The sequence below is a fragment of the Eurosta solidaginis genome, chromosome 1, assembly GCF_040869045.1.
Source record: "Eurosta solidaginis isolate ZX-2024a chromosome 1, ASM4086904v1, whole genome shotgun sequence".
Lineage (NCBI taxonomy): Eukaryota > Metazoa > Arthropoda > Insecta > Diptera > Tephritidae > Eurosta > Eurosta solidaginis.
In genome coordinates, this window is record NC_090319.1 from 78,263,475 (window position 1) to 78,407,653 (window position 144,179).

The window sequence follows — 144,179 nt, forward strand, 5'->3', positions numbered from 1 at the left end:
AAACGATAAAGATCCGAATGATACCGATCTCAACTTTGGATAAATCCTCGGGAGATCCAAGTGAGTCGCGACCGAAGTACTTTCGTCTAGTTCTGGCAAAAGCTGGACAATCAAGCATAAGGTGATTTGGTGATTCCACCTCATCATCCTTCATACAACTGCAGCAGGTTGGAGTTTCCAGCATATTGAGACGTGCCGCATGGATACCCATGGGACAGTGTCCTGTCAAAACCCCAATGACCATTGATAGGTGAGCCTTTCTACTTTCGGCCAGAAAGATCTTGCTACTCTGCAAGACGTGGTGTCCGTCCAACGTTTGCTGAGCTGACTCGAGGCCCAGCTATGGAGGAGTAATCCACAGGTGGCCAGCGGAATCCCGAAATCCCTATAGCCATCTTCATTCGGTTACCCGGGATATCACTATGGCCCTTGACCCAGATAATCTTAATTGTAAAATAATTCGATGCAATCGCAAGCGATGCCAGGCGCTCCCAGACCACCCTCGAACGCATCGCACTGTAGTTAGCTCAAGGCCTTGATAGCCGCTTGGCTATTAGAGTAGATGTTAAATTCCCTAATTAGCTAACCTAACCTAACCTTGATACTGTAAAATATAACATTTTAGTAGTTGTAAACTCTTCTTTCTATGCGTCGCAATACAAAGTCATTTGAATATTTTATTTTACAGAGTACATTGTATGTTTACTTAAGTTTAGAAATTAAAAAAAAAAATACACATTACACTTAAATTAAGCGCATATCAATTTTTTAACAAATAAAATACATTTTCAATTAAGGCTCCTTTTCTTAATTTAGGCGGCCAATCACCTAAAAATTGCTATTTTCCACTTGATATAAAGATTAAAATTGTCATTACTAATTTTGAAAATGTCATCATATGTTGCGCATATAAAGGCATATTTTCATTGTTGGTGCGTTGGTTCCACATTACAATTATAGATAGTTGGTGTTATGTGGGGACAAATTGTAAGCGGGGCTACATTTTGTACGTCGGGGTTGATTCTGGATAGGTAAGGGTTTAGCCTGTTACAGTATACGGGCACGAAGTTGAGCTAAAGTGATTTGCGTTTCCCTGGGGAGTATGCGTTCCTCTGCCGCAAGTTTTGGGTGCTGTTCTTTGATTACTGGATTCACCGGGCAATTCCTGGCATAAAGGTCCGACGCCTGTTTGTGGAGTTCACTGATGACCTGCTCGTGTTTTTTTGCTTCAAACGGCTGAGTTCCCAGGTGCCGTATTTCCTCATAATGCTTACGGAGATGACTCCTTAAGCCCGTAGGCGGTGTTGGCTCATTAATCAGATGCCTGTTGGGATGCCCAGGTTTCTGAGTATTCAACAGGAACTGTTTGGTTAGCATCTCATTTCTCTCCCTGATGGGGAGTATTCTCGCCTCTTTATGTAGATGGTGTTCTAGGGACATAAGGAGACAGCCCGTGGCGGTTCTGAGAGCAGTATTTTGGCAGGCCTGTAGCTTCTTCCAGTGAGTAGTTTTTAGGCTAGGCCACCAAAAACTGACTCGTGCCAGTATTTTAAGGTGGTAATTAAACCTGCAGAAGACAGCCAAAGCTTCACGTTTCATGTGGGCAAATTAGAATCATCATCTCATTTAAAAGATATAGCAAAGTCATAAATTCTGCCTCAAAAAACTTGAAAAATATTTTTAAATCTTTAGAATTTGTCTTCCGATTGGAAATATTCAGGGCTGTCATGGAATCCAATTGTTGTCGGAATCGGACTTAAAAACGACAAAATAATTACTTTGGTGTCATGAAATCCAATGTTATCGGTTTAATATTCGAACTGGAATTAGTGTCGGTTTTAGGTGTCACAGAATCCGATAATATCGATTTTGCTATCGGAAACAATCCAATCAGTTAAATGCTGTTGGATTCCTGGTTGTATTCCTGGTTGTATTTCTCTTGCAGTTGAGTATTTTCTAAAAATGTAAGTAAATAAAAGTTTATTTTATAAAAATAAATGTAAATTTACATATATTTTCATTCTTAATAGGGGAAAGCATAAAAATTCAATGCAAAAGTGTATTTTGATTGAATTTATGGAGAAACATCCATATATTGCGGAGGGCTTCACGAAGCACATCATCTAAAATCGTTGACACCGTGCTTCTACCTACACTCATGCTAGAATCCTTGCTAACTGATCTGTGATAGGGTCCTTCAGCTGAAAATCGTAACGTAGCTGCTAGTTGCAGCACTGGCAGAACTTTCGAGCGAGTTCAGCGCCCTTCAATGGTGTCCAATACCAGTCGGAAAGCCTCTTTGTTTATGCGATAGTATGCAATGAAACTACAAATACACTATAAATATTTAGAAACCCACATTAAGAAATATTTTTAATAACGCTGTATCTGGCAACTCAAACGGATTGCTGCGATCTTCAAAATTTCCTTTTGACCTTCTCGCAACTTTCTTCTTCCAATAATATAAATGCTACCACTGCTGATGCCATTTTGATGTGAATAAATTTGTTTATTTATGTTTAAATGCACAAAACAACTATTATATAAAATTTTGCCAAAAAAATTAACATCAAAATTGCCGGTGCACCGCAAAACAGGTGATTCGAATATCGGTTTTACTACATTCGAAAAGAGCAAAACCAATACGGTTTTATGACACCGATTTAAATCAATATTGGTTGTTATTCCGACAAAACGCAAAACCGACTTGGATTCCATGACAGCCCTGATTTAGTGCACTGTAAAAAATAAGTATTGCTTTTTTTTTGTTTTCGGAAATCGAATTAAAATATGTATTCTAAAAATATTCGTATGTGTTATTACTAAGTACTTGTGACATACGTTAGTGCAGCGCATGGACACAATCATAAAAAAATGTATAGCGCCTACGTTGTGCTTGTTGCCATTTTTATATGTATGTTTGCTTATGTTTGTACATAGCTAAACAATAATATACATACTATTTCCATATACATACATATGTAATTAAAATCTGTTAATTTCTTCTTTATTTTCTTTTTGTAAACACTTAGTAATTATATGTATTTTTAATTAATTATGTTTCATCAAGTCCATATATGATATTTAAAAAAAATTCTTTGCGCTCTATCAATGTTTTTTTTTTTATATAATATATATATTAATACGTACATACATATGTATATTAAATAAGACATATTTTTTATTAACTATAGCAAAAAGCATTGTTCCAAATACACAGTTTGGTTTTACTTGATTGCCCGAAACTGACTAACTCAGTGGCTACATTTTCCAAAAAGCGACGATGGACTTCGATTTTGGTTTTTTTTTCTCCATCTTTCAGTTAAAAAAAGACTTTGTTATAATAAAAAGTATAACATGATAGTTATTAAAATTTTTTTCTTTAAGTTGGGCGACGCGGCGAATTGCACTTTGTCTCAACCTAATGGCGGAAATAAACAACGCAAAGCACTTATCGCTGTTTCTAACGCCGTATGCTGATGTTGATTTGTATAGCTGCGGCTATGACTATTTGTGCTGGTGCCGTCAGTGGTGGTTGTGGTTGAAATGATGGCATTGGTCGTACTTCTCGGTAAAACCACGTCATATTAACTTGTCAGCAGTGCAATGTTGATCTCCTTAACCATTTTGACACGATGCAGCATCTTTTGTAATGCCTCCTGACTAAGCGCTTGCGTTGAATACCATACAGGAGAATCGGGTACGCAAGAACGTTCAGGTTGTAAATAAAATACATCATTTCGAGTCTTTACACTTTCAGGACTAAAAAAAAAGCAATTAACATTAAAATTAAAATGGATTCCAGTTTTTTCGAATTCAGTTGTTTACGATTGCAACTTTTTATTTACCATTTAGAAAGATAAAATTCATAGAGACGCACGGGGCAACGTAAAGGATTTTCTTCATTCTCTTGCTGTTCGTAGACTTTCTTTTTGCGTGGATTAGCATCTGTAAATATTAAAATATATTAATTTTTAGTCATAATCAACAAAACAGTTCTATATCGTCCCTGACAAGGGTTCTAACAGGGCATTGTTAAATAGGCACGCATGGTGCTAGAATGCGGGTAACGACCGTCGACATCAAAACCAAGAAGAATTAAACAAGGGGTGCCACAGGGTGGTGTCCTATCCCCACTTTTGTTTAATTTCTACATATCTAAGCTACCTTCGCCACCAGAAGGAGTTACTATCGTTTCCTATGCCGATGACTGCACTATAATGGCCACAGGCCCGGGTCCACAGATAGATGAGCTTTACAACAGAATAACCGGTTACCTCCCCGATCTCTCCAGTTTTTTCGCCTCGCGAAACCTGGCATTATCACCGACTAAACCCCCAGCGGGTAAGGTGGTAAGAATATACCCGCGGTAGGTATGCCTGTCGTAAGAGGCGACTAAAATACCAGATTCAAGGGGTGTGTAGGCCTTCAGGTTGCCAGCGCAATATAGCTTCTCCAAACCTAATTGTCAACCTCACCTATCCGCGGCGAATCCTGTTTCACTAACAGATGAGGCTCTGGCGACCCCAAGCTCCTCATGGAACTTGGGGGTGGGCAGGGAGGGGATGGCCTGAAGGTTTAATGTGGCCACATAAATCGTTCCCGAGATGGTCGGGCTAGCACCTTAAAGGTGCTGTGGTACCGGAGCGTACCGGATCTGTATCCGGCAAAGGACCATCACATCGATAACACTCCCCAAAGCCTTCGGGGAGCAACCTTATCGCTACAACAACAACATCACTGACTAAATCCTCCGCGACCTTATTTACAACATGGACGTCCCAAGTGTCGACCATTTTGAACATCCACGTCGATGGCACGACGCTACCGACTGTCCTACAGCCCAAAATCTTGGGTGTGACGTTTGATCAGGATCTACATTTTGGTGAGCATGCAGCCGCAATTGTACCGAAAATCCAGAGCCGTAATAAAATCCTCAAATCCCTTGCTGGCAGTACTTGGGGAAAAGACAAAGAAACGCTCATTACCACATACAAAGCAATTGGCCAGCCGATTGTATGCTACGCGTCCCCTATATGGTCGCCAAGCCTAAAACCACCCACTGGAAGTAGATACAGGCCAAGGTGGTCCCGCTACTAAAGCCTGGGAAACCAGCTAACATAGGTGAGTCGTATCGTCCGATATCTCTCCTATCGCCAGTGGCAAAGACGCTTAAAGCCATTTTGCTCCCAATTTGCCAAGCAAATTTGCAGCTAGCCCCTCATCAGCATGGCTTCAGAAAACTCCATAGCACTACCACCGCGCTAAATGCCATTAGCACCCAGATAAATTGCGGTTTAAATCAATACCCCCACCATAGAACAGTACTCGTAGCGCTAGACCTGTCAAAAGCTTTCGATACGGTCAACCATGGCTCGTTACTGCAGGACCTGGAAGGGTCTACCCTTCCCCCATGCCTTAAAAGGTGGACCGCAAATTATCTGGGTGGTCGGCAGGCATCGGTGCAATTTAGAAACGAAACATCAAAACCAAGGAGAATTAAACAAGGGGTGCCACAGGGTGGTGTCCTATACCCACTTTTGTTTAATTTCTACATATCTAAGCTACCGTCACCACCGGAAGGAGTCACAATCGTTTCCTACGCCGATGACTGCACAATAATGGCCACAGGCCCAAGCCCAAAGATCGATGCGCTATGCAATAAAATAAACGGCTACCTCCCTGATCTCTCCAGTTTTTTCGCCTCGCGAAACCTGGCATTATTACCGACTAAATCTTCCGCGACCTTATTTACAACATGGACGCCCCAAATGTCGACCATTTTGAACATCCGCGTCGATGGCACTACGCTACCGACTGCCCTACACCCCAAAATCTTGGGTGTGACGTTTGATCAGGATCTACATTTTGGTGAGCACGCAGCCGCAATTGTTCCGATAATTCAGAGCCGTAACAAAATCCTCAAATCCCTCGCTGGCAGTACTTGGGGAAAAGATAAAGAAACGCTCATGACTACATACAAAGCAATTAGCCAGTCGATTACGTGCTACGTGTCACCCATATGGTCGCCAAGCCTAAAAATCACCCACTGGAAGAAACTACAGGCCTGCCAAAATACTGCTCTCAGAATCGCCACGGGCTGTCTTCTTATGTCCCCAGAACACCATCTGCATATTGAGGCGAGAATACTCCCCATCAAGGAGAGAAATGAGATGCTGACCAAACAGTTCCTGTTGAATACCCAGAAACCTGGGCATCCCAACAGACATCTGATTGATGAACCAGCACCGCCTAGGGGCTTAAGGAGTCATATCTGTAAGCATTTTGAGGAAATACGGCACCTGAGAACCCAGCCGTATGAAGTGAAAAAACACAAGCAGGTCCTTGGTGAACTCCATAAACAGGCGTCGGACCTTTATGCCGGGAATTGCCCGGTGAATCCACTGCTTAACGAAAATTATCCAAAACCTGCGGAAGAGGAACGCATACTCCCCAGGGAAACGCGTGTCACTCTTGATCAACTTCGTTCTGGATACTGTAACAGGTTAAACTCTTACCTATCCAGAATCAACCCCGACATACAAAATGTATGCCCCGCTTGCAACGTGTCCCCACATGACACCAACCATCTCTTCAATTGTAATGTGGAACCAACGCCTCTAACACCCCTTTCCTTATGGTCCACCCCTGTTGAAACGGCAAGTTTCCTTGGACTCCCGTTAGAGGATATTGATGACAATTTGTGATCGGTCGCGGCTATTAGGTGGGGCGAGCATTGCTACTACAACAGCAACAGTGTCCAGCACCTTCTCTGCCAGTTTCCAGCGCTTAGTATGCGTAGGTTGGCCATCCTTGGTAAACCTTTTCTACATGACCTTGCTGAGGTCTCTAGTTATGAAGTCAAGGCTCTAGCAAAATATATAAATTCCACGAAGTGGTTCGACCCGCTTTAGGCAGGGTAGGGGTCCTCTTTGAGACTGTATGCGGAGAGTGTCCAGCACCGCTTCCCAAGGCAGTCGGTTCTATGTACCGGAGCGACTCGGGATTTTTCCCGACCAAGGACTGTCATCTCAGTGTGACCCCATTTAATTTGTTTCGTCTCTCCCACAAATTGTCATCCTCCCAGCAGCTCCTTGCAGCAGGACTGCTACATATTCTCTTACTCCGGGAAGGTATCGAACCCAATCCGGGTCCGTCTCCTGACCCCGGTCCTGAGAAATGGTTTTGCTGCATTTGCCAGAAAAGAATCTTTTTAGGACGGTCATACTCTGTTCAGTGTGTCTCGTGCAAGGGATGGTTGCATCGGACAGGTTGTTCTGGGCTTGATCCCAAAACCCGACGTCCACGTAACTTTTATAAATCTTTTGTGGCTCCTTGCTGCTCACGCCCAAGGGCGTCTCGTAGTCTACGCCTAAGCGCCCTCCCACTACCTTCCAGCAGCCTCGCTGCTCAGCAAGCCACAACAAGTACCCGCTGCTGCTCGCGCCCCACGGCGCCAACAACTCAAACAGCTGATACCACTCATAACTACTACCTTCGTAGTAGAGCTGGTAGCAATGCTGAGCATCAGCCCCTGCCCCCGTCTTCTTCTCCCTCCCTCTTTTCTGGCAGCAATCGTGCAGGTCAGGGAAACAGACTCTTAGTCCCTACCTTCGTTTGCACCGTCTGCCACCACAGAATATATAGGTTTGCGACATCCGCTCAATGCAGTTCCTGCCTTGGGTGGTGCCACTTTCCTAGATGTTCTGGTCTCCGCGACGGCAACCCCTCGACGGGTTTCATCGCGCCATGTTGCCAGGTCGCAAACCCAAATCATCCGGGTACCCCAATGCTTGCCCAAGGGCGCCCAGTCCCAAGGCCACAACAGCAATTGCGTCCTGGCCTTCCACAACCTAGGCGTAGTCACCCGTCACTTACCCCTAGAGTGGCGGCGTCACCCCTCATGCACTTCAGAATTCTGCAGTTAAACTGTAATGGACTAACTGGGAAGATTACGGAGATAGTCGATTTCATGAAGCGGCACAACATCCGCATTGCTGCGATTCAAGAGACTAAACTCACAGCAAGATCTGCATTGCAGACCTGCTCTGGGTATAATGTCCACAGGAAAGACCGCGAGAACGGAAATGGAGGCGGCCTCGCGTTTATTGTACACCACTCTGTGCAATATTATATATTTGATCCTGGCATCGACCGCAGGGACAATGTCTTAGAACGTCAAGGCCTATATGTTCGGTCAGGCGATGCAAATCTAGAAATCATCAACATCTACATCCCTCCTGTCACCTGTTGCCCCAGTGGATACCACCCTAATATCGAGGCCTTACTCACTGGCAACAATCGCATTATCTTAGGCGATTTCAATGCCCATCACGACCTATGGCATTTAAACTTGCGGGCGGACAGTAGGGGTGAGGTGTTGGCGAATCAAATAGAAGAAACGACGTTCTGCACAATGAACGGAGACGCCCCCACACGTATGGTAGGAAGCTGTCATAGCTCGCCAGATATCTCAATCGTGAGCGCAGAACTCGTAAACTGCGTCAACTGGCAGCCGATGGTAACATTGGCATCCGACCACCTGCCCATACTTATTTCGTTCGAGCGTACCGCCGACTTCATCGTCACCGAAAAACGCACTTTCATAAACTTCAAAAAAGGAAAGTGGGAAGAATATAAATCTGCAACAGACAGCAGCTTTGCTGCCCTCCCTATCCCGACTGATGCCCGCCAAGGGGAGCGTGGCTTCAGTAAGGTCATTGAATCCGCCTCGGCCGCGAGCTTAGCGAGGGAACGCGACCTTATAAGACAGCTTGATCCAGGCGACCCCCAAATAAGGGATATAAACCAACGCATCAGATTGCTTGTGGACGAACACAAGCGGGCGAAATGGGAAGAGCACCTAAGAGGTTGTAACCTCTCTACCAGTGTAGGTAAACTTTGGTCCACCGTAAAGTCCCTATCGAATCCTACTAAGCACAAAGACAAAGTTTCCATCGCTTTGGCGATAAGGTGCTGTCGGATGCGCAAGCGCTTTCTGCCGACAATATATAATGCATCCTACGGTTGACAAAGATAGACGGAGAGCCAATAGACACGCACATAAACACAAATTCAGCGCGTCACCAATCACCATCACCGCTAGAGAGGTTGAGGACGCCATTGGTCGCGCTAAACCATCCAAAGCAGTGGGCCCAGACGGCATAGCCATGCCGATGCTTAAAAACATAGGGAAAGAGGGTTTCAAATATTTAGCGCATGTCTTCAACCTGTCTCTTTCCACCTTTGTCATACCCGAGAAATGGAAAATAGCCAAGGTGGTCCCGCTACTAAAGCCTGGGAAACCAGCTAACATAGGTGAGTCATATCGTCCGATATCTCTCCTATCGCCAGTGGCAAAGACGCTTGAAGCCATTTTGCTCCCTTATTTCCAAGCACATTTGCAGCTAGCCCCTCATCAGCATGGCTTCAGAAAACTCCATAGCACTACCTCCGCGCTAAATGTCATTGGCACCCAGATAAATTGCGGTTTGAATCAATACCCCCACCATAGAACAGTACTCGTAGCGCTAGACCTGTCAAAAGCTTTCGATACGGTCAATCATGGCTCGTTACTGCAGGACCTGGAAGTGTCTACCCTTCCCCCATGTCTTAAAAGGTGGACCGCAAATTATCTGGGTGGTCGGCAGGCATCGGTGCAATTTAGAAACGTAACATCAAAACCAAGGAGAATTAAACAAGGGGTGCCACAGGGTGGTGTCCTATCCCCACCTTTGTTTAATTTCTACATATCCAAGCTACCTTCACCACCGGAAGGAGTCACAATCGTTTCCTACGCTGATGACTGCACAATAATGGCCACATGCCCAGGCCCAGAGATCGATGAGCTATGCAATAAAATAAACGGCTATCTCCCTGATCTCTCCAGTTTTTTCGCCTCGCGAAACCTGGCATTGTCACCGACTAAATCTTCCGCGACCTTATTTACAACATGGACGCCCCAAATGTCGATCATATTGAACATCCACGTCGATGGCACTACGCTACCGACTGTCCTACACCCCAAAATCTTGGGTGTGACGTTTGATCAGGATCTACATTTTGGTGCGCACGCAACCGCAATTGTTCCGAGAATTCAGAGCCGTAATAAAATCCTCAAATCCCTTGCTGGCAGTACCTGGGGAAAAGATAAAGAAACGATCATGACCACATACAAAGCAATTAGCCAGCCGATTACGTGCTACGCGTGCTACCCAGAAACCTGGGCATCCCAACAGACATCTGATTGACGAACCAGCACCGCCTAGGGGCCTAAGGAGTAATCTCCGTGAGCATTTTGAGGAAATACGGCACCTGAGAACCCAGCCGTATGAAGCGAAAAAACACAAGCAGGTCCTTGGTGAACTCCATAGACAGGCGTCGGACCTTTATGTCGGGAATTGCCCGGTGAATCCAGTACTTGAAGAAAAATATGCAGAACTCGCGGAAGAGGAACGCATACTCCCCAGGGAAACGCATGTCACTCTTGCTCAACTTCGTTCAGGTTAAACTCTTACCTATCCAGAATCAACCCCGACATACAAAATGTATGCCCCGCTTGCAATGTGTCCCCACATGACACCAACCATCTCTTTAATTGTAATGTGGAACCAACGCCTCTAACACCCCTTTGAAACCCACCCCTGTTGAAACGGCAAGTTTCCTTGGACTCCCGTTAGAGGATATTGATGACAATTTGTGATCGGTCGCGGCTATTAGGTGCGGCGAGCATTGCTACAACAACAGCAACAGTGTCCAGCACCTTCTCTGCCAGTTTCCAGCGCTTAGTAGGCGTAGGTTGGCCATCCTTGGTAAACCTTTTCTACATGACCTTGCTGAGGTCTCTAGTTATGAAGTCAAGGCTCTAGCAAAATATATAAATTCCACGAAGTGGTTCGACCCGCATTAGGCAGGGTAGGGGTCCTCTTTGAGACTGTATGCGGTATTACAATGGGCCCATTGGTGGCCTAAGTAGTAAGCTGTTACCATAGTGTTCAGCTCAGCCCTCGCAACCTAACCTAACCTAGTCAACATTATTTGTATACAATTGTTTTTGTTTTTATCGGCCTATTGATGATTCAGGGTTCGATTCGAGCCCAAGCCCAGAACAATAATTCTTTTCTAATGATAATTATTGTTATTTTTTAATTTTTCTAAATTTGAAAAATTGTTTTTTTTTGTTTTTGGAATAGTAAGTAGACAACCTGGCATAGCTGCGCAGATAGATCCTTTTCGAAGGATGCTAAGCCTTCATCATCAGTACGCTTTAGGCACGCTGCGCTAACCATTTAGCTATACAGCGGTGGTTTTGTTTGACAGGCAAATTGCTACTTCTATTCTTTTTACCAACTATATTTATTCAGTGTTGCGCCACCTGTTGCAAATCACTGATAATGCTGGATGTCAAACAAAGAACTGACAATAAACAAAGCCAAACTAGATTTTGTGCAACCTATGATGCTTGATCTATAAAAGCGAAATCTCGACCCCCTTTGAGATATCTTTATAAGGCAAATGGGGTGTTAGTCGTTGTATGCTTAAGTACTGTGCTTTTAATCTATCGGAGCCTATTCTTAAATTATTTTAAGTGTCTCTGGAAGCAGGGTAGTAGGTATAACGTTAAGAACTATAGGAGCATAGTCAAACTCTCCGCTATTCCTAAAACTTTTGAACAGATAATTACATGCCAACACCAATATTTATGTAGCTCTTTACTATTACCATTTCGCAACATGTGCCCTTATTACCATACTGGAAAAATCTAGGGCGCCCTAAAATTTCCCAACAAAGTGCAATGCTAATAAAACTGTAATGCACTCAAAATTTAGAGCCCTACCAAAATTTTTCCCCAGCAGTTATTTGCAATGTGTTATTAAAAATTTCCCAAATCATGAGCGCACGATTCTAAAATGTTTCATACATTAAACTTACCAAGACCAGCTTGTGGAGGATAGAAACGCAATAACACATTTCTACTGCCGGGCATTTTGGCATTTTGAGCAGAACGTTTCCAGTGCTTCATAATATGTGAAAATGATAGCTGCATATGCTCTTCAACAGTCTGTTATAAAAGTTGTAAGATTACATAAAATATTTTATTGACTGGTTTTATATTTCCTATGTATGTATGTATGTATGCAACTCACCGTCAAGTTGAAATGTTTTGTATTGAAGAACATTAATGTACTCAATAGAACATGTGGTGAATGAGCGCCAAGCTGTTTACACTCCCATAAGTGTTCCTCTTCGACACGTGTAACAATGTATTCTATAATAAATTCAGTAACGTTATTTTAACAAATGTGAAATAATACAGTTCCTTAAATTTTGCTTTATTTACGTGAATCGTTATAGAGTACAGAAAATTTGCGAGCCACTTCATCTAGACAATCGGTGAAACGTTCATAATATGGGTCTGTAAATATGTTATCTATACGGCCGTTTTCATAAAGATATTGTTGAATGCCTGCAGAAATGTGCAATACAAATTAGTTTAATAAATAGTTATGTATATATTATAAGCTATATATATAAATAGTTAATACTCATAAACTATATGTGACCCGGTCTATGAAAATGTGGCTTATGACTCAAAAAAAAATTTTCCACTTTTTTTCTGGTTTCGATAGTTTTTGAGACGCTCTTTCACGTGGTGAAAACTAGAAAGTCATAACTTGCTTAGAAGTGTACTAAAAATGTAGAGAAAGAAGAGCACAAATGAAAGACGATGAAGCCTTTGGTTCCTTCGATGCCACTTTGGTGGCTGGTGAAGCATCCTCAGATTTTTTTTGATAGCATTTTTTTCCATGGCAATGGAGCTAAAATATCGGTCAGAAACTGGTTTGTGCTTTGCCCTTGGGCATGACTGTTCATAATGCAAAAGAAAAACTACTAAGAAACTGAAGAAATGCATTGTTTATCTTTAACAGCTGTTTCTCGAAATTTCTTTTTTGAGTCATAAGCCACCTTTTCATAGACCGGGTCACATATATATTTATTATTCACTAATTCTAGTAACTCAAATAATGTCCTCCTTAGGTATAGGCACGACAGAAGCATTTTATACTAACAAACAAGCACTACCATCTCTTTGCGTTCCCGAGATGGTCGGGCTAGCACCTTAATGGTGCTGTGGTACCGGAGCGTACCGGATCTGTATCCGGCAAAGGACCATCACATCGATAACACCCCCCAAAGCCTTCGGGGAGCAACCTTATCGCTACAACAAACCATCTCTTTAAGAACGTATATAAGATATGTTTACACATTCGCGAATACAATTTTGACGTTGAAAATACGAATGTAGAAAAGAGTATCTTGGCTCGGCATTGCAGGGGTTTAAAAGCGCAATACAAAGCTTCCGCAACCCAATTGTCAACCTCACCTACGCGAGGGGAATCCTGTTACAAATATCAATGTATCATCCACATATTAAGCAGGCGAGGCTCTGTCTAACTCAAGTTCCTCATGGAACTAGGGGATGGGGGCGAGATGGCCTAGAAGGTTTAATGTGGTCATACAAATCGTTCCCGCGATGGTCGGGCTAGTACCGGATCTATATCCGGCAAAGGACCATCAACATCGATAACACTGTCCAAAACCTTCGGGGAAGTATCTTTGTCGTTAATACAAAAACATCTTGGCTCAGTTTTGCTAGAGCATAACCACATATGTACCTTGCGATACTGATATCCTACTACGACTCCTGCTGGGTCTTAACTGCAGTTTTACCTATTTTGTCTAAATAAATGGGAAACCCGTTATGTTGTTGTTGTTGATGTAGCAATGCTCGCCCCACCTAATAGCAGCGACCGATCCAAAATTGTCATCAATATTCTCTAACGGGAGTTCAAGGAAACTTGCCGTTTCAACAGGGGTGGACCATAAGGAAAGGGGTGTTAGAGGCGTTGGTTCCACATTACAATTAAAGAGATGGTTGGTGTCATGTGGGGACACATTGCACGCGGGGCATACATTTTGTATGTCGGAGTTGATTCTGGATAGGTAAGAGTTTAACCTGTTACAGTATCCAGAACGAAGTTGAGCTAGAGTGACACGCGTTTCCCTGGGGAGTATGCGTTCCTCTTCCGCGAGTTTTGGATACCTTTCTTTAAGTACTGGATTCACCGGACAATTCCCGACATAAAGGTCCGACGCCTGTTTATGGAGTTCACCAAGGACCTGCTTGTGTTTTTTCACTTCATACGGCTGGGTTCTCAGGTGCCGTATTTCCTCAAAATGCTTACGGAGATTACTCCTTAAGCCCCTAGGCGGTGCTGGTTCATCAATCAGATGTCTGTTGGGATGCCCAGGTTTCTGGGTATTCAACAGGAACTGTTTGGTCAGCATCTCATTTCTCTCCCTGATGGGGAGTATTCTCGCCTCATTATGCAGATGGTGTTCTGGGGACATAAGAAGACAGCCCGTGGCGATTCTGAGAGCAGTATTTTGGCAGGCCTGTAGTTTCTTCCAGTGGGTAATTTTTAGGCTTGGCGACCATATGGGTGACGCGTAGCACGTAATCGGCTGGCTAATTGCTTTGTATGTAGTCATGAGTGTTTCTTTATCTTTTCCCCAGGTACTGCCAGCGAGGGATTTGAGGATTTTGTTACGGCTCTGAATTCTCGGAACAATTGCGGCTGCGTGCTCACCAAAATGTAGATCCTGATCAAACGTCACACCCAAGATTTTGGGGTGTAGGACAGTCGGTAGCGTAGTGCCATTGACGTGGATGTTCAAAATGGTCGACATTTGGGACGTCCATGTTGTAAATAAGGTCGCGGAAAATTTAGTCGGTGATAATGCCAGATTTCGCGAGGCGAAAAAACTGGAGAGATCAGGGAGGTAGCCGTTTATTTTATTGCATAGCGCATCGATCTTTGGGCCTGGGCCTGTGGCCATTATTGTGCAGTCATCGGCGTAGGAAACGATTGTGACTCCTTCCGGTGGTGAAGGTAGCTTAGATATGTAGAAATTAAACAAAAGTGGGAATAGGACACCACCCTGTGGCACCCCTTGTTTAATTCTCCTTGGTTTTGATGTTTCGTTTCTAAATTGCACCGATGCCTGCCGACCATCCAGATAATTTGCGGGTCACCTTTTAAGACATAGGGGAAGGGTAGACCCTTCCAGGTCTTGCAGTAACGAGCCATGGTTGACCGTATCAAAAGCTTTTGATAGGTCCAGCGCTACAAGTACTGTTCTATGGTGTGGGTATTGATTTAAACCGCAATTTATCTGGGTGCTAATGGCATTTAGCGCGGTGGTAGTGCTATGGAGTTTTCTGAAGCCATGTTGAGGAGGGGCTAGCTGCAAATTTGCTTGGAAATAAGGGAGCAAAATGGCTTCAAGCGTCTTTGCCACTGGCGATAGGAGAGATATCGGACGATAGGACTCACCTATGTTACCTGGTTTCCCAGGCTTTAGTAGCGGGACCACCTTGGCCATTTTCCATTTCTCGGGTATGACAAAGGTGGAAAGAGACAGGTTGAAGACATGCGCTACATATTTGACACCCTCTTTCCCTAGGCTTCTAAGCATCGGCATGGCTATGCCGTCTGGGCCCCCTGCTTTGGATGGTTTAGCACGACTAATGGCGCCCTCAACCTCTTTAGCGGTGATGATGATTGGTGACGCGCTGAATTTGTGTTTATGTGCGTGTCTATTGGCTCTCCGTCTATCTTTGCCGACCGTAGGATGCATTATATATTGTCGGCAGAAAGCGCTCGCGCATTTTTTCGCATCCGACAGCACTTTGTCGCCAAAGGCGATGGAAACTTTGTCTTTGTGCTTAGTCGGATTCGATAGGGACTTTACGGTGGACCAAAGTTTACCCACACCGGTAGAGAGGTTACAACCTCTTAGGTGCTCCTCCCATTTCGGCCGCTTGTGTTTATCCACAAGCAATCTGACGCGTTAGTTTATATCCCTAATTTGGGGGTCGCCTGGATCAAGCTGTCTTATAAGGTCACGTTCTCTCGCTAAGTTTGCGGCCTCCGCCGGGAAGTGGGCCGGATTCCGGGAATTCTCCCGGCGGGAATGAAACGTGCCGAGGCGGATTCAATGATCTTACGGAAGGCACGCTCCCCTTGGCGGGCATCAGTTGGGATAGGGAGGGCAGCAAAGCGGTTGTCTGTAAAGGATTTATATTCTTCCCACTTTCCTTTTTTGAAGTTTATGAAAGTGCGTTTTTCAGTGACGATGAAGTCGGCGGTACGCTCGAGCGAAATAAGTATGGGCAGGTGGTCGGATGCCAATGTTACCATCGGCTGCCAGTTGATGCAGTTTACGAGTTCTGCGCTCACGATTGAGATATCTGGCGAGCTGTGACAGCTTCCTACCATACGTGTGGGGACGTCTCCGTTTATTGTGGAGAACGTTGTTTCTTCTATTTGATCCGCCAACATCTCACCCCTACTGTCCGCCCGCAAGTTTGAATGCCATAGATCGTGATGGGCATTGAAATCGCCTAAGATAATACGATTGTTGCCAGTAAGTAAGGCCCTGATATTAGGGCGGTATCCACTGGGGCAACAGGTGACAGGAGGGATGTAGATGATTTCTAGGTTTGCATCGCCTGACCGGACAGATAGGCCTTGACGTTCTAAGACATTGTCCCTGCGGTCGATGCCAGGATCAAATATATAATATTGCACAGAGTGGTGTATGATAAACGCGAGACCGCCTCCGTTTCCGCTCTCGCGGTCTTTCCTGTGGACATTATACCCAGAGCAGGTCTGCAATGCAGATCTTGCTGTGAGTTTAGTCTCTTGAATCGCAGCAATGTGGATGTTGTGCCGCTTCATGAAATCGACTATCTCCGTAATCTTCCCAGTTAGTCCATTACAGTTTAACTGCAGAATTCTGAAGTGCATAAAGGGAGACGCCGCCACTCTGGGGGTAAGTGACGGGTGACTACGCCTGGGTTGTGGGAGGCCAGGACGCAATTACTGTTGTGGCCCTGGGACTGGGCGTCCTTGGGCAAGCATTGGGGTACCCGGAGGATTTGGGTTTGCGACCTGGCAACATGGCGCGATGAAACCCGTCGGGGGGTTGCCGTCGCGGAGACCAGAACATCTAGGAAAGTGGCACCACCCAAGGCAGGAGCTGCATTGGGCGGATGTCGCAAACCTATATATTCTGTGCTGGCAGACGTTGCAAACGGAGGTAGGGACTAAGAGTCTGTTTCCCTGACCTGCACTATTGCTGCCGGAAAAGAGAGGGGGGGGGGGGGAAGACGGGGCAGGGGGGGTGGGGGTGGGGGGAGAAGACGGGGGCAGGGGCTGATGCTCAGCATTGCTACCAACTCTACTACGAAGGTAGTAGTTATGAGTGGTATCAGCTGTTTGAGTTGTTGGCGCCGTGGGGCCGTCCTAAAAAGATTCTTTTCCGGCAGATGCAGCAAAACCATTTCTCAGGGCCGGGGTTAGGAGACGGACCCGGATTGGATTCGATGCCTTCCTGGAGTAAGAGAGTATGGAGCAGTCCTGCTAAAAGGAGCTGCTGGGAGGATGACAATTTGTGGGAGGGACGAAACAAATTAAATGGGGTCACACTGAAATGACAGTCCTTGGTCGGGAAAAATCCCGAGTCGCTCCGGTACATAGAACCGACTGCCTTGGGAAGCGAAATCCGTTATGACAAACACTCTTGTGAAACAGCTCTTACATGGGTTATTTCTCAGTGGAAAGAAGATATGCGAAGAAAAAAGACTATATTAGTGGTATTCATTGACTTAAAAAGAGCGTTTGAAACTATTGATCGGAAACTGATGGTAAATAAATTGAAACGAAACGGAATTGAAGGTATTGAGCTGAAGTGGTTCGAAAGCTTCATAACTAATAGAAAGCAATATACAGTGATTGATGAAGCAATTTCAGATAGCGTGCCGATTACCATAGGACTTCCACAGGGCTCAGTCTTAGCGCAAATCCTGTTCAACGTATATGATATTACCTCGTCAATAAAGAACTGTTAAATAAAACTGTTTGCAGATGATGCTCTGTTGACAATAAGTGAAGAAAATATAGGTATGGCCTTTGAAAAAATGCAGGAAGACTTGAATTCTCTCTAAATTTGGTTGTGTAAAAACAAGTTAATGGTAAATGTGGAAAAAACTAATTAAATGGTTATATCCACATCAAATAAACTTAATTTAGAACCACATACTTTAAATATAAAAAACGAAACCATTAAGGAGGTAAACAAAAGCAAATATCTCGGCGTCATAATTTACAATAAATTCTGTGATAATGTTGACTACGTAGTGAGTAAAATCTCAAAGAAAACTGGATTTAAGAAAAGAACATGCAAATACTTAAAAAGGAAATATAAAATATTAGTATATAAATCCATCATTGAACCCCATTTTATATATTGTGCCAGTGTTTTGTTTATCACATCGGACTCACAAATAAACAAGTTGCAAAAAATGCAAAATAGAGCAATGAGACATATACTCAACCCGCGGTACGACACACGTATTTCATCAATGCTGAACACTCTTAAATGGCTGAACGTAAAGCCTCGGGGGAGCCTGAAATCCCTAGAGGGCGCGTCCCCAGGTGGCGGATAGGGGAATGCCTCCCAGTTATGGGTGGTAGGAGAGAAATGAAATATCTCCCGCGGACCACACAGGTCGAAGGACAACTTCGTTAATAAACCACCAAATCCTGGCGCCTATTTGGGAGCCAAGCAGCCGGCAGGTGGGCGCCTGTTCCCCATGTAAGGGGCGGCCCTAATTCGAGCAATCCGTGAGCTCATCACTCGCTGATTAAGAGTTAAATAATATTTTGGCATGAATCAAAACGATAGCGGAAACAACTGTCCACGGGGTAACCAGCATTTGCTGCACAATCCCTCTGCTCCGGCAGCTGGCACATCGGATGTGGAGGTGCCATATTCAAGCTTAAATATTACGATGAATGAAACCGAGACGACCGAGCAGAATCGTATTCGAAACCGTGGCAATATAAAAATGAAGCAGAAAACGATAATATGTACGTGGAATGTGCGTACACTCCATGAGAGCGGAAAACTGGAACAACTGAGAAGGGAAATGCAGCGCTATAAACTAGACATAGTAGCCATACAGGAGTGCAGATGGACAGGACATGGCCGCATAAACGACCAGAGACAACTTTTCTGTACTCAGGCCGAAAAGAGGGAGAGAGTCACACCAGTGGCGTGGGTATCCTAATGACAAGGAAAATAGCAGACAGCATCATTGAATGGGTGCCAATAAGCCCTAGAATTCTGATCCTGATGCTACGTACAAGGGCAAGGAAGTTGATCATAATGAATGTGTATGGGCCTACCGAGAACCAAAGTGTGGAAACAAAAAATGAGTTTTTTGATACGCTAAGCAGCTGCGTAAACAGATATGTACGGCAAGGTGACATATTTATGATGGTGGGCGATCTTAACGCCAAAGTCGGATCCGAAAATGACGGGCTGGAAATATACTTGGGTAAACACAGCCCTGGTATCCGGAATGACAACGGAAGCAGGCTCATCGACTTCTGCTGCGAATATGATTTGGTAGTCGGCGGAAGCTTATTCCCACATAAACCAGCCCACAAAACGACATGGACGTGTCCCGACCAACGTACCAAGAATCAAATTGATCACATAGTGATAAACAAGAGATGGAGAACATCGTTGCTAGATGTGCGCGTTAAAAGAGGCGCGGAAATTGTTAGTGATCATCAATTGGTAGTTGGTAGTTTTAGAATCAAAGTAAATGCAGTAAAGAAAAGTCTACAGAAAATGAATAAGAAAATCGATATAGGGAAATTAGAGCACCAGGAGTTCCGCAGTAACTTCAATGCGGCAGTGCGAGAACGTTTCGAGCACGAGTGTACAAATGATGGTACAACTGAAGCGCTGAACATGGTTAGCAATATATATCAAGAAGTTGGTAGCAGCATCCTTGGATACAAGAATAGAACAATGAAAGTATGGCTAAGTAACGCCACGTAGACTCTAGTTGAACAGCGACGACAAATCAAAGAATCCCTTCTCAGATGGGAAAATAATACAGATTCAGTTGAAGCAAGAGAGTTATCAGCAAACTATAAAGAAAAATGCGGACAAATAAGAAGTCAGCTAGAAAAGATAAGAGAAAATGGGTTGACGCATTATCAAGTCGAGCCGAGACGGCAGCTAGACTAAATAACATGAAGGAACTATATGGTATAAGCAGAGAACTCACTGGGAAGCATTATAAGGGGCCAAAACCAATTAAAGATACAAATGGAAACATTATCACTAACAGTGAACAACAAATGAAGGTATGGGTGGAGCACTTTAAGAATGTTTTGAATAATCCTGTAGGTGCTTATAGCGAGGACGCGGGCAACAGTGATATTATCTTAAACTCCAGCAACCAACCCCACTTTAGTGAAGTGAACAGTTCGCCACCCACCAAAAAAGAAATTATAACTGCGATCAAGTCTCTAAAGAAAGGTAAAGCACCAGGAATTGATAACATATTTGCTGAATACCTCAAAGCAGATCCAGATACTGCAGCCGAAGCTCTGCTTCAAATTTTTCGTCAGATATGGGAAGAAGAATCCTACCCCCATCAATGGAACGAAGGCATTCTTGTGAAAGTGCCAAAAAAAAGGAGGTGATTCAGATTGTAACAATTACAGATGTGTCACTTTACTCCCTATTCCCAGCAAAGTATTCTCAACGATTTTACTAACGAGAATTCAAGAGGCCGTGGAAACAGCGTTACGGGAAAACCAGTTTGGCTTTAGACAAAACAGATCCTGCGTTAACCTAATAAATACTGTTCGAATTATTGTTGAACAATGCTGCGAATATAGAACATCCGCCTATTTACTACTAATTGACTTCAAAAAAGCCTTTGACAGCCTTGGCAATCAATTCATATGGGATGTATTACGAAGCCGAGGTATGCCCACTAAAATAATCAACATTATAAAGGCCATGTATGACGAGTTTAAAAGCCGTGTGAGTCACGACGGATGTCTTTCGGAACCCTTCGATGTCAAAAGCGGTGTACGGCAGGGTTGTGTACTCTCTCCGCTTTTGTTCATCGTGGCATTGGATGAAATTATGAGGCGTGCGACAACCGGAAGGCATGGAATACAGTGGACACCTTTCGGTCAGTTAGAAGACTTAGAGTATGCAGACGATGTCTGTATGCTAAGTCACAGAGGCACAGACCTACAATATAATTTAGAAGCCGTGGACAGATACGCCAAAAGGGCCGGGCTAAGTATCAATACCGACAAAACAAAAATCATAAAATGCGGTTATAATGTTTCAGCAAGACCAACAATGTTCACTGTCGATGGAAACGAAATTGAATGTGTAGAATCCGCAGTTTACCTCGGCAGTATTATCTCCAACAGAAGCGGTGCGGACGAGGACGTTACATCCCGCATAAATAAAGCAAGAGCGGCTTTCGGCCAACTGACAGAAGTATGGAGGTCCAGTCATATATCACTGAGAAATAAGCTGCGATTATTTAATTCAAATGTTAAATCAGTGCTCTTTTATGCTTGTGAGACGTGGAAAAGTTCAAGCTTAATCGAGAAGCGCCTGCAAGTTTTTATTAATAAATGCCTACGCCGAATCTTGAAAATTCGATGGCCCGAAACAATAACAAACGACGAATTGTGGCGAAGGACAAGCCAAACAAAGGCAGCCACAGAAATTGCAAAACGCAAGTGGTCGTGGATTGGACACTCGATTAGGAGGCCTACAGACAATATAGCAAGGCAAGCACTGCGGTGGAACCCGCAGGGAAGTAGAAGACCCGGGGGCGCCAGCGAAAACCTGGCGTAGAACTGTCGATAAGGAATTGGAAGATGCAGGTTACACGTGGAGTGATGTCACGAGGATAGCACCAAATAGAATAAGATTCAAATCGGTTGTCGAGGCCCTATGCTCCATTAGGAGTTAAGGAACGAAAGAAGAAGAAGAAGTAAAGCCACTAATCTTTCACACAATGAAATATATATACAACATTAAGACAGGAGTACTTCCGGACTACCTGAGAGCGAACTTAAGCTACAGCAGTGATACACACACCTATCCTACTAGAGATAGACACAATTTCGCATTACCACATTGCCAGACAGAAAATGCAAAGCTAGATCTGTATTATAAAGGCTTGAAAATGTTTAATGAGCTACCTGCAGATATTAAAACGTGCAATAATTTGAAGAAATTTAAAAACCTTATAATTATTGCAAAACATATATTTAATACGAATTATATAAAATGAAAAGGATTATAGGCCATATGGCTGCGAATAAATAAATAAAAAAATAAAACCATTGAGATAGAGAAACCCTAGTGTGTGAAAGCTAAAGTAATTTGTGCTCCTCTTTAAATTTCCAAATTCATTGTTTATTGTGAGTCTTAATTCTTACAACCTGTGTCTAAACATTAATAAACGTGACATTTGTCTGTGGAAAGTAAGATCCTCTGTCCAGGTGATCTCCAATTCAACTTTACTAACTTGGCAGTATATTGCGATTGGTGCTCCTGCTTTGTTGTTGTCAGTCAACTTGTTTTCTTTGACACCTTCATCAACTGTGTATCTTCCCGCCAAAAGTTTTATAGTCACTGAAGTTTGTTTGTGCTTCAAGCTTTATTTTGTGGTTTGCGTCTATGCTAAACTTGAAGCCTGCGTCATAATAATCTAAGCTGCGTTAGAGCTGCCACCCAGTTTCTTGGAGCAATATTTTTTTGGCCCGTTTTTTTTTCGAACACCATGGATCAAGTCAATGGTAAACGTCGTGGTGACGACCTTAATAACGAGATTGATAGCGCCAAAAAGGTGCAACGGATCAGCGGCTTCTCTCCTAGTTTAATGCAAAGCATGGATCAGCGATTTGCCAAGTTCAACGATCTGATTGCTAAGCAAATTTTGGACTCGGAAAAAAGGCTCATCGAATTCGTATGCAAAAAACTAGAAGACAAATTTGTGGTGCTGAAGAAAGAGGTCAGTGAGCTTAATGCAAGAGTTACTCAGCTGGAGAGTGTGTTCGAGCGCGTTGGTTATCTCGAAGAGGAAGTAAAAAAACTCAAAAACAATGCGTCAAAGCAAGAGAGCCATATTGCCGCAAGTGAAGTCCGTGTACACGGAATTCCCTTTAAGGAAGGAGAAAACTTAGCAAGTGTCTTTCATCACCTCTGTTCCACTCTTAGATTGCAACCAATACCTATAATGAGCATTTTTCGGCTACGGAAAATAGACAACAGCGTGACAGATCCGGCCGTAATAATCAAATTTCAGTCGCCGACAGACAGAAACAAATTGCTAAAAAGTATAGGCACCTTTAGGCGCCAAAACAATCCAAACATCAAGGGTCTGCAATTAGTTCATGTGGGCATAAATTCAAATGCTCCGATTTATGTAAATGCTTCGCTGTCTAGGCAAAACTATGCGATCTTCAAGGCAGCGATCCGTCTAAAGAAGAAAAGGAAGGTAGTGGCGGTTTTTTCTAAGAAGGGTCTGGTACATATCAGACGAACAGCCAACGCCAGCCCTGAAGCAATACATAGCTTGGATTTTCTAGAGCGTCTTGAGAATACCGGCGAATAAAGCGCGAGTTCCTTTCGAGTTGATGATGCGCCAACGAATAATGATCAATAAATTAATTTCTATGTATGGTATATTACTTAAGTTCTTGAGTCTCTTCGTTTCTGTCTTTATCTCTCCCTATCATACTTGTAAACAATCACTTATGTTGTCTTTATTGTTACGCATCGCAGAGCATTCTTTATATCCCATATATAGTGATGGTCCTAGACTATAGGTTGTCTAGTTCCAAAGACTGCTTACATACACTGTTGCGCGTATTCAACAAACGTACTAAAGGGCTCAAAGTCATCCATCTTAATGCGCAAAGCCTATATAAAAAGCTGGATGAATTGAGATTCATATCTGAGGGTTCTGATATAGATGTTATATGTATTTCCGAAACCTGGTTTTCTTCATGTCACAAAAATGATTTGGTGCAACTAAATGGATATCAACTTTTCAGGGCTGATAGACGTGGTCATGGTGGTGGTGTTGCTATATATGTTAAAAGTAGTTTATCCTGTAAACTTTGCTGCAGTGCTAGTCCAAGTGATTTTGGCGAATATGTGTTCGTAGACGTGTTCTCTGTAAATAATGAAAGGCTTCTTATCGGCTGTGCATACAGACCTAATCGTGGAGTTGACTTCTCTGGCGTTATTGAATTTTTCGAGCCTCTACTTATAAGCTATGATAATATAATCATCGCTGGGGATTTCAATTCCAACCTTCTCGTCGACTCAACTCTAAAGCTAAGTATGGAGTCTCTTGGACTTTTTCCCACCAATTTAACTTCACCTACACACTTTACTGACTCAAATTCTTCTTTGCTGGATTTATTTTTTGTGAATGATCCCGTGAAATTGCTCCACTACGATCAATTGTCGGCATCTTGCTTTTCAAAACACGATCTGATATTTCTTAGTTACAACTTTCAAACGTCACACATACAATGTTCCTTTACATATCGTGATTTTAGAAGCATAGATTACAGTTCCCTTAATGCAGCGGTGGAGTCGGTTAAGTGGAGCTTGATTCGTACACTGACATCGGTCGATGATCAGGCATCATTCCTACAGAACCATATTATTAGGCTTTTCGACAACTATGTGCCAGTGAAACTCAAAGCTGTTACACACAATAATACCCCTTGGTTTAGTGCCAATCTAAAACACTTAATTCACCAGCGTAACCTTGCTTACTCACGATGGAAAAGATACAAAACCCTGGAGGCTCACAACTGCTTCAAAACAGCTAGGATCGCTGCAAACAAAGCCATTAGGTCAGCTAAGCATAAATTTTATAATAACAAGTTTAGTGCTGCTTTGAGTTCGAAGGAAACCTGGAAGTCGATTAAACATATTGGTATCGGAAAATCCAAATGTGATATTTCTGTCCTCCCTGATGTAGACATTAATGAGATAAATATAAATTTTGTAAATCTGCCAATCTCAACTGACAATATATGTGCTGATAATTATTGTATTCGCGCTAATGTTGATTTTGGTCCTCTTGAGTTTGCTAGTGTCGATGATTGTGATGTTGTTCAAGCCATTCTTTCAGTAAAGTCTAATGCTATGGGGTTCGATGGTATATGTCCGAAATTTTTAAAAATAATTCTTCCTAAAATCCTTCCTCACTTAACCTACTTGGTTAACTCTGTGCTGACGTCCTGTGTATTTCCCAAATGTTGGAAAGTTGCTAAGGTAATCCCAATCCCCAAGCAAAACAAGGAGTATAGGCCTATAGCTATTCTGCCTTTCCTTTCCAAGGTCGTCGAACGAATTTTGCACTGCCAGATAAATACTTATGTGCAGAATAATAACCTTCTCACAGATTCCCAGTCTGGATTCAGGTCGAATCGTAGCTGTAAAACGGCGCTCCTATCGGTGATAGAGGATATTCGAGAACAAGTTGACAAAAATTTTACTGCTTTCCTGACTCTTCTCGACCATTCAAAAGCGTTTGACTCGGTCGACCACACCGTTCTCTGCAAGAAGCTGGACAACCTATTTAATTTCTCCAACTGTGCAACAGCCCTAATCAGATCGTATTTGGCCGACCGAACTCAGGCAGTAAGTGTTGGTAGCAGAAAGTCTGACTTCGTCAGTGTTTTAAGAGGAGTCCCACAAGGCTCAATCCTTGGTCCCCTGTTATTTGTTTTGTATATAAACGATTTGCCTGGTGTTCTCAAGTATTGTAATATTCACATTTATGCTGACGACGTACAATTGTATATGTGCTGTCCTAGTGATCGTACCAGTTCATGTATTAATAACTTAAATTACGATTTGTGTCAAATTGTTACGTGGGCTTCTATGAACGGCTTATGTCTTAACCCTAAGAAGTCGAAATGTATAGTCATTCATAGAAGGTCACTAGATAAAAGTGGAATGGAAAATTTAATTTTAGACAACACTATTATAGAATACGTTGACACGGCAAAAAATCTAGGTATAGTTTTTAACAAAACCCTGACATGGAAAGATCACATCTTCCGCACAGTGGGAAAAGTGTATGGGATGCTTCGTACACTCTGGCTTACACAATATTTTACTCCGTTACATATTCGTCTACTAATAGCAAAAGCGTACTTAATACCTACGCTCCTTTATGGATGTGAGGTTTACTCCAATTGTGACTATGTATGTAATAGGAAACTTAATGTTGTGTATAACAACATTGCTAGATACGTCTATGGGTTGAAAAGACTTGACCACGTCTCTCAACATGCTTACAGGTTGCTAAACATTTCTTTCGATAACCTTATTAAACTTAAAACGCTCACCACGCTACATAAATTAATATATATGAAGGAACCTGACTATCTGTATCGGAGGCTAAATTTTCTCCAGTCGTCTAGATCTGTTCTCCTTACCCACTTCAGACATCGTATGCTAATATCTGATCGCCAGTTCTTCATTAATTCCATACGTCTTTGGAACTCGCTCCCTTCTAGACTTAGGCTTATAAGCAATGCTCTGCTCTTCAATAAAGAATTAACAAGTTTCTATAATAACCTAGACAATTAAAATACTGATTCCTTCAAAGCATTCCTTTATTTATCTATTTACTATTTATTAAATATATTATTTGTTGTAACCTTTTCTTAGCCATAGTCATTAGCTTTAAGTTTCAAGATTAGATTGTTCCTATTTTATGCCTTTTACCGACTAGCACTGTAAAATAATTTTTGTCAAATTGTTGTGCTGGGATGAATTGCCTAATAAATACAAATACAAATACAAATATATCAAATACATTGCCACATCAAAGTTTATTTTGCCATCGTTCCAATACCATTCTTGGCCTGAGGGATTATGTGGGTTTAAGAGCTCTATGTTGTTGTTGTAGCGATAAGGTTGCTCCCCGAAGGCTTTGGGGAGTGTTATCGATGTGATGGTCCTTTGCCGGATACAGATCCGGTACGCTCCGGTACCACAGCACCATTAAAGTGCTAGCCCGACCATCTCGGGAACGATTTTTGTGGCCACATTAAACCTTCAGGCCATTCCCTCCCTGCCCACCACCAAGTTCCATGAGGAGCTTGGGGTTGCCAGAGCCTCGTCTGTTAGTGAAACAGGATTCGCCGCGGATAGGTGAGGTTGACAATTGGGTTTGGAGAAGCAATATATTGCCCTGGCAACCTGAAGGGTTGCGCTACACAGCCCCTTGAATCCGGTATTTTAGTCGCCTCTTACGACAGGCATACCTACCGCAGGTATATTCTGATCCCCTAACCCGCTAGGGGTAAGCTCTACTTAATTAGCGGCATGGCAATTAGGATTGACGTAGTCGGTCGCCAAGGACAAGTCGATGGCCTATATTTAAAATAGAGTGAAGAATTTTGGAGGTTTTTTACAAAGGCCCTAACCAAAAAAAAAAATTCGAAAACTTTAAATAGCCATATCTGCATATCGACTGCATAGTGGAATATCACTCTAGGTTAGGTTAGGTTAGGTGGTAGCTGCCCTGATAAGGATAGCTTACTTGGACAACACGAAAGTCCGTTGAGATACTACATACACCAAATATAACGGTGACTTAGATCTATCTACTTAGACAATCGTTGGGTGCAAAGATAAAGCTCCGAATGATACCGATCTCAACTTTGGATAAAACCTCGGGAGATCCAAGTGAGTCGCGACCGAAGTACTTTCGCGTAGTTCTGGCAAAAGCTGGGCAATCAAGCATAAAGTGATTTGATGATTCCACCTGTTGTGGTTGTTGTTGTTGTTGTAGCGATAAGGTTGCTCCCCGAAGGCTTTGGGGAGTGTTATCGATGTGATGGTCCTTTGCCGGATACAGATCCGGTACGCTCCGGTACCACAGCACCATTAAGGTGCTAGCCCGACCATCTCGGGAACGATTTATGTGGCCACATTAAACCTTCAGGCCATCCCCTCCCTCCCCAACCCCAAGTTCTATGAGGAGCTTAGGGTCGCCAGAGCCTCGTCTGTTAGTGAAACAGGATTCGCCGCGGATAGGTGAGGTTGGCAGTTTGGTTTGGAGAAGCTATATATTGCGCTGGCAACCTGAAGGGCTGCGCTACACAGCCCCTTGACCATTGATAGGTGAGCCTTAGTGAACCCAATTATTTCAGCAGACATCCTGCCATCCACTTTCGGCCAGAAAGATCTTGCTACCCTGCAAGACGTGGTGTTCGCCCTACGTTTGCTGATCTGACTCTAGGCCCAGCTATGGAGGAGCAATCCACAGGTGGCCAGCGGAATTCCGAAATCCTTCATTCTTCATCCGGTTCAGTTGTACGGATGCGGGCTAAGAGATCCGCTTGACAGGGATATAACTATGGCCCGGGACCCAGATAATCTTAATTGTAAAATAATTCGTGCAATTGCAAGCGAGGTCAGGCACTCCCAGACCACCCTCGATCACACTGTACTTGAGCTCAAGGCCTTGATAGTCGCTTGGCTATCAGAGTAGAAGTTAAATTCCCCAACCGTAGTAGCCAAGGCCAATTCAGTACCAGGTATTGTTATCCCATCAACTGGTACCACAGCACCATTAAGGTGCTAGCCCGACCATCTCGCGAACGATTTATGTGGCCACATTAAACCTTCAGGCCATCCCCTCCCTCCCCAACCCCAAGTTCTATGAGGAACTTAGGGTCGCCAGAGCCTCGTCTGTTAGTGAAACAGGATTCGCCGCGGATAGGTGAGGTTGGCAATTTGGTTTGGAGAAGCTATATATTGCGCTGGCAACCTGAAGGGTTGCGCTACACAGCCCCTTGACCATTGATAGGTGAGCCTTAGTGAACCCAATTATTTCAGCAGACATCCTGCCATCCACTTTCGGCCAGAAAGATCTTGCTACCCTGCAAGACGTGGTGTTCGCCCTACGTTTGCTGATCTGACTCTAGGCCCAGCTATGGAGGAGCAATCACCAGGTGGCCAGCGGAATTCCGAAATCCGTACAGCCATCTTCATCCGGTTCAGTTGTACGGATGCGGGCTAAGAGATCCGCTTGACAGGGATATAACTATAGCCCGGGACCCAGATAATCTTAATTGTAAAATAATTCGTGCAATTGCAAGCGAGGTCAGGCACTCCCAGACCACCCTCGATCACACTGTACTTGAGCTCAAGGCCTTGATAGTCGCTTGGCTATCAGAGTAGAAGTTAAATTCCCCAACCGTAGTAGCCAAGGCCAATTCAGTACCAGGTATTGTTATCCCATCAACTGATTGCTTCTTCTTGATAATTCCATACAAAGCCTTGTACAACAAATGCCTGTTAATAGAAATCTATGAAAATTTTCTTTTAACTTGATATTCTTCTGCACGGTGAATGTTGTTGTTGTTGTTGTTGTTGTAGCAATGCTCGCCCCATCTAATAGCCGCGACCGATCACAAATTGTCATCAATATCCTCTAACGGGAGTCCAAAGAAACTTGCCGTTTCAACAGGGGTGGACCATAAGGAAAGGGGTGTTAGAGGCGTTGGTTCCACATTACAATTGAAGAGATGGTTGTTGTCATGTGGGGACACATTGCAAGCGGGGCATACATTTTGTATGTCGGGGTTGATTCTGGATAGGTAAGAGTTTAACCTGTTACAGTATCCAACGAAGTTGAGCTAGAGTGACACGCGTTTCCCTGGGGAGTATGCGTTCCTCTTCCGCAAGTTTTGGATAATTTTCGTTAAGTACTGGATTCACCGGGCAATTCCCGGTATAAAGGTCCGACGCCTGTTTATGGAGTTCACCAAGGACCTGCTTGTGTTTTTCACTTCATACGGTTGGGTTCTCAGGTGCCGTATTTCCTCAAAATGCTTACGGAGATGACTCCTTAAGCCCCTAGGCGGTGCTGGTTCATCAATCAGATGTCTGTTGGGATGCCCAGGTTTCTGGGTATTCAACAGGAACTATTTGGTCAGCATCTCATTTCTCTCCCTGATGGGGAGTATTCTCGCCTCATTATGCAGATGGTGTTCTGGGGACATAAGAAGACAGCCCGTGGCGATTCTGAGAGCAGTATTTTGGCAGGCCTGTAGTTTCTTCCAGTGGGTGATTTTTAGGCTTGGCGACCATATGGGTGACGCGTAGCCTGTAATCGGCTGGCTAATTGCTTTGTATGTAGTCATGAGCGTTTCTTTATCTTTTCCCCAAGTACTGCCAGCGAGGGATTTGAGGATTTTGTTACGGCTCTGAATTCTCGGAACAATTGCGGCTGCGTGCTCACCAAAATGTAGATCCTGACCAAACGTCACACCCAAGATTTTGGGGTGTAGGACAGTCGGTAGCGTAGTGCCATCGACGTGGATGTCGACATTTGGGGCGTCCATGTTGTAAATAAGGTCGCGGAAGATTTAGTCGGTGATAATGCCAGGTTTCGCGAGGCGAAAAAACTGGAGAGATCAGGGAGGTAGCCGTTTATTTTATTGCATAGCGCATCGATCTTTGGGCTTGGGCCTGTGGCCATTATTGTGCAGTCATCGACGTAGGAAACGATTGTGACTCCTTCCGGTGGTGAAGGTAGCTTAGATATGTAGAAATTAAACAAAAGTGGGGATAGGACAGCACCCTGTGGCACCCCTTGTTTAATTCTCCTTGGTTTTGATGTTTCGTTTCTAAATTGCACCGATGCCTGCCGACCACCCAGATAATTTGCGGTCCACCTTTTAAGACATGGGGGAAGGGTAGACCCTTCCAGGTCCTGCAGTAACGAGCCATGGTTGACCGTATCAAAAGCTTTTGATAGGTCTAGCGCTACCAGTACTGTTCTATGGTGGGGGTATTGATTTAAACCGCAATTTATCTGGGTGCTAATCGGATATCGGACGATACGACTCACCTATGTTAGCTGGTTTCCCAGGCTTTAGTAGCGGGACCACCTTGGCCATTTTCCATTTCTCAGGTATGACAAAGGTGGAAAGAGACAGATTGAAGACATGCGCTAAATATTTGAAACCCTCTTTCCCTAGGCTTTTAAGCATCGGCATGGCTATGCCGTCTGGGCCCACTGCTTTGGATGGTTTAGCACGACCAATGGCGTCCTCAACCTCTTTAGCGGTGATGGTGATTGGTGACGCGCTGAATTTGTGTTTATGTGCGTGTCTATTGGCTCTCCGTCTATCTTTGTCGACCGTAGGATGCATTATATATTGTCGGCAGAAAGCGCTCGCGCATTTTTTCGCGTCCGACAGCACTTTGTAGCCAAAGGCGATGGAAACTTTGTCTTTGTGCTTAGTCGGATTCGATAGGGACTTTACGGTGGACCAAAGTTTACCCACACCGGTAGAGGTTACAGCCTCTTAGGTGCTCCTCCCATTTCGCCCGCTTGTGTTCATCCACAAGCAATCTGATGCGTTGGTTTATATCCCTTATTTGGGGGTCGCCTGGATCAAGTTGTCTTATAAGGTCACGTTCTCTCGCTAAGTTTGCGGCCTCCGCCGGGAAGTGCGGCCGGATTTCGGGAATTCTCCCGGCGGGAATGAAATGTGCCGAGGCGGATTTAATGACCTTACGGAAGGCACGCTCCCCTTGGCGGGCATCAGTCGGGATTGGGAGGGCAGCTAGGCCGCTGTCTGTAAAGGGTTTATATTCTTCCCACTTTCCTTTTTTGAAGTTCATGAAAGTGCGTTTTTCAGTGACGATGAAGTCGGCGGTACGCTCAAGCGAAATAAGTATGGGCAGGTGGTCGGATGCCAATGTTACCATCGGCTGCCAGTTGACGCAGTTTACGAGTTCTGCGCTCACGATTGAGATATCTGGCGAGCTGTGACAGCTTCCTACCATACGTGTGGGGGCGTCTCCGTTTATTGTGCAGAACGTCGTTTCTTCTATTTGATCCGCCAACATCTCACCCCTACTGTCCGCCCGCAAGTTTGAATGCCATAGATCATGATGGGCATTGAAATCGCCTAAGATAATGCGATTGTTGCCAGTGAGTAAGGCCCTGATATTAGGGCGGTATCCACTGGGGCAACAGGTGGCAGGAGGGATGTAGATGTTGATGATTTCTAGGTTTGCATCGCCTGACCGGATAGATAGGCCTTGACGTTCTAAGATATTGTCCCTGCGGTCGATGCCAGGATCAAATATATAATATTGCACAGAGTGGTGTATGATAAACGCGAGACCGCCTCCATTTCCGCTCTCGCGGTCTTTTCTGTGGACGTTATACCCAGAGCAGGTCTGCGATGCAGATCTTGCTGTGAGTTTAGTCTCTTGAATCGCAGCAATGCGGATGTTGTGCCGCTTCATGAAATCGACCATCTCCGTAATCTTCCCAGTTAGTCCATTACAGTTTAACTGCAGAATTCTGAAGTGCATAAGGGGAGACGTCGCCACTCTGGGGGTAAGTGACGGGTTGTGGAAGGCCAGGACACAATTGCTGTTGTGGCCCTGGGACTGGGCGTGCTTGGGCAAGCATTTGGGTACCCGGATGATTTGAGTTTGCGACCTGACAACATGGCGCGATGAAACCCGTCGGGGGGTTGCCGTCGCGGAGACCATAACATCTAGGAAAGTGGCACCACCCAAGGCAGGAGCTGCATTGGGCGGATGTCGCAAACCTATATATTCTGTGCTGGCAGACGGTGCAAACTGAGGTAGGGACTAAGAGTCTGTTTCCCTTACCTGCACGATTGCTGCCGGAAAAGAGGGGGGAGAAGACCGGGGCAGGGGCTGATGCTCAGCAGTTATGAGTGGTATCAGCTGTTTGAGTTGTTGGCGCCGTGGGGCGCGAGCAGCAGCGGGTACTTGTTGTGGCTTGCTGAGCAGCGGGGCTGCTGGAAGGTAGTGGGGGCGCTTAGGCGTAGACTACGGGACGCCCTTGGGCGTGAGCAAGGAGCCACAAAAGATTTATAAAAGTTACGTGGACGTCGGGTTTTGGGATCAAGCCCAGAACAACCTGTCCGATGCAACCATCCCTTGCACGAGACGCACTGAACAGAGTATGACCGTCCTAAAAAGATTCTTTTCCGGCAGATGCAGCAAAACCATTTCTCAGGACCAGGGTCAGGAGACGGACCCGGATTGGATTCGATGCCTTCCCGGAGTAAGAGAATATGGAGCAGTCCTGCTGCAAGGAGCTGCTGGGAGGATGACAATTTGTGGGAGGGGCGAAACAAATTAGATGGGGTCACACTGAAATGACAGTCCTTGGTCGGGAAAAATCCCGAGTCGCTCCGGTACATAGAACCAATTGCCTTGGGAAGCGTGCACGGTGAATTGAGTGAATTCGTTTTGCCACCACCTGGTATAGATTCGTCTTGGTAGTAGCACTGGATAGCATCTCATCCACCGAATCCTTAATCGCAGCAACTTCCGCTTGGAATACACTACAGTGATCAGCCAAATATTACCCTAATTCTACTGCAGTTTCGAAAACGCCCTATTTCAGAATCTGTTTCGAAAACCCCTTATCTCACAATTAAGGTTGAATAACACTCAGAAATTTTTCATGATCACCACAGCTAATGTCAGAATGTATTAAATTTGAGCTCAGATAGAGCGCTTTTGAAACAATGTCGGATTTGGGGCGTTACTGAACTGAATTCTAAGATATGCCGTTTTTGAGACACATTCTTCAATAGGGAAAAAAGAATTGCGAGTTGGAGATGGTAGAAATTTGTTTTTAAATTTTCTTGAAAGTTGAACTTATGACGAATGACTGAAATTTCCAAGGCGTTTATTATTATATATATTTATTATTATTATTATGAGCTCAGATAGAGCGCTTTTGAAACAATTTCGGATTTGGGGCGTTACTGAACTGAATTCTAAGATATGCCGTTTTTGAGACATATTCTTCAATAGGGAAAAATGAATTGCGAGTTGGAGATGGTAGAAATTTGTTTTTAAATTTTCTTGAAAGTTGAACTTATGATGAATGACTGAAATTTCCAAGGCGTTTATTACTTACCCAACACTAAATAGTAAATGGTATCGGGAGCATATTCGGTACCATTGGGTTTACGCACTTCTTTTACGAACAAGCATAACGAATAATTCAATTCATCAGCGGTCATTTGCAATAATTCGGTTTTGAAGGGTCGTCGCCTTGTTGTACTCTTTTCGATATCGGCATTCTTTGTCATAACCCATTGTTTCCACGCATTCACACCAAAAGTATATTTCAAACACATATTTGCATCAGGTTTCTCTACCGGCTGTGTGGGTTGTGCTGGTGTTTGAACTTGTTCCATATCCATTCTGGAACGTTTCACTGGCGAACGATTATTAGTACGCGGTGAGACTGGGGAAGTCATGCCTCCACGCTTGCGGCCACGTCCACTGTTATGAGTGGAATAAGAAAATAAAACCTTTCAAAATTTTTCAAAGCAATATTTATATATTTTATACAAACCGTTGCGTTTCCAATAAATGGTGCGTTTGTTGCATATGGTGTCCACTCATCATAGAATCATCATGCCCCATTGCAGGATCACTTGTATTCATTGATTCTAAATCAACTGCAGGTTGATCATATTCACCAGTTGCCATTTTCAATGCCATCTGTAATACTTCTTCACCATACGAATTATTTGTCACCTCCACTGGTTGCACATCATTATTGTATTGTATAGGTAAGATATTGGGTTCCGTTTTTACTTCGTCTTCAGAATCTGAATCTGATTCATGCTTTTCTTCAGCTACCATTTCTGCCATCATAAGCAATTCAGCTTCAAATGGATCAGCTGGCATTTTATCTTGAATTTTCTTGATTTCTTTCAAGATACCCTGTGCTGAATTTCTCGTAGTCGGTATGAAAATTGGTACTGGTATAGGTAATGGAACTGGTATTGGTATAGGAAACGGAGCCGAGTACATGTACATTGGTTGTGGTACATAAATAGGCACTGGTACTGGAATAAGCACCTTATTAGAGTAATCTTTTCCCGTTTGTGATGCCGCATTTATTGTATTTGGTGTAGTTTGGAAACCAACTGTAACAGTTTGTGGTTTGCAACTAGTCTGCACATTACGCACTGCGGGTGGATATGGCGGTACTGCAATAATTCTTGTTTCGGGTACAACCTTTTCAACAATTTTAGGGGGAGGTGCAACTGGTGCAGCTTGGCCGCGTTTACCAACTGATTTTGATGTTGATGCTGGTGGTGGCGGTGGGGGTAGTATGTCCAATGGTGGAGGAGATGGCGAAGCGGAATAGTCAATTTGTTTCCTCGGACGGCCCCTATTGGGAGCATTGTTTGTTGTTGTCGAAGGCGGTGGAGGCAATTGAGGAGCCGGTGGAGGTGAATCCATCTTTCGACCCCGTATTCTTCCACGGCGTACGGTTACGCTCCCAATCATTGTTTCCGTTTCACCACTTGCCAAGGACGATACAGTTGATATAACTGGCATAGCTGGCAGCTTCTTACTAGCTGATGGCGGTTTAGGCGGCAGCTTAATCTATAATTAAGTTCATTTATTGGAATAATATTTTAAATATTAATTTATAAAGTTATTCAGTAGAGGTGAGTTTTTTTTTTCAAACCAGGAAAATTAACGAAGAAAATTAAATTTGCATTTAGTGCAAAAGAGATAGTCGTATACTCGTTGCAGCCACAAAAGATAAACAGCTGTTAAAATCAGAGCTGCCACGTTAGTGCTTTTATCTCTAAAGCTGCAGTCACATATATTAAAAGCTTTAACACATTCGCCTTTATAGTCGTCTTGGTGTTCATGTTGCGATCATCATTTTTAGAAATTCATTTTTTGAAAAATTGTGGGCGTGGCAAGATGTCAAAGTTGTGAAAAATGTGTGAAAAATTACGGTAATACGTACTTTTGAACTGTGATAACTACGGAATGGCTCAACTGATTTCAAAGATCTTGGTACCATTGGAAAGGTATTCGGGATCGGCTTTTGAAAATACACACACTAAAAATTTTTTATTACACTGAAAAGAATTTTTTTTTTTAATTAAATTTTAAACTTGGAAAAAACTATAAAATATTAAAAAAAAAAACAAAAAAAACGCCATCTTAGTTTTTGGATATGTTATATATATTAAATAGACCTTTCTAAAAAAAATTTTATTTTTTTTTAAAACGCTTGGCTTTTGAAGTTTTTTCCAAGTTTAAAAATTTTCGAAAGCCGATCCGACTACTTTTCCAATGGTACCAAGATTTTTGAAATCAGTTGAGCCGCTCTGTAGTTATCACAGCTCAAAAGTACATATTACCGTAATTTTTTACGTATTTTTCACAACTTTGACGCCTTGCCACGCCCACAATTTTTCAAAAAAGGAATTTCTAAAAATGAAGTTCTGCTTGTATAGGTAAAGTGAACCTCTATGCAAAATTTCATCAAAATCTGAGGGGGTCGGGTTCAAAATGTGCCTTTTTTATAGGTTTTTATATGAAATTCATCCTATATGGCACTACTTTATTTTCTCGTATTTTCTCTTACATTTTTTGTCGCCCTCCCTCCTGATACGGTTTCAGTACTGGTGTAAGTGTGCAAAGAATATATTTAAAAAAACTAACGAAATACAATCTAGTTCATTAAAAACTGTTCCGATAAAGTTTCGTCAGTTTTTCTAGCTTGGAATCCAAGACAAAATGGAGTAATATCATATAGGCATTAAGGGCCAATTATCCAAACTTATCCATAACCAGATAACACAGCTGATCGAACCAACCTTATGGAAATCAATGTAATCGATTAAAGGTGCCATACCATAACGCTAAGGCCATAACCATATCATAGCCAACCAATTGGTTTTTGGTTTTTCGCCATATCCACAACCTAAAAATATTTGAGTTGGAGAATTTATTAACTTTTTGTAGATTTTATTTATTGTTTTGGATACGTTTTGACTAAGAGATTTATTTTTTGTGGTATATGTTTGTAACTTTTTGCGTTTTCTTCATTTTTATGAAATTTTTACGATTTTTAGGTTAAGGCACAAATAACTGATGCCAATTTGATATGGATAAGTAAAAATATGGTTATGACTATGGTGTTAACGTTAAGGAAGTTTAATGGGCCCTTTAGGAAATGCAATTCGATAACTAATTACGCATCGAACAGTTTTAATCGAACGTTGGGCACGTCGCGAGGGCATTTTGTGTTGTGGAGAACGATCATTCCATACTCGTTCTTGTTCGATATCGAATAACGGAAAGCCACCCCTGACTTTGAACACATACGTCTTTATTGCTATGTTCCCAATCTTCAGGCATCGAAACCTGGACGCCAAAGCAACAAAATAGTTACAAAACTTAGGTTTTTCCATGCGCTATCAATTTCGATCTCTTAATGGTATGCGGAATACATCGATTTATATTTTAATTTTGAAAAATATTTGCAAATTCAAGCTAAACAATGTTATTTTTAAAATTTGATCAATGAAAACAAATACAAATTTGAGTTTCTTGCGTTTATTGTGGCAGGCAAACTTCCATCGCGAGTTATTTCATAGACACCAGCGCCAAAACGACGCAAAAACTTATGACGAAGCGAAAACGATCATTTCATACTCGTTCTTGTTCGATATCGAATAACGGAAAGCCACCCCTGACTTTGTCTTTATACCTATATGACACTACTTTATTTTTGTGTAAAGGAAAATACAATCTAGTTCATTAAAAACAAACGAGTCAGTTTGTATTTCGATAGGTTTTTTTGACATTCGGCCGTTTTTTTCTTTATTTTTTTCTTACACATGAAATTTTTGTTTTTTGTTTGAAAATTTGGTGCATAAAAACACAATTAAAATCAACTTTCTTGTGAAAAAAGTGAACCATTAGAGACCGATATAATTTTCGCGTGTTATTTGTATTGTGTTTATTGTTAAAAGTGTTAGTGTAAAAAAAAAAGTAAAACATAAACAAAAACATGTCAACTTCACTAATTTTAGTGGTCTCGCTTTTTTATGATAGAAATTGTTTTTGTGTTTTGAAGTTCCGATAAACTTTTCGTCAGTTTTTCTAGCTTGGAATCCAAGACAAAATGGAGTAATGTCATATAGGCATTAGGAAATGCAATTCGATAAGTAATTACGTATCGAACAGTTTTAATCGAACGTTGGGTACGTCGCGACGGCATTTTGCGAAAACGATCATTTCATACTCGTTCTTGTTCGATATCGAATAACGGAAAGCCACCCCTGACTTTGAACACATACGTCTTTATTGCTATGTTCCCAATCCTCAGGCAACGTAACCTGAACACCAAAGCAACAAACTTAGATTTTTCCATGCGCTATCAATTCCAATCTCCTAAATGGTGTACGAAATACATCGATTTATATTTTAATTTTGAAAAATATTTCCAAATTCAAACTAAATGTTATTTTTAAAATTTGATCAACGAAAACAAATACAAATTTGAGTTTCTTGCGTTCATTGTGGCAGGCAAACTTCCATCGCGAGTTATTTCAGAGACACCAGCGCCAAAACGGCGCAAAAATCGACCATGTTCAGGCTTTAACGTATGTGCTAAGTGCTTCAAAACATAAAACAATTTCTATCATGAAAAAGCGAGACCACCATTCCCCCCAAAATTAGTGAGTTTGACATGTTTTTGTTTATGTTTTACATTTTATTTTTACATTAACATTTTTAACAATAAAAACAATGCAAATAACACGCGAAAATTATTTCGGTCTCTAATGGTTCACTTTTTTCACAAGAAAGTTGATTTTAATTGTGTTTTTATGCACACAATTTTCAAACTAAAACAAAATTTTCATTTGTCAGAAAAAATAAAGAAAAAACGGCAAAATGTCAAAAAACCTATCGAAATACAAACTGGCTCGTTTGTTTTTAATGAACTAGATTGTATTTTTCTTGTATTTCGTTAGTATTTTGAAATATAGTTTACACATTTACACCAGTACTGAAGCCGTATTAGGAGGAATTATTTTTCCCATTCCGTTTTCATGCTCGCCGGTTAACGCCAACTGACCCTTATCTGACAGACCATTGATAGATTTCCGTCAAATATGGTGTCCGTTAGCGTAGGCCAAAGTAGTAGTTTACATATAACGAGATTGTCTTCAATTTCGTACCGAACTCCTGACCGTTAATTAAAGAACTAGATTTCCCATGTAAACTTTTCTCTCTATAGTCGGTAATTATGAACAATAGAAAAATACCATCTCTAGAGTGTAGTCTCTAATTGGAAGCACAAAATACAATAGAAAAATTCACAAATCACCTAACCAGATTGCGCATTCATGAGTTCAAAATTGCTTCGATCTACGCATCTACGTCTCAGTTGACTGCTTGAGCGAATGAAAGAAAGAGAGAAAAAAAACAAGAGCTAAAGGAAAATGACGTAAAAGTTGCCCATAAAAAACACCCTGGGGGCCTACTCTGTATTGCGATGCGAAAGGCAGTGCGATGCGAAAATAAATTGCGATGCGAAAGGTAATTGGAACTCTGTAGCGTTATCGCATCGCTAACAATGTCGCTTTTTTATTTTTCGCTAATTTTTTGCTTGAGTATGCATCACTGACCAAACTCAAAGAAAGAGAACAAAAGAAACAAGGCGATTACAATTTCGGCAAACGATTAATTTTTGTTGAACAAATTAAAAAAAGGATTCTGTAGCATTATCGAACGATTTAAATGAAGAAAGGATTGATTTAAATGAAGAAATCCTCCCAGTTCAGAAATTGAACTGGAAGAAGTGAACGTGATAAATACAGAAAACGTGGAAAATCATAGAATGGGAAATATTGCTAGTTGTATCAGAGAACAAATAAAAAATGACATGATTTCAAATAGAAATGCTTTATAAAAAAGTGGTTTCGATTTAATTGTTATTTATTTATGTATTTTAAGTCCACTAGGATTACAAATTGTTGCTTTTGTGTTTGTTTTGTTTTTTGAGTTGTCCTATATATTTTTAAATGAATATAAAGATATCAATTTATAAAATCATCAATTAATACTTACATATTTGAACAATGCGAATGCCTATTACTTGTAGCAAGAAAAATGCGAAAATGAATGCTGTTTGACATTCGCTTTCGCTTTACAGAGTGCCGGCAATGCGAAAAGGGAGAAAAATTGCGAATGGGCAAAATGTGAATGCGAAAGTCAAAATATACATGCGAATGTCAAGATACAGAGTACCGATTTTGCGATTTCGCGTATTTTTTCTTTCGCATCGCAATACAGAGTAATGTTTACATGCGCAATGCGCAATCTTGTGTGTGCGATTTGTGAGAAAAATTTTAGATCCCAGGATGTAGAGTTGGGTCGTTTCGTTCTGAACTTGTTCAATTGACCGGGTCTCTCAACTGAACAAGTGAACTAGATCTTCGATTTCGGTTCTATTTGTTCCTTTAGTTCCTTTTATCTAATGTTATTCTTTCTCACTTCTCGTTCGCGAACATTGTAAATTCATACATACATACGCAGAAATTCTGAGCACGAATGTCGATGATGCCACTTACACTAAAGATATGTGTGGTCATTTTGTGTGTGGCACTGCTACAACAATATATGTATGGACTAATTATGAAAAACATCTTTTGTAAGAAACTAATTACATTTATTAAACTTAAAAAGACCATATTTACAATTTGTGTCTGTACTCTTTCAATTTCCTGGATCTTCCGAAATTTGTAACTTTTTTTGAAGTTAATTAAACATTACTTATTTATTCATAACATATTTAAATATACCTACACAAAGCATTGCTGCATACACACCCTCATCTATACTTGTTGGCTTTTTTCGCGGGTGCAAGCAGCAGTGAAAACAAATTTGCTTGAAAACAAAAAAGAACAGATGAACAAAAAGAACAACTTGTTCGTTCATCAGAAAAAGAACTAAAGAATCGAATCTCTGAAATGAACGAAAAAGCACAACTCTACCAGAATGGAACTAGAGCTGGATTTCGATTCGATTTTTAATCGATTCAATCCATCTTTTATTAAGAAATGAAGAATCGATTTTCTTTTTAGAATCGTTAGATTTTTTTAGCCTTCGGAGTTTTGATCATCTTTCAGCAACTGTACCTATTTCATATCGTTAGCTTAATGTGAAAATGTGCGAAGTCACTTTTTTTGAAAAATTTTATTTTAATGCAGTTTTAAAACTGAATGTGGGCAACGATGTGTAAATGTGCTAAGTCGTCAGCTGTTAAAAAGAATGTGCTAAGTCAACCTCTCAATAATATCAATCTGAATTAATAGTTATTTCTTTGTGCGCGCATTTTATTTATTTATTTATAATTCATTCAGTCTAAAAGTACATGCTTTGTTGTTGTTGTTGTATTAACGATAAAGACACTCCCGAAGGCTTTGGGGAGTGTTACCGATGTTGATGGTCCCTTGCCGGATATAGATCCGGTACGTTCCGGCCACAAAGCACTATAAAGGTTTTTTTTTCTAGACCATCCCGCCCTCCCCACCCCCTAGTTGCATGAGGAACTTGGGGTCGCCAGAGCCTCCGCTGTCAATGAAACAGGATTCACCACGGGTAGGCGAGGTTGACAATTGGGTTGGAGAAGCTATATATTGCGCTGGCAACCCCTTGAGATGGTTGCGCAACACAACCCCTTGAAATTGGATTCACCCAATTGAGACATGCCTTTGGTGTTTGATACATGCTTTGCGCTGACCATAATCTACTTCAATTCTTACATGTCGATAACTACATGCTTTCTTACAGACTATTTAGAAATAGAAAACAATTCAAGCTTAAACTTATATAAGCTGTTATTAAAATTAAGAACACTACTGAATCGATATGCTAGATGTATAGTCCTAGTTATAGGTTTATTCATAGCATTATTCGTTTTATGAGTTATTTCGATAAATAATCTATTTATAATCTATTATGCCGAATATCACGCAGTGGAATATATGGAATGAACAAATTAGATAAATCAGAGCAATTCGTACCAAAGTTTATTACATTATAGGCAAGCATGAGCGAGATAAAAGTTGTTCTGTCATGCAAAGCCTGAAGACCTAGCAATTTGTGCCTGCTGGTATATGATGGGAGGCCGTCTGGCCAGTGAAGCATACGTAAAGCAGTTTTTGTAAAAATTTTTTGAACTTTCTCAATTTTGTAAGAGTTAGATTCATAGAAAGGATTCCATATTATTGAGCAATATTCAAGTCCACTTCTGACGAAGGATATATAAAGTGCCTTCAACGTCATAGGGTCCTTAAAGTCCCTGGTATTACGTCTACTGAATCCAACCATTACAACAAATTTTGAAACAATGAAGTCAATGTGACTAGAAAAAAGAGAGTTTGGAGTCAAAAATTACACCACCCAAGTCTTTACTATCTTGACAACTATTAATAGATTTAGCATTTAGTTTGTAGATAAAGTATGTGGCAGTTGTCTTTATGGAATAAGACACAACACAGCATTTGTTTGAATTTAAAAATAAATTATTGTCTGCGCACCATCCGGCAAGAGTCCAGATCAGAACCGTTAGAAATAGTTTGACAAATAAATATTATTTTTTGTGAAATATATAGTTATAACCAGAAGACCCGGCTGACTCTGCCCTCCCCCCTCTTCACTTTTTCCTAATCCTTTTATTCACTCCTCCCTCCGTCTTTTTCGCTTCATCTATCTCCATCTTCGTCTCATTCTATCTCTTTCTAAATCTCCTTCTCTCTTTTCTCTTCTCTCAATTTCTTCTCATTCTTCTGCATCCCTTATTGCCTGTCCCAGAAGGTGGTATGTATTTTATTCCAGTCCCAGTCCCAGTCCCACTCCGAGTCTCAGTCCCAGTCCTAGTCCTAATCCCAGTCCCAGTCCGTCTCTGGATAATATATTACTCTGTACTAAAGCACTCATCAACAGCTTTCATTTGATTTCCATATTGTATAAACACTGTCTAGGCATTCACTGGCCCACGTTTTGGCCTATATCTCGAGACCCTAGTCACCCAGGGGTATGAAAATAACCCTCTGCTAAAGCACTCATCCACAGCTTTCATTTGATATCCACATTCTATAAACACATTCTAGGGGTACCCGGGTCCACGTTTTGACCTATATCTCGAGACCCTAGTCACCCAGGGGTATGAAAATTACCCTCTACTAAAGAACTCATCAACAGCTTTCATTTAATATCCATATTCTATAAATACACTCTAGGGGTACCCGGATCCACGTTTTGGCCTATATCTCCAGACCCTAGTCACCCAGGGGTATGAAAATTACCCTCCACTAAAGCACTCATCAACAGCTTTCATTTGATATCCATATTCTATAAACACACTCTAGGGGTACCCGGGTCCACGTTTTGGCCTATATCTCGATACCCTAGTCACCCAGTCACCTATCCTATATTTCAAGTTAGATCAAACTACACATGGAGAGCAAAACTAATTCAAAATCGGTTCAGTCGTTTAGGAGTCCATTGGCCTCAATTGGGTGACACGTGTTTTTTTATATATTAAGATATTATATTTCAATCATTAAAGGGGAGGAGTGATGGGGAAACATATTGAGTAAAAATTGCTAAGTCAGGAGAAAATATTTGGTTTGAGTGCGGAAATTGTGCTAAGTCATAAAATAGCTGCTGGGTTAGCACACATGATTTTTATCTTTTTCAAAGCTTCTACACTCAAAAGTATTGCAACTAAGGTATCCTCATTCACAGTTTTGAAAGAAAAAGGTTATTTCAAAAATTATTCATTTTTTTCGTCTCCTGTAAAATTCGTAAAAAGTGACTTAGCACATTTTCACATTAAGCTAACTATATTTATTGATAAAAACGTGCAGAAAATATATTTGTTGTAATTTTTTTATAAATTTAGCTTTATTGGCGCGTATTCAAGGACCCAATAAAATAGTGTTTAAATTTTCAGAAAGCTCGACTTTTTAAAAACCATGAACTATGACTATACCAAAGAAGATAAATACAATAAGAGACGTCACTCGCTACTTTGCATGTTTTTGGTTAGGGTAATCGCAGGTTTTTTTTTGGGCGAGATGTGCATAAATATTTTTATACATTTTCGTGGGGTATTTGTGTTTATTTATTTATTTATTTATTTATTTATTTATTTATTCATATTATAGTCTAGGACAATCAGAACCTCCTTACAGACTATTTACTAATATATCTTAACTAATAAATATAAAATATTCAAATAATTTCATTCAATAGCAGTTTAAACCTAAATTTATTTAATGCAAAATCAATATCTATAGAATACAGCAAATTAAACTCCCTCATTGCCCTAGCAATTGGAGAGTTGGAAGTCGTTCTAAATCTATCTAACCAGAAAAAATCGTGACATCGAAGGGTTCGCGATGGTACATTTCCGACTGTATTTAATTAATTCTCTTTCGAAAAATCACATTTGCATAAGGTGCCTACACGACATGGATAAATGCGAGACAATTAAAAATGTCCCTCATAGAAAACATTAGGCATACATTTTTTTAATTTCCAGCGAGTTACTCGCCACTCGTAGCAGACTGGTGGCTCTTATTATATTTATCCTCTTTGACTATACTCCATTATGAGGATGGCTCTGAGTAAAAGGAGAAATATGAAGAAACTTATCATCACCAACAATTGGCGCTTTGCCGCCTTGGAGATTTGGGCATTGCAGTTGCGCAAGTCAGCCTAGCTATCCCTGCTTCAACATAACTGACACCAATTGCGAGCACCAAGGGAGATCAAGTCTTCTTGGCGGAGGTCTTCCACTTCGTCTGTTTCCAAATACGAATGCCGATAGGAACACTTTCTGTGCCGAAACTTTTCATGAATTCCCATAACAAAAGCTATCGGCTGGTTCGACGCCAAGGACTCTCGATACCGCAACTATGATGAGAGATTAATAGAAGGTTATAGCCAAAAGTTGTTTTCCTTGTGACTTCTAAGCTAACACTTCAGAGAAGGCAGAATTATCTGAAGAAATGTCTGCGCACAAAATTGGAATATCTGGAAAACATGATATTTAGGTATCGAATACACTATCAATCTCACTCCGATGGGAGGAACCAGTGAATAACCCTGTGGTACTCCTTGATGTTGCCAAAGAGCCTCAGTCAACGAAACGATAAAGAAACTGCCGAGCTTTTTCAGCGGTACAACCTTGGTAAACAATTGAGCAGCAATCAACTATTTTCAGCTCGTTTTAATCGATTTTTATTGAGAATTGAATCGAAAAAATCGATTCTCCAAAAAATCGACCCGAACCCAGCTCTAGATGGAACATATGTAAAGGAGTAAATTAGAGCTGTATTCGATTCTATTCTAGAAAAAAATCGATTTAATCAATTAAATCGAAACGAACAAAGTTTATTTAAATTTTGCTTATTCTTTGTAACAATGTACTTACTTACGTACTTAACCATTTACTCGATTTTTCCCGACAAATAAAGCAGGCAGGGCCGTACCGAGACTGGTGCAAGCGGTTCGGTGCCCCAGGGCCTCAGCTCCGAGGGGCCCCCAAACGAGTCAAAAAATTTTCACCGAAAAATGTATACACTAAATTATGGGAAAAATTTTATTTTTTATTTATTTTATTCAAATTCTAATCCAAAAGCAGATATTTATTTTTTATTTATTTTATTCAAATTCTAATCCAAAAGCAGATATCGCGATGGACGTCTCGGATAGAAATTGATTAGATGGAGTAAAATACCGCATTCTACACTTACCGTACACTTACCGTATTCTACACATCGATGTTTCGAATGTGCCGATTGAGCTACTATTAGTGTCTGAAAATTATCTTATTATTGAAACATTTTAAGCCCTTTAATATATAGTTGTGTAAATGAACACAATGAAATTCCACTTATATACGAACGACTCGAGACTCGAGAACCGTACGCGCAGATTATATTAAAACCTAGTAGGAAGTAGAGGGACCCACAGCTCGTAACACGCGTCGAAGTTATAATGTTTCTGAGATTTTACATTGAGTATTAGTCATTAATTTACTAGTCAAATGTAGTGATATAAGAATATTAATTTTTTTGTAACGCTGATCACTTGTGATTAGCGACACAAGTGGTACGACAATTTGGCTGTAAAAAAGTATGTAAAGATACTATGTATGCAACATAATATAAAAATATCCTACAAGCAAAACCTTTTGTGTCGTATAACCTTTTTTTTAGAAAAAGGGCCTCATGTGAATTTTGCACAAGTGTCCCACGACCTCCGGTACGGCCCTGAAAGCTGGACAGTTTCTCTCTCGTTTCGTTGGCTGCCGACAAAATTGGAAGCATCAGGGAAGTCCACATGGGTCTTCACTTGATCCTTTCATGGGAGTAAGATAATTAGTATAGTATATACCGTAATGTCATACTTTTTGCGTTGTTTTGAATCTTTTATTTCAAACCACATTCAAAAAAAAATCGATTCTACATTTATAAAAAAAGATCGATTAAATCGATTGAGAATCGAATCGAAATCCAGCTCTAGCGTAAATTATTGACGATTTTTGTAGATAAGTGCATGTAAGAGGTATTTCGTATATTATTTTTTATGCTACATGTACTGCGGTTTTCAACTTGGATCACTTTGGCAACATGTTTAGAACAAAGTCTTACATAATAACTCTTGAAAAGAAGTGGAACTACCTCGCTATACATATTTGTATCATGCTTATTGGGTTCAACTTTTTATGAAGCTTTAAGCTAATTTGGAAAAACTGTTAACACCAATATGTAATAAGTTGAAGTTTTTGTTAGACAATATCTGAAATTTGACGAATCTCTGTGAATTTTGAATAATAAGGTATTTACAAGGCGTGATATCCTCCGAAGAGATTTTAGGCCGGGCTTCACTTCTTATTTGCGCCGTGCTAATTTAATTTTTCCTACGAATTGGCTGGACGGGACCTACATACATACATGTTTTACGCCGACTCCGTATTTAAGGTTGGGTTTTTATGTCGACCAAAAACACAAAGTTTTGGTGCAAATTTTTACATTTGCAGTATATGATGCAAACATCTAATTTTAGTAACAGTAAATGTGAACTTACCTTTATTTTTAAATTTTTATTTTTCATTGCTTCTTTGCCATGCAAGTAATCGTCCTTCAGCTTCAATTGGAATAAAAAATAAAAATACGGATTCACATATTTATATCAGATTTATAAAAATTATTTATTATTTTACAACTATATAATCAATTTTAATAACAAAATCTAGCAATACCTGGTATTTCAAAAATAAGATAATTTTAGAACTAAGAAGTAATACTTAAAGGCCGTTTTCTCATGTGATTTATATGTATACTGTTCTGAGTTTTAAGACAACATTTATAAAAAAAGAAGGAAGGATTCTAAAAATTCTGGTTCTAGGAGAAGTTTATGATACCTGGCTACCCGCTAACGCCCAGGTATATGGGTAATAGCCGGGTACTCGGGTTATAGGGCACCCGAAAGCTTCTTGCAGTTATTCAAGTGCCGATTGAGCACAGTGCGGAAAAAAAATCGAGAACAAAAACTTAAAAAGCATTTTTCATCAAACCATCCGTCAGCCTATTCGTCTTAAGAGCCATCTTCACATCTATTTTTGCAATAACTTTAATTTTAGTAAAGGTATCGTAACGAAATTTGGCACAGTACTTCTTACCGCAAGTAATGTTCCCCCTTAAAAGGAATATAACTCTTTTCATGTGAAAAATATTTCCTATAAGTATTCGTTTTCGATATATACGCAAGTAGCAAAGAGGGAAGATGCATACTAAATTTCACCACTGTACTCTTTTAGCAGCTCTATTCGTGTATTACATTTCTAAAGTATAGTAAAATCTACTCAGATCGTAGTAGGGTTCAAAGGCATAATGTATGGCAGAAACCCTTTAAAACATAGATGGGCAAAGCTTACTCACATGAGTAGTGTGGTAGGAAGCTGTCATAGCTCGCCAGATATCTCAATCGTGAGCGCAGAACTCGTAAACTGCGTCAACTGGCAGCCGATGGTAACATTGGCATCCAACCACCTGCCCATACTTATTTCGTTCGAGCGTACCGCCGACTTCATCGTCACCGAAAAACGCACTTTCATAAACTTCAAAAAAGGAAAGTGGGAAGAATATAAATCTGCAACAGACAGCAGCTTTGCTGCCCTTCCTATCCCGACTGATGCCCGCCAAGGGGAGCGTGTCTTCCGTAAGGTCATTGAATCCGCCTCGGCACATTTCATTCCCGCCGGGAGAATCGCCGAAATCCGGCCCCACTTCCCGGCGGAGGCCGCGAGCTTAGCGAGGGAACGCGACCTTATAAGACAGCTTGATCCAGGCGACCCCCAAATAAGGGATATAAACCAACGCATCAGATTGCTTGTGGACGAACACAAGCGGGCGAAATGGGAAGAGCACCTAAGAGGTTGTAACCTCTCTACCGGTGTAGGTAAACTTTGGTCCACCGTAAAGTCTCTATCGAATCCGACTAAGCACAAAGACAAAGTTTCCATCGCCTTTGGCGATAAGGTGCTGTCGGATGCGGAAAAATGCGCGAGCGCTTTCTGCCGACAATATATAATGCATCCTACGGTCGGCAAAGATAGACGGAGAGCCAATAGACACGCACATAAACACAAATTCAGCGCGTCACCAATCACCGCTAGAGAGGTTGAGGACGCCATTGGTCGCGCTAAACCATCCAAAGCAGTGGGCCCAGACGGCATAGCCATGCCGATGCTTAAAAACCTAGGGAAAGAGGGTTTCAAATATTTAGCGCATGTCTTCAACCTGTCTCTCTCCACCTTTGCCATACCCGAGTAATGGAAAATGGCCAAGGTGGTCCCGCTACTAAAGCCTGGGAAACCAGCTAACGTAGGTGAGTCATATCGTCCGATATCTCTCCTATCGCCAGTGGCAAAGACGCTTGAAGCCATTCTGCTCCCTTAATTCCAAGCACATTTGCAGCTAGCCCTCATCAGCATGGCTTCAGAAAACTCTATAGCACTACCTCCGCGCTAAATGTCATTAGCACCCAGATAAATTGCGGTTTGAATCAATACCCCCACCATAGAACAGTACTCGTAGCGCTAGACCTATCAAAAGCCTTTGATACGGTCAACCATGGCTCATTACTGCAAGACCTGGAAGGGTCTACCCTTCCCCCATGTCTTAAAAGGTGGACCGCAAATTATCTGGGTGGTCGGCAGGCATCGGTGCAATTCAGAAACGAAACATCAAAACCAAGGAGAATTAAACAAGGGGTGCCACAGGGTGGTGTCCTATCCCCACTTTTGTTTAATTTCTACATATCTAAGCTACCTTCACCACCGGAAGGAGTCACAATCGTTTCCTACGCCGATGTCTGCACAATAATGGCCACAGGCCCAGGCCCAGAGATCGATGAGCTATGCAATAAAATAAACGGCTATCTCCCTGATCTCTCCAGTTTTTTCGCCTCGCGAAACCTGGCATTGTCACCGACTAAATCTTCCGCGACCTTATTTACAACATGGACGCTCCAAATGTCGACCATATTGAACATCCACGTCGATGGCACTACGCTACCGACTGTCCTACACCCCAAAATCTTGGGTGTGACGTTTGATCAGGATCTACATTTTGGTGCGCACGCAACCGCAATTGTTCCGAGAATTCAGAGCCGTAATAAAATCCTCAAATCCCTTGCTGGCAGTACCTGGGGAAAAGATAAAAAAACGCTCATGACCACATACAAATCAATTAGCCAGCCGATTACGTGCTACGCGTCACCCATATGGTCGCCAAGCCTAAAAACTACCCACTGGAAGAAACTACAGGCCTGCCAAAATACTGCTCTCAGAATCGCCACGGGCTGTCTTCTTATGTCCCCAGAACACCATCTGCATAATGAGGCGAGAATACTCCCCATCAGGGAGAGAAATGAGATGCTGACCAAACAGTTTCTGTTGAATACCCAGAAACCTGGGCATCCCAACAGACATCTGATTGGCGAACCAGCACCGCCTAGGGACCTAAGGAGTCATCTCCGTAAGCATTTTGAGGAAATACGGCACCTGATAACCCAGCCGTATGAAGCGAAAAAACACAAGCAGGTCCTTGGTGAACTTCATAGACAGGCGTCGGACCTTTATGCCGGGAATTGCCCGGTGAATCCAGTACTTGAAGAAAAATATCCAGAACTCGCAGAAGAGGAACGCATACTCCCCAGGGAAACGCGTGTCACTCTTGCTCAACTTCGTTCTGGATACTGTAACAGGTTAAACTCTTAAAAATAAAATAAATGTAAGGCGCGATAACCTCCGGAGAGATCTAAGGCCGAGCTTCTCTTCCAATTTGCGTCGTGCTCCTCTTGATTTTTCCCTACAAATTGGCCGGACGGGACCTACATGTTTTATGCCGACTCCGAACGGCATCTGCAAAGCAGATGAGTTTTCACTGAGAGCTTTTCATGGCAGAAATACACCCGGAGTGCTTGCCAAACACTGCCGAGGGGCGACCCCGCTTAGAAAAATTTTCTTCTAATTGAAAAATCTTATTTCTAAAATTTTGATGTTGCTTTGCCCGGGAGTTGAACCCAGGGCATACGGTGTGATAGGCGGAGCACGCTACCCATCACACCACGGTTAAACTCTTACCTATCCAGAATCAACCCCGACATACAAAATGTATGCCCCGCTTGCAATGTGTCCCCACATGACACCAACCATCTCTTTAATTGTAATGTGGAACCAACGCCTCTAACACCCCTTTCCTTATGGTCCACCCCTGTTGAAACGGCAAGTTTCCTTGGACTCCCGTTAGAGGATATTGATGACAATTTGTGATCGGTCGCGGCTATTAGGTGGGGCGAGCATTGCTACAACAACAACAACAGTAGTATTCTCATCACACGTATTCTTACGCTCTTAATTTCAGTCGTTGTTGAGAGCGAAAAAGCAATTGCTCCACAGTGGCGTAGAAACCACAGTTGCCACTTTGGTCCATTTGGACTAAAAAAGGTCCCTTCCAACCCCATTTGGTCCGCTAGTCCCTTTTTCTCAATTTTGGTCCTTTTTATGCAGTGGCCACGATTTTTCTACTTTTTTTCTTTTTTATCGAGATTAAAATTCACAACTCTACCCACAACATTTGGCACACTTTCATTAACCCACATACATATAATCTTCAATTTACTTTCATGGAGTTCTTACGACAAAAATTGCTCAGTCAATAAAATGTAGCCGAACAATGACATTTCATCTAGGACATATTTTAGACGAGGCATTAATACGAAAATGCTGGATCTAAGGGCAAACACATCACACGGACTTATCAGAAAAAATTCTTCCAGATATTTCGATCGGTTATCAAACACTTTTCGTGATAGATTTTTTTCACTAGTTGAGCTAAGCAAATTTTTTACAAATGCACGTGTGCCTCTAAGAAATTTAACAGGGTTTTTGCCACTGATGGAGCCATTACGATGACCGTCGAGTTAAAATTTAAATTGAAAACTAAGTAAATAATGAAACTAATTGGTTTTATGTTTGGTTTACTTGCCACTCACTTAATTTATGTTGAAGTGTGCCGAGAGATATTGAAATCCTATGTACAAATTGCAGGTCGATATTTAAAACTTTCTCACACAGTTCAAAGTAGCTCAATGGGTTCAAGGAATTCCAAGAGTATTGTGGTTGTTGTAATATAACTTTGTGAGTGAGAGATACAATTTACACACATGGCAACCCTTTTTCTTTTATGTACACTTTGTCTATTCTTCTTAAATAAATCTTTCTTCTTGGCAAATTATCCAACTTAGTAAGACGTGTTTTATTCCGTCTAGTCGTGCAAGGCTACTCGCAAGTTAAGGCATCGACTACGATGAGACGTACTCTCCAGTCGCGCGATATTCTTCGATCCGCTTTCTTTTGGCTACCGCCGTTAAATGTGACCTGATTATGCATCAGATGGATGCAGTATCAGCTTTCCTACAGGGCGAATTAGATGAGGAAATCTACATGCGCCAACCACAATGCTTTAAAGATCAAACTACTAGGGTATGTCGACTTCGCAAATCCCCATATGGACTAAAGCAGTCCAGTCGGATGTGGAACATGAAGCTGATATCAGTCTTGATAAGTAAATTTGGGTTTAAAAGGCCAAACTTTGATCAATGCATTTATTTCAAGAACTCATCGCAAAATATCCTAATACTGGCTGTATACGTTGATGATATTTTGATTTTTGGAAGCAATATTGTAATAATTAAGAAACTTAAAGCTGATTTATCTACCCAATTCAAAATGAAGGACTTGGGACCCGCGACATCTGTACTTGGCATGAATGTCACGCGCAAAAATGATGGATCGATCTCCATAGATCAGAAGCTGTATATACTGGATGTGTTACATCGATTTAACATGAGTAAATGTACTCCTGTGGACTCGCCGATGGACCCAAATCAGCATTTATCAAATGATATGAATCCAAAGTCAAATGAAGAGCGACAAGAAATGTCTTCGATTCCATATCAAGAAACCATAGGCTGCCTCATATATGCTGCACAAATTAGTCGCCCGGACATTAGTTACGCCGTGAGTACATTAAGTCGTTTTAATTCAAATTACGGCAAAGCTCATTGGACCGCCGTGAAGAGTTCTTCGCTATTTGAAAGGTACTTTAGATTTTAAATTAACATACGAGAAGATGTATAATGATCAAATTGTGGGATTTTGTGATGCGGATTGGGCTGGCGACCAAGATTAACGCCGTTCTACCACCGGTTACGTGTTTGTCTTGCAAAGTGGTGCAATTTCGTGGGCCACACGTAAGCAACCCACTGTGGCAGAGTTTATGTCAATGGTAGCTGCAATACAAGAAGCACTTTGGCTGAAACGCTTTGAAACCGAACTTTTTGAGACTGCTGCAACTTCAATGCAACTGATGGAATAATTAAACTAAGTTATATAAGTACAAATGAAATGATTGCTGACATAATGACTAAGCCAATAAACTCTTCAAAATTATCTAAATTTACTAAACAATATGGTTTAAGCAAAACTTAATTTATCATACATTACTATTTGAATCACTTACATACATATACTTAATGTAATATCGAATTGTTAACATTATTAATGAATTTTGAAATGGTTAAATGAAAAGAACAATTAATTGAATCTCTAGTGAGGGTGTTGTAATATAACTTTGTGAGTGAGAGATACAATTTACACAAATGGCACCCCTTTTTCTTTTATGTACACTTTGTCTATTCTTCTTCAAAAAATCTTTCTTCTTGGCAAATTATCCAACTTAGTAAGACGTGTTTTAATAGTTTCCACTAAAACTTCTACAGGGGTGTTAAGGCACGCAGAATACTTGAAAACTAAGTAGCTTGGCATAAGAAATATTTTAACCGTAAGTAAGGCAGGAATACTTCTCCAAAGCGGTAACTTTATAAATGAATAACGAATCGCGATTGAACAAATTTACTTTTATATTCAGCTTTTGAAGCAAATGTAAAAAAAAATTTGATTTCGGAAGAAGTATTTTGTGTTTTATTCCCGGAGGTACAGAACTCCATAAACTTCAATAACAACACTGTTAACTAATTTCTAGTACCCACTCAAATGTAATCAGGTTCCGTTATTGCACAGTTGAAATTTTTAAGATGTTCGATTTTTAATCTGAAGCATGGGGCTAAATCCGTTCAATACTTGGGTTTTCCCAAAGCTTCCAAATCTTAGCACTTTCGCGAATATTGGGACAATATGTTCCACCTTCGTTCAAATTATTTGTATTTATGAAAACTTCTATCTGAATTGCCCCCGTATAAGTTCTGGATTTCATTATTCACCAAACCATATTTGCCAGGGAATTGTTGTTTTTATTAAAGCAGACCTAAATTAGATATTTCAGAAAATTTTCTAGATATCTATCAACTACATCTTCATCTACTCATTATTATAAACTAGTTTTTTTTTTTATCTTTGGTTACATACCTGGACTGATTGTTTTTGTTGTTGTGGCATTTTTAGTTTTACTCGTTTTGGTAATCCTGTTGGAAATGGTACATTATTCTTATTAGATGACGATTGTTGTGCCGCTGTAGATGTTTGTTGCTGCTGCTGTTGCTGCGTTGCCGTTGTCTCATTTTCCAATGTAAGAGGTGCACGCGCGAATTGACTTTGGAATTGCATAACACATTGATATGTGCAAAAATTACGCATTGAAGCATCTGACATTGTTAAATGATATTGCGGTGTCGCTGAAGTATTACAATTGTCACAATTTGCAACAGTTCGTGAGAATGCATTTATGGATACGCCATATAATGTAAGACAATTAAGAGAACACATAAGAATTTCTTGTGCATCTTGTTGTTTATAAATCATATCGAAATTATATTTCTTAACTTTGCACCATTGACAAGAGACAATCTTTCGATTAACAATTATATAAACATTGAGACAAACGCGCGTACAAAACACTTTGGCACGCCTCTCTGTATAAATTGTGAAAGATTCAGCGCCTTTACGTTCAAAGTATTTCGAGCACATAGCGCATTGATCGGCAACAATATTACTAACAAATTTAAAAGCAGAAAAACATGGATTTGAACAAAAATTATGTTCCTTGCCATCAAGCATAATTTCTACGCGCACTGGTTTTTCATTATTACATACGGCACATGTATCGTTACGTAATTTCTTTTTGGGATTACACATGTTATCGTAACGCCGCATGCATGCTTGTGAACAGAAATCCTTAAATTGCTCCTTATCGCCAACGGGTGCAAGAAATCCTTCACTACCCGAAGAAATATCTTTTTGACAGCATGAGCATGTCTTCAAGCCTTTTTTAAACTCATTGAGACATGAAGCACAGCAAAATTGACGTATATCAAAACCGAAACGTACACAATATTTGCCAAGTGCTGCATGTGGTACATCACCATGGCATGTTTGACAACTAGCACCAATTGTACGTTGGTATTTGCCCAAACATATTTCATTGCAAAAATCCATTGTTTCCCATAGTAGATTTTTATCGCCCAAAGTGACTTCATTAAAACATTCTGCACAACGACGCATAAAACTAGCATTACGTTCGATACGTGCTGCTTCAGCTTCAGCAGCTGTACGCGCTATAACTCCAGTATCACGTGGTGCCTTTGGCTTTGCTGCTGTTGATGTTGTTGTTGCGGTTGGTACTGAAGCTGCGCTATTGCTAACAGCCGCAGGGATTGCTGTTAAATTAGATCCAATATTTCGTACTCTTATCGAGTGACGTTTCAATTTAAATTTATCTGGTTCCTCTAAATTCAAAAGATTATAGCAAATATCGCTGCAGATATAATGTTGCTCATCATCTTGACGAAAGAAATATTTGCACATTTTCGTTTCCTTACATTGTAAACATGTATGTGAATTTGTTACTTCGGTTGTTTTATCACCATGATCACCACCAGCTCCATCACTATCGGCTGTTGACTCATTGCTTACCTCCTCGATTAGGAACTTTTTGCGACGTATAAAATATTTGCCAGGACTCGTCGACATAAGAGCATCACAACAACTTTGCTCGCACAAATATTCGAAATTACCATTTTCAGTATTCTTGTAACGAAAACCGCATATTTTATCAATGTTACATTGTATACATTTTTGGGTTGATGATACTATCCAAGCAATAATGATTTTTGCTGCTATTCCCGTATCCCCACCTACACTGGTTTGCATTTCTTCAAGCAGTGGCTCGTCGGGATCGGGAGCTTCTACTGTTTCATCAGTTGGTTGTTGATTTTCTGCGCAAAAAAAAAGTTGGTTATTCGTAAATCCGGAGAAAAAAATCATACCAATGATTTATATTTTTATAAAGTAAATAACCTAATAATAGATGAATTTCATATCAAAACCGATATGCATTGAACCCGACCCTCTCAGATTTTGATGCAATTTTGCATACAGGTACACTTTACCTATACAAACACAACCTCATTTTTAGAAGTTGCATTTTTGAAAAATTGTGGGCGTGGCAAGGTGTCAAAGTTGTGAAAAATGTGTGAAAAATGACAGTAATAGGTACTTTTGAGCTGTGATAACTACGGAATGGCTCAACCGATTTCAAAGATCTTGGTACCATTAGAAAGGTATTAATATCGGCCTTGGAAAACATATACTGTAAAAAAATTTAATACACTGAAAAAATTTTTTTTCTAAAGTAAAATTTTAAACTTGAAACAAACTTCAAAGGCCAAGCGTTTTAAAATAAAATATATACATATTTTTTTGGAAAGGTCTATTTAATATATATAACATATCCAAAAACTAAAATGGCGTCTTTTTCTTTTCTTTTTTTTTAATTTTAAGTAAATGCATCTCTCTCTATTTCGATTTCATAGTACTTTTGAGCTGTGATAACTACGGAACGGCTCAACCGATTTCAAAAATATTGATACCATTGGAAAGGTATTCGAATCGGCTTATAATATACACTGTAAATTTTATGTTTCAAAAATAAAATTTTAAACTTGGAAAAAAATGCAAAGGCTAAGTGTTTTAAAATAAAATATATTTTTATTCGAAAGGTCTATTTAATATATATAACATATCCAAAAACTAAAATGGCATTTTTTTCTTTTTTTTTATAAACATTTTTTAAGTAAATTCATCTCTCTATATTTTGATATCATAGTACTTTTGAGCTGTGATAATTATGGAATGACTCAACCGATTTCCAAGATCTTGGTGCCAGGTATTTAAATATGCTTTCGAAAACGTATACTGTAAAAATTCTTGTTTCGCTGAAAAACCATTTTTTTTAAGTTTTTTAAAAACTAAACTTGGAAAAAATTACAAAGATCAAGCATTTAAAAACAAAAAAAATGCTTTTCACTGTAATAAAAATTTTCACAGTGTACGATTTCGATAGCCGATTAGAATACCTTTCCAATGGTACCAAGATCTTGGAAATCGGTTGAGCCATTCCGTAGTTATCACAGCTCAAAAGTACTATGATATCAAAATATAGAGAGATGAATTTACTTAAAAATTTTTATAAAAAAGACGCCATTTTAGTTTTTGGATATGTTATACATATTAAATAGACCTTTCTAAAAAATATATTTTATTTTAAAACGCTTGGCCTTCGAAGTTTTTTCAAGTTTAAAATTTTAATTAAAAAATTTTTCAGTGTATTAAAAATTGTTTACAGTGTGCGTTTTCGAAAACCGATCTGAATACCTTTCCAATGGTACCAAATCGGTTGAGCTATTCCGTAGTTATCACAGCTCAAAAGTACCTATTAGAGGTTTACGCCGATCACTTTATCGGCGGTGGCGGCGGTGGCGGCGTAGGCGGCGCGTCGGCGTACGCCGGTGTTCTTACTTTAAAAGCTTGATTTTTCTATTTAAAAAAATTATATTTAGGAAAGGTTTTGTTTATATGTATTTAAGGAAATCAACGTGTTGGCCATTTCGGAAAGATCCGGGGTTTTTGCATCAAAATCTCGCAGACCGTTCCAAAATTTTCAGGAGTAGCTCCTTGCGAAGGGATTGTCCCTCGTTCGCATGCTCCAGAGAGGCTTCGAACCTAACCCCGGTCTTTGGAATTGGTACTGCTGCGCCTGCTGAAAAGAAATAGATATACATAAAATAGTCACACTTTTGCCTGTATATCTCGTGCAAAGCGTAGTTTCACCTAGGGTTAACTCCTAATAATCGTCGCGAACACAATTTCTTTAAATCATTTGTCGCTCCTTGGCGGTCACGCATAAAGGCGACTTAGAGTTGCTATGAATGGTCTATTAATACTCATGACTATCGTGGCACAGGGCGCCTCTAGTTTTTTCGGCTGTTTTTAAGAGCTAAAATTTTCGATGTGCGAACAGTAGGAATCCCTACCACCAATCGCTACCACGCCTCCTGAGCCTCACACCATATGCCAGTACAGAAGCTATAGGACTGCGACTTCGAACTCATACCTTCGTCGACGTCACTTTCCTAGAAGCTCTAGGTGTAGCTCCAAAGACTTTCCAACGGATGCTTTTGTCGCGCTATGCTGCCGAGCTACACTTTGAAACGTTAGGGAGTGACTATTCGGCCAAAGATGCCGCCCTCGAAATCATAAGCAGTCTAAGTGGATGTCATTGCGTCATGGGTGAAAATCCGTATAATCCTCGGCGCATCTACATAATTAAAATTTTACAAGGACCCTGGGTAAAATTTTTAAAATGTAGACCAAAGATTGCAGTCGTTTGTGTTCACAACATTGATTTCAATAGTTTTCGTTAAATCAAATTTAGAATGAAAGTCGACGGATTTTAAGTTGAAAGTTGTTAACTACTGTTTTCCGGTCTTACGATATAGGAGCTCATTATGGATGACCGCGTAGCTTCAGTTTTCAGACAAGTTCGACTGTCCGCTACGTTAGGGTAATATCACACACGGTCATTAGTTCCACTGTCTTGGGATTTTGCTTCACCACTTTGAGTGTTCTTGCGAAGGACAAAGCTTCACCTGGTAAATATATGTGCCTACGTATTCACAATTGTAAAAGGAGCCGTAACGTGCAGGTGATATTTAAACTTGGTTGATAGGCTATAATCAATGTGATTCACTCCAAGGGACTAGTTTTGGATAGGGCCGCAACTTTAGGAAATGTCAAACCGGGAGACTTGGGTGTTGAAGGATAAAGTGTGAAAATCAAAATTAACATTTCAGACGCTATTGTATAGTTTCGCAAATAAACAACAGATGTTTGAATGTAAGCCCAAGTGATTTTTCAAACCCTTCTCATATGTACATATATCCTCAACTTAAGTATGAGCTAAAAATAATTTCAAAGTTTATGCCCCTAGAACCTACTAAAGGATTTTGCATCACTGATTTCGCTTATTCTTGAGGACAGTTTAAAAACATGTTCGCCTTGGGTCATTTTATTTGAATTAATTGTTCATTACTAATTTTTTCAAAAATGCAAAGTGAGCATATAAATTTATTATATAACTTTTCTTTTAGTATTTTGTTTTAATAACTTGGTGAATTGGGTGATGGAAAGTTCGTGTTAAGCTGACATTGAAAGCGCCTGTTATTTTAAATAACTTTTGAATAGTTATAAAGAGTTAAATTTCGCAATTAGTTTCTTATAACTGGCGGTGATGTGCATCCGTTGATACCACTTTCGACCATATCCGAACAATTTTCGACATGAACAATAAATGGCCTAAACAGTCTTAAACGAGTAGAAAATATAGTAACGCGCCGGACGCCGCGCCGCCACGCCGATATTTTTGACATTCAGCGGCGGCGTGCGAAAAACGACCAAAATCGGCGCGGCGGCGGCGTTTATCGGCGGCGTATATCTCTAGTACCTATTACCGTCATTTTTCACAACTTTGACACCTTGCCATGCCCACAATTTTTCAAAAATGCAATTTCTAAAAATGAGGTTGTGTTTCATCAAAATATGAGGGGGTCGGGTTCAAAATGTGCCTTTTTTATAGGTTTTGATATGAAATTCATCAATAGTAATTTCACACAGAAGTGAAATGAAATAATTAATTTTTTCTTTTCATAGAAGGCCACTTGATTAATTAACGAACATCTGATAGCAGCCCTAAAAATGTACAACAAAATCATGAACCAATAAACAGATCCCGCATTAAAAAATGAGAGAGCAAAAAAATCATAGTTGGCTGGGAAATAAATTTCTCCGCGTGACGTCACGCTTTTGACAACATGTTTTATTGCTGACGCAGTGTTCAGAGTTTATTCCTATCGCAGTATTTTGCTCCGCTCTTACCTCCTACTACATTTTTTATCTTAAAGGTTTATTTGGGTCGAGTTGAAAACTAAATAGGTAGTATTACTACCTAATATCTTTTGTTTTAAGTTTTCAATGCATATGTACGTATGAAAAGCTGATTGTTTACAGGTGACGATTGGACGAAATGATTGTTCGTGTCTTAAGACATGTTTGTTCACATTTTTCGTATGGAATCAGAAAAGAAGGAAAAAGCAAAAAATATGTCCGGACGCTATCTGTAAATCCTGCCTAAATTCAACATACTGCTCTTCTTGAAGTTTTATATAAAAATGAAGTACATTGAGTCAGTGAGGTCAGCTAACCCTGCAAACTGCCGGAGCGTATTCGTTCATCCGCACAACATGACCTAGCTAGCGAAGCTTTCTGTTTTTATTGGCTGCACTATCGTCATATCTGCGAAAAGCCCATATAGCTTATCATTATACCTCTTTCGATACTCGCCGTCGACATCACAGATAGGACTATAAATCCTCCGGAGAACTTTTCTCTCGAATACTCCAAGAGCCATCTCATCTTCTCTCGACACCTTCCATCATTCCGAGCCATACACCAGGAGAGTTATGATGAGTGACTTATAGAGCGAGAATTTTGTTCGTCGAGACAGGACTTTACTTTTCAATTGCTTAAAGAAGCGCTTGTTGGCAAGAGTTATTCTCCGTTTAATTTCTGGGCCGACATTGTTTTTGATTTTAATGCTGCCTCCCAAATAGACGAAATCCTTCACTGTCTCCAATTTTGAATCCGTCAACAGTGACGTGGATACAAAGGCCACGATGACAGCAAGTACTTCGTCTTGTGCACATTTACTGCAAGACCCACTTTTTTTGCTTCTTTATCTTATACCAGCTCTTCGCCTCCATGTTTGAACAGCCCGACGGGTATCCCGTCATTACTTGGGACCTTGTGATTTTTTAGCCGTAATATTGCCATTTTCTCTTCTCCAAAGTTGGATGTCGGAGCGTGTTTTTCATCATCGGCAATCGGGGTATCGGGTTCGTCTTCCCCCACACTCTGTACGTTACCAGGTCGCCATTATCATTCCTACAGAAATCTGCCCCGGTTTCGAAACCCTCTGTCATTAAAATAGTATGAAAAATGTATGGTAAACCAAAAATAATAATAATATTTTTCGCGATATATATCCGGGGAGATAGAGCCCACTTTTCTTCCAGAATTTTGTGTGATAATGGGAGCATTATTTGGTAATCCTACACGTTTTAGGCCCAATCCATGTGCTCTGATAAGGCAGATAACTTTTTTGCTGAGAAACTTTTCATGACGAAAACACAATCGAAGGGATTGCCAAGCCACCAAATCAATTTTGTTCGCCCGCTTTCAAAAAGGAAAAAAAATATACTCCGAATATTTTATTTTTACTCCGCCTTAGTCGTTTACTCAGGTAACAGTTTTAAATACTCCGAACACTGGTAGCGAAATATGAGAGAAATGTAATAAATCGATAAACTTCAAAAGCGCTACGTCATCAAACTTTTTTTTCAAATTCGATTACAAATACAACAATTCCGGAATGCGGGATCTTTGCTGATTTGTTTATGCAACAAAATGGTTAAAATGCAGATTGTTTCTCTTTATGATAATCAAAACAGGCCCCGTATCGTGTTATACGATCCGTAATCGAATTCAATTTTTTTAATCGCAATAGCATTAGAAGTGGTAATTGGGATTGAGGTAATAAGTCAAATAGTGCTGATTTTTACAAAAAGCCCGACAGATTCATATTTATCGTTTGAGTGAAATTGGTCTTCTATACTTGATCGTATAACACTATACGGGCCCAGGGTTCAGAAAACCCTCTAAATTCGCTCTAAATTCGCTCTTACTCCGATGAGTATTCAATTCAAAAAAACACCCAATCTATTTCTCACTTATACGCCGTGCTTCGCCTACCCAAACGAAGATCCTGGGTTCAAGCCCCGGGAAAAGCAACATCAACATCTCCTGTGGACCTTGGTTATAGATGACCTGTTAATGAAAAACAAGGGATTTGACTAGAGATGGGAAAGGAGTAAATACCCAAATGGTAAATACCCGGTAAATTGGTAACATATGGTAAAAAATTTTACCCAAAAGAAGGGTAAAACAAGTAAGGAAGACTAAGTTCGGGTGTAACCGAACATTACATACTCAGTTGAGAGCGGTGGAGACAAAATAAGGGAAAATCACCATGTAGTAAAAAGAACCTAGAGTAACCCTGGAATGTGTTTGTATGACATGTGTATCAAATGGAAGGTATTAAAGAGTATTTTAAGAGGGTGTGGGCCTAAGTTCTATAGGTGGACGCCTTTTCGAGATATCGCCATAAAGATGGACCAGGGGTGACTCTAGAATTTGTTTGTACGATATGGGTATAATATGAAAGGTGTGAATGAGTATTTTAAAAGGGAGTGGGCCTTAGTTCTATAGGTGGACGCCTTTTCGAGATATCGCCATAAAGGTGGACCAGGGTGACTCTAGAATTTGTTTGTACGATATAGGTATCAAATGAAAGGTGTTAATGGGTATTAAGGGCGTGGGCCTTAGTTCTATAGGTGGACGCCTTTTCGAGATATCGCCATAAAGGTGGACCAGGGGTAACTCTAGAATTTGTTTGTACGATATGGGTATTAAATGAAAGGTGGGAATGAGTATTTAAAAAGGGAGTGGGCCTTAGTTCTATAGGTGGACGCCTTTTCGAGATATCGCCATAAAGGTGGGCCAGGGGTGACTCTAGAATTTTTTTGTACGACATGGGTATCAAATTAAAGGTGTTAATAAGTATTTTAAAAAGGAGTGGGCCTTAGTCCTATAAGTGGACGCCTTTTCGAGATATCGCCATAAACGTGGACCAGGGGTGACTCTAGAATGTGTTTGTACGATATGGGTATCAAATTAAAAGTATTAATGAGGGTTTTAAAAGGGAGTGACCCTTAGTTGTATATGTGAAGGCGTTTCGAGATATCGACCAAAATGTGGACCAGGCTAATTTATTTATATATGTAATACCACGAATAGTATTCCTTCCAAGATTCCAAGGGCTTTTGATTTCGCCCTGCGAACCTTTTTCATTTTCTTCTACTTAATATGGTAGGTGTCACACCCATTTTACAAAGTTTTTTTCTAAAGTTATATTTTGCGTCAATAGACCAATCCAATTACCATGTTTCATCCCTTTTTTCATATTTGGTATATAATTATGGCATTTTTTTCATTTTTCGTAATTTTCGATATCGAAAAAGTGGGCGTGGTCATAGTCGGATTTCGGCACTATTTTACACCAATACAAAGTGAGTTCAGATAAGTACGTGAACTGAGTTTAGTAAAGATATATCGATTTTTGCTCAAGTTATCGTGTTAACGGCCGAGCGGAAGGACAGACGGTCGACTGTGTATAAAAACTGGGCGTGGCTTCAACCGATTTCGCTCTTTTTCACAGAAAACAGTTATCGTCCTAGAATCTAAGCCTCTACCAAATTTCACAAGGATTGGTAAATTTTTGTTCGACTTATGGCATTAAAAGTATCCTTGACAAATTAAATGAAAAAGGGCGGAGCCACGTTGGTCGTTCTCCGATTTTGCTAATTTTTATTAAGCATACATATAGTAATAGGGGTAACGTTCCTGCCAAATTTCATCATGATATCTTCAACGACTGCCAAATTACGGCTTGCAAAACTTCTAAATTACCTTCTTTTAAAAGTGGGCGGTGCCACGCCCATTGTCCAAAATTTTACTATTTTTCTATTCTCCGTCATAAGTTCAACTCACCTACCAAGTTTCATCGCTTAATACGTATTTGGTAATGAATTATCGCACTTTTTCGATTTTTCGAAATTTTCGATATCGAAAAAGTGGACGTGGTTATAGTCCGATATCGTTCATTTTAAATAGCGATCTGAGATGAATGCCCAGGAACCTACATACCAAATTTCATCAAGATACCTCAAAATTTACTCAAGTTATCGTGTTAACGGACAGACGGACGGACGGACGGACATGGCTCAATCGAATTTTTTTTTCGATACTGATGATTTTGATATATGGAAGTCTATATATTTAGCTGGGTTGATTTCCAGGGAGTGGGAGTCGAACCCGCTTTGAAGAGATTTACAAGGTATAATGGAAACAGCTGTCGCCTTGTCCGTCCTGATGTCACGTTGTTTAAATTTTTCCCAATTTATTAAATAAATTATAAAATTAAAAATTGCTTGAAATAAAAGTTTTCATACATTTAAAGCGATACGGGCAATCCCCGGTTAACTCATATAAGTAGACAACATTTGGTTAATTCGTTGTAGTTCTATAAATAGAACAAAAACAACAACAAATACCAAGTTTCTCTGAAAACCGCCTTACAAACATGCATAACTTCAACACATAACTACATACGAATTATGTGATGTGTAGATGTGTATAATATATGCGAAAGAAGGCAATTGGGAAAAACTTTACAACTAAGGCATGACGTAGCTGAATGCGTTTGTAACCATTTCAACTATCGTAGGAGTGCGGGTTCGACTCCCACTCACGGGAGAAAAGGCTTTGAAGGGATTTACAAGGTATAATCGAAACAGCTGTCGGCTTGTCCGTCCTGATGTCACGTTGTTTAAATTTTTCCCAAATTATTAAATAAATTATAAAATTAAAAATTGCTTGAAATAAATGTTTTCATATATTTAAAGCGATACGGGCAATCCCCGGTTAACTCATATAAAGAAACACCACTTTCTTTTATATACATATGAACAGGTGGCTTATGACTCAAAAAAGAAATTGCGAGAAAGAGCTGTTAAAGATAAACAATGAATTTCTTCAGTTTCTTAGTAGTTTTTTTTTTCATAGGCCGGGTCGCATATAATATAGATTTTTCACGGGCAAATTCAACGGTGAAAAAATACTCGTTAAATGAAAAAAATTTTACAGTAAATATCACTTTTTTTTTTAACTGAATCGCATATCAGCTGAAGTGCTGAAAAATGCTTTCACTTAACCACTTCATAGAACGTGAATTGACCCCCAGATGACCTAGTCATTTGCATCACAGGGATGCACGAGGAAACAATATCAGATCGCAAGCAACAAGCCCTTCGCATCATAGAGAGGTGGTGCGATACCAAATGACTGTGTATCAATCTTAACAAAACTGTCCTAGTGCCTTTCACCCGGAGAAGGAAAGCATACATCCCAGAACCATCCTTGCGTGGAACTAAAATACAATTCTCAATGGAGGAAAAATACCTAGAAGTCGTACTGGATAGAACCCTCACGTGGAATACTCATTTGGATGCTATCCTAAACAAAGCAACAAGAGCTTTCTTCGTATGTAGTCGACTCTACGGCAAAACACGGGGGATATGATATCCATTCCCTATTCTGATAGAGAAAGACACAACATTAGGCGCACCAATACTTCAAAATATTTCGGAGTTGAAGCCAGGAAACATGATAGGACATATGAAAGTAATAAGAAAATTCATAGGAAATCCCACATCACAACTGCGTGACGTAATGTCCCCTAAGCTCAGAATTTCACGGAAATTTGAAGTGTCTATTGTGAACACGACCCCCTGGGAAATAGGGAATCCTTATAACGACCCTGACCCAGAGGTCTGGTTCACGGATGGATCAAAATTCGATGACGGAAGAACGGGAGCTGGCATCTTCTGGCCGAACTTAAAGAAATCGATACCAATGAGATGCTACCCCACCATATTTCAGCCAGAAATCCATGCAATAGAAGTCTGTTGTAGAGAATGTCTTCGGAGAGGCTTATCCTCGAAGAGCATCTGCATTATATCGGACATAATGACCTGGGAGCCAAAAACAAGGTTTTGTTGTTTTTTGTGCGTAATATTAATGGTTAATAAATTCTAGATCATATTTGTTCAAACTATTAACAAATCAAAATGGCAAAGTAATGGATAATTTTGTAAAATGATATATGTAGCTACTTTAGACGTATCGATACTGTACAAAACATCAATCGAAAACTTTCCGGAATTGTTGTGTTTGTAATCGAATTTGAACAAGTTTGATGACGTAGCGCTTTTGAAATTTTTCGATTTATTACATTTCTCTTATAGTTCGCTACCAGTGTTCGGATTATTTAAACCTGTTACCTGAGTAAACGACTACGCCGGAGTAAAAATAAAATTTTCGGAGTACATTTTTTCTTCTTTATTGAAAGCGGGCGAACAACTAACATCAAATTGTTTTGGTGGCTTGCCAATCCCTTCGATTGTGTTTTTGCCATGAAATGTTTCTCAGAAAAAAAAGTTATCTGCCTTATCAGATGCACATGGAATCGGGCTAAAACGTGTTGGATGACTAATTAATGCTCCCATAAGCACACCACATTCTGGAAGAAAAGTGGGCTCTATTTCCCCGGATATTTATCGCGAAAAAATATTAATAAGTTTTCGGTTTACCATACATATTTCATGCTCTTTTAATGACAGAAGCTTTCAAGACCGGGGCAGATTCCTGTAGGAACGATAATGGCGACCTGGTAGCTGACGAACCCAATGATGAAAAACACGCTCCGGCATCCAACTATGGCGACCTGAGAATGGCAATATCACGGCTAAAAAATCACAAGGTACCAAGTAATGACAGGATACCCCCCGGGCTGTTCTAACATGGAGGCGAAGAGTTGGTATAAGATAAAAGAGCAAAAAAAGTGGGTCTTGCAGTAAATGTGGACAAGACGAAGTACTTGCTGTCATTATGGCCTTTGTCGACACTATGAATGATTTCGTCCCTTTGGGAAGCAGCATTAAGGCAAAAACAATGTCGGCCTAGAAATGAAACGGAGAATAACTCTTGCCAACACGTGCTTCTTTAAGCAATTGAGTAAAATTCTCTGTCGACGCATAAAATTCCCGCTCTACAAGTCACTTATCATACCTGTTCTCATGTATGGCTCGGAATCATGGAAGGTGTCGAGAGAAGATGAGATGGCTCTTGGAGTATTCGAGAGAAAAGTTCTCCGGAAGATTTATAGTCCTATTCGTAATGTCAACGGCGAGTATCGAAGGAGTTATAATGATGAGCTATATGAGCTTTTCGCAGATATGACAATAGTGCAGCGCATAAAAACAGAAAGCTTCGCTAGCTAGGTCATGTTATGCGGATGGACGAATACGCTCCGGCAGTTTGTAAACAGAAGAAAGATAAGCCCTTCGCTGGGTTGGGAGAGACAGTTGGAGGAAGCTTTGACCTCGCTTGGTGCTCCCAATTGGCGACTCTTATCGCAAACCAGGGAAAGCTGACCTCAATGACTCCACGTACTTCGTTTGTATATAAAACTTCAAGAAGTGATGTATGTTGAATTTTGGCAGGATTTACAGATCGCGGCCAACGTGGTGTGATGGTAGCGTGCTCCGCCTACCACACCGTATGCCCTGGGTTCGCACCCCGGACAAGCAACCTCAAAACCTTAGAAATAAGGTTTTTAAATTAGAAGAAAATTTTTCTAAGCGGGGTCGCCCCTCGGCAGTGTTTGGCAAGCGCTCCGGGTGTATTTCTGCCATGAAAAGCTCTCAGTGAAAACTCATCTGCCTTGCAGATGCCGTTCGGAGTCGGCATAAAACATGTAGGCCCCGTCCGGCCAATTTATAGAGAAAATCAAGAGGAGCACGACGCAAATTGGAAGAGAAGCTCGGCCTTAGATCTCTTCGGAGGTTATCGCGCCTTAAATTTATTTTTTTTTTATTTACAGATCGAGTCCGGACACATTTTTTGCTCACATTTTACTCCTTCTATTCTCATTCCGTACGAAAAAATACAAAGACTGTGAGTAAAATGTGAACAAACATGTCTTAAGAAACGAGCAATGAATTCGCGTCATTTCATCTAATGTCACTTGTAAACAATCAGCTTTTCATACGTACATATCTAATGCAAACTTCAACCAAAAGATATTGTTAGGTCACCCTGTGACATTTCATGATTTTTGTATTCTTTGTTTATATTGTATTCGTTCATTTACTTTACATTGTATTTGTCCATATAATTTATGCTGTATTTGACCATATACTTTACTGTATAACTTGATATATATTTAACTAACGGAATCTGAGCATAAGATTGGAAAATATAGAAGGCACAATATAGGGATAACGTGTCATTAGATTTGCAGACGTGCCAAGCAACACAATTATAAAACAAACATTCTAGAAGTTGTATTAAAGTTAATATCACCAAAAAGTCTCGTTTTCATTTTAAAATAATAGCCATAACAGTTTTTATAATTTTTTGGCACGTCTTGCTTGTTCGTATACGGTGATATAGGTATTGTTGAAATTTTGCGGGAATTTATTGCAAACACGATTGTCTGATCGTACGTACATGATTTAAAATTATTAAGCGCATGTCGCAGTCCGACAAATATTTTTTGAGAAGCCGTGCTCCTGAAATATTAAACAATAGTGAAAACGAATCATCTTTTGAAAGTACGGAAATGGAAGAGTCAAGTAAAGTGGATGCTGCCGGAGATGGTCAAATTCAATCTATAATCGCCACGTTAAACGCCTTGAGAGCATCAGTTGAGCAATTGAGGAACAGCACTGTCGAAAGTCAAAGGGACATTGTAAGATTGCGCGAGAATATTCGTACGCAGGATATGGGTGAGCAAAGCGTAGCAACACAGCCAGTACAACGTGAATCAAGCCTAGTCACAACGCCGTCGACCGATTCTACAATAAAACTCTACGACTTGCCAACCTTTTCCGGTAATGCGGAAGAATGACCGCTGTTTTTTGCCAATCTTAACGATACCACGGAGGCATTTGGATATAGCCATCGCCAAAACTTAATGCGGCTGCAAAAGTGTCTTGTAGGGCCCGCAAAGGAAGCAGTGGCTGCTATGCTGATATACCCAAACGACGTGCCCAATGTTCTAAGCGAGTTGGAGTTTAGATTTGGTCGGCCAGATATTCTGGTCAAACATCAGCTTCAAAAACTACAGCAGTTCCCGCCAATTCCAGATCAAAAACTTGAGCAGGTGGTGCCGTTTTCTTCCAGAGTGCGCAACGTAGTCGCATTTCCGAAATCTGCCAATTGTCACCAACAGCTAGCAAACGTGTCTTTGGTAGAACAAGCAGTAAGCAAACTACCACAAAACAAGCAGTTTGAGTGGGCAAAACATTCAGTAACCATTTCACCGTTCGCCACAATAGAAGATTTCAGTAAATGGCTGAGCGAGTTGGCCAGAATTGTGTGTTTGATGCCGACAAGTTCACACAGCATCAGAGGTAATGTTACATCTTCCAATCCCCGACGTATAATGCACATAGAAGAAGAAATATCATCAGAAACACCAACGTGCCTTCGTTGCAGCGGTGATCATATGGTCACTAAGTGCGATTCATTCCAATCCGATGATGTACAAACCAGGTGGGACTATGTAAAGAATAATAAGTTATGTTTTTCTTGCCTGAAAAAAGGTCACATTACAGGTAAATTCCGATCAAAGAAGATGTGTGGTATAGACGGGTGTCAGCGGTACCACAATTCGCTTTTACACAACAAGATCTTATCGAAGATGCCATACCAAACTGGTCAGCGGGATAGAAGTGTGCAACCGATGTTAAACTGCCGCCTCGCCAATGAACCGCGTAAGCAACTGTTTAAGATGCTACCTATCGACATTTACGGGCCAAATGGTAAATACGAAATCCTATCAATGTTCGATGAAGGCTCTGCAATTACTATTTTGGAGGAGGATATCGCTAGAAAGATTGGGGTTCGAGGTCAAAGTCACCCGCTGACTCTTCAGTGGTACAATGACCGGGTAGTCACGGAACAATCGTTTAAAGTTAACGTAGAAATTGGAAGCCGTTTTGACGACAAGAAGTTCACGCTTAAGGATGTGTACACCGTGAATCACCTGAATCTGACTGAACAGTCATTCACGAAAGAAAACTTCGAACACTTCGGGCATGTACCCTTACAAAATTATAGTAGCACGAAGCCTAGTCTATTAATTGGTTTAAATCAAGCGTATCTAGGTGTCACTACAACTTGGATACAAGGCGATAACGACAGCCCCATTGCCGCCAAAACATCACTGGGTTGGGTTGCCTATGGCCCAACTAAATCGTCAACAAGGTCAAGTCCTCGAGTTATGGTCATAAAAGAACAAAATTTACATAAAATGGTTTCAGATTATTTTGAAGCTGATAGCTTCGGCGTAAATCCAACGTCGGAACAATTGGAGTCGGACGAAGATAAACAAGCACGTCATATACTAGAAACAACAACAATACTCCGACCCAATAAACATTATGAAGTAGGACTGCTTTGGAAAAAGTTTCCGCCGCAATTTCCAAGCAGCAGAGAAATGGCAGAACGACGTTTGTTTTCGATTGAGAAGCGTATGCATAAAGACGAGAAGTTCGCCGAACGCTACAAAGAGGAAATGGCTAAGTACGTGGAAAAGGGGTATGCAAGAAAAGTAACGCAAGAAGAAGTCACCGAGTCGTATGCTCAAACTTGGTACTTGCCCCATTTTGCTGTCTGCAACCCACACAAGCCAAGCAAACTTCGTATCGTTTTCGACGCAGCAGCTACTGCAAATAGTACATCTCTAAACGCATCGTTACTGAAGGGTCCCGAACAGGCACAGCCATTAATGCGAATTTTGCTACAATTTCGACAAGGTCGTATTGGAGTTGCAGCAGATATTTAATTTAATTTAATTTATTTATTTATTTACGATCTTGAAGATCTATATAATTTAATAAGGTACAAAGTATTTTTAATGTTTACATATTTGTTTCAATTCATTGAATTTCTTTGACTTCAACTATATAATAAGCTATAAAATTATTTACTAAATAAATTTAACTACTTTACAGGTAGCGCTTTACAGTAGCTGTATAATAACTTTCTGAATTTTTTGGTATTATTACAGTTTTTAATATCAATTGGCAGATCATTATATTCTCTAATTCCTTCGTAGTATATACTTTTTTTATCGAATTCGGATCTCAATACCGGCAAGTAAAAGTTGTTATTGTGTCTTTTTTGATAGCTATGGACCTCTCTGTTTAGTCTGACACGTTCACTTAGGTAATTCGGCAAGTTTCCCAACTTTATGTTGTGTATAAACTTCAATGTGTAGTAAGTGATGTTCTGTTTTACACTAAGCCAGTTTAAGCTGTCTAGTAAATCCTTAATTGGGGTATCATACCGTTTTCTTAATATGAAACGCATAACTTTGTTTTGTTTAATTTGTAGCCTGGATTTTTGCGAATCAGCTAATGCGAATAGGATTGTAGGACAGTAAATAAAATGCGGCTCGATAATGGATCTATAGACCATTATTTTGTATTGCATACTAATATGCCTGCATGATCGAAACATGAACCCTATTTTTTTGGAAATTTTCCCTTCGATGTATTTAAGATGTTCATCAAATTTTAATTTGTCATCTATAATTATTCCCAGGTATTTTATTCGGGTTACTCTTTCTATAGGGGTATTTGCTATTTTTAGCGATACATCATCTTGAGTCACTCTAGACCCCATTATCATCCATTTTGTCTTTTCTATGTTTATTTTAAGCATATTTTGGCACAACCACTTATATATTGCCTGTAGGTCCGATTGTATTTTTGAGGCTGCCTCATCAATTGTGTTACCGCTTATAGTCAAAAGTGCATCATCAGCGAATAATCTTATTTTGCAGTATTTGATACAGTTTTTAATATCATTTATGTAAATTATAAAAAGAATTGCTGCAAGCACCGATCCCTGTGGCAATCCTATTTCAATGTCCACTTCGGGGGAAATCTTATTTCTTATTACAGTTTTCTGCTTTCTTCCACTAAGGAAACTTTTGAACCAGTTAAGCGCTATGTTTCTTATGCCAATTTTATACAGTTTTCTTATAAGAATATCTCTGTCTACTGTTTGGAAAGCTCTTTTTAGGTCGAGGAAAACTGAAATTGTAAATTGTTTCTTCGTTCTACTTTCTTTCCATTGTGCAATTACCAGGTTAAGTGCAGTTTCACACGAGTGTTTTGATCTAAACCCCGACTGCTCCTTTATAATAATTTCGTATTTATTTAAGTAATCCAGCAATTGGTTCTTAACTACAGTTTCTATTATTTTCTCATCGCTAGGTAAGGTATTTATGGGTCGTATCTCCTCTGGTTTAATTGTTCCCTTTACTTTTTCCACAGGTACAATTACTGAGGTCTTCCAGCAGTCTGGAAATACACCAAATTGGAAACTTTCATTAATTACACATGTGTAGGTATATCCTAAGTACTCCATGCTGTCTTTTAATACACCTTCCGTTACTAATTTTTTTCCTCCGTACTTGTTTTTTAATTTCGTTGTAACTCTCATAATTTCTTCAACATCTATTTCCTTCAATTTAAACACGCTTCTGCTTATCTCCATTTGATTTCCACCTGCTTCGAAGATTTCAATGCTATCTCTGATTCCGATTATGCTCTCATTAAAGTAACGGTTTAATTCAGTTGCTATTTCATAATCATCTTCAATAAGAGCACAATTTATAGAAATTTTTTGAATTTGTGCTACCTCACTACTCAAATTTATGGCGTCTTTTAGACATTTCCACATTAATTTTTGGTTATTAGTATTTCTTGAGATTTTGTTTTCCATAAATGTTTTCTTTTTTATTTTAACTGCTTTTTTGTAATATCGTTTTATTGTAATATAGTTATCCCAAATATTGGTTCTCTCTGCTATTTTAAATTGTTCATACTTCAGCTTATTCAACTCTGTTAGTTCATGGTCGTACCATTTATTAATCAATTTAACTTGAACTCGCTTTTTATATGTTAAAGTGGCCATTACGTCATTAAGGATGTTGTTTATTCTTTAGACCTTTAGGCTAACTTCGCAGTTGTTTAGTTCAGCTAAGTTGTAAGTTCTAAGGAGATTTACTAAGTGGTCTTTTGCATAGTTATTCCAACACACGCGGTTTTCAAAGATTCTCATTTGGTACTTCTTTTGAATTGGTAGTTTGAATGAAATAGTTTCATGATCCGATATTTTATGCGAATCCAAATTCGATACTTCAACTTCAGTTTTGTTACTAAAGAGTAGATCGATTCTCGTTTGCGTTGTTTCTGTTATTCTTGTATTAAAATTAATTAATTGATACATTGCTAGTGATTCGAATGTCCTAATTAGCTGTCTCGAGTATGTTGTGTGTGTATTGACATTTATATTAAAGTCGCCAATAACGATATTGTTGCCGCTTTCAGAAAAGCAATCTTCCATCACCTCATTAATATGTCTTATGAATTCGGCATCACTGGTGTTTGGTGAGTGATATAACGCACAAACCCTCCACTTAGTTATACATCGTATTGTTTCAAACACAATACACCATATATTATTACCTATGCTCCTATTGAATATAACTTTGAAATCAATTTTCTTATGAATATAGGTTAAGACACCACCGGTGTGACGACTATGCGAGTCGCATCGAATATGATTGAACCCAGCAATCTCCAGTTCCGAGTCACATACATCCTCCGTAGTATGTGTTTCTGCACAAAGTACAATATCTGGATTTTCTTCCTCGATCCTTATTTCAACTTCATTTTTGTTAGCTGTGATACTATTTGTGTTAAGATATATACATTTTAGTTTATTTTTGGGTTTCTTGAATATGTCATTATATATTTTTTGTGAGCTTTCTGCATCTTCATTTAGTTGCTAATATCCTAATTTTTGTTTTTTTTATCTCTAGTTTATTATTGTAGCAGTAACAGTTCCTGTCAAATGTATCATGATTTATGTCTAAAGCTAGGTTTAAGTTTGTGTTCGCTTTTATGCAATTTAGACACTTGTTAATTGGATTTTCTTCACATGTTTTATCGTTGTGTTTTCCGTGGCATTTGTGGCAAGCTTCTTCGTTTTTACAGTCGGCTGATTTATGATTAAATCCTTTGCATTTGTAGCACATTAGTACATTAATAGCATCGAAGACTTTACATCTATCCCACCCGATATTTATTCGCTCTGCGGCAAGAACCTTTGTAAAATCCTCTTTATCTATTTTGATGATTGCATTATACACCTTTATGTTGCCTCGATTTCTTTCAAACTGCTTCAATACTTTTAATGAGCCTTGGATCAGGTTAATATTTTGCTTCTTTATTGATTCTATTAAAATTCATTCCTGTAATTAAAAAGCTTGGGCGAATTGAATTTGGCACTTTTATTTTATATTCCTTGCCAATGGCATCTTTGATTTTTTTGCGTTCATCATTATTTTGACTATGAATCACCATTACACCATTATTTTTTGATACAATTTTCGAAATATTCAAATCTTTGGGATCAACTTTGCTGTTCAGGTCTATTTTCGTTTTTTCAACCGCTTGCTTCACTTTGGGTTTCACAATTATTGCAACATCGTTTTTTAACTCTGGCAATGCCTTTTTCTTTATATTGTTTTTAATAGTTTCTGCATATGACATTTGTATTTCATTAGTGTTGTTGTTCAGCTTTTTAATTTCACTATGCACCTTTTCGTTGTCTTTGCCGATTGTTTCAGTTTTGTTTTTTACTTCTTCAACCATTTCATATAAGTTTTTTACTTCTCCAATTTTTTTTTTCAAATAATTTCTGAGATTTTTCCATCATTGCAACACGCTGTGTATACCGCGTTTCAACTGCTTCCAATAATGACTTTATCTCATTTTGACTTTTTTTCATAGTTTCTTCGAATTCGCTCTTGTATTCATTTAATATAGAGTTATTTTTTTTTACACTCATCTGCATATCTTGTAGCACCAGGTCGACGTTTTGTATGTATGTTATACATTCGTCACACATAAATCGTATCATGTTGTTTTTTTTCACCAATAATTTTTGCGCTATATTTATCTACTCCTGAGCATTGTAGGCTCTCATGGTACACTTTCCCACACACTCCTTCACATGCTATTCCACTTTCCCCTCTTATTGTGGAATTGCATTTTGCACACACACCCATTATTGCCGTTTATTTATCCGTGTATATGATCTATGTTTATAGTTTGTATAAATGTAAAAAAAATAATTTTCAATATAAAATAGTTAATTTTGGAGTTTTGTTCACTTTATTTGTGATTACTAGAACACAAATTCGCTTATTGAGTCTCTACCTCGCATTTTTAACGATTTTTAACACTTACAAGAGGAAAATACCAAAATATAACACAGCACTTCACATTCGCCTTGCTCTGTATATACGGGAAATGTTTTCGCAAATTAAAGTACGTCCAATCGATCAACATGCCCAGCGTTATCTTTGGAGAAATGGTGACATCAACCAACCCATTCAATAGTATATGATGACCTCGATGATCTTCGGCGCCGTTTGTTCGCCAGCTATTGCTGAGTACGTGAAAAACAAAAATGCAGATTTCTTTAAGTTGGAGTATCCTGAAGCGTCATCAATTATAATAAATAAACACTACGTCGATGATATGGTTGCTAGTTTTAATTCGCCAGAGCAAGCCAAAGATGTCAGCCGACAAATTTTGAAAATTCATAAGGAAGCAGGGTTCCAACTTAGGAATTTCGTGTCCAACTGCCCTGAAGTACAGATTGAGCTAAATAAATCGTTATCAGTAGAACAAGAAACGATCAATATGGAGCGTAGAGGAACGACATATAAAGTTCTAGGCCTATACTGGAATACCTGCGACGACACATTTGAGCTCCACACTAAGTTCCATGGAGTTCCCAAGGATGTATTGGAGGGAACACGGGCACCTACAAAGCGGGAGTTGTTACAAATAGTGATGGCGGTGTTCGACCCGTTCGGTATGTTGCTTGATTTTTTGATATTTTCTAAACTTCTCATTCAAGATATGTGGAGATTTGATATCGGGTGGGATGAAGCGATGCCAGCGGAACTGAACAGAAAGTGGTTACATTGGTGGAAAGAATTCAGTCAAGTAAGCCTGTTCAAGATGCCACGATGCTACTCTACACATATCTCGAACAACAGTAAAATTGAACTTCACATATTTGTCGATGCGAGTCAGGTTGCGTTTGCCGCAGTTGGGTACATAAGAGTGGCTCACAAAGATGTAGTTGATATCAGCTTTGTCATGAGAAAAACGCGTACGGCGCCTATTAAACTCGTGTCCATCCCGAGACTAGAGTTACAAGCGGCAGTATTAGGTACTAGGTTGTGTAAATTGGTGGTAAACGCCAATGAGTTCACAGCTCAACGGGTAGTTTTTTGGAGCGATTCACAGACAGTGTTGAGTTGGTTGAATTCGGCCGAACGAAGGTACAAGCCATTTGTAGGTCATCGAATTGCTGAAATACTCGACTCAACTTAGCAAAATCAGTGGCGATGGGTGCCAACATGCCAAAACCCCGCAGACGCTGCGACACGGCCGTCTAGTCCACCGAAATTTAATTTTGATAGTAGATGGGCTAAGGGCCCTGATTTTTTAAAGCTGGACGAACAATACTGGCCTGTCATGACAATTAAGCCGTCACCGTCACTACTTGAGGAAGAGGTATGTATGTATGTATTTATTTGAAAATTTGTTCCTAGCACAACAATTTTGACAAATTATTTAACAGTGCTAGTCATGAATAGCATGAGCTATAAAAATTGAACATTTATAATAATAAATTAGATTAATCAAATTAAATTAAATATAGCGGACAATAGTGAAATATTTATGTATGTAAATGTAAATCTTAAAACTAAAGAAAAGTAGTTAATAAATATTAAAAGACAGCAGTAGTGATGATAACCTTTGGCTGGTTATAGATTGAATAGTATTTAACAAACAAAGAAAGAAGACACAGAGAAAGGAAAAGGACTTAGAAATGAACATTTTAACAACAACAATTTGAGATCCAGTTTAAGAGTCGTTAAAAAATGATGTTAGCTCTTTTCTGAAGTGCAGAGCATTACTTAAGAGTCGAAGACTAGTAGGTAGCGAGTTCCAAAGACGTATTGCAGTAACAAAGAATTGGCGCTCAGAGGTTAGCGAGCGGTATCTGATGTGCTTAAGAAGAAGCACCGATCTTGATGATTGCAGAAAAATAAGCTTACGATATAGATAGTCAGGTTCCTTCGTGTGTATCAGTTTATGGAGGAAGGACAGTGTTTTGACTTTTAAAAGATTTTCGAAAGAAATGTTTAGCAACCTTTCAGCATGTTGAGATACGTGGTCAAATCTTTTCAACCCATAAACATATCTAGCAATGTTGTTGTAAACAACATTTAGTTTGTTCTTGCACAGATAGTCACAGTTTGAGTAAATCACACAACCATGGAGTAGCGTAGGTATTAAGTACGCTTTAGCCAGAAGTAGTCGTATGTGCAAAGGCGTGAAATACTGTGTTAACCATAGTGTACGAAGCATTCCATACACTTTCCCAACCGTTCTAAAAATATGGTCTTTCCATGTCAATGTTTTGTTAAAAATTACACCTAAGTTTTTCGCCGTATCTACGTATTCTATAACGGAATTGTCGAACACTACATTCTCTAAATCATTAGTGGGAAAAGACCTTCTATGAATAACAATACATTTTGACTTATTCGGGTTTATACATAAGCCATTCATAGCAGCCCATGAAAATATTTGATTCAAATCGTGGTTTAAGTTACTTATGCACAAGCTAGTTTGATCACGAGGACAACACGTAAATAACTGCACATCATCAGCGTAGATATGAACATTACAATACTTAAGGACATCGGGTAAGTCATTGATGTACAGAACAAATAACAGAGGACCCAGGATAGAGCCTTGAGGGACGCCTCTTAAGACATGAAGGAAGTCAGACTTTTCACCATCTATACATACTGCTTGAGTCCTATCGCCAAGATATGATCTTATAAGGGCAACTGCATGACCAGAGAAGTTAAATAGGTTTTCCAGCTTCCTACAGAGCAGAGTGTGGTCTACAGAATCGAAAGCTTTGGAGTGGTCAAGAAGTGTTAAGAAGGCAATGTAACTTTCATCCACTCGCTCACGAATTTCTTCTGTCACAGATAATAGTGCCGTTGTACAGCTCCGCTTTGACCTGAAACCGGACTGACTATCTGACAGGAGCTTGTATTCATGTACATATGATACGATTTGCCCATGTAGAATACGTTCAACGACCTTAGAGAGGAAAGGGAGTATGGCTATTGGTCGATACTCATTATTTTGTTTACGGATTGGAATAACTTTTGCAGCTTTCCAGTATATTGGGAAGACACCGGTCGTCAAAATTGAGTTGACCAAGTAAGTAATGTGGGGAAGGATTTTGGGAAGAATGACTTTTAAAAACTTTGAACATATACCATCAAGCCCCATTGCGTTAGACTTCACAGAAAGTATGGCTTGGATAACATCACAATTATCGACACAAACAAACTCGAAAGGGCTAGTGTCAACATTAACACGCACGGAGTAGTTATCAATACACACATTGTCGGCTGAGTTTGGTAGTCTTACAAAAGTATTATTTATTTCGTTGATGTCGACATCAGGGGGATGAGACAGGTCACTTTTGGGCTTACCAATTCCTATTTGTTTGATTTTGTTCCACTTTTCCTTTGTATTCAAAGCAGAACTAAACTTATACTTAAAATAATTTGCCTTGGCCAGCCTTATGGCTTTGTTTGCAATAAGCCGAGCTGTTTTAAAGCAGCTATGCGCTTCGACTGTTTTGTACCTTTTCCACCGTGAATAGGCTTGGTTACGAAGGTGGATAAGGTGTTTTAATGCAGCATTGAACCAAGGGCTATTCTTGTATTTAAGTGTTTTTATTTTTAGTGGAACGTGATCATCGAATAACTTATTTATATTATCCTGCAGAAACTTTGTCTGGTCATCAACCGATGTTAACGTACGAATCAAGCTCCATTCAACCGACTCAACGGACTCAGCAAGGGAATAATAATCTATACTTCTGTAATCGCGATACGCGAACGAACTTGGCCTACATGATGTTTGGAAGTTGTAGTTTAGGAATATCAGGTCGTGTTTTGAGAAGCAGGAGGCGGATAGTTGCGTGTAGTGAATCATTTTATGAAGATCATTGACAAAAAATAAATCTAATAGAGAAGAGTTAGTATTTGTGAAATGCGTTGGTATAGCACAGTTTGTGGGAAAAAGTCCCAGAGATTCCATGTTTTGTTTTAAAGTGGCATCCACCAGTAGGTTACTATTAAAATCTCCAGCGATGATAATATTGTCATAGTCTAATAGTAACGATTGAAGAAATTCAATAAACGCGGAAAAATCTATTAGTCGATTCGGTCTATATGCACAGCCGATAAGAAGCCTACTATTATTATCAGAAAACATATGAACAAACACATATTCCACAGGATCACCTGGACTAGAACAACAACACAATTTACAGGACACACTACTTTTTACATATATCGCAACACCACCACCATGACCACTTCTATCAACTCTGAAAAGTTGGTAGCCATTTATCTTCACCATATCATTTCTATGAAACGAAGAAAACCATGTTTCTGAAACACATATGACATCAATATCGGAGCCTTCTGACAGAAACCTCAACTCGTCAAGCTTTTTATAAAGGCTTTGCGCATTGATATGAATAACTTTCAGCCCGTTGGCTTTTTTACTGACTATGCGCAACAAAGTAGATAGACAGTCTTTGGAACTCGGGGACTCATTATCGAAGACCAACATTATAAAAATAATTAAGTGAATGATTTACACTGAATTTGGCTAACAACATAATTAATGATTTTGTGATGTTGTAGGTGGAGAAAAAGACAGAGAAGGAATAGATTAGAAGAGAGCAAAGAGAAATATTTATTAGCAGGGGGCTGTTAGTTAAGCCTTTGGTGGCCCTCCAGGGCGTTGTTCGCAACCGGCGTGACGTCTTCACGAAAGGAAGTATTGTTTTCCAGGTCGAGACTCTCGAGAAAACTCAGGCTGGGGACTGCTTCGGGTCGGTCGCCGAATTTTCGCTTTATATGCACCACACCCCGCATTGTGAACACCGATGAAACCTTTTTCCTCTTCTTTAGATGGATCGCAGCCTTGAAGATCTCATAGTTGTTTTTGGTCAGCGATGCATTAACAAAGATAGGCTCATTGGAATTTATTCCCACATGCACGAGTCGCAGCCCTTTGGTGTTGTTGTGGCGCCTGAAGCTCGCAATCGTTTTCAACAGCGTATTTCGGTCCGCAGGTGTGTAAAATTTAATGATAACGGCGGGATCAACCGTACCGTGGGGTAGTTTGCGTTTCGGCCGAAAAACACTTTTTAGGGGGGGTGGCTGTAAGTTTAGCGTGAAGCAGAGGTGGTGGAAAATCTTTTGTAAGTTTTCCCCTTCCTCGAAGGGAATCCCATGAACTCGGACGTCGCATGCAGCAATTTGGAGTTCTTGCTTGGATATAAAGTTTTCCTGCTTACATACTCTCTGTTTTAGTGTGGCTATTTCATTTTCGAGGTGCCCAATCCTCTCAAACATACCCTCCATGCGATTTATTCTACCACTTAACTCGTTTAACTCCTTCTTCAGGCCTTCAAATTTATCTTCCAGTTTTCTGCATGTAAACTCCATCATACGCTTTTCAGCTTCCATTATTTTATTGGACAACGAGTCATTGTACTTTATGAGTCGTTGGTCGATTGTACGGATGAGGTTAGGAGATGTATCGCTTAGACGAGGAGCCTTTTTAATTGTTTCAGCTTCATTGCCCAAGGTCTCGCCACGACGCTTTCCAGAATTTTGTGACATAGTGTTCCAAAAAAATACTCCAAAAAATAGATGAGTTGGAACCAGGTGGCAGCACAGGCGTAGATGGTATAATTTATTTTAGGCTATCAACCGATAGATGGCGCGAATGCGATTGTTGAATTACTGAAAGCTTTCTGCACAGGAATTGGCGGGAGATTTTCAGTTGTTGGTAGCTATGTATATTATCAAACTTTCTTTGTTGTACCACTGTTGTTATTGTATTATGACAATTGTGATTCTCATTAAATTCACTACAAATTATGAGTTTCAGCTGCACTCCGTGCTCCACACTTTGGGAGTTGCTAGAGATTTTGATACTTTTGAAAGTTTATCTTAAATTCCCGACAGAAATGATTAAATTTTTGAATTATTTACGCGCTCACTTTTAAACAATACTTCACACGAACAGAGTTGCCAGACTTTTCTCAATCCGAATCGCATATTACAAATACAGCCGGCCAGCAAAATCATACAGTTTGAAAGATTTAGCTCTTATTGGAAGTTACAACGCACTGTAGCCTGGGTTATTAGAGCAATGAAGCTGTTCCGGGCAAGTATGGAAAGAGTGCGTTTACCAACACAGCTTACAGCTTATTGCCACACCAACATATTGTTTCAAAGCTTATCGTCCAACATTATCATGAGAAGAATCATCATCAAAATGTGGCAGTAACTATCAATGCTATTAGACAAAAATTTTGGATACCAAAACTGAAGTCGCTTCACAAGAAAATTCAAAGTAGCTGTCTTGTATGCTATATCGATAAAGCGAAACCAAAAGCTCCCCTAATGGGTCAGCTGCCTCCCGACCGGGTAACGCCGTTTGTACGTCCGTTTACTTACTCTGGCGTTGATTTGTTTGGGCCGTTTGATGTCTCAATCGGTAGACGCAGAGAAAAGAGATGGGGCGTCATATTTACATGCCTAACAATACGAGCCGTCCACATCGAGTTGGCGGAAAATCTATCCACCGACGCTTTCATTTTGTGCCTACGTAATTTTGTGAATCGACGTGGTACCCCGGTAAGGCTGAGAAGCGACAACGGCACCAATTTCATAGGGGCACAACGAGAGCTGGCATCCGCTGAACTGCTGTTAGACACAGACCGCATCCGAGACGAAGACACTAAGCACCAAATCGAGTGGATATTTAACTGCCCTGCAAATCCTAGTTCTGGTGGCTGTTGGGAACGCTTAATACGAGTTGTTAAATCGCTGCTTAATAAAACCTTTCGGCAAGTAGCCCCAAAGGAACATACGTTGCAAAGTGTTTTAATTGAAGCAGAAAATATTGTTAATTCACGCCCGCTGACAGACCTCCCTATATCACACGAAGAGGATGAACCACTTACCCCGAATCACTTTATGATAGGTTGTGTCAATTGAACTCAAACGCCTCATCCCGTTGATGAGAAGATATGCCTTAAGAAACAATGGAGAATTGCGCAGAGCTTAAAAGATCGCCATTGGTTGGACCAGAGAGTATTTACCTCAGTTGATTTGCCGAACAAAGTGGCAGGAAGCAGTGCCTCCTCTTCAAGTCGGAGACTTGGTTATTTTGATCGACTCGGCATTACCTCGCAGATTGTGTCAACGAGGCCGCATTACTCAAGTTTTCCCAGCTAAAGATCGCCAGGTACGAGTGGTGGGAGTGAATACAATTAACGGAAGTCTACGCAGACCAGCCTCTCGCCTTGTCAGGCTTATGGTTGATGGTGAATCTTCGAGCGGGGGGTGGGGTGTTAGGTCACCCTGTGACATTTCATGATTTTTGTATTCTTTGTTTATATTGTATTCGTTCATTTACTTTACATTGTATTTGTCCATATAATTTACGCTGTATTTGACCATATACTTTACTGTATAACTTGATATATATTTAACTAACGGAATCTGAGCATAAGATTGGAAAATATAAAAGGCACAATATAGGGATAACGTGTCATTAGATTTGCAGACGTGCCAAGCAACACAATTATAAAACAAACATTCTAGAAGTTGTATTAAAGTTAATAGCACCAAAAAGTCTCGTTTTCATTTTAATATAATAGCCATAACAGATATTACGTAGTAGTACTATTTAGTTTTCAACTCGACCCAAATAAAGCTTTGAGATAAAAAATGTAGTAGGAGGGATGAGCGGAGCAAAAAAAATCCGATTGGAATAAAGTCTGAACACTGCGTCAGCAATGAAACATGTTGTCAAAAGCGTGACGTCACACCGAGAAAATTTATTTCCCAGTCAACTATGATTTTTTTGCTCTCTCATTTTTCAATGCGTGATCTGTTTATTGGTTCATGCATAAAACCCCCACGCATGGTGGAATCACCAGGTGAATTAAATAAAAAAGACAGAAGATGTACGTTCTCTGAAACGGTAGGGATGTATTTTCAAAGGTCATATGAGGGTAAAATTTTTACCCGCTATGAAAGTCATTACAGAAACTGTTATTTTCAGCATATCAGTACCACCTACCGCCAATGCAAAACTGGATACACAGGATCAGTGCGAGTTAACATTACTTTAAGCATCGATAAAAATAAAAAATTGAATTTGGCCAATTAAACTGTGATCAGCATTCAAACTCAATACATGCGTCCAAAGTAAACTGACCTCAACTCCAACTTCAGTTGATACTCTCATTGAAACACTGAACATATAAATATAGTTAAAAAAAAGTAAGGAAGGCTAAGTTCGGGTGTAACCGAACATTATATACTCAGCATGAACTTCAATTGTACATTTTCATTACATGTTAATTTTTCTTCGAGTTATGGCTCCCGAAATATAGAATATTGCTTAGTCATAAAAGGGGCGGTGCCACACCCATTTTCAAAAATTTTAGTGTTTTTCAATTTAATTTTATAATTCAATTTAGAAAGTAAAACTCTATTGATATAAAGCTCTTTTTCGCTAAGATATAGCTTATTGTTTTCGTCTACGACCCTTTTAAAAATCGTTTATATAAAAGTGGGCGTGGTCTTTAACCGATTTCTGAGGGGGCCCGCGATTTAGAGGTACTATGACATTTTTTTTAGTTCAGGAGAGTCTAGTTGTTCCATGTGCAATTTTTAAGCCGAATTTCAAAAGCAACGAAAATCTGCATTTCATTTTAATATTACATTAAAGTGTGAAAAATAAAAATCTATATATATAGAAAGAAATGCTAAAATGTATGTTAGTTGGTCGCCGGTGTTTGAAGAGATGTGTCGGTCGATTTTGTTCAAACTTTCACACAAGTTGCGTAAACCTCACGCGGTGGTTACTACACAGGTTTGGTTGCGATCGACGTACAGGGTCTCGAGATATAGGCCGAAACATGGACCCGAGTACCCCTAGAATGTGTTTATAGAATATGGATAACAAATCAAAGCTGTTGAGTGCTTTAGTATAGGGTAATTTTCATACCCCTGGGTGACTAGGGTCTCGAGATATAAGCCAAAACGTGGGCCAGTGAATGCCTAGACAGTGTTTATACAATATGGATATCAAATGAAAGCTGTTGATTAGTGCTTTAGTACAGAGTAATATATTATCCAGAGACGGACTGGGACTGGGATTAGGACTGGGACTGAGACTCGGAGTGGGACTGGAACTGAGACTCGGAGTGGGACTGGGACTGGGGCTGGAATAAAATACATCCCACCCTCTGGGACAGGCAATAAGGGATGCAGAAGAATGAGAAGGAATTGAGAGAAGAGAAAGGAGAGGAGATTGAGAAAGAGATGGAATGAGACGAAGATGGAGATAGCGAAGCGAAAAAGACGGAGGGAGGAGTGAATAAAAGGATTAGGAAAAAGTGAAGAGGGGGGAGAGCAGAGTCAGACGGAAAAAGCTTATTAAAATGTATGCAGATATGCCAAGGCAGGACAACGTCTGCCGGGTCTTCTAGTAATATTTGTAAAATTGATTTTATCACAAGTGGACGGTGCCACGCCCATTTAAAAAAATTTTCAAATTTTTATCAAAAGTCTCAATATCAGTCCACATGTCAAATTTCAACAGTCTAGGTGTATTATTTACTAAATAATCAGGTTTTTTGTGTTTTCCAAAATGTTATATATATAAAAAACTGGGCGTGGTTATCATCCGATTTCGCTCATTTTCAATACCAATCAATTCTGTGTCCAGACAAGCTCGTGTACCAAATTTGGTGAAGATATCTCAATATTTACTCAAGTTATCGTGTTAACGTACAGACGGACGGACATGGCACAATCAAATTTTTTTTCGACACTGATGATTTTGATATATGGAAGTCTATATATTTAGCTGGGTTGATTTGCATGGACGAAAGTTAACCCATATCGCGCCATCGATTTTTCGATAGGTTTTGGGATCAGAAAAAAAAAGTCCCACTAAGCATACCCAAAAAAATAATTTTCGAGCCTGCAAAATTTCAGTTTTTTTACTTTTTTTCTTCGATTTTTAAGGTTTTTTTCCTGACCTACTTAAAAAATTTTCATTTGATATTAAAGTTTTCATGTATACCCTGTCCGACTTAAAATTGTCCGCTAAAAACATAACATAACAGTTTTATGAAAAAAAGAAAATATTTTTTGAAGAGTGTTTTGGTGAAAAAATTAATTTTTTCGCCATTTTTTTTAAGGGTTTCTTCAGAAACGTGCAAAAGTGTTGCCGATGAAAACGAATTTGTCTCATAGTTCCTCTCCCATTAAAATTAAGCAATAAAAACGTTGGCATTAACAGTTAAAAAAAAAAAAGATTTTTCGTCATTTCTGCCCCATTTTGCCTCATTTTTACAGCTAGCAACATCAAATTTTACCACAAGCTTACGTATTGGGCATAGATGGTTGTCTGAAAAAATCGTCAAGATCGACTCGAACAAGTTACGTATTGGGCATAGTGGTTGTCTGAAAAAATCGTCAAGATCGGACATATTTTTGTCGAAATCGATTTTTAGTCCCAAGTGAAGTCATGCGTTGCTAGCTGTTAAAATGAGGCAGAAATGGGGCAGAAATGGCGAAAACCCTCTTATTGAACAATCGGTTGTATGGGAGGTATATGCTATAGTGGTCCGATCCGGTCGATTCCGACAAACGTCAAATCCCCCATCAAAATATGGCTGCTTACCAAATTTCATAAAGATATCTCAAAAATTGAGGGACTAGTTTGCGTTCAAACAAAAGGACAGACGGACAGACGAACGGACGGACGGACAGACGGACATGGCTAAATCAACTCAGCTCGTCCCCTGATCACTTTAGTATACTTATTGGTGGGTCTAACGGAAACATATACATAAAAAATGATTTGGAGCCTTGAAAATGAAAAAAATCGATTTCGACCAAAACAAATCCCAAAAACAAAATAAAATTTTTTTTTAAACTGTTAATGCCAACGCTTTTATCGCATAATTTTAAGTGGGATAGGAACTATGAGACAAATTCGTTTTCATCGGCAACACTTTTGCACGTTTCTGAAGAAACCCTTAAAAAAAATGGCAAACAAATAAATTTTTTCACCAAAACACTCCTCAAAACCCAAAAAATATTTTTTTTTTCAAAAAACTGTTATCGCCAAAGTTTTTAGGGGAATTTTTGAGACGGACAGGGTATACATGAAAATTTTTAAATCAAATGAAAATTTTTTAAGTAGGTCATGAAAAAAACCTTAAAAGTCAAAGAAAACAAGTCAAAAAAGGACGTGTGGCACTCATGGACTGCCGCGGTAAAGCTATTGCATATTATCAACTTATGACATTATAATATTTATGCAACATTTTGTTTTCTTTGATATTAATTCAAGTTTTGTCTTTGATATTAATTCAAGTTAAGCTTTTTAAGCGTGGTGACCGATAAGAAAACAAATTTTTTACTTTTATTGAATAAATGAGAAGTTAATATTTAACTTTAACTTTAACTTTAATTTTATTTTTAACTTTACCTTTAACTTTCACTTTAACTTTAACATTAACTTTAACTTTAACTTTAAATTTAACTTTAACTTTAACTTTAAATTTAACTTTAACTTTAACTTTAACTTTAAGTTTAACTTTAACATTAACTTTAAATTTAACTATAACTTTAACTTTAAATTTAACTTTAACTTTAAATTTAAATTTAACTTTAACTTTAACTTTAACTTTAAATTTAACTATAACTTTAACTTTAACTTTATCTTTAACTTTAACTTTAACCCTAACGTTAACTTTAAATTTAAATTTAAATTTAACTTTAAATTTAACTTTAACCTTAACCTTAACTTTAACTTTAACTTTAACATTGACTTTGACTTTAACTTTAACTTTCATTTCAACTTTAACTTTATTTTAAACTTAAACTTTCGCTTTATCTTTAATATTCACTTTAACTTTAACTTTAACCTTAACTTTAACTTTAGCTTTAACTTTAAATTTAACTTTAACTTTAACTTTAACTTTAAATTTAACTTCAACTTTAACTTTAACCTTAACTTTAACTTGACCTTTAACTTTGACTATAACTTTAACATTTACTTTAACTTTAACTTTATCTTTAACTTTAACTTTAACTTTAACTTTAACTTTAACCTTAACTTTAACTTTAATTTTAACTTTAACTTTACCTTTAACTTTAACATTAACTTTAACTTTCACTTCATTTTTAACTTTAACTTTCGCTTTAACTTTAAAATTCGCTTTAACTTTGACTTTAACTTTAACTTTAACCTTAACTTTAACTTTGACTTTAAATTTAACTTTAACTTTAACCTTAACCTTAACTTTAACTTTAAATTTAACTTTAAATTTAACTTTAACTTTAACCTTAACTTTAACTTTAACTTTAAATTTAACTTTAACTTTAACTTTAACCATAACTTTAACTTTAACTTTAACTTTCACTTTTACTTTAACTTTAACTTTATTTTTAACTCTAACTTTCGCTTTAACTTTAACATTCATTTTAACTTTGACTTTAACTTTAACTTTAACCTTAACTTTAACTTTAACTTTGACTTTAACTTTAACTTTAACTTTAACTTTCGATCCCCGATGTAACACTAGTGTCAGAAAGCCTGCTGCTGACCGCTGCTGGATGGAGAGTCATAGAGGATCTGACTGGCAGCGATCACAACTACATCACTTTCCACCTAAACGATCCCGGTCAGAGGCAGATTCCGAACGGGCCACGTAGAACAAAAGCATGGGACGCATCCAAGGTCGACTCTGCCACGTTCTCCGCATCAGTACTGGGGGATGCCCGACGGATAATCAACAACTCCAGTCCGACGGAAGAGACGGTTGAAAAGACAATGAGCTGTCTTCGCCACGCTTGCAACCTCTCTATGCCACGGAGGGGAGTGTGGAGGGGTAAAAAGCAGGTATACTGGTGGAATAGCGAAATCGCGGAGCTGCGGAAAATATGCCACAGGATGCGAAGGCTAGCAACTCGCGCGCGCGGCAGGACTGAGGCTCTAGAAAAGTCGGAAGCGTACAAAGGAGCGAAGAAAGCTCTTAGTGCTGCCATTAAGCAAAGCAAGATTTAGTGCTGGAAAGCGCTTTGCGAGGAAGTGGATCGAGACCCCTGGGGGCAGGGATATAAGATAGTAATGAAGAAGTTCCGTCCGCAAAACCAGCTGATGGACGAGAACCAAATAAGGAACATTGTGGATGGCCTATTTCCCACCCAACTGCCTAGGGAGGGCGGGTGCGTTACCCATGAAGATCGCAACGTGGAACCATTCCAAGAAGAAGAGCTTAAAACTGCCGTGCGAACTATGAAACCTAGGAAAGCATCTGGGCCCGACGGAATACCCGCGGAGGCAATTAGACTAGCTGCAAATAACTGCCCAGAACTTATGTTGCACATGTACGACAAATGTCTCGAAGAAAGAACTTTCCCCACCATATGGAAGACAGCACGACTGGTTCTCATTCCAAAAGGGAAAGGAAATCCCAACTCTCCTTCATCCTACCGTCCCCTATGTATGTTGGACACAGCAGGGAAATTGATGGAGTCTCCTGAAGCAACGCCTCACCAGAGCGTTACAGGACGCCGGAGGACTGTCGCCCAGACAGCATGGTTTTCGGAGGGGGCACTCCACAATCGATGCCATAGCAGAAGTTATAGACGCAGTCAAAAAAGCCGAGACAGCGTGCCACAGAGCAAGACCTATAGTGTTGCTGGTCACGCTGGACGTCAAAAACGCTTTTAACTCAGCTAGGTGGGAGGACATGCTTGAGGCACTAGAAAGCACTTTCAAAGTACCGCAATATTTGTTAGAAATTTTAAGGGATTACCTAAGAGAGCGGTATCTAATATATGAAAGTACTCACGGTAAAAAAAGGTAAAAATAACAGGTGGAGCAGCCCAGGGTTCGGTACTAGGTCCTGATCTCTGGAATATAACTTACGACAGTCTTCTTCGATTAGACATGCCAGAAAGCACCTTCCTCGTTGCCTTTGCAGACGACGTGGCAGCTGTGATAACAGCACCAAGCTGCGAGCTGGCACAGCTAAAATTAAACCAGGTGATGCGTAATGTAAATAGGTGGATGGCTGAGCACGGTCTCCAGTTAGCAACAGCCAAAACGGAGATCGTCATCCTCACAAAGAGACGTATTCCCACTACCAGGAACATGATGGTTGGGGACCAGCCAATAGAAACACTCGCTTCAACGAAATATCTGGGAGTGAGGTTAGACAGCAAACTCAACTTCTCGGATCACATACGAGGGGCCTGCGAAAGAGCTGCGCGCATAATAGCGCAGTTGAGTAGATTAATGGCAAACACAGGTGGCCCAAAGCCATGCACAAGGAAGTTGCTTGCATCAGCTTCGGATTCTATACTCTTATATGGTGCAGAAATCTGGGCGAACACAATGAAATACCGGAAGAACGAAGTCGCCCTCACCTCGGTCCAACGCAGAGGGGCGCTGCGAATATCTTCGGCTTACCGCACGGTATCAGCTGAAGCTGTCCTGGTTGTTGCGGGAACCATACCGATATATCTTCTCGTTGAGGAAAGAAAAACAATATATGACAACGGATCGGAATCAAGTAGAGCTGCTGTTGCCATGCAGGCGCGAGAAGAATCGATCCGACGCTGGCAAGATCAGTGGAGCAACAGCATCGTAGGAAAGTGGACTAGGGAACTAATCCCTGAACTGAATTCATGGTTGAAGCGACCGCACGGAGAGGTAGACTTTTGCCTGACCCAGTTTCTAACGGGACACGGTTACTTCCGCAAATACCTACACAGAATGGGTAAGGTTGATAGCCCGAGCTGCCTGTACTGTGGGAAAATAGACGATGTACGCCACACCTTCTTCGAATGCAGGCACTTCTCCCATCAGCGAAGGAGGGTAGAAGAGGTACTTGGCGACCTATCCCCGGGCAGTGGCATTAATAACATGACCTCTCGAAGAGACAGATGGGATACGGTCAGCACATATGTGAGGCATATACTTATCAGTAAACGAGAAGACGGATGCCTAGCCCATTAGCGTGAGAGGAGCCATAGAGCTCACGTAGCGCGCACCCGTACCCGAAGTAATGATAAACGCGGTCCCAGGTACGGGGATTTGCGCGGGCCGTGGGAGGTTAGGTTTTAGTGGGTAGGCCTTCATGGAAGAAGGGAGTCCTACACTCGGAGAGTCTTGCAGTGAGGCTTAAATATCCCGGTCAGTGCATAAAGCATTTCCTCCCTCCACGAAAAACAAAAAAAAAAAAAAAAAAAACTTTAACTTTATCTTTAAATTTAACTTTAACTTTAACTTTCGCTTTAACTTTAACATTCACTTTAACTTTAACTTTAACTTTAACTTCAACTTTAGCTTTAACTTAAACTTTAACCTTAACTTTAACTTTAACTTTAACTTTCACTTTAACTTTAACTTTATTTTTAACTTTAACTTTCGCTTTAACTTTAACACTCACTTTAACTTTAACTTTATGATCCGGGTGGGCGTGAGCTTAGCACCTGCTAACAAGCCAACCTAATGTAAACGCACGCAAGTCATTTTCTGTCAAAAATGTCTCATGCACATACAACTTGTATGAGAGCAACTCAAATTGAATTTGCTGCGTGAAAACCTAACTCGATTTCCAATTTTTGTTCTGCGTGACATTTAGATTTGACGTTTGCACACATGCTTTACATTGTCGCAACGCATGCTTATTTGGGTTAGGGCAAAAAACGCCGGTTGTTTGCGTGCGCTAAAAAAACGCAGTGCGGTTTTATTAGGTTGGCTTGTAAGCGATCATATATGTATACGATAAGCGATAGCACAATGGCTACTTCGTGAAAATCAACGACAGCTCTTTTAGTTTGATTTCGATGGTCGTACGGTGAGGAAGTATCGCACGCGCGCTTAAAACAGAGTATCAAAGAGTGCGTGTGACACGTGTTCACCGTTCAAGCATTGAAATCAAACTAAATAAATAATTGATTTTGCTTTCGTGCTCGCTACGCGTTCGTGTTTACTAACACATTCACAATTTGGTAACCGTGTAAATGTAGTGGGGCCCACCGCTGTTTATGATAGAGATCCAATTTTATGTATTTGGCCTGTTGCTAACACCGAACCTTTACGAAACTTTTCGAACCTTTTCGAGCCTTTTCGGATCTTTTTTGACAAATATCCGTTACGGTTTTTTTTGATTTAGTCGCCAAGCCCGCGATAAAATCTATGCAATAGCTTAAAATCTCAAATTTTGCAGGCTCTAAAATAATTTTTTTGGGTATGCTTAGTGGAACTTTTTTCTTGAGCCCAAAACCTATCGAAAAATCGACGACGCGATATAGGTTAATAAATCGACCCAGCTTACTACATTGTTACGAATATTAGCAACACTAAGCCGATGCTAAGCAGTGACTTGTATGCACATCAATAATTCAATCATTATGTCTACACATACGCACATACACGCAGCGGAGAAGCAACGCACAAACACATGCATATATCTTATCTGAGATGCTCCCAAAAGTATGCAATTATAACTGTGGAATTGTCGCTCACAAAAGCACGCGCATATGAGAGCTACACACCTGCATCTGTAGTTATAATTATATACCAGTAACTTAGTAAATTCTGGAAGCGCCTAGAAGATGCAACGAGGAAATCACACAGTATAAAAGCAGCAACAGTAGAGGCGCGACAATCAGTTTCATTTAAGTTGTGAAGTATCGGTGTTATTGTGAAGTACTTTAATAAAGGCCATTTTGCATTATTAAATATTGGAGATATTTATTCAACAGTTTAGTGATTCCAACTTAGCAGAAGGTTGCAAATAAGAGGATTTGCAGTAAATTCGTTACAATATATATCTCGATTCCTTTATACCTGTACAACCAACCGTTATCCAATCAAAGTTAATATACTCTGTGTGCAAAGCACGCTGAGTATAAAAACTAAACAACACGCCGTAGCACAGAGGTTCGTGTTTCCGATATTAAGCACAACTCGTTTTGTAGTGAGTTATTTAACCACTGCCTTCTTCAATAATTGCCGCTAGATGGGTCTCTTTGCGCTCCTAGCGTAGAGAGTTACAAACCTACAAGTGAAACTAATATAAGCGTGTTAAACAGGGAGAGGGGTTATCCATTATTTAGTTGAATTTTACTGGCACATAAATGGGTTTCGGGTTCGATGAAAAGTTTTACAGTCGCACTTGGAAGTGATCGTAATACTTTTAAATGTATTTCCACCCCAAATCAAAGAGGATTGATATAATAAGAGACGTCAGTTCGATTTTTTCATTTGTAATGTACCTGATGGTGGTATTAGAAAGTTACCTTCTACACATTTTTAAGAAGTTTATATTAATATATATTGTGATTGTTGGAAAGAGGAGGAATTGTTTAATTAATACTGTGACGAATATTAGCATAACTAAGCTGATACTAAATAAATAATCACGCAACAATAAAAAAAACATGAAGCAGCCACTCGTATATACATGAATACATCAACCATCATTTACACACATTTATAAAAGGCAACGAAGAGATGGTCTATCCTATCCTATGAACTGATGTCTCTTATTATATCAATCCTCTTTGCCTAAATATTGTGACGAATATTAGCAACGCTAAGGCATACTATCATGTCTAAGCCGATACTAAGCAGTCACTTGTATCTACATAAACAAATCAATCATTATGTCTACACATACCTACATACAAGAAGCGAAGAGGTATGCACAAACACATGCATATATCTGAGATGCTCACAAAAGTATGCAATCATCGGTCGAAGTATCACTCACATATATACGCGCATGTGAGAAGCTATAAACGTGCATCTGTAGTTTATAGCTGGTAAACAAGTTGTAAATTCTAGAAGAAACGCCTAGAAGTATGCGAACGAGGAAACCGAACAGTGCAAAAGCAGCACCAGCTGAGGCATGAGAAATCAGTTTGATTTAAGCACGCTATTGGTTGCGAAGTATAAGTGTTATTGTACTTTCAAAGTAGTCTAATAGAGACCATTTTGCAGTATTGAATATTGGAGTTATTTATTCAACAATTTAGCGATTCGAACGTTAGTAGAAGGTGTAAAATAAGCGGAGTTTCCCCAAATTCGTTACAATATATAATAAATTTTAATAACCTTTTTTTTTTGCCGAGTCTTTGATGGGCAGCGGTTTGTCAAGCGTCGCGATCTGAGACTGCTCAGCTACAGAATAGATTTCATCAGCCAAGCATAATACTTAAAGAGAACAGAAGGAAACCTATTATACATTAATTATTAAGAGAGGTGAGAACAATCTTTTTTAAGAAAAAGGGGAGTCCGAGCTATGAAATCTGTTTGAGAGAGAGTTATAATCTTTGCATAAACGCCGAAAAGGTTCATAAACATGAAATGGTGAAGATAAATGGATACCAACTTTTCAGAGTTGATAAGAAGTAACAAGTAGTCTGTCCTTTAAATTGTGTTGTTGTTCTAGTGCAGGTGATCCTGTCGAATCTGTGTTTGTTCCTGTATTTTCTGAGAATAATAGTAGGCTTCTTATCGGCTGTGCATACAGACCGAATCGACTAGTAAATTTTTCTGCGTTTATTGAATTTCTTCAATCGTTACTAATAGATTATGATAACATTATCATCGCTGGAGATTTTAATAGTAATCTCTGGGACTTTTTCCCACAAACTGTGCCTATACCAACACATTTCACAAATACTAACTCTTCTCTATTAGATTTATTTTTTGTCACTGATCTTCATAAAATGATTCACTACACGCAACTATCCGCCTCCAGCTTCTCAAAACACAAACTGATATTCCTAAATTACAACTTCCAAACATCACGTAGGCCAAGTTCGTTCACGTATCGCGATTGCAGAAGTATAGATTATTATTCTCTTGTTGAGTGGAGCTTGATTCGTACGTTAACATCGGTTGAGCCCAGACAACGTTTCTGCAGGATAACATAAATAAGTTATTCGATGATCACGTTCCACTAAAAATAAACACACCTAAATACAACAATAGCCCGCGGTTCAATGCTACATTAAAAAACCTAATCCACCTTCGAGAACCAAGCCTACTCACGGTGTAAAAGGTACAAAACAGACGAAGCGCATTGCTGATTTAAAACAGCTTCGGCTTACTGCAAACAAAGCCATAAGGTTGGCCAAGACAAATTGTTTTAAGCATAAGTTTAGTTATGCTTTGAATACAAAAGAAAAGTGGAACAAAATCAAACAAAGAGGAATTGGAAAGCCCAAAAGTGACTTATCTCATCCCCTGATGTTGACATCAACGAAATAAATAACACTTTGTATGACTACCAAACTCAGCCGACAATGTGTGTATTGATAACTACTCCGTGCGTGTTAATGTTGACACTAGCCCTTTTGAGTTTGTTTGTGTCGATAATTGTGATGTTGTCCAAGCCATACTTTCTGTGAAGTCTAACGCAATGAGGTTTGATGGTATATGTTCAAAGTTTTTAACATCACAAAATCCTTCCCCACATTACTTACTTGGTCAACTCAATTTTGACGACCAGTGTCTTCCCAATATACTGGAAAGCTGCAAAAATTATTCCAATCCGTAAACAAAATAATGAGTATCGTCCAATAGCCATACTCCCTTTCCTCTCTAAGGTCGTTGAACGTATTCTACATGAGCAAATCGTATCATGAATACAAGCTCCTGTCAGACAGTCAGTCCGGTTTCATGTCAAAGCGAAGATGTACAACGGCACTATTATCTGTGACAGATGAAATTCGTAAGCGAGTGGATGAAAGTTACATTGCCTTCTTAACACTTCACGACCACTCTAAAGATTTTGATTCTGTAGACCATACTCTGCTCTGTAAGAAACTGGAAAACTTATTTAATTTCTCTGGTCATCTTGGCGATAGCACTCCAGAAGTATGTATAGATGGTAAAAAGTCTGACTTCCTACATGTCTCATGGCGTCCTTCAAGGCGCTATCCTGGGTTCTCTGTTATTTGTTCTGTATATCAATGACTTGCCCGATGTCCTTAAGTATTGTAATGTTAAAATCTACGCTGATGATGTGCAGATGTATACGTGTTGTCCTCGTGATGTTGTTGTTGTTGTTGTTGTAGCGATAAGGTTGCTCCGATATCTGATATTTTAGTCGCCTCTTACGACAGGAATACATAGCGCGGGTATATTCTGACCCCCTAACCCGCTGGGGGATTCAATCCGTGATCATAAGTGACGATACGGCCACAGCTTTCACAATTTGGTTGGAGTTGTCAGGTTTTATTTTCAAAGTTTTTTAGCGATTACGGCAAGCATAGAACTATGGTAACTGTCACTGACATAATACTGAGAACAGAATGGGTTTGAAATAAAAATATGTGATGGTTAATATGGGGATGACGGTATTAAAACTCTAGAGGAAATATACTTAAGTTATTTGTGAACAGCCCCATAAAATTTTGGTTTTGTACTTTAACACTTCTTCTTAACACTAATTTGTTTCTCACCTTCGCTGCTGCCACTACCGGCATCAGCGGCTTCTGCTCCAGCTGATTTGGCTGTCGCAAAAAGGAAAATATTTAAAAAAGATATAGAACTAGTTAATAATTTAAAATTAATTGAAATGTAAGAATCAAAAAATATAATATCAGGAGTTTTAATTAAGGAACTAATTTTTAATTTGATATTTTACTAAAATTTTTTTTGTAGTTTTACGTATTTTTAGCTCAACTTTTATTTAAATTTAAAATTTTAGAGTCCTTGCGACACAGTTTATAAATTAATTATATACATCGCAAAAGAAAGATGTATTTTAAACTTTTTTCAAAAATGCTGGGGCGAGTCTCCTTTATAAACGTTGTTACGTTTAACGCGCGAACAATAACAACCCATATAGGTCTGTTGTTGTTGTTGTTGTTGTAGCAATGTTTCGCCCCACCTAATAGCTGCGACCGATCACAAATTGTCATCAATATCCTCTAACGGGAGTTCAAGGAAACTTGCTGTTTCGACAGGGGTGGACCATAATGAAAGGGGTGTTAGAGGCGTTGGTTCCACATTACAATTAAAGAGATGGTTGGTGTCTTGTGGGGACACATTGCAAGCGGGGAATACATTTTGTATGTCGGGGTTGATTCGGGATATGTAAGCCAGAGTGACTCGCGTTTCCCTGGGGAGTATGCGTTCCTCTTCCGCAAGTTTTGGGTACTGTTCCCCGAGTACTGGATTCACCGGGTAATTCCCGGCATAAAGGTCCGACGCCTGTTTGTGGAGTTCACCAAGGACCTGCTTGTGTTTTTTTGCTTCATACGGCTGAGTTCTCAGTCCCTAGGAGGTGCTGGCTCATCAATCAGATGTCTGTTGGGATGCCCAGGTTTCTGGGTATTCAACAGGAACTGTTTGGTTAGCATCTCATTTCTCTCCTTGATGGGGAGTATTTTCGCTCATTATGTAGATGGTGTTCTAGGGACATAAGAAGACAGCCCATGGCGGTTCTGAGCGCAGTATTTTGGCAGGCCTGCAGCTTCTTCCAGTGGGTAGTTTTTAGGCTTGGCGACCATATAGGGGACGCGTAGCACGCATACGGCTGGCCAATTGCTTTGTATGTGGTAATGAGCGTTTCTTTGTCTTTTCCCCAAGTACTGCCAGCAAGGGATTTGAGGATTTTATTACGGCTCTGGGTTTTCGGAACAATTGCGGCTGCGTGCTCATCAAAATGTAGATCCTGATCAAACGTCACACCCAAGATTCGGGGTGCAGGACAGTCGGTAGCGTAGTGCCATAGACGTGGATGTTCAAAATGGTCGACATTTGGGACGTCCAAGTTGTAAATAGGGTCGCGGATGATTTAGACGGTGATAATGCCAGGTTTCGCGAGGCGAAAAAACTGGGAGGTCATCGGCGCAAGAAACGATAGTAACTCCTTCTGGTGGCGAAGGTAGTTTTGATATGTAAAAATTAAACAAAAGTGGGGATAGGACACCACCCTGATGCACCCCTTGTTTAATTCTTCTTGGCTTTGATATTTCGTTTCTGAATTGCACCGATGCCTGCCGACCACCCAGATAATTTGCGGTCCGCCTTTTAAGACATGGCAGAAGGTAGACCCTTCCAAGTCTTGCAGTAACGTGCCATGGTTGACCGTATCAAAAGCTTTTGATAGGTCTAGCGCTACGAGTACTGTTCTATGGCGGGGCTTCTGATTTAAACCACAATTTATCTGGGTGCTAATGGTATTCAGCGCAGTGGTGGTGCTATGGAGTTTTCTAAAGCCATGCTGATGACAGGCTAGCTGCAAATTTGCTTTGAAGTGGGGGAGCAAAATGGCTTCAAGCGTGTTGGCTACTGGCGATAGGAGAGATATCGGGCGATATGACTCTCCTATGTGAGCTGGTTTCCCATGCTTTAGTAGCGGGACCACCTTGGCCATTTTCCATTTTTCGGGTATGACAAAGGTGTGAAGAGACAGGTTGAAGACATGTGCTAAATATTTGAAAACCTCTTTCCCTAGGCTTTTAAGCATCGGCATGACTATGCCGTCTGGGCCCACTGCTTTGGATCGTTTAGCATGGCCGATGGCATCCTCAACCTCTTTTGCGGTGATGGTAATTGGTGACGCGCTGAACTTATGTATACGTGCATGTCTGTTGGCCCTCCGTCTATTTTTGTCGACCGTAGAATGCATTATGTATTGTCGGCAGAAAGCGCTCGCGCATTTTTTCGCATCCGACAGCACTTTTTCGCCAAAGGCAATGGAAACTTTGTCATTGTGGCTAGACGGATTCGATAGGGACTTTACAGTGGACCAAAGTTTACCTACACCGGCAGAGAGGTTACAACCGCTTAGGTGCTCCTCCCATTTCGCCCGCTTGTGTTCATCCACAAGCAATCTGATGCGTTGGTTTATATCCCTTATTTGGGGTCGCCGGGATCGAGCTGTCTTATAAGGTCACGTTCTCTCGCTAAACTTGCGGCCTCCGCCGGGAAGTGGGGCCGAATTTCGGGAATTCTACCGGCTGGAATGAAACGAGCCGAGGCGGATTCAGTGACCTTTCGGAAAGCACGCTCCCCTTGGTGGGCATCAGTTGGAATAGGGAGAGCAGCAAAGCGGCTGTCTGTAAAGAATTTGTATTCGTCCCACTTTCCTTTTTTAAAGTTAATGACAGTGCATTTTTCTGCTACGATGAAGTCGGCGGGACGCTCGAGCGAAATAAGTATAGGCAGGTAGTCGGATGCCAATGTTACCATGGGCTGCCGGTTGACGCAGTTTACGAGTTCTGCGCTCACGATTTAAATATCCGGCGAACTGTGACAGCTTCCTACCATACGTGTGGGGGCGTCTCCGTTTATAGTGCAGAACGTCGTTTCTTCTATTTGATCCGCTAACATCTCACCCCTACTGTCCACCCGCAAGTTTGAACGCCATAGATCGTGATGGGCATTGAAATCGCCTAAGATAATGCGAACGTTTCCAGTGAGTACGCCGCTGATATCAGGGCGGTATCCACTGAGGCAACAGGTGACAGGAGGGATGTAGATGTTGATGGTTTCTAGATTTGCATCGCCTGACCGGACAGATAATCCTTGACGTTCTAAGACACTGTCCCTGCGGTCGATGTCTGGATCAAATATATGATATTACACAGTGTGGTGTATGATAAACGCGAGGCCGCCTCCATTTCCGCTCTCGCGATCTTTTCTGTGGATATTATACCCAGAACAGGTCTGCAATGTAGGTATTGCTGTGATTTTAGTCTCTTGAATCGCAGCAATACGGATGTTGTGCCTCTCCATGAAGTCGACCATCTCCGTGATCTTCCCAGTTAAACCATTACAGTTTAACTGCAGAATTCTTAAGTGCATAGGGGGAGACGTCGTCACTCTGGGAGTGACGGGTGACTACGCCTGGGTTGTGGAAAGCCAGAACGCGATTGCTGTTGAGGCCCTGGGACTAGACGTCCTTAGGTAGGCATTGGGGTACCCGGTTTATTTGAGGCGCTGAGGCGCAGACTATGGGACGTCCTAAGACGTGAACAGCAAGGAACCCCAAAAGATTTATAAAAGTTACGTGGACGTCTGGTTTTGGGGTCTAGCCCAGAACTACCTGTCCGATGCAATCTTCCCGGAGCAAGAGAATATGGAGCAGTCCCGCTGCAAGGAGCTGCTGGGAGGATGACAATTTGTGGGAGGGACGCAACAAATTAAATGGGGTTACACTGAAATGGCAGTCCTTGGTCGGGAAAAATCCCGAGTCGCTCCGGTACATAGAACCGACGGCCTCGGGAAGCGCATATAGGTCTGTCTCCTGGACTAAATAAAGCGATCAGTTTTATAATCATGGTAATAAAAAAAAGTTATAAACAATATAGTTTGTCACAAATTCAAAATTTCTCGGATGGATTATGTATTCAAGGGATTCTAACTAACAATAATAGTTCTTATGTGAACATCCAAACAAGAATTTTATTTGTAACCCATTTTAGCCTCGAATAACATAAAATCTAGTAAAAAAGAGTACTTACCAGTAGGCTTATCGTTTTCCGTGTCATTTTCTGTTGTGATATTCTTTTCACCAGTAACATCTGCATCCTTTTCTCGTTCCTTCTCAGCTTCTGCTTCAGCATCCTCCTTTTCTGCATTTTCACGCGCCAGTATGGCCTGCTCTTTTTCTGCTTCAGTTACTTCGGTTTCTGGATCATCTGGAATAAGACAAACATCCGAATCCTCTGGTTCTTGTACATTTTCTACTGGTTCTGGTAATTATGGGTAAGAAAGATAGTTTATATTATAAAAACGGTTATCACAACAGCTGAAAAAATATCAGAAAACCCTACCATCTTCGCGCTCTACATCTGCTTCTTCAGTCGTCCCCTTTCCAGTGACTTTATCAGGCCCATCGGTTTCATTTTCACCTGCATTGCTTTCGTCGTTGTCAACTTTGCTGGTTTCATCAGCTTCGTCTCTGTTACCTTGATTAATTTCCGCATCGCACTCAGGCGTCTCGTCCTGTTCATTGCCTTCGTCTAAATTATCCTTTTCTTCGTTATCATCATCGTCGGCATTTCCTAAATAAGGTGAAGGTGAATTGCTAGCTGAAGGCATGTCAATATAGCCACTCAATGCATTTAACTCTTTATCTACATCTGCCTCTGTCTCATGATAATCAGTTTCGCATTGATTATCAACTTCCATGGCATCATTTGATTTTTCGACAGGTTCAGCATCCATTGGTAAGGTCATATCGGACTCACCTAACATATTAGCTTCCTCCGATGCGTTATTATGACCACCACCACCACCACCTCCACCCGATACGCTTGCGTCAACTTCTTCGAAATCTGCAGCATCCGATTTTTTCGTATCTTTGTTATTATCTGCAGTATCTTCACCACCGCCAACCTTAAATCTTTCCTGTTTATCTGGTATATTACTTCCTTTATCTTTACGCGGCATAACCGACGGGCCATTCGAATTTTCATCTACTTCGAATGAACCATCTGAAATTTGTTCAAAATCGTCATTATTAGCTTCCTCTTCAGTGTCCTTTGTGGCAAAGGCAGTACTCCCAGCTGGTTTGCTTATCAAAGCTTGCGATGTATCTTCATCTAACTTGGGCGGCTCTGAACCTGGTCGAGCATTTGACTCAGCGTCGGTATGAAATGAATCTAGACTTGAAATCTCTTCCATTGGAATAACGTTGTATTTTCCAACTCAAGCAAATCTTAAACATTAACTGCAATAGAAGAAAGAAAATTTAAACGGTTTAAAATATTTGATAAAACGAGGTTGCTATAGGAATGTAATAGGAATATTGACTTTCCGCTTCGTAATTTGCCAAGCAGCTTCATAAAAAAGTTAATTTTTGATAGTGCTTAGCTAACTTTATATGGAATTTTTCAGTTATATCCCGTAAATGTTGTTTATATTGAGCTATTGTATTTCATTGTAGGCGGCCGCCGTGGTGTGATGGTAGCGTGCTCCGTCTACCACACCGAAGATTCTGGGTTCACGCCCCGGGAAAAGCAACATCAAAAACTTTAGAAACAAGTTTTTTCAATTAGAAGATTTTTCTAAGCAGGGTCGCCCTCGGCAATGTTTGGCAGTGGAAACTTACCTGCCTTGCAGATTATTATTATTATTATTTTATTTATTACGGCCAAAAAAGCCTAATTCATTGTATAGTACAATTTACAAAATTCATAATTGTTTCTTAAAACTATTTCATTAAAAAGAAATGAGTAAATTTTTTGTTTAACTAGTATTAAATATTTAAATTTTTACAATATAGAAATAGTTTTTCTTTAAACATAACAAGGGTTCACAGTCTTTTATCTCTGCTGGTAGTTCATTATACATTTTATAGCCTACGTATTCTAAGGTCTTTTTTGCGAACTCGGTTCTTACTTTGGGCAGTCTTAAATTTCTGCTACTCCTAGTTCCATAGTTATGGATCTCATGATTGTACTGTATCCTATCACTCAGATAATTTGGTAACATTCCCTGTGTTATGTAATGTATAAACTTCAAAGAGTAATAACAGATTAATTGCTTAATACTAAGCCAATTTAACATAGGAAGCATAATACTGTTTGATGTTTTATAAGAGCATTTTAGTATCAAACGCATTGCTTCGTTTTGCTGTATTTGGAGCTTGTTAATTAACGTATCATTTGTTACTAATAGTATTGATGGGCAGTAAATAAAATGTGGTTCTACAATTGATCTATATACTAATATTTTATGATGTTGGCTAATATGCTTACATGTTCGATACATAAATCCTATTTTCTGTGCAATTTTCTTCTCTAAATGATTCATGTGTTCTGTGAAACTTAGTTTCTCATCAATTATTACACCTAGGTACTTCATTTGATCTACTCTTTCAATTGCATTGGTTTTTATTTTCAGACTAGACTGGATTAAGTTATTATGGTTCTTGTTAAATATCATATACTTAGTTTTATCAATATTAAGTTTTAGCTTTCTACTGCATAGCCACTTAAATAAATTATTTAAGTCTTCTTGTATTTTCATGACAGCGCAATCTACATTTTTGTCACTAATGCTAACTAATGCATCATCCGCAAAAAGACTTATTTTACAATTTCTCAAGCAAGTTTTTATATCATTGATGTAAATTATAAACAATATCGGAGCAAGTACTGAGCCTTGTGGCAGCCCAATGTTCACATCAACAACCGATGAAACTGCGTCTCCAATTACCGCCCTCTGCTTTCTGTTACTGAGGTAACTACGAAACCATTCCAAAGCTTTTCCCTTGATCCCAATTTCATCCATTAACTTCAGCAATTCATTTCGATCGGTTAAGTCTAAGAAGCAAGATACTACTACCTTTTTATCAGCAACAGCCTCTTTCCACTCTGCAATTACCATATTCAATGCTGTTTCGCAGGAGTGGCCTTTCCTGAAGCCTGATTGCTCTGGTTGCTTTTTCACCACTGTTTCCATAATTTTTTCATCAATAGGTAGGGTATTAATCGGACGCAGCTCGTCAGGTTTCATTGTATTTTTTACTTTTGCCACTGGTATTATTGTGGATATCTTCCAGCAGCTGGGAACAATGCCACTATCAAACGATTCGTTTATAATGTCCTTATATAAGTGTGCAATGTACACCATAGAGTCCTTGATAACACCCTCTGACAATAGGTTTTTACCGCCATATTTGTTTTTAAATGATTTTGTTATGTTCATTATATCTTCTAACACGATACTGGTGAGCTCAAATGTTGCTACCGAGTTGGTTGTTTCACTTTCATCAACAAGTTCAATTGTTTTAATACTATCATTGATTTGAATTATGCTCTGAACAAAGTAACAATTCAAGATGCCAAGTAGGTCAAGTAAACAAGTAGGTCCATCCCGCCAATTTGTAGGAAAAAAGAAATAGGAGCACGACGCAAATTGGAAAAGAAGCTAGGCCTCAGATCTCTTTGGAGCTTATCGCGCCTTACATTTATTTATTTATTATTGTTTTTAGGTATAATAAGGTGTTCACCAGCTACATATATCAAACGCGCCGTTGTTGTTGTTGTTGTTTGTTGTAGCGATAAGGTTGCTCCCCGAAGGCTTTGGGGAGTGTTATCGATGTGATGGTCCTTTGCCGGATACAGATCCGGTACGCTCCGGTACCACAGCACCATTAAAGTACTAGCCCGACCATCTCGGGAACGATTTATGTGGCCACATTAAACCTTCAGGCCATACCCTCCCTCCCCACCCCAAGTTCCATGAGGAGCTTGGGGTCGCCAGAGCCTCGTCTGTTAGTGAAACAGGATTCGCCGCGGATAGGTGAGGTTGACAATTGGGTTTGGAGAAGCTATATATTGCGCTGGCAACCTGAAGTGTTGCGCTACACACCCCTTGAATCTGGTATTTTACTCCCCTCTTACGACAGGCATACCTACCGCGGGTATATTCTGACAGCCTTACCCGCTGGGGGCAAACGCGCCGTAATTAAAACCTGCTCATGGAGAATGTCCTATCTGCCATCTTAAATATTCGTTTCGAAACCAGAATTCCCATTTGGCCTAACAATTATTTTTCATTATTCTATATCTTTATGCCTAATATTAATACATTAAATATGAAAGCTTTCGGAATGCATGGGATTCCGAACAGTGCAGTAACTGGCAAGACTAACTAATGTTTTTTATTATTTGACGTTGTTGGATTCTACTCAACTTAGTAACTGCATCAAGAACTGAGGCCAGAAACCGTCTTTTTTTTAGTTTTCAAATCTTCTCTACAAAATTTTGTATATTACTAGGAAGCTCTTGAAAACCTCACGAATGGTAATTCCATATGCCAGCACGTCCGAATTTCGTGAGGGGTGTCAAAAGGGGTTAGGATAGGAGTCAAAACAATATGGACGCACCTTTCTGCGGTAAGTCTAGTTGAGGGGTCGACTGCTAATACGCTTCAAAAAATATCGAGAGAGGTGTCAAAAGGCGCGTATTTGCCTCGACAACAATATTCCGAAGACGGAAAATAAAAATTGTATCTTTGTCGGGAGATATTAGCTATTGAAGTAGGCGATTTTCACAAAAAAAATTGTGAACATAAGTGGGTAATTGTTTACTTTAGCTCACAACTGCTAAAAATCCGACCAAAAATATAGGGAGGTGTCAAGAGACGCGTTTTGGTCCCAGGACCACGAATCCGAGAGCGGAAATTCAAAATCTGATTTCGTTTCGGAGATATTTGCAAACAAAATTGAAAATTTTCATGTGGTTATTGTTGTTTTGATGATTTTGTGGTACCCACAAGAAAAACTGTGGGTAAAAGTGTTTTGCGCGGATATAGTTTTGGTCTCCAAACCGGTATAATTTTTTTAAAGCGCGGCCGAAGGCCGCCAACGCAGAAAGGTGTTCTGCGCAAAAATACTATGGATCCCACCCGCTCGGAGCGCTCCGGGGCCATTTTCGGTTTTTTGGAAATAACTTTTGACAGAAATAAAATTTTGAATTTCCGCTCTCGGATTCGTGGTCGGGTTTTAGCAGATGTGAGCTAAAGGAAACAATTACCCATAAGTGTTTTGAGCGGATACAGTTTTGGTCTTCAAGCCGGTGTTAGAATTTTTTTATAAGCGCGGCCGAAAGCCACCAATGCAGAAAGGTGTTCTGGGTAATAGTCTAGTTGAGGGGTCGACTGCTAATACGCTACCAAAAATATCGAGAGAGGTGTCAACGACGCGTCTTGACATCAGTATTAATAATCCGAAGGCGGAAAATAAAAATGTTAACGCGTTCAAAAGATATTAATGAAAACCCGAAAAAAGACCCGCGGGTACCTCCGAAACCGGGGGTCGGATCCATAGTATTTTTGCGCAGAACACCTTTCTGGGTTGGCGGCCTTCGGCCGTAATTATAAAAAATAACCCTGGGCTACGCCATGCCAAGTCCGGGTGTGTGGTATAACCGTGGCTACCGCCACGGTGATGCACAATTTTTTTTGGGGGTACAAACACAACAACAACCACATGGAAATCGCCAACTTCAAATGCAAATATCTCCGGACAGAGATAAAATTTTTCTTTTCCGCCATCGGATTATTGTTCTCGAGATCAATACGCGTCGTTTGACACCTGCCTCGATATTTTTGGTAGCGTATTAGCAGTCGACCCCTCAACTAGACTATTACCGTGTTCTGCGCAAAAATACTATGGATTCCAACCCCGGGGTCGGAGGTACCCGAGGATCTTTTTTCGGTTAATATCTTTTGAACGAGTTAAACGTTTTATTTTCCGCCTTCGGATTATTAATACTGATGTCAAGACGCGTCGTTTGAGACCTCTCTCGATATATTTGATAGCGTATTAGCAGTCGACCCCTCAACTAGACTTTTACCCACAATTTTTGGGCTTGTATTAGCAGTCGACCCGTTGTAAACTGCTACCGAAATTCCTTTAGATATATACATATATATGTATATAACAGCACACTAGTCACTGCTCCGCACTGACTACTCAATGACCAGTATTCTCTGGGTCTAGCTTCGAGTTCGCCATACGTATATATGTATATATAATATACACCAATTGAGTTTTTGTATTCCAGATACAAATAAGCATTTTTTAGATATGAAGAACTTTTACATCGACTTTTGTATAAGAATTTCCATAATTACACATTCGGTACTGGCTGCCTTCTTCTGTAGATATGGACATTGTGCAATTATTTTCCCGCCGTTGTGCTAAAGTGCACTGCCACAACACGACAGCTAGCGAGTGGATTGTGTTAACTCGCTTACTAAATAGATGCTTTAAAAGCAACACGAGAAGTTCTTAAAGCCATTCCATTAAATTTTGCAAATCAATTGGATAACAATTTTATCAAAATAAAATTGGCATTGTGGCAAGAGGGCATTTGTAAGATGTACTTATATGTACGCACAGTGTGGCTACCCTGAAAGTACAGCACGCACAGTGGGAGCAAATCTAGCACAATGTCTGCGCCCCTCATACTGATACTTTTTCTTCATAACCGGCATACTTATTTTTTTCCATATTTGTACATACATAAACACACCTAGTTATTAGCAAAACACGAATTTTAACCAATTTACCCATATACATGCGCCAACTTTTGCACAAAAATTTAGTTTTTCTGATACTTCTTCGATTAATACGACTTTCGCAGACACGGAATGAGGCGGAAAAGTAATGACACGGGAACGAAACGATTCGACTCGAGAACTCAACTCACTTTTGTGTTGTCAATTTTAATTTTTTCACACCTTTTTTAACACTTTTGGAAAATAATTGATGATGAAAAATCTGTAACAATCGCTTCTTTAGACACTTAATTTTATTTTTATGTGTATTTTACAATTTCCGAGCACAATATTTTTGCACAATTGCTTTGTATAATTTTTACGAAAATAATAGTTTACCTCTAATCTGCTTCACTAGAAACATAACTCAATAAATTTCCAACAGTGTGCTGTGGAAAATGGCGCATGCAAACTGTCAATGTGGGAAGTGTTCGGAAAGGCCGGAAAGTAGAAGCTATTAATATTCTACACATATATTTATTGACTTAATTATAAGATCGAGCTTTTGTATGAATTTTATTGATACTGTTGTACAAAAATTAAATTATAGATTTAACATTAAAAACATTTAGTATATTAAGACTCCGTGTATTAAAATTAATCAACTGTCAAAAAATTTAAAAATTGTAATAGATTATCTCAGTGATAAAGGATGTGTAGGAAAGGTATTTAAGCAATTTATGTAAATATGTAAACATACGACTATGTAGAGGTACACTTTTTAGATCCAGCTGAGATACCTATTACGATTTGGATCTTCTACCCAAAGGTACACATTAAATTTGTTCATAATGAAAAACAAAATGGAGGATTATCGCAACAATTTGTTCCTATTTCATACGTTCCAGTTTGTTATACATACATTTTTGTTAATGTGACAATGAAGCTGCATGTCAAGCAAAGCACGCGTTCCTCCACGGAAGTATTACGAAAAATTTCGTTTTAATTCTTGGCGTTTCTCCAAGTCATTTTCATTTGAGAAATAGGTAGATGTGTACTCATGTTATTTATTTTTGTGTCACATCCTTACAACCCTGGAATAAAGTTAGCTAAAACCTCTATTACAAAGATACCCCAAAAAAATATTGTGGATCGAAAGTTTTAGTTTTTGGCTTCAATGAAATAATTTATATCTTTAGCTTAATGTGAAATTGTCAACTTTTACGAATTTTACAGGAGACGAAAAAAATGAATAATTTTTGAAATAACCTTTTTCAAAACTGTGAATGAGGATACCTTAGTTGCAATACTTTTGAGTGTAACATCTTTGAAAAAGATAAATAAAAATCATATATGCTAACTCAGCAGCTATTTTATAACTTAACGCAATATCCGCACTCAAAACAAATTTTTTCTCCTGACTTAACACTTTTTACCCAATATATTTCCCCATCACTCCTCCCCTTTAATGATTGAAATATAACAATAAAACTATATATTTCACAAAAAATAGTATTTATTTGTCAAACTATTTCTAACCGTTCTTATTTGGATTCTTTTGCCGGATGGTGCGCAGAAAATAATTCAATTTTAAATTCAAACAAATGCTGTGTTGTGTCTTATTCCATAGAGACAACTGCCACATACTTTTAAAGCGGAGTCATTGGTGTCGTTTGTCGTATCGCTGTAGTCGTATACCTATCGTAACCCTATACGATACAATGTGATCGATTAATGGTGCCTTAACCTAAAAATTGTGAAAATTTCACAAAAATTAGGAAAACGCAAAAAATTGCAAACATATTCCACAAAAAATAAGTCTCTTTGTCATAACGTATCCAAAACAATGAATAAAATCTACAAAACGTTATTAAATTCACCAACTAAAATATTTTTAGGTTATGGATATGGCGAGAAACCAAAAACCAATTGGTTGGCTACGGTACGGTTACGACTTTAGCGCTGCGATATGGCACCAATAATCGATTACATTGATTCCCATAAGGTTCGTTGCATGATGCAATTACAAGGTGACTGACGTTGGCAGCTTCTCTTTCTAATCCGCCATCTTGAACTCCCACTCTGAAACTCAATTTGCCTCTTTGCGAAACTACTTTTTCATTCAGAGGAAAAATTGTAGTAAAAACCATACAAATCAATTTTCCTGGAAAAGTATGCAAAGACATCACTTTTTTCTCCAATTCTATTTTGAGCTGACTTTTCTATAACTCAAATGAATAAAATTTTCTATATATAAAATATTTTATATTAAACGAAATTGTTTGAATTTTAATATTTCCGTCGAAAATAGTGGTAAGATGTTTTTTAATAATAATTCTAATACATGTTTTAACTATTTTATGTTTCTGTTTAACTGCTGTTGCAGGATGCACGTTTCGCAGCTCAATATCAAGGGCTGACTGGCTATGACGAGATAGTGAACCGTTTTGATATTGATTCTCGAATCCTGCGCATATCAAAAGGAATGAAAGCATGTGCCTTCTGCGTGTGGCGAGTTGGTCGATCTGGCTGCGTTGTTTTATATGTCTGATGTTTGGGGGCACAGATGAACACAACATTGAAGAACAATGTACACATTTCACCTCATTATTGCGAAACATTCAAACAGAGCCATGAATCACAATATCTCTACCAGAATAATTTCTTTCATGCACACTGCAATAAACATCGCGTGATGAGGCTTCCATCGCATCTTTTCATAATTCCTTAATTCAGTACAAATGTGTTTTATGTAGCAGTTGCCTATGCAGCTCAAAACTCGATCTTCATGAAAAAGTGTTAATGCTCATACAGGTTGTTGTAGCGATAAGGCCACTCCCCGAAGGCCTTGGGGAGTGTTATCGAGTTGATGGTCCTTTTCCGGATGCAGATCCGGTACGTTCCGGTACCAAGCCCGATCATCTCGGGAACGATTTGTTATGACCAGATGAGAACTTCTAGGCCATTCTGCCCACCCACATCCATGAGGGTATATTCTAACCTCCTAACGCGCTGGATTATCCTTCGATACACGACCGACCATAAATCTTCCGGAAAACTTCTCTCAATACTCCAAGAGCCATTTTCTCTCGACTGGAACATTGCACTGAATTTCGTCGAAGAAGAATGGGATATAAATCACCCCTCTTATAAGTTTTACTATAAATATGACACCAAGCATCTCTCTACGGCTCTGTAGCGTAGGCAACTGTAAAAGTTTCAATCGGCTGCTATAGGGAGGAAGATTCCGGACGTATCCCAAGGTAAATGTTTCAAAGCGAAAATCAAAAATTGTTTTTGGACCGATTCCAGTTTATCACAATGAACCTGATAACACGGGTTCCAATATGGGCCTCACCAATGATGTAAAGAAAATTTTAGTAACATATGGACCATCGTTTAACAAACGCCAAGGTACCTTTAGCCCTACTTACACAAGATTCAACGTGTGATTCAAGCCTGGGGTCCATTAATACGCCTAGGTCAGAGAAGCTGGTGACTTGGTCAATAATGTAATCACCAAGCACGTAAGCATGGGGATGAACGGGCTTACGTGTAAAACACATGAAGTTGTATTTAGATAGGTTTAGTGACATGACGTTCGCTTTACACTATTCTACTAGGTTATTAAGATCTGACTGAAAAAGTGCTCTACAATCTGGTGAGCTCATAGGCATAATAAGTTTGATGTCATCCGCACACATCAACGGCTTAAGTGCTTCAAAACACTTGGTAGGTGACTACCTTGCGGAACACCAGAAGTGACATTAACAAAATTAGAACAACTATTTTTAAATATTTCCTGCTTTTATTTGCTTTCTCCCATATAAATAAGAAGAGGTCCAAGAAAGAAAAAACGATGGAAAGCTCAGTTGATCAAGTTTGTACAAGAGTAAGCTATGAGAGACTTTATGAAAAGCATTGCTAAAATCAGTGTAAATTAAATCATATTCACAATTAAACTTGAAGCTGTTGGATACAAGAGTTGCGAACTCGAGCAAATTAGACACAGTCGATCTCCCCTTATAAAAGCCATGTTGTGACAAGTCAATCACTGAAGATGCACTATGCGCTAGTTGCTTAGTGATTATTGACTCGAAAAGCTATGAAACAACACTCATTTTGGCAATTCCTCTATAATTTGTGACACAGGATCTGCTACCACTTTTATAGAGAGGAGTTTAAAAGACTCCTTACACTGCTTGGAAAACATCCCTTGTTTCAGGAAAGCGTTAAACAGAGAATTAAAGGTTGATAAAGGTATAGAGCATATGTTTTAAGCACAATTGGTGGAATTTGGTCAGGTTCGGCAGAATAGACAACCTTCAGTTTTTCTAGATGCCATAAAACATCCTCCGCGCAAATACTAGGGACTGACACTGAATTCAGTGGTAATCCGAAAGCACCGAATTGTTTACCTTGTTCACAGATTTTGGTAATGCTTGGTTGCCCGGGTATTTGGATCCCCCAAATGAGTACCCGGGTATCTCATTACTCAAGTAAAATGATCACCTACCTCTCGCCATGCGTATTGCAAACTAAAGCAGGCCACTGGTATTTCCATCGTCAGAGCAACGTCATCGAACCTCCTTCCCTCACTGCGTCATCTTATGTTTATGTTTATGTACGTATAGTAATAACTACTATGTAGAATAGCCGCAAGCATTAGTGGAGGAGTTTGGTCTTCATTAAGTTGCCACATACCTTCACAGTTTATTCTTCTTGTAATTAATTTTGCCTTTCGGAACACAAACTAAGCGAAATATCTCAGGTTTGCCATGCTACAACAAAATTCACGAACATTAGGTTCACAAAGGCTTGGAAGAAAGGATAGGAAACTATCTTTAAGTGGCGGGCCTGCTTGTTTTATGCAAATTTCGAACGGCAGAAACTTTTAATAGCAGAACCAGAAGTATATTAGGAGAGCCTGACATAAACGTACTTTAATATAAGAATTATTTTCATGAAGTGTAAAAAACGTACTTAGGCGTTGATACAAAAAAGTACTGTATTCAATACTATTTCATAAAACGGCCTTTTCTATTCTTCCCCTTTCTCTCATCATTTGTATTGTATGGGAGTTGTCACTACATAGACCACCTTGTCGTTATTACATCATGGGTTCGTCGAATCAGCTGTTGTAAGGTTACCGATACGGTTACCGATAACGCACCAATGTCTGCAGCGTTAGCCGTCATCCAATGAGTTTTACAGCTCCGTATCACGCTCAGTTCTCACAAGAATGCTCTGGATCATTGAGAGACTTGAGAAGCAGAGGCCGTGATATTTTCGCACATGTGAAATGTGATAGGCAGATGTCGCCGCTGTTTTTATTTAACTCATACGGCGAAAGGCTAAGCAGCGACATCTATTTTTGAAAAAAGTAGTTTTATTAAAGGCAGCGTTGCCAAAGTAAAAACAAGCAATTAACAAATTATCTGGCTCACAAACTTAACCAGACTTCTATCTGGATTTATCTGGCTCAAATCGTTGTTGTTGCATTTACATGCAAAATTATTTATTAATTATTTTGCCAACGGATGATTACTTTTATCTACAAACTAAATGGTAAATCTCTTAATCGTTGTCAAGAGAGTAAAGACTTGGGTGTAATTTTTAACTCCAAACTCTCTTTTTCTAGTCACATTGACTTCATTATTCCAAAATTTGTTGCAATGGTTGGTTTCAGTGGTTCTTAGTCAGAAGTGGTGTTCAATATTGCTCAATAATATGGAATCCTTTCTATGAATCTAACTCCCATTAAATTGAGAAAGTTCAAACAATTTTAACAAAAATTGCTTTACGTATGCTTCATTGGCCAGACGGCCTCCCATCATATACCAGCAGGCACAAATTGCTTGGTCTTCAGGCTTTGCATGACAAAAGAACTTTTATCTCACTCATGCTTGCCTATAATGTAATAAACTTTAGCACGAATTGCTCTGATTTACGAATTTGTTCATGGCATATTGTAACGTATTTAGAGCAATTCCTTTTATTTGCAACCTTCTGCTAACGTTTGAATCACTAAACTGTTGAATAAATAAATCCAATATGCAATAATGCAAAATGGTCTGGACCGGGTCTCTCTACAGCTGATTCAAAATCCCTGCCTTGGTCAGAATGTAACTCCATTGGTACACCATACCTTGCAACCCAATTGTTTATAAACACTTCTGCTACTGTTTTCGCTTATTGATTTGGGATTGGGTATACCTCTGGCCATTTGCTGAAATAATCCATAACAACCAGTACATATTTGTTTCCGCGGTTGCTAGTAGGAAATGGACCTGCGACATCCATGGCGATCCTTTCAAATGGTGCACCTGAAATATACTGCTTCATCTGGCCATGACTTCGTGTTTTGGGCCCTTCAGTCTGTTGCAAACCTCGTAGTTGGCAATCCACTCGGTGATCGACTGACGGTAACCAACCCAATAGAATCTCTGCTTAATTTTCTCGAGCGTCTTCATGATTCCAAGATGACCTCCACTTGGACCGTTATGTAGGTCACTGAGAACATCGGGAATCCTTTTCCTTGGAACTACTATCAGTTTCCTCTTACTTTGACCATCCTCACTCTCCCATACTCGATGCAAGCAACTAGAGTTGGGTCGTTTCGTTCTGAACTTGTTCAATTGACCGGGTCTCTCTACTGAACAAGTGAACTAGATCTTCGATTTCGGTTCTATTTGTTCTTTTAGTTCTTTCTCTCTTCTCGTTCGCGAACATTGTAAATTCATACATACATATTTACGTAGAATTTCACAGTGTGGCACTGCTACAAAAATATATGTGTGGACTATTTATGAAAAACATCTTTTGTAAGAAACTAATTATAAAATTTATTAAACTTGAAAAGTTCATATTTACAATTTGTGTCTGTACTCTTTCAACTTCCTGGATCTTCCGAAATGTGTAACTTTTTTTGAAGTTATATATACATATGTATATATATTAACTTATTTATTCATAACACATTTAAATATACCTACACAAAGCATAGCTGCATACACACCCCCACCTATACTTGTTGACTTTTTTCGTGGGTGTGAGCAGCAGTGAACAAATTGGCTTGAAAAAAAGGAACAGATGAACAAAAAGAACAACTTGTTCGTTCATCAGAAAAAGAACGAAAGAACCGAATCTCTGAAATGAACGAAAAAGAATAACTCTACAAGCAAGCGGATATCAACTCTAAGCTGTTCCACTGTGCCCAATATGACTTCGCAATGGGACTCTCTGCTGACATCTCCTCTCTATTTGGTCTTTCGTTTCTTTCGAGCCGTTGCATAACATGTGACAGATCTGTATCTTGTAGCTGACACTTCCTTAGTTGATCCTTGTCCCATTCATCCGTACACGTTATAGTCATTAGCCGGACATCTACATGGTCTTCGTGACATTGCATCGGTATTCCCATGGGTACTACCTTTCCGATGCTCATTGGAAAAGTCATAGCTTTGTAGCCGCTCGATCCACCGTGCCAATTGTCCTTCCGGATTACGGAACTGCAGAAGCCATTTCAATGCTGCGTGATCTGTCCTGACGCAGAATCGCTGGCCGTAGAGGTATTTGTGAAAATGTTTAATGCACTCTACCTATGCCAACAGCTCTCTCCGTGTAACGCAGTAGTTCCTCTCTGGTTTTCAAATTGAACGGCTGTAATATGCAATTACCTTCTCGTGTCCATCAACCAGTTGTGACAAAACGCCTCCTATAGCATATCCGCTCGCATCTGTATCTAGAATAAACGTTGCTCCTGGAATCGGATATGCTAACATTGAGGCAGTGCACAAAAGCTCTTTCAATGTTTGGAAAGCCACTTCTTGCTAGTTCTTCCATTCAAAAGCTTTATTTTTTCTTGTAAGCTCATGGAGGCTATGGGCTACGCTGGAAGGGTTTGGTACAAACCGGCGGTAATATGTGCATAGCCCAAGGAAACTTCTTAATTCATGCAAGTTCTGTGGTCTTCGCCAATCCTTTACAGCTTCTATCTTTTCATTCGCAGTGCAGATGCCCTCTGTCGTTACCTTGTGACCAAATAGTTTACTTCCTTTTTGAACAGCGAACACTTTTTGGGTTTAGTTTTAGACCAGCGCCAGCTTTTCTCTGGAAAACTTCCTCTTAGTTTTTATGATGTTCCTCAAAGATCTTGCCTAATACGATGATGTCGTCCAAGTACACCAAGCATGTTTTCCAATGTAGTCCTTTCAATACCTGATCCATGAGTCTCTCGAAAGTAGCTGGTGCATTACATAGTCCAAAGAGCATTACTGTAAATTACCAAAGACCATCACCGACACTGAAGGCTGTTTTCTCTTTGTCTTCCTCCTTTACTTCCACTTGCCTGTAGCCGCTTTTTAACTCCAGTGTGGAAAACCATTTCGTTCCAGATAGCGCGTCCAGAGTATCGTCAATTCTTGGTAATGGGTAGCTATCTTTTTTAGTAACGTCGTTCAACTTTCGATAGTCCACGCGAAACCTCATTTTTCCATCCTTCTACTTCACAAGTACCACAGGTGAGCTCCATGGACTAGCAGATGGTTCGATGACGCCGCTGTCGCTCATTTCTTGTACGATTTGACTCACAACTTTCCGCATCGCCAGTGGAACACTACGAGGAGTTTGACGGATCGGCCTCGCATCTTCTCCAGTGTCAATTTGATGTTTCACAACGTTGGTGCGGCCTGGTTTGGAGCCATCTTGGTGAAATATGTTGGCGTAATTTAGGAGCAGTGGTTTTGCCTTACTCTGTATAGGCTTCCTCTAGTCCCTCCGCACATGCCGTGATGTCAATTGAAAGATCAGTATTACTAGATGAAACATATTACTTGAGCTGTTTACAGTTAATAACTACTTCAGCCTCTTGGCATCTTCTCAAAATAGCTCCTTGGGCCAGTTTGAGTGGTGACTTGAACTCATTGAGTACTCTTACCGGAATACGTCCATCTTGTTTTGTCATAGCCAGGGTTTTTCCCTATAAGTTTGTTCGGCGTTGATTTGTTTGCTGCCTCGACAATGCACAATTTGTTTGTCCCACAATCTCCATCACCTTTGCCCAGATGACTGCTTCAGATTTTGGTGGTATTTGCTGACTCTCTTCCACCAGCACTTGTTTACTGCTGTAGACTCTCTCGTAGCCGAAATTTAGTGGCACATCCATGTTCTTATATCGCATCGTCTTGCTTTGCATATCGATTTGATGCCTTGGTCGATTAAGAAGTCCACTCCAATTATGATTTCATCAACAATCTCTGCCACTATAAAATTGTGTAGTACCGTGACGTTCCCAATTGCTACTTCACATGCTACTTCTCCAATTACCTGGGTGTCCTCTCCCGTGGCTGTACGTAATCTTGCTCCAAGCAATAGTCTTATCTTCTTGTTGACTAAATCTGATCGAATGATTGAATGAGATGAACCCGTATCTACAGTCAGTAAACGTTCCTTTCCATCCACATGTCCTCCGACAGTAAGATTACTTGACCTTCTTCCAATTTGCGAGATAGAGATTATGGGGCATTCAATTAAGGGAGCCAGCTGTCGCAGCTGACTCGCTTTAGTTTAACGATTGAGTGGACTTGGAGATTTGCTCATCTCCTTCAGCTCTGCGTTTACGGCCACCCACATTATTGGAACTATTGGGATTGGTACCGCAATAACGTTCAATGTGCCCTGGCTTTCCTCATTTAAAGCATTTGACGGCACCATCGTTTTTCTGCTGCGTTCCTTTTAATGCTTCCAAAATTGTGTCTACCCAGTCTGGCCTTTCCACTTCTACGCGATGAACTTTGTATGCGGGCTTACTCAAAAGTGAGGCAGTTTCCTGAGTTAGTGCATGGGATATTCAGCAAATGTTTACTGCGGGCCTGCGTATGTAGCTCGCTTTGTTTCGACGTCCCGTATGCCATTTATAAAACTCTGAATCTTTACCCTTTCAGTGTATTCCACACGTACGTCTGCATTTGCAAGATGAGCCAATCTTTCAATGTCTGAAGCAAATTCCTGCAAAGTCTCGTTAGATTTTTGGTAGCGGTTTTGCAATTATATTTGATAGATTTGTTTCCTGTGTTCGCTTCCGTAACGTCGTTCTACAGCAGCCATCAATGCTTCATAGTTGTTCCGCTCTCCTTCCGAAATCGTCTGTAGGATTTCGGCTGCTGGCCCCTTCAATGTTACGAATAGAGCTGCAACTTTATCTTCAGCATTCCAGTTGTTGACTGTTGCGGTCTTCTCAAACTAAGGCTTAAACACCTGGAAAGGAACAGAACCGTCATAAGATGGTGTTTTTACCTTTGGATTACTCGCTGAAACTGCTGGGCGATTTAGTTGGAAATACTCCATACGAACTTTTAAATCATCGAGTTCTGCCTTAAATTGAGCGATTTTTGTATCCTGCGCTTCCAGCTTTGATGTTACCCTTGCTTCCTGTGCTTCTAACTGCGAAGACATTTGTGTCACCTGCAATGATAAGCGCTCATCTTTTTCTTCCATTTTGGATGTTATGCGTGTCTCCTGCGATTCCAGTTGGTAAGCCATATATGTCTTCTGTTCTTCCCGTTGAGTTTCCATCTTGGATGTAATCTGTGTCGACATTTCTGACATACGCGCTTCTTGTGCTTCAATCTTCGATGTTATACACTTGCTATATCCTTGTTGTTTTCAAAATCTTCGGAATTTATTCAACAATTCCTCTTCTGACACTTATTGTAACAAATTTAGTGCAATTTCTCTTATTTGCAACCTTCTGCTAACGTTCGAATCACTAAACTGTTGAATAAATAGCTCCAATATTCAATAATGCAAAATGGACTTTATTAGACTACCTTCACAATAACACTTCTACTTGTTGTTGTTGTTGTTGTAGCAATGCTCGCCCCACCTAATAGCCGCGACCGATCACAAATTGTCATCAATATCCTCTAACGGGAGTCCAAGGAAACTTGCCGTTTCAACAGGGGTGGACCATAAGGAAAGGGGTGTTAGAGGCGTTGGTTCCACATTACAATTGAAGAGATGGTTGGTGTCATGTGGGGACACATTGCAAGCGGGGCATACATTTTGTATGTCAGGGTTGATTCTGGATAGGTAAGAGTTTAACCTGTTACAGTATCCAGAACGAAGTTGAGCAAGAGTGACACGCGTTTCCCTGGGGAGTATGCGTTCCTCTTCCGAGAGTTCTGGATATTTTTCTTCAAGTACTGGATTCACCGGGCAATTCCCGACATAAAGGTCCGACGCCTGTCTATGGAGTTCACCAAGGACCTGCTTGTGTTTTTTCGCTTCATACGGCTGGGTTCTCAGGTGCCGTATTTCCTCAAAATGCTTACGGAGATGACTCCTTAGGCCCCTAGGCGGTGCTGGTTCGTCAATCAGATGTCTGTTGGGATGCCCAGGTTTCTGGGTATTCAACTGAAACTGTTTGGTCAGCATCTCATTTCTCTCCCTGATGGGGAGTATTCTCACCTCATTATGCAGATGGTGTTCTGGGGACATAAGAAGACAGCCCGTGGCGATTCTGAGAGCAGTATTTTGGCAGGCCTGTAGTTTCTTCCAGTGTGTAGTTTTTAGGCTTGGCGACCATATGGGTGACGCGTAGCACGTAATCGGCTGGCTAATTGCTTTGTATGTGGTCATGAGCGTTTCTTTATCTTTTCCCCAGGTACTGCCAGCAAGGGATTTGAGGATTTTATAAACACTTCTACTTCTCAACAGATAGCGTGCTTAAATCAAAATGATTCGTGGTGCCTCAGCTGGTGCTGCTTTTATGCTCTTTGGTTTCCTCGTTGACATATTTCTAGGCGTTTCTATTTATAGAATTTGCAACTTGTTTACTAGCTATAAAATTACCAGCTATAATTACACATGCACGTTATAACTTCTCATATGCGCGTGTATATGTGAGTGATACTTCCACCGATGATTGCCTACTTTTGGGAGTATCTCGGATATATGCATGTGTTTGTGCGTTCCTGTTGTTGTTGTTGTTGTTGTTGTAGCGATTAGTTACTCCCCGAAAGCTTTGGGGAGTGTTATCGATGTGATGGTCCTTTGTCGGATACAGATCCGATACGCCCCGGTAACACAGCACCATTAAGGTGCTGGCCCGACCATCTCGGGAACGATTTATATGGCCACATTAAACCTTCAGGCCATCCCTCCCTCCCCACCCCCAAGTTCCATAAGGAGCTTGGGATCGCCAGAGCCTCGTCTGTTAGTGAAACGGGATTCGCCGCTCGAAGGTGAGGTTGACAATTGGGTTGGAGAAGCTATATATTGCGCTACACAACCCCTTGAATCCCCCTGCGTTCCTCTCCGCTGCTTGTATGGATATATGTGAAGACATAATGATTGATTTGTTTATGTGCATATAAATCACTGCTTAGTATCTCTAAAATCATTGTGTTGCATTTACATGCAAAATTATTTATCTGGCTCAAAAAACTGCTTATGTGACGGGGCTTTAATGGTTTTTAACGAACCTCGCAAACATCTGGCATTTCAGCAACATCAAGTTAGGTGCGATGCACTGATCCACATTCCACATCGCAATAACATCGCTATTGACATGGCTATTGATATCAATTTTATTCTTCCATGTTGTCAAATTGTTTGGTTAAGTAAAGAAAATTTCTTTATAACTAATACTTAAAGTAAAAGTTTGAAGCTTAAAATTGACGTCCAGAGATGGGAGTGCCAGCATTTTTTAGATGGCTAAGTAAGAAGTACGCTTGTGTGATTGTAGATTGCGTGGAAAACAAATCAACGGATCCAAATACTGGGCAAGCAATCTATGAAGATGCCACTTTACCTAACCCCAATGGTATCGAATTTGATAATTTATATCTGGATATGAATGGTATTATACATCCATGCACACATCCTGAAGATAAACCGGCACCTAAAAATGAAGATGAAATGATGGTGGCTATATTTGAATGTATTGATCGACTATTTGGTATAGTACGTCCGCGTAAATTGTTATATATGGCTATTGATGGAGTTGCACCTAGAGCTAAAATGAATCAACAACGATCAAGACGCTTTCGTGCAGCTAAAGAAGCAATCGAAAAACGTGTTGAGATGGAAAAGATAAGAAGCGATCTCTTAGCGAAGGGATGTATTTTGCCACCAGAAAAAGAGGAAGGTGAACATTTTGATTCAAATTGTATAACGCCAGGAACACCATTCATGGATCGACTTAGCAAGTGTTTACATTATTATATACATGATCGTTTGAATACAAATCCAGCGTGGAAAGGCATAAAAATTGTTTTGTCGGATGCTAATGTACCCGGTGAAGGTGAACATAAAATAATGGATTACATACGAAAGCAAAGAGCACAACCCGATCATGATCCCAATACACAACATGTTTTATGTGGTGCGGATGCAGATTTAATTATGTTAGGATTAGCCACACATGAACCAAATTTTACCATTATACGTGAAGAGTTTTTACCAAATAAACCACGTCCTTGTGATATATGCAAGCAATATGGACATGAAATGCAAAAATGTGAAGGCCTCGGTAATCCAAGTGGTTCAAACGACGAAAGCTTCAAACCCGATGTGCCTATTAATGCTGAAGTAAGGTTTATATTTGTAAGATTGAGTGTTTTAAGAGAATATCTCAAAAAAACTTTAGAAATGCCAAATCTGCCATTTCAGTATGACTTTGAGCGGGCTTTAGATGATTGGGTTTTTATGTGCTTTTTTGTTGGTAATGATTTCTTACCACATCTGCCAAGTCTTGAAATACGTGAAGGTGCTGTCGATCGTTTGGTAGAATTGTATAAAAAATGTGTTTACAAAACTGGCGGCTTTTTAACAAATTCTGGTGACGTAAATCTACAGCGTGTGCAAATGATTTTGACTGATTTGGGGAATCTCGAAGATAATATATTTAAAGAAAGACAACGGCGTGAAGTTCAATTTAAAGCAAGACAGAAGCGTGAGAAGCAAAGAGATTTTAGATCTGATATTATGGCTTTGTCGAAGTTTTTCCAACCCACTGCTCCGAATAGGGGTGAAAGAGGTGGCGCCGGTGGAAGTAATAGGGGAGGAGGAGGACAACAACAATTTAATTACAAAGAAGAGGCTAAGAAATTCCGTGCAATGAATGATAGTGGTGGTGGCGGAGGTGCCGGTGTCAAACGCACAGCTGCACAAGCTGGACTAGATTCAGACGAAGAAGAAGATAATGATGAAGTACGTTTGTATGAGGCTGGGTTTAAAGACCGTTATTATGAATCTAAATTTGATGTTGGTGCCAACAATCTAGGTTTTCGTTACTCTGTCGCACTACAATATGTCCGTGGCCTTTGTTGGGTACTTAAGTACTATTATCAAGGCTGTGCTTCATGGGATTGGTATTTCCCCTATCATTATGCGCCATTCGCATCTGATTTTGTTAACATAACTGGATTATCGACACACTTTGAAAAAGGTACAAAACCATTCAATCCATTAGAACAGTTAATGGGTGTTTTTCCTGCTGCCAGCTCATCGCATGTGCCAAAACCATGGGCAAACCTAATGTCTGATCCAGATTCACCTATTATTGATTTTTATCCGGAAGATTTTAAAATTGATTTAAATGGTAAAAAATTTGCTTGGCAAGGTGTAGCTCTATTACCATTTGTTGATGAACGCAGACTATTCAAAGCATTAGCTTCTTATTATGGCATGTTAACCGATGAGGAAATACGTCGTAATAAGCGTGGAGATAATCGGTTATATTTTGGTAATTTACATCCAAAATATGATTGGGTAAGGCATCAATTGAACACTTTTACCACTATGGAGATAAAGTTGAAAGTGGTATTTGAAGGCATGGGTGGTAGCATTTTAAAAGCAGAAGATAATGTAAAAATCTCGGGCACACTTCGTTCACCAATAAATGGTTTGTCCAATATAACTGGTAATGAAGTTATTACAGTACGCTTCTTAGATCCACAATATGACGGTGATTTTATATTCCCCGCTAAACGTTTGAAAAACGCAATTGATCCACCAAATGTATTGAACGCTAAATCAGAAAGCAATAGTAGACCAATTATGGGTTTCAATAGAAACTTGCCTACCGCGCATTTAAATATTAGTGGGCATAGAATGGTGCAAGCGAGTCTTGGCCTACATACACATAGTATGGGTGGTAATAATCAACATCAACAACGCGCTCATCCTCGTGGACCAAATTCTCAACAAAATTTTCAAGCAAGATCTGGATATAACAACCAATTTCAAAACAATAATCAATTCCAAAATAATAACCAGTTCCGAAACAACTTTCAGCAAAATTTTGGAAATAATTACTCTGGGAATAGTGTTGGAAATAATTACGGTGGGGATAGTGGTCGTCAACAAAATAATTATCGTAACAATCAACAAAAGAATCAACATAGAGGAGCTGGACACAGCAATAGGAATCAACGTTATAATCCATATGGACAACAGCAACGTAATAGATATTAGATTAAGTTTTTTCATTAGCGACCATTCATAAGTATGCTTATCAATATTTTATAGATGAGTTGTCTTTTATGGAATAAGTAATTGTAAGTAATGCAGTTAGTGTACATATAATGGTTATGTACAAAAAAAAATATATATATTTCAAATAAATATATACATTTTAATAATGCGGATGATAACTTTCGTTTGACCCCAAGCTAAACAAAAATGTGTTTTCTTGTTGTTGTTGTAGCGATATGACACTATACGAAGGTTTTGGAGTGGATATAGATCCAGTACGTTCTGGTAACAAGCATCATTAAGGTATGATCCCAACCATCTCGTGAACTATTTAATATGACCGTATTGAAACTTCTAGGCCATCTCACCCTCTAGCTCAATGGAGGAACTTGGGGTCGTCAGAGTCTGAAGAAGCAGGATTATTCACGGGTAGGTGAGGTTGACTATTGTGTGCGAAAGCTATAAATTGCTGTTGTAGCGATAAACTTCGCTGGCATCATTAAAAGGGTTGCCCTACACAAACCCTTTAATCATTTAGGTATTCAGCCCAATTCTAAACGAAAATTCCGTGCGAGTTTTTTCCCTTCTCCCATTCCTCATATTCTAAATAAAATTTTCTGGTGAGTTTTTTCACTTCTCCCCTTTCTCATATTCTGAACAATGTTCGAAAAAGCGGAAACCGGTAATGGGAGAAAAGTAGGTATTCACCCCTATTCTGCATTTCGATTACGTTCCCGTTCTACGCTCCGCTTCAATCGAAGTTTGGTATTCTGCATTACCACGGAATCGTAAAGAGAAGAGGAAGAGCAAATGATTTTTCGAAATCAGCTGTTGGTACGGAATGTCTGAACATTGGAACAAAATAAATTAAAGAAAATTTGTAAAAAACACTGAAAAACGTTTATATTTTATTATCCACGCCATTTTGTACAAAATATATTTTATTATCCACGCCATTTTGTACAAAAAAAAGCAATAGAATATATTGCCGCAGTGTTATATTTTTTTGAGTAAAGTGCCTTCATAATTGTAGGTGTGTTTTTGTCGTTCTTTTGGCCAATTCCCTGCCGTGGCCACCGAGTTTTGTTAAAACGGATTCCTGCACGAATATAGTTGACATTTTCTGAATTTTAAAGATGCTAATTTCATTGCACTGGCCTAAAGTAGAATATAAAGGTTTTTCTTTCTTTCCGCAAGGATTGTGTAATGTAACTGCTTGGTCCGGGGCGAGAAGGGTGGCGGTTAGGCATGGTGGTAGCCCGGCTGAGGCTCGTCGGCGTTGAGGCGCGGTTCTTGCCACCTTCCTCGACCCACAGTCACAAAAACAAAATTATAATTAACATGCCTATAGGTGGAGATCAGGGACCAGAAAAGGAGTCAAAAAAAAAAAGGGAAAGAAAACAATGGAAAGAAAGGAAAGCGGTAGGAGACCGTCCGTGTCAGGTGGAGTCATCCCTCCCCTCTTGCTCATGAGGCATGAACAACCTTGAACTCCACTTTGACTCCGATAACCGAGTGGAGTTCCCTTATCCTGACTTCGTCCGTCTGTTAAAGTCTAAAGTCGGGCCTACTACATGGTCTGTCAGTCTAGTAGCAACACCTCACTCATTCCTAGTGTGCCACAAGGGCAACACCCACACTAACACAAAGAAAAATCTAGACCTGCATCATTCTTAGTACTATTCAACTATGGAATTTGAAATAAATCATTTATTTTTCTAACTAGATTTATTTTTCACAATGTTTTATTCACTCTTATATGTCTAATTATTTCAACCTATGATTATGGGATCTTAAGTTATCTATTTCTACCCTGAACCAAAATATTAAATGTTAATCTATTTATGAATTCAAAAAAAAACATAGACAAAGATTTGAATGATATGAAAAAAAAAGTGTGAAACTTTCTAAAGGAACACCCTTTTCACAATTCAAGATGTGGGATTGATACAAATTTGAGAAAAAAATTTAATTAACTTAAAACTAGAATAAAGAAATGCAATAAACAAATTATACCTATTAATAGACCACCCTTTACCTATCTCACCTAATATAATTCAAAAAGTGTCGTGAGTGTTTCTTAGCAGTGATTCACTAATGTGTATCAGTATGTAATATAATAAAAATAAAAAAATGTGTAAAGGGCGCAAAAAAAGGAGAATAAACAAGATTTATCAATGTATCATATTACCAATCGTGGAAGTCACCACGCTCATCTGCAGACTAGGTACCAAGGCTGGAGCGGCGGGCGGCTGAAAGTAAAAAAGAAAAGAAACAAATAGGAACAACAATCCTAGTGGATTTCCTACTCTATTATACAGAACTAAGTGTCCACATGGGCTGGCTTGTAATTTTCACCACATGAAACTTTTAGTTCCGGTTTGTACAGAAAAACATGCGTATATACATTCGTAGTGCTCGCGTAAATTATTATAAAAAAATATAAAGAAAATATTAATAAATTAATTTTATCTATGTAGTAAGTTAGATTAGTGTTATAAATTCAGTTTTGCCAAGAAAAAAAGAAGGAAATAAAAAAACACAATAAAAAAGGTAATTAAACGAATGTACAAATTTTCTATTACGTATTCTAGCAAATCCTCGTGGCCTGCAACATGGACTTCCTAAGTTCATAATTTACCTTCACGGGAAGGTAATAACTAGTTTTCTTTTCTTTTGAAAGACAAAAAAATTCAAGGAAAAGAATCAATGAAAAGAAAAAGCAACAAAAACTCAAAAAGTGCAAGAAAATTAATATCGATAGTTCAGCGTGGCTGTCTATCAGATAAAATAAGAGAAATTCATGTACAAGATGAGAAAGGAATTATGAACATATACATATTTCTATAAAATACTTAAAGTACAAAGTTATAAAAAGTTTAAAGAAAGGTCGAACCCGGCGAACTTATGTCGGTCGCCCTGTGTTGAGTTGGTGATGTGGTTAAAAGTGGTGCGCAGCGCACTCTCCCTATTAGCGATCTACAGACAGTCAGTCGCTCATTTGCTCACTTGCTCACTTACTTGGTTATTGCCAGTCCAAACTAGCAAAGTTATTTATAAGTTGTGATGCGATGATATGTAATGTGATGGAATGGGGTATGCTGTATGCTGTGATGTGATGTAGTGATGTGATGTGACGTCGCCTGATGGTGTTGTGTCGTGCCGCCGTTTTGCGTTCTTATAAGATGGGTTTTATAGGTTGGTGGTAAGTGTCGCAATAGGCGTGGATCCACCTCTGGCTGCTTGCGGCTTATACTTAGTAGTGTTTGTGCTTACCGTGTTTGTTGATGTACTGTTGTTAGTGTTTAGTGATGGTTTTTTTCTGTTGATGATGTGTAGCATTTATGTGTATTGCTCGCAGTGTTAGAGGTGGTTGGTGTGTGGTATTGCCTGTTGTTGCTAATGTTGCGTGGTTTTGTGGTGTACTTGCTTGTGTGGAGAGGTGGTTGTTGAGCGATGTTACCCGGGTTTATCATTAATGTCGTGTGCCTTTGCGTGTATTTGTTATGAATGCAGGTGTTTTGTTTAACGTGATTGGTGCTTAATGTGCTTGTATGCCGCAGGTGTTGGGTTTCTATGGTATTTGTGGTTGCAGGTTTTGCGTTTTGGCTGGCGGGTAGATGTGTGGCTGGTGTGTGTTTCGCCTAGATGGAAGTGGGTTGATGTGGTGTTTGTGGTTGTATCTTTTGCGCTTTGGGTGTTTTACTATCGGTTGCTGGTGTTTGTTGGATGTGGTCGTATGCTGCTGATGTTGAGTTGATGTGTTTCGCCTAGATGGCGGTAGAATCCCTCTCGGAGGCAGACGCGGTTTCTGGTGGGAAAGAAAAAGGGGCATATTACCATCGGGCAAAGGTCGATAAGGGTACCTAAGGCGGTAATCCTGTTAGGGTATCGGCTAGTTAAGGGTGGTAGTTTTATGTGACTTACCGGTGGTTGTGCTGAATCGGCTGCTGGTAATGATTCTGCTGATTGCCATGGACAGGGTGTCGTGTGGTTCCGGCACTTTAACTTTAGGACACTCACTATAGAAATGTATTTAATTATTTTTTATTTTTCACTTCCACTCGCGAGGTAAGGCGTCCGTTCGACTCTATGACTTTTAATTTTTGCAAATGAAAAACGGAATTTCCCTTCTTTTATAGATTATTTGATTCCTGTTGCAACTCCCGTTTTCCTATCTACATTTTTTTTTTTTTTGCAGTCAAATCCCCTTTCTTAAAAGTCACTCAAAAATCCTGCTAGGCGTCAAACATGTTGGCTACAACCTATTGTTTTGTATTTACCCACATACACACATAATATGCAGTTGGTTTGCAGACAATTGGCATTGTTACTTGCAGAGACAGTGGTGCGCGTGCGTGTAGGCGCACAGGGGCGTAGTTTGTTGAAAGGCTGTCGTTACAGGCTCGCATCCGCCGATGACGCCTGCATCATGGAGCGTGTGCGTAAAAAAAATTTAAACGCAGCCGCTAATCCCATCCTTTTCTGGCCCAACGTGTGGCTTCGACCCACTCCCAATGCCGGGCTTCATCTAATCATATCACTTTTGCCGCTTTATCTTCATCTTCCCTACTATTGCAACTTTTTTTTTTTTTGTAAATTGAACATCTATACATATGTGGGCAACCACTCTACTACTAGGACCACTGGGTTTTAAAACTACTTATCTAAAATATCACAGGTTAATCATTTATATCTATATCGCAGGTGGTCGTTTTCAACTTATATCGTCAGTCGTCAATAAAACAAATAAATAAAAATACGAAAAAAAAAAATTTTAGCTAGAGGTGTATAATTAATAGTGTAAATAAATAAATGGTCAAATACATTAGTGACATGGTCCAGTTGATTGTTTCGTTAGTTGGTGTAAGTGGTCAAGTGGGCTTCAAATTACTATAGCTAATCACATAAGAAAAATATCTAATACAGCATACTAATACGAAATACATTTAACACATATTACAAGTACTACATATAACACTCATATTAAGCCGCGAAAAGGTCTTTTGCGTGGTACACGCCGATTGCCTTGCCTCGAATATCGCCTAGTTCGTACATTGCGTTGCCTTTTGCTCTAAGTACAACGCACTTAATTTGCTTTGGGGCAAGTTTCACATTAAAATTGTCAATTTTGGAACTTTGTTTAAAATTACGGCGGTATACCATCTGCCCTACCTTGAATGCTACTTCCCTGCTTCTCAGGTTGTATGTCTTCTTACTCCTTTCGTGTGCTAACTTAAGTTCTTGCATGATTTTTTCTCTGAGTATGTGCAGCCTGTCCTGCGTCGTTCCTACTTCGAAATCAGCATCTTTCAGCGCGCTCAATTTCCGGCATAGTTCATAAGATGCACCATGTTGCATCATCGGAATACCAAAGATCGCCTCATATGGGGACGTGTTAATTGCCGTGTGTAGGACACTGCGAAGTGCGAACGCTGCATCGCTAACATATTTATCCCAGTTCTTTTGGTTGTTATTGATGTAAGACCGAATTATTTGTAGTATGGAGCGGTTAACTCTCTCCGCTGCGTTCCCCTGTGGCGAGTAAAACGCTGTCTTTATGTGCGTCGTTCCGTATTTTTGTAAAAACGAGGTAAACATTTCGGACGTAAACTGCTTTCCATTATCGGAATGCACATACTCAGGTACTCCGAAAACGTGGAACACGTCTTTTTCTAAATACTTCACTACCTCGGCAGAAGTGGCTTTTCGCATCGGCTTTAGAAAAACAAATTTTGACAAATGATCTAAACACACAAAAATATAAACGTTACCATCACATGTACGTGGGTATGGGCCCATAAAATCGACGAACAAACGTTGAAAAGGACGTTCAGTGAGGTGCTGCTTTCCCATGGTTGGCTTGTGGAAGGCATTTTGAGTTTTGTTGCCTTTGCAGATTTCGCATGATTTCACATATGTATTTACATCTGCAACCATACCGGGCCAATAATATCTATCGCGGACACGCGATAGGGTCTTATGGATTCCACCATGACCAGCTGAAGGTGACGCGTGCGATAACTCTACCAAATTCCTCCGCAGCTCTACCGGGACCCAGAGTTTCCAGGCATGGTCCTCCTGCGGTTCGTCTCCTCGGTTAAATTGTGTTCGTCTGTACACGTACCCGTCTGATACACAGAGTTCTGGTAATCTGTCTTGGTTCTCTGTTATAGTCTTTTGTAACTCTGTGTACTCGGGCGACTTGAAAGCTTCTGCGTTAATGTCAATATCCAATCTTCTATCCAGAATGTCGATCTCGTCCATGTCCATTCGCGATAGGGCATCGGGCACTACGTTTTGGGTCCCTTTACGGTGTTCTATCTTAAAATCATACGCCTGTAGCTTAAGGCTCCACCTTGCCAGTCGGCCCGAGAGATCCTTTTGGCTCATGAGCCACTTCAAGCTCGCGTGGTCCGTTATCACCGTAAAAGGTAGACCCTCCACGTAGGGCCTGAATCTCTTTATGGTTATAACAGCAGCGTAGCATTCCAGTTCAGTGATGCTGTAGTTACGCTGCGCTTTATTCAGTTTGGCGGACACATACGCTATTGGTCGTTCGTTGTTGTCGTCGTCCAGTTGGAACAGTACTCCACCCACCCCGTCAGTCGATGCATCACACTGGATGTAAAAATGTCTGGTGAAGTCCGGATGTGTCAGCACGGGTGCCGACATCAGGCTCTGTTTTAAACTATTAAACGCTTTCGTGGCCTCGTCCGTCATTGCAAATTTTTTTACCGTCTGTACCATCCCGTCATCCCTAGGAACCTTCTGAGCTGCTTCGGGGTTCGTGGTTCGGGAAAGTCCCTCATCGCCGCTATTTTGCTGTCATCTGTCCGGATGCATCCATTCCCGACCACGTATCCGAGATATCGCACCTCCTTGTAACAGAATTTACTCTTTTCAACGTTGATCGTCAATTTCGCATCTCGAAGACATTTAGCTACAACAGATAACAAATATAAGTGGGACGAAAAATCTTCGGAACAAACAAGTAAGTCATCTAAATAAACAAACACTGATTCACGTAGGGAAGCGGGTATAACTTTGTCCATTAAACGACACATACGCTGCGCAGCGTTGCATAGGCCAAAGGGCATGACCGTAAAATGGTACAAAGGTCTACCAGGCACCGTAAAAGCCGTCTTTTCTCTAGACTTTGTCTCTAATGGTATTTGCCAAAACGCGTCTTTTAAGTCGATGGCAGATATATAGCGTGTATTTTGAAGTCGGCTTAGGATACCATCGATGTGGGGGAGTGGGTAAGCATCTTTTATGGTGCGTTCATTAACCTTACGAGCGTCGAGGCACAGTCTGTTCTTGGTTCCCTTGATGACTAAAGACACCGGCGAGTTCCAGCAGCTGTTGCTTTCTTCTATGACTCCCATCTCTAGCATGCGATCAAGTTCGTGAAATATTAATTTTTGGATGGCTGGCGATATGGGGTAATGGCGTTGCTTCACGGGTAGATGTTCATCCGTTACCTCAATCACGTGCTCCTCAATGTCTGTTTTCCCTAAACCAAGAACAGCGAACGACGGAAACTGTGCCTTTATGCTCTCTAACGCTTTACTCTCCTCAGGGCTCAGAATATGTTGCACCGCATCAAAACACAGGTCTCCCTCGGCGGGTGCGAGTTCTGATACCACGGCTTTGCTGGCCGCAGCACCCCGTCCCCTATTAATAACACTAAGATCGAAGGCCTGCCAAAAGTCAACCCCTAAGTAGACTTCCTGCTGTAGACCAGGAACAATCAGAAATTCGAGATCCTGCGTCATGCCATCCCATACAACTGGCAGCGTGATAACGCCTCTGACTGGTGTTTCGCCTCCATTTGCCGTTCTTATATTTTGATTCCTGATTGGTAGGATCAAGTGCTCTTTTCCTTCTAACAATAAACTCGAATTCTTACCTAAACAGCTAGATCCTACCCCCGAGTCTAACAACGCTAGAACCTCATGCCCCCCTATCTCGGTCTTGGCAAAGAATCTATTATCCCCTTTCACTGTGACGATTGTGGCTATTATTTTGCTTCTAATTCCCTTAAAACTCTTTTTCTTCTCCCTCATTTTCTTTATTTTATTGAAATTCCTGTCACTTTTTCCCTTCTTCTGCCTAGCTAATTCTTCGCAAAATATACGTCTCCGAGCTTCTTCATACCTCAGTTTTCTGATATGTAGGCTTTCCTTTTCTGCTATTTGTTTATTTCCCATACGCCCTTCGCTATGTAACTCACCCGCTTCTTTCCTGCGTTTCATGATTCTAATTTTAGTATTTTCTATTCCGGGTTGTCCTTGTTCTGGACAGAGTGCCCGGACATCTCCGCCAGACCCCGGTTTCCCGCCTCAGGTTTGAACACACAGAAGGACGAGTCACTGCCACATGCAAAACATTTCATAAGGTGGAAGGAGGACTTACATTTACTGTCCTTTGCTGCTTCAGCCGGGTTCCTAACATAGTAGTCTACCGGCATTCCACAAGCAAAGCACAACATGAGGTGGAATGGAGACGGACAAAAGGATTGGTTTGGGACGCTACTAATACACTTACTTTGGTTATGGGACGAATCACGTACGTTTGGATCATAGGATGGAGGATGGGGTTTTGACGGATCACGGGAAGAGGCGGCCCGGGCTTCATTTTGTTTACCCCTGAGATATCCCTATTGAAGGCTTCAACTTCTACTTCCCCGTCTACCCCTGTACTCCAAATTCTTTTGCTAACTTCTAGCTCGCTCACTCCTTTAAATCGAGCCCTATTCTCTTTCATGAGTTTTTCAGCTCGCTTGCACTCATGTTTTAACTCCGCTAGGGTCGATAATTTGGTGGCAAACGTTAAATTAGCTAAAAAGGGCTTAAGATTGCCTTTTATTATATTGACGAGTTCTGCTTCTGGAATCTTTTTCCTCAGTCTGAACGTGAGATCATGGACTTCCGCGTAGAATTCATCGAAACTCTCTTGTGGGAGTTGCTTCCGTTCCATGATCTCGCGAATCACCTCATAATCAGAATCTGCAGACTTAAATTGAGCTAAAAGCTCAGCCTTGAGGCGAAAGTAGTCAAAGTTCTTGTCGTCAGCATTATCTTCTAGGACCTGCCAGTACCATTTGAGAGCTACCCCGGTCACCAAACAGTGAAAGTCAGCTAGAAGCTGTTCGTATGTCAAATTGTACTGCATCCTCATCTTCTCTACTCGAAAGACAAAGCTTTCTACTGTCATCCCCTTGGGTGACCCATCAAACTTTAGGTGCCATTTGTTAAGATCGATTCTCTTCCTATCATACATGTTCCTGGTCATCTCGTCCCGCTGTTCCCCCTCGTTAATCGTCTCCCTATTTTCTCGATCATTATTTCGACCTGGTGTCGAAGTTGACGCTGGTTGCGGTCGTGGCGCTGTTCCTTGCATGGACAATTCTACGTCAGCTAGACGGTTACTTAATCTTGACACATCGGCTCTCATTTTCCGGAATTCATCCATAGCTTCTAGAACGATCTGGTTTTGTTGAGATATCGTCTCCATAATGGCGTTGAGGTTGTCCATGTGAGCTGCCGGCTGTGCTGTTGCGGATCCGCGTTCCTTCTCTGTATTTCCGGTTGGCCGTCGTGATACAGCACCTCCAAAAGCACCCCCTATCTGTTGAACATCCCCCGATTCGGACATCTCCAACAACGACAACTTGCGCAAAAAGCTAAGGGAATTATCTCCGTTATCCACTATTATCGAATTTGAGACAACAACCTCTTTCCTACTCTTTCCACTATTTTCGAGGTTAGCGAAAATCCTGGCAGAACAGCGGTTCAGGAAGTCAGTTGGCAGAAAGTCTACTGGTATCTCTATCCCCGTGTCTATTTGGGTGAATATAGAACCGGCCACTTGGTTTTCAAGGGCCCTAGTAATGCTGCGTGTGACCGGCCCCTCTCTGTTGCGACTAAGAATTCCTAACCCTGGCCTCGGTATCTCTTCCCGATCTTGATGATTATCCATACACCACCTCGATGCGGTCCCGAATAATATCGAAATCGAAGTTATCCCCTAAGATTCCAAAAAAAAAAATATATTTTAAGAAGGTGGAAAGATAATCAATTGATTTCGCGAAGAAAAAAAAAATTCAAAAAAATAAACGTGTATGTAATATTTGTATTAATATAAAAGGGTATATTATATAGGTACGATCTATATGTACGTGTGCAACAAAATGGGTTAGAATTCCCAGGTGTAAAACAATTGTATGTGTAAATCGGTATCTATAAAATAAAACTTCTAACTTCAATAAAATCCTATGAAAAAAATTAAAAGAAATGTATGCGTGTGTATACAGGTGATTAAAACAAAATTTCATAGATGTGAAATATTTATGTGTGTGGATATGCTTGTATATGTATGTTTTTGTAAAAAAAAAAAATTCAAAATACCATTAACCACTAACAGAAATTCAAGACGTAGCTGGTTGTAAGAAACCCTAGCTATCTGTGCTTTAATTCGCTACAAATACCTATAGTAAAAAATGTGTTAGTGAAATGAAAGTTCCACAAAAATACGTATATAAAAAGGCAAAAAAAAAAAAAAAAAATCACGATAGAAATTCAACTTCAAGGTTGAACCTAACGCTCTTAGATAACTAGATGTGCTTCACACAAAGGCTGAAAAACTTCGAACAAAAAGGAAATGAAAATTCAATGTATATACAAAATTTTAATTGAAAGGAAGCAACACCAAATTTCAAAGTGGTATTTTTCTTTTTCCTTTTCGATATTGAACTAACCTAATTAAGTGACCTCAACGACTATATTGTTTTTCGGTTGAATGAATGTTGGAACAATAGGTCGAGAAAAAAAAGAAAGGAAAAAAAAAAAGGAATTCTATAAAAATGGTGGACAATTTAAAACTTCGATAAATATCTATATCTTAAAGTTTGTGGTTAGTGTGATTGGTGTTGACCTCACGAAGGAAACAAAAGTTAGATCGGTGTTGCTTTAGTCCGTCAGCATTCTGTCCAATGTCATGTCAGCTAATCCCCCATTCAATCCCTAGAGCGGCACATCGCCGGTCAGAGTACTTACTCCAGCCGTGGCTGCCTAACACCTATTTCAAGTAAAGAAAAAAAAACCCCAATTTACCCCCAGTGGTCAATAGCTATAAACCTCACATGTGGGTGGTGCTAGAACACCCACATGGCAGCTTGAGCTTTGCCACAGAAAACGTCTTATATTGCGCTAGCCTCGACTTCGAATACCACCTTACTATGACGTTGCGATCAAAGAAAGGGAACTTCGAAGTCGGACTAACACTACCCCCCCGTCTAACTACCTACTTGTTACTCAGGCACAAATCACTTTCAGTCGTCTGAAAGTGATGCTAGCCTCGTAACCCTAACCTGTCCGAGAGAAGGAAAATAAATTAATTAAAAAATTTAATTTGAAATGAGAAAAGTGAGAAATTTGTTAATGAAGGAAAGAAAAAGAATAAAAAAATAAAAATAGTAAGTTATGAAGGGAAAGGAAGAGACGGGCTATTTCGTTGGTAATTTGAAGAAAAGAACTGAAAGAAAACTTAATAGAATGAAATATGAGAAAAAAAATAAAAAGATGATCGGGCCCCACGTTGGGCGCCATTGTAATGTAACTGCTTGGTCCGGGGCGAGAAGGGTGGCGGTTAGGCATGGTGGTAGCCCGGCTGAGGCTCGTCGGCGTTGAGGCGCGGTTTTTGCCACCTTCCTCGACCCACAGTCACAAAAACAAAATTATAATTAACATGCCTATAGGTGGAGATCAGGGACCAGAAAAGGAGTCAAAAAAAAAAAGGGAAAGAAAACAATGGAAAGAAAGGAAAGCGGTAGGAGACCGTCCGTGTCAGGTGGAGTCATCCCTCCCCTCTTGCTCATGAGGCATGAACAACCTTGAACTCCACTTTGACTCCGATAACCGAGTGGAGTTCCCTTATCCTGACTTCGTCCGTCTGTTAAAGTCTAAAGTCGGGCCTACTACATGGTCTGTCAGTCTAGTAGCAACACCTCACTCATTCCTAGTGTGCCACAAGGGCAACACCCACACTAACACAAAGAAAAATCTAGACCTGCATCATTCTTAGTACTATTCAACTATGGAATTTGAAATAAATCATTTATTTTTCTAACTAGATTTATTTTTCACAATGTTTTATTCACTCTTATATGTCTAATTATTTCAACCTATGATTATGGGATCTTAAGTTATCTATTTCTACCCTGAACCAAAATATTAAATGTTAATCTATTTATGAATTCAAAAAAAAACATAGACAAAGATTTGAATGATATGAAAAAAAAAGTGTGAAACTTTCTAAAGGAACACCCTTTTCACAATTCAAGATGTGGGATTGATACAAATTTGAGAAAAAAATTTAATTAACTTAAAACTAGAATAAAGAAATGCAATAAACAAATTATACCTATTAATAGACCACCCTTTACCTATCTCACCTAATATAATTCAAAAAGTGTCGTGAGTGTTTCTTAGCAGTGATTCACTAATGTGTATCAGTATGTAATATAATAAAAATAAAAAAATGTGTAAAGGGCGCAAAAAAAGGAGAATAAACAAGATTTATCAATGTATCATATTACCAATCGTGGAAGTCACCACGCTCATCTGCAGACTAGGTACCAAGGCTGGAGCGGCGGGCGGCTGAAAGTAAAAAAGAAAAGAAACAAATAGGAACAACAATCCTAGTGGATTTCCTACTCTATTATACAGAACTAAGTGTCCACATGGGCTGGCTTGTAATTTTCACCACATGAAACTTTTAGTTCCGGTTTGTACAGAAAAACATGCGTATATACATTCGTAGTGCTCGCGTAAATTATTATAAAAAAATATAAAGAAAATATTAATAAATTAATTTTATCTATGTAGTAAGTTAGATTAGTGTTATAAATTCAGTTTTGCCAAGAAAAAAAGAAGGAAATAAAAAAACACAATAAAAAAGGTAATTAAACGAATGTACAAATTTTCTATTGCGTATTCTAGCAAATCCTCGTGGCCTGCAACATGGACTTCCTAAGTTCATAATTTACCTTCACGGGAAGGTAATAACTAGTTTTCTTTTCTTTTGAAAGACAAAAAAAATTCAAGGAAAAGAATCAATGAAAAGAAAAAGCAACAAAAACTCAAAAAGTGCAAGAAAATTAATATCGATAGTTCAGCGTGGCTGTCTATCAGATAAAATAAGAGAAATTCATGTACAAGATGAGAAAGGAATTATGAACATATACATATTTCTATAAAATACTTAAAGTACAAAGTTATAAAAAGTTTAAAGAAAGGTCGAACTCGGCGAACTTATGTCGGTCGCCCTGTGTTGAGTTGGTGATGTGGTTAAAAGTGGTGCGCAGCGCACTCTCCCTATTAGCGATCTACAGACAGTCAGTCGCTCATTTGCTCACTTGCTCACTTACTTGGTTATTGCCAGTCCAAACTAGCAAAGTTATTTATAAGTTGTGATGCGATGATATGTAATGTGATGGAATGGGGTATGCTGTATGCTGTGATGTGATGTAGTGATGTGATGTGACGTCGCCTGATGGTGTTGTGTCGTGCCGCCGTTTTGCGTTCTTATAAGATGGGTTTTATAGGTTGGTGGTAAGTGTCGCAATAGGCGTGGATCCACCTCTGGCTGCTTGCGGCTTATACTTAGTAGTGTTTGTGCTTACCGTGTTTGTTGATGTACTGTTGTTAGTGTTTAGTGATGGTTTTTTTCTGTTGATGATGTGTAGCATTTATGTGTATTGCTCGCAGTGTTAGAGGTGGTTGGTGTGTGGTATTGCCTGTTGTTGCTAATGTTGCGTGGTTTTGTGGTGTACTTGCTTGTGTGGAGAGGTGGTTGTTGAGCGATGTTACCCGGGTTTATCATTAATGTCGTGTGCCTTTGCGTGTATTTGTTATGAATGCAGGTGTTTTGTTTAACGTGATTGGTGCTTAATGTGCTTGTATGCCGCAGGTGTTGGGTTTCTATGGTATTTGTGGTTGCAGGTTTTGCGTTTTGGCTGGCGGGTAGATGTGTGGCTGGTGTGTGTTTCGCCTAGATGGAAGTGGGTTGATGTGGTGTTTGTGGTTGTATCTTTTGCGCTTTGGGTGTTTTACTATCGGTTGCTGGTGTTTGTTGGATGTGGTCGTATGCTGCTGATGTTGAGTTGATGTGTTTCGCCTAGATGGCGGTAGAATCCCTCTCGGAGGCAGACGCGGTTTCTGGTGGGAAAGAAAAAGGGGCATATTACCATCGGGCAAAGGTCGATAAGGGTACCTAAGGCGGTAATCCTGTTAGGGTATCGGCTAGTTAAGGGTGGTAGTTTTATGTGACTTACCGGTGGTTGTGCTGAATCGGCTGCTGGTAATGATTCTGCTGATTGCCATGGACAGGGTGTCGTGTGGTTCCGGCACTTTAACTTTAGGACACTCACTATAGAAATGTATTTAATTATTTTTTTATTTTTCACTTCCACTCGCGAGGTAAGGCGTCCGTTCGACTCTATGACTTTTAATTTTTGCAAATGAAAAACGGAATTTCCCTTCTTTTATAGATTATTTGATTCCTGTTGCAACTCCCGTTTTCCTATCTACATTTTTTTTTTTTTTGCAGTCAAATCCCCTTTCTTAAAAGTCACTCAAAAATCCTGCTAGGCGTCAAACATGTTGGCTACAACCTATTGTTTTGTATTTACCCACATACACACATAATATGCAGTTGGTTTGAAGACAATTGGCATTGTTACTTGCAGAGACAGTGGTGCGCGTGCGTGTAGGCGCACAGGGGCGTAGTTTGTTGAAAGGCTGTCGTTACAGGCTCGCATCCGCCGATGACGCCTGCATCATGGAGCGTGTGCGTAAAAAAAATTTAAACGCAGCCGCTAATCCCATCCTTTTCTGGCCCAACGTGTGGCTTCGACCCACTCCCAATGCCGGGCTTCATCTAATCATATCACTTTTGCCGCTTTATCTTCATCTTCCCTACTATTGCAACTTTTTTTTTTTTTGTAAATTGAACATCTATACATATGTGGGCAACCACTCTACTACTAGGACCACTGGGTTTTAAAACTACTTATCTAAAATATCACAGGTTAATCATTTATATCTATATCGCAGGTGGTCGTTTTCAACTTATATCGTCAGTCGTCAATAAAACAAATAAATAAAAATACGAAAAAAAAAAATTTTAGCTAGAGGTGTATAATTAATAGTGTAAATAAATAAATGGTCAAATACATTAGTGACATGGTCCAGTTGATTGTTTCGTTAGTTGGTGTAAGTGGTCAAGTGGGCTTCAAATTACTATAGCTAATCACATAACAAAAATATCTAATACAGCATACTAATACGAAATACATTTAACACATATTACAAGTACTACATATAACACTCATATTAAGCCGCGAAAAGGTCTTTTGCGTGGTACACGCCGATTGCCTTGCCTCGAATATCGCCTAGTTCGTACATTGCGTTGCCTATTGCTCTAAGTACAACGCACTTAATTTGCTTTGGGGCAAGTTTCACATTAAAATTGTCAATTTTGGAACTTTGTTTAAAATTACGGCGGTATACCATCTGCCCTACCTTGAATGCTACTTCCCTGCTTCTCAGGTTGTATGTCTTCTTACTCCTTTCGTGTGCTAACTTAAGTTCTTGCATGATTTTTTCTCTGAGTATGTGCAGCCTGTCCTGCGTCGTTCCTACTTCGAAATCAGCATCTTTCAGCGCGCTCAATTTCCGGCATAGTTCATAAGATGCACCATGTTGAGAACAAGATTTATCAATGTATCATATTACCAATCGTGGAAGTCACCACGCTCATCTGCAGACTAGGTACCAAGGCTGGAGCGGCGGGCGGCTGAAAGTAAAAAAGAAAAGAAACAAATAGGAACAACAATCCTAGTGGATTTCCTACTCTATTATACAGAACTAAGTGTCCACATGGGCTGGCTTGTAATTTTCACCACATGAAACTTTTAGTTCCGGTTTGTACAGAAAAACATGCGTATATACATTCGTAGTGCTCGCGTAAATTATTATAAAAAAATATAAAGAAAATATTAATAAATTAATTTTATCTATGTAGTAAGTTAGATTAGTGTTATAAATTCAGTTTTGCCAAGAAAAAAAGAAGGAAATAAAAAAACACAATAAAAAAGGTAATTAAACGAATGTACAAATTTTCTATTGCGTATTCTAGCAAATCCTCGTGGCCTGCAACATGGACTTCCTAAGTTCATAATTTACCTTCACGGGAAGGTAATAACTAGTTTTCTTTTCTTTTGAAAGACAAAAAAAATTCAAGGAAAAGAATCAATGAAAAGAAAAAGCAACAAAAACTCAAAAAGTGCAAGAAAATTAATATCGATAGTTCAGCGTGGCTGTCTATCAGATAAAATAAGAGAAATTCATGTACAAGATGAGAAAGGAATTATGAACATATACATATTTCTATAAAATACTTAAAGTACAAAGTTATAAAAAGTTTAAAGAAAGGTCGAACTCGGCGAACTTATGTCGGTCGCCCTGTGTTGAGTTGGTGATGTGGTTAAAAGTGGTGCGCAGCGCACTCTCCCTATTAGCGATCTACAGACAGTCAGTCGCTCATTTGCTCACTTGCTCACTTACTTGGTTATTGCCAGTCCAAACTAGCAAAGTTATTTATAAGTTGTGATGCGATGATATGTAATGTGATGGAATGGGGTATGCTGTATGCTGTGATGTGATGTAGTGATGTGATGTGACGTCGCCTGATGGTGTTGTGTCGTGCCGCCGTTTTGCGTTCTTATAAGATGGGTTTTATAGGTTGGTGGTAAGTGTCGCAATAGGCGTGGATCCACCTCTGGCTGCTTGCGGCTTATACTTAGTAGTGTTTGTGCTTACCGTGTTTGTTGATGTACTGTTGTTAGTGTTTAGTGATGGTTTTTTTCTGTTGATGATGTGTAGCATTTATGTGTATTGCTCGCAGTGTTAGAGGTGGTTGGTGTGTGGTATTGCCTGTTGTTGCTAATGTTGCGTGGTTTTGTGGTGTACTTGCTTGTGTGGAGAGGTGGTTGTTGAGCGATGTTACCCGGGTTTATCATTAATGTCGTGTGCCTTTGCGTGTATTTGTTATGAATGCAGGTGTTTTGTTTAACGTGATTGGTGCTTAATGTGCTTGTATGCCGCAGGTGTTGGGTTTCTATGGTATTTGTGGTTGCAGGTTTTGCGTTTTGGCTGGCGGGTAGATGTGTGGCTGGTGTGTGTTTCGCCTAGATGGAAGTGGGTTGATGTGGTGTTTGTGGTTGTATCTTTTGCGCTTTGGGTGTTTTACTATCGGTTGCTGGTGTTTGTTGGATGTGGTCGTATGCTGCTGATGTTGAGTTGATGTGTTTCGCCTAGATGGCGGTAGAATCCCTCTCGGAGGCAGACGCGGTTTCTGGTGGGAAAGAAAAAGGGGCATATTACCATCGGGCAAAGGTCGATAAGGGTACCTAAGGCGGTAATCCTGTTAGGGTATCGGCTAGTTAAGGGTGGTAGTTTTATGTGACTTACCGGTGGTTGTGCTGAATCGGCTGCTGGTAATGATTCTGCTGATTGCCATGGACAGGGTGTCGTGTGGTTCCGGCACTTTAACTTTAGGACACTCACTATAGAAATGTATTTAATTATTTTTTTATTTTTCACTTCCACTCGCGAGGTAAGGCGTCCGTTCGACTCTATGACTTTTAATTTTTGCAAATGAAAAACGGAATTTCCCTTCTTTTATAGATTATTTGATTCCTGTTGCAACTCCCGTTTTCCTATCTACATTTTTTTTTTTTTTGCAGTCAAATCCCCTTTCTTAAAAGTCACTCAAAAATCCTGCTAGGCGTCAAACATGTTGGCTACAACCTATTGTTTTGTATTTACCCACATACACACATAATATGCAGTTGGTTTGAAGACAATTGGCATTGTTACTTGCAGAGACAGTGGTGCGCGTGCGTGTAGGCGCACAGGGGCGTAGTTTGTTGAAAGGCTGTCGTTACAGGCTCGCATCCGCCGATGACGCCTGCATCATGGAGCGTGTGCGTAAAAAAAATTTAAACGCAGCCGCTAATCCCATCCTTTTCTGGCCCAACGTGTGGCTTCGACCCACTCCCAATGCCGGGCTTCATCTAATCATATCACTTTTGCCGCTTTATCTTCATCTTCCCTACTATTGCAACTTTTTTTTTTTTTGTAAATTGAACATCTATACATATGTGGGCAACCACTCTACTACTAGGACCACTGGGTTTTAAAACTACTTATCTAAAATATCACAGGTTAATCATTTATATCTATATCGCAGGTGGTCGTTTTCAACTTATATCGTCAGTCGTCAATAAAACAAATAAATAAAAATACGAAAAAAAAAAATTTTAGCTAGAGGTGTATAATTAATAGTGTAAATAAATAAATGGTCAAATACATTAGTGACATGGTCCAGTTGATTGTTTCGTTAGTTGGTGTAAGTGGTCAAGTGGGCTTCAAATTACTATAGCTAATCACATAACAAAAATATCTAATACAGCATACTAATACGAAATACATTTAACACATATTACAAGTACTACATATAACACTCATATTAAGCCGCGAAAAGGTCTTTTGCGTGGTACACGCCGATTGCCTTGCCTCGAATATCGCCTAGTTCGTACATTGCGTTGCCTATTGCTCTAAGTACAACGCACTTAATTTGCTTTGGGGCAAGTTTCACATTAAAATTGTCAATTTTGGAACTTTGTTTAAAATTACGGCGGTATACCATCTGCCCTACCTTGAATGCTACTTCCCTGCTTCTCAGGTTGTATGTCTTCTTACTCCTTTCGTGTGCTAACTTAAGTTCTTGCATGATTTTTTCTCTGAGTATGTGCAGCCTGTCCTGCGTCGTTCCTACTTCGAAATCAGCATCTTTCAGCGCGCTCAATTTCCGGCATAGTTCATAAGATGCACCATGTTGCATCATCGGAATACCAAAGATCGCCTCATATGGGGACGTGTTAATTGCCGTGTGTAGGACACTGCGAAGTGCGAACGCTGCATCGCTAACATATTTATCCCAGTTCTTTTGGTTGTTATTGATGTAAGACCGAATTATTTGTAGTATGGAGCGGTTAACTCTCTCCGCTGCGTTACCCTGTGGCGAGTAAAACGCTGTCTTTATGTGCGTCGTTCCGTATTTTTGTAAAAACGAGGTAAACATTTCGGACGTAAACTGCTTTCCATTATCGGAATGCACATACTCAGGTACTCCGAAAACGTGGAACACGTCTTTTTCTAAATACTTCACTACCTCGGCAGAAGTGGCTTTTCGCATCGGCTTTAGAAAAACAAATTTTGACAAATGATCTAAACACACAAAAATATAAACGTTACCATCACATGTACGTGGGTATGGGCCCATAAAATCGACGAACAAACGTTGAAAAGGACGTTCAGTGAGGTGCTGCTTTCCCATGGTTGGCTTGTGGAAGGCATTTTGAGTTTTGTTGCCTTTGCAGATTTCGCATGATTTCACATATGTATTTACATCTGCAACCATACCGGGCCAATAATATCTATCGCGGACACGCGATAGGGTCTTATGGATTCCACCATGACCAGCTGAAGGTGACGCGTGCGATAACTCTACCAAATTCCTCCGCAGCTCTACCGGGACCCAGAGTTTCCAGGCATGGTCCTCCTGCGGTTCGTCTCCTCGGTTAAATTGTGTTCGTCTGTACACGTACCCGTCTGATACACAGAGTTTTGGTAATCTGTCTTGGTTCTCTGTTATAGTCTTTTGTAACTCTGTGTACAACTCGGGCGACTTGAAAGCTTCTGCGTTAATGTCAATATCCAATCTTCTATCCAGAATGTCGATCTCGTCCATGTCCATTCGCGATAGGGCATCGGGCACTACGTTTTGGGTCCCTTTACGGTGTTCTATCTTAAAATCATACGCCTGTAGCTTAAGGCTCCACCTTGCCAGTCGGCCCGAGAGATCCTTTTGGCTCATGAGCCACTTCAAGCTCGCGTGGTCCGTTATCACCGTAAAAGGTAGACCCTCCACGTAGGGCCTGAATCTCTTTATGGTTATAACAGCAGCGTAGCATTCCAGTTCAGTGATGCTGTAGTTACGCTGCGCTTTATTCAGTTTGGCGGACACATACGCTATTGGTCGTTCGTTGTTGTCGTCGTCCAGTTGGAACAGTACTCCACCCACCCCGTCAGTCGATGCATCACACTGGATGTAAAAATGTCTGCTGAAGTCCGGATGTGTCAGCACGGGTGCCGACATCAGGCTCTGTTTTAAACTTTTAAACGCTTTCGTGGCCTCGTCCGTCATTGCAAATTTTTTTATATTTTCTTTTGTAAGTCTGTCGTGTAGCGGTGCCGCAATCGTTGCATAGTCTTGTATAAACCGTCTGTACCATCCCGTCATCCCTAGGAACCTTCTGAGCTGCTTCGGGGTTCGTGGTTCGGGAAAGTCCCTCATCGCCGCTATTTTGCTGTCATCTGTCCGGATGCATCCATTCCCGACCACGTATCCGAGATATCGCACCTCCTTGTAACAGAATTTACTCTTTTCAACGTTGATCGTCAATTTCGCATCTCGAAGACATTTAGCTACAACAGATAACAAATATAAGTGGGACGAAAAATCTTCGGAACAAACAAGTAAGTCATCTAAATAAACAAACACTGATTCACGTAGGGAAGCGGGTATAACTTTGTCCATTAAACGACACATACGCTGCGCAGCGTTGCATAGGCCAAAGGGCATGACCGTAAAATGGTACAAAGGTCTACCAGGCACCGTAAAAGCCGTCTTTTCTCTAGACTTTGTCTCTAATGGTATTTGCCAAAACGCGTCTTTTAAGTCGATGGCAGATATATAGCGTGTATTTTGAAGTCGGCTTAGGATACCATCGATGTGGGGGAGTGGGTAAGCATCTTTTATGGTGCGTTCATTAACCTTACGAGCGTCGAGGCACAGTCTGTTCTTGGTTCCCTTGATGACTAAAGACACCGGCGAGTTCCAGCAGCTGTTGCTTTCTTCTATGACTCCCATCTCTAGCATGCGATCAAGTTCGTGAAATATTAATTTTTGGATGGCTGGCGATATGGGGTAATGGCGTTGCTTCACGGGTAGATGTTCATCCGTTACCTCAATCACGTGCTCCTCAATGTCTGTTTTCCCTAAACCAACAACAGCGAACGACGGAAACTGTGCCTTTATGCTCTCTAACGCTTTACTCTCCTCAGGGCTCAGAATATGTTGCACCGCATCAAAACACAGGTCTCCCTCGGCGGGTGCGAGTTCTGATACCACGGCTTTGCTGGCCGCAGCACCCCGTCCCCTATTAATAACACTAAGATGGAAGGCCTGCCAAAAGTCAACCCCTAAGTAGACTTCCTGCTGTAGACCAGGAACAATCAGAAATTCGAGATCCTGCGTCATGCCATCCCATACAACTGGCAGCGTGATAACGCCTCTGACTGGTGTTTCGCCTCCATTTGCCGTTCTTATATTTTGATTCCTGATTGGTAGGATCAAGTGCTCTTTTCCTTCTAACAATAAACTCGAATTCTTACCTAAACAGCTAGATCCTGCCCCCGAGTCTAACAACGCTAGAACCTCATGCCCCCCTATCTCGGTCTTGGCAAAGAATCTATTATCCCCTTTCACTGTGACGATTGTGGCTATTATTTTGCTTCTAATTCTCTTAAAACTCTTTTTCTTCTCCCTCATTTTCTTTATTTTATTGAAATTCCTGTCACTTTTTCCCTTCTTCTGCCTAGCTAATTCTTCGCAAAATATACGTCTCCGAGCTTCTTCATACCTCAGTTTTCTGATATGTAGGCTTTCCTTTTCTGCTATTTGTTTATTTCCCATACGCCCTTCGCTATGTAACTCACCCGCTTCTTTCCTGCGTTTCATGATTCTAATTTTAGTATTTTCTATTCCGGGTTGTCCTTGTTCTGGACAGAGTGCCCGGACATCTCCGCCAGACCCCGGTTTCCCGCCTCAGGTTTGAACACACAGAAGGACGAGTCACTGCCACATGCAAAACATTTCATAAGGTGGAAGGAGGACTTACATTTACTGTCCTTTGCTGCTTCAGCCGGGTTCCTAACATAGTAGTCTACCGGCATTCCACAAGCAAAGCACAACATGAGGTGGAATGGAGACGGACAAAAGGATTGGTTTGGGACGCTACTAATACACTTACTTTGGTTATGGGACGAATCACGTACGTTTGGATCATAGGATGGAGGATGGGGTTTTGACGGATCACGGGAAGAGGCGGCCCCGGGCTTCATTTTGTTTACCCCTGAGATATCCCTATTGAAGGCTTCAACTTCTACTTCCCCGTCTACCCCTGTACTCCAAATTCTTTTGCTAACTTCTAGCTCGCTCACTCCTTTAAATCGAGCCCTATTCTCTTTCATGAGTTTTTCAGCTCGCTTGCACTCATGTTTTAACTCCGCTAGGGTCGATAATTTGGTGGCAAACGTTAAATTAGCTAAAAAGGGCTTAAGATTGCCTTTTATTATATTGACGAGTTCTGCTTCTGGAATCTTTTTCCTCAGTCTGAACGTGAGATCATGGACTTCCGCGTAGAATTCATCGAAACTCTCTTGTGGGAGTTGCTTCCGTTCCATGATCTCGCGAATCACCTCATAATCAGAATCTGCAGACTTAAATTGAGCTAAAAGCTCAGCCTTGAGGCGAAAGTAGTCAAAGTTCTTGTCGTCAGCATTATCTTCTAGGACCTGCCAGTACCATTTGAGAGCTACCCCGGTCACCAAACAGTGAAAGTCAGCTAGAAGCTGTTC

At 40.1% G+C, this 144,179-nt stretch overlaps 3 protein-coding genes across 7 annotated transcripts; 2 read left to right on the forward strand and 1 right to left on the reverse strand.

Moving 5' to 3' along the window:
• Window positions 1–673: 673 nt before the first annotated feature.
• woc (without children) lies at window positions 674–106,336 on the reverse strand. Of its 4 annotated transcripts, none has more exons than XM_067758552.1 (12): window positions 106,267–106,336; window positions 99,687–100,585; window positions 99,375–99,605; window positions 53,882–55,686; window positions 46,975–47,034; window positions 34,394–35,439; window positions 33,950–34,320; window positions 12,341–12,466; window positions 12,147–12,268; window positions 11,932–12,061; window positions 3,849–3,948; window positions 674–3,762 (listed from the first exon to the last, which is right to left on the reverse strand). In XM_067758552.1, exons 2-12 carry the CDS (start codon window positions 100,537–100,539, stop codon window positions 3,588–3,590), a joined length of 5,019 nt encoding a protein of 1,672 aa, XP_067614653.1. In that variant the 5' UTR covers window positions 100,540–100,585; window positions 106,267–106,336; the 3' UTR covers window positions 674–3,587. The 4 variants fall into 4 exon arrangements, with proteins under 4 accessions (XP_067614653.1, XP_067614651.1, XP_067614637.1 ...); XM_067758550.1 differs by lacking the exon at window positions 106,267–106,336 and adding an exon at window positions 106,080–106,260; XM_067758536.1 differs by lacking the exon at window positions 106,267–106,336 and adding an exon at window positions 105,940–106,260.
• On the forward strand, window positions 67,838–70,557 carry LOC137235677 (uncharacterized). Of its 2 annotated transcripts, none has more exons than XM_067758565.1 (2): window positions 67,838–69,321; window positions 69,403–70,557. In XM_067758565.1, exons 1-2 carry the CDS (start codon window positions 68,520–68,522, stop codon window positions 70,392–70,394), a joined length of 1,794 nt encoding a protein of 597 aa, XP_067614666.1. In that variant the 5' UTR covers window positions 67,838–68,519; the 3' UTR covers window positions 70,395–70,557. The 2 variants fall into 2 exon arrangements, with proteins under 2 accessions (XP_067614666.1, XP_067614671.1); XM_067758570.1 differs by having other exon boundaries at window positions 69,028–69,100; window positions 69,151–70,557.
• A 12,091-nt stretch (window positions 106,337–118,427) lies between the features above and the next one.
• Rat1 (5'-3' exoribonuclease 2 Rat1) lies at window positions 118,428–121,555 on the forward strand. Its single transcript, XM_067758556.1, has one exon. The coding sequence runs from the start codon at window positions 118,558–118,560 to the stop codon at window positions 121,345–121,347; it is 2,790 nt and encodes a 929-aa protein (XP_067614657.1). The 5' UTR covers window positions 118,428–118,557; the 3' UTR covers window positions 121,348–121,555.
• The last annotated feature ends 22,624 nt before the right edge of the window (window positions 121,556–144,179 follow it).

Bases quoted from the DNA above. Each gene is read 5' to 3' on its own strand.
- Rat1 (XM_067758556.1), top strand. From the start codon at position 118,558: ATGGGAGTGCCAGCATTTTTTAGATGGCTAAGTAAGAAGTACGCTTGT.
- woc (XM_067758552.1), bottom strand. From the start codon at position 100,539: ATGGAAGAGATTTCAAGTCTAGATTCATTTCATACCGACGCTGAGTCA. The intron at 99,606-99,686 runs GTAGGGTTTTCT...CATAATTACCAG, and splicing joins AGATGTAGAGCGCGAAGATG to AACCAGTAGAAAATGTACAA. The intron at 12,467-33,949 runs GTAAGTAATAAA...ACATTTCTGCAG, and splicing joins CATTTACTATTTAGTGTTGG to GCATTCAACAATATCTTTAT.
- LOC137235677 (XM_067758565.1), top strand. From the start codon at position 68,520: ATGCGGCTGCAAAAGTGTCTTGTAGGGCCCGCAAAGGAAGCAGTGGCT. The intron at 69,322-69,402 runs GTAAGCAACTGT...TGTTCGATGAAG, and splicing joins CCGCCTCGCCAATGAACCGC to GCTCTGCAATTACTATTTTG.